This window comes from Gasterosteus aculeatus, chromosome 6 (assembly GCF_964276395.1).
Source record: "Gasterosteus aculeatus chromosome 6, fGasAcu3.hap1.1, whole genome shotgun sequence".
In the NCBI taxonomy this organism is placed as follows: Eukaryota; Metazoa; Chordata; class Actinopteri; order Perciformes; family Gasterosteidae; genus Gasterosteus; species Gasterosteus aculeatus.
This window is the reverse complement of record NC_135693.1, coordinates 19,080,470-19,220,305: the sequence shown is the minus strand read 5'-3', so window position 1 is coordinate 19,220,305 and position 139,836 is coordinate 19,080,470. Positions and strand designations below refer to the sequence as shown.

At 47.1% G+C, this 139,836-nt stretch overlaps 9 protein-coding genes and 3 long non-coding RNA genes across 25 annotated transcripts in view; 7 read left to right on the top strand and 5 right to left on the bottom strand.

Annotated features, from left to right (window-relative positions):
- The window catches only part of LOC120821134 (uncharacterized), a 2,123-nt gene extending 145 nt beyond the window's left edge, over positions 1-1,978 (top strand). Inside the window, exons 2-3 of the long non-coding RNA XR_005712498.2 lie at positions 198-593; positions 1,452-1,978. This is a non-coding gene — a long non-coding RNA (uncharacterized LOC120821134). The remainder of the gene's footprint in view (positions 1-197; positions 594-1,451) is intronic.
- Positions 1,979-4,242: 2,264 nt separating this feature from the next.
- On the top strand, positions 4,243-7,171 carry LOC120820186 (protein FAM161A). 3 transcript variants are annotated; one of them, XM_078104243.1, is made up of 4 exons: positions 4,243-4,505; positions 5,076-5,368; positions 5,844-6,017; positions 6,099-7,171. In XM_078104243.1, exons 1-4 carry the CDS (start codon positions 4,410-4,412, stop codon positions 6,790-6,792), a joined length of 1,257 nt encoding a protein of 418 aa, XP_077960369.1. In that variant the 5' UTR covers positions 4,243-4,409; the 3' UTR covers positions 6,793-7,171. The 3 variants fall into 3 exon arrangements, with proteins under 3 accessions (XP_077960369.1, XP_077960368.1, XP_077960367.1); XM_078104242.1 differs by having other exon boundaries at positions 4,263-4,505; positions 5,850-6,017; XM_078104241.1 differs by having other exon boundaries at positions 4,263-4,505; positions 5,847-6,017.
- Positions 7,172-7,438: 267 nt separating this feature from the next.
- LOC144409412 (uncharacterized) lies at positions 7,439-10,273 on the top strand. The gene is made up of 7 exons (XM_078103902.1): positions 7,439-7,597; positions 8,517-8,641; positions 8,763-8,882; positions 8,966-8,990; positions 9,295-9,366; positions 9,739-9,832; positions 10,059-10,273. The coding sequence occupies exons 1-7, from the start codon at positions 7,489-7,491 to the stop codon at positions 10,120-10,122; spliced, it is 609 nt and encodes a 202-aa protein (XP_077960028.1). The 5' UTR covers positions 7,439-7,488; the 3' UTR covers positions 10,123-10,273.
- A 16,140-nt stretch (positions 10,274-26,413) lies between these two features.
- Positions 26,414-56,585, bottom strand: LOC120820903 (contactin-associated protein-like 4). Of its 3 annotated transcripts, none has more exons than XM_040179138.2 (23): positions 56,294-56,585; positions 46,568-46,678; positions 44,197-44,390; positions 41,871-42,018; positions 40,853-41,056; positions 38,493-38,809; positions 38,109-38,379; positions 37,872-38,021; positions 37,624-37,795; positions 36,041-36,147; positions 35,784-35,903; positions 35,477-35,677; positions 35,183-35,345; positions 34,807-34,934; positions 34,530-34,700; positions 33,794-34,012; positions 32,700-32,939; positions 31,878-32,096; positions 28,955-29,088; positions 28,406-28,493; positions 27,925-28,185; positions 27,467-27,538; positions 26,414-27,198 (listed from the first exon to the last, which is right to left on the bottom strand). In XM_040179138.2, exons 1-23 carry the CDS (start codon positions 56,376-56,378, stop codon positions 27,017-27,019), a joined length of 3,957 nt encoding a protein of 1,318 aa, XP_040035072.2. In that variant the 5' UTR covers positions 56,379-56,585; the 3' UTR covers positions 26,414-27,016. The 3 variants fall into 3 exon arrangements, with proteins under 3 accessions (XP_040035072.2, XP_040035074.2, XP_077960366.1); XM_040179140.2 differs by having other exon boundaries at positions 27,925-28,140; XM_078104240.1 differs by having other exon boundaries at positions 27,925-28,140; positions 37,872-38,379; positions 56,294-56,550.
- A 12,688-nt stretch (positions 56,586-69,273) lies between these two features.
- LOC120820443 (uncharacterized) lies at positions 69,274-77,741 on the bottom strand. Its single transcript, XR_013467885.1, has 3 exons — positions 77,678-77,741; positions 76,969-77,058; positions 69,274-69,664 (listed from the first exon to the last, which is right to left on the bottom strand). It is a non-coding gene; the product is annotated as an uncharacterized LOC120820443 (long non-coding RNA).
- On the top strand, positions 77,222-79,732 carry ciao2b (cytosolic iron-sulfur assembly component 2B). The gene is made up of 5 exons (XM_078104239.1): positions 77,222-77,490; positions 77,819-77,896; positions 78,010-78,135; positions 78,211-78,256; positions 78,345-79,732. Exons 1-5 carry the CDS (start codon positions 77,371-77,373, stop codon positions 78,446-78,448), a joined length of 474 nt encoding a protein of 157 aa, XP_077960365.1. The 5' UTR covers positions 77,222-77,370; the 3' UTR covers positions 78,449-79,732.
- Positions 79,733-80,903: 1,171 nt separating this feature from the next.
- Positions 80,904-94,288, top strand: wipf1b (WAS/WASL interacting protein family, member 1b). 4 transcript variants are annotated; one of them, XM_078104236.1, is made up of 12 exons: positions 81,346-81,453; positions 81,633-81,758; positions 81,939-82,940; positions 85,059-85,140; positions 88,509-88,606; positions 88,723-88,852; positions 89,024-89,197; positions 89,307-90,027; positions 90,373-90,473; positions 90,597-90,824; positions 92,117-92,230; positions 92,550-94,288. In XM_078104236.1, the coding sequence occupies exons 5-12, from the start codon at positions 88,553-88,555 to the stop codon at positions 92,600-92,602; spliced, it is 1,575 nt and encodes a 524-aa protein (XP_077960362.1). In that variant the 5' UTR covers positions 81,346-81,453; positions 81,633-81,758; positions 81,939-82,940; positions 85,059-85,140; positions 88,509-88,552; the 3' UTR covers positions 92,603-94,288. The 4 variants fall into 4 exon arrangements, with proteins under 4 accessions (XP_040034103.2, XP_077960362.1, XP_040034105.2 ...); XM_040178169.2 differs by lacking the exon at positions 81,939-82,940 and having other exon boundaries at positions 80,904-81,453; XM_040178171.2 differs by lacking the exons at positions 81,633-81,758; positions 81,939-82,940 and having other exon boundaries at positions 81,389-81,453.
- Positions 94,289-94,981: 693 nt separating this feature from the next.
- Positions 94,982-102,254, top strand: gpr155b (G protein-coupled receptor 155b). 3 transcript variants are annotated; one of them, XM_040179018.2, is made up of 20 exons: positions 94,982-95,126; positions 95,515-95,727; positions 95,799-95,946; positions 96,055-96,184; positions 96,278-96,453; positions 96,536-96,688; positions 96,793-96,860; positions 97,154-97,325; positions 97,606-97,761; positions 97,869-97,952; positions 98,076-98,199; positions 98,447-98,531; positions 98,659-98,746; positions 98,879-99,095; positions 99,252-99,329; positions 99,455-99,615; positions 99,876-99,971; positions 100,044-100,108; positions 100,187-100,324; positions 100,829-102,254. In XM_040179018.2, exons 2-20 carry the CDS (start codon positions 95,567-95,569, stop codon positions 100,875-100,877), a joined length of 2,349 nt encoding a protein of 782 aa, XP_040034952.2. In that variant the 5' UTR covers positions 94,982-95,126; positions 95,515-95,566; the 3' UTR covers positions 100,878-102,254. The 3 variants fall into 3 exon arrangements, with proteins under 3 accessions (XP_040034952.2, XP_077960355.1, XP_077960354.1); XM_078104229.1 differs by having other exon boundaries at positions 99,455-99,714; XM_078104228.1 differs by having other exon boundaries at positions 94,986-95,126; positions 95,799-96,184.
- A 44-nt stretch (positions 102,255-102,298) lies between these two features.
- LOC120820852 (transmembrane protein 41A-B) lies at positions 102,299-106,217 on the bottom strand. Its single transcript, XM_040179021.2, has 5 exons — positions 106,075-106,217; positions 104,012-104,162; positions 103,763-103,924; positions 103,544-103,682; positions 102,299-103,460 (listed from the first exon to the last, which is right to left on the bottom strand). The coding sequence occupies exons 1-5, from the start codon at positions 106,215-106,217 to the stop codon at positions 103,246-103,248; spliced, it is 810 nt and encodes a 269-aa protein (XP_040034955.1). The 3' UTR covers positions 102,299-103,245.
- On the top strand, positions 103,941-106,666 carry LOC120820853 (uncharacterized). Its single transcript, XR_005712445.2, has 3 exons — positions 103,941-104,053; positions 105,345-105,472; positions 106,045-106,666. It is a non-coding gene; the product is annotated as an uncharacterized LOC120820853 (long non-coding RNA).
- Positions 106,667-107,095: 429 nt separating this feature from the next.
- On the bottom strand, positions 107,096-131,096 carry bean1 (brain expressed, associated with NEDD4, 1). 5 transcript variants are annotated; one of them, XM_078104235.1, is made up of 5 exons: positions 130,931-131,096; positions 126,885-126,994; positions 114,758-114,961; positions 114,434-114,575; positions 107,096-109,547 (listed from the first exon to the last, which is right to left on the bottom strand). In XM_078104235.1, the coding sequence occupies exons 2-5, from the start codon at positions 126,907-126,909 to the stop codon at positions 109,205-109,207; spliced, it is 714 nt and encodes a 237-aa protein (XP_077960361.1). In that variant the 5' UTR covers positions 126,910-126,994; positions 130,931-131,096; the 3' UTR covers positions 107,096-109,204. The 5 variants fall into 5 exon arrangements, with proteins under 5 accessions (XP_077960361.1, XP_077960357.1, XP_077960358.1 ...); XM_078104231.1 differs by having other exon boundaries at positions 114,746-114,961; positions 130,931-131,065; XM_078104232.1 differs by having other exon boundaries at positions 114,746-114,961; positions 126,885-127,007; positions 130,932-131,065.
- A 4,963-nt stretch (positions 131,097-136,059) lies between these two features.
- cdh5 (cadherin 5) overlaps positions 136,060-139,836 on the bottom strand; it is a 25,874-nt gene continuing 22,097 nt past the window's right edge. Inside the window, exon 15 of the mRNA XM_040178735.2 lies at positions 136,060-139,836. This exon is cut by the window's right edge and continues 577 nt beyond it. The gene's annotated coding sequence lies outside the window, so the exon portion shown is untranslated.

Below are 139,836 nucleotides of genomic sequence, written 5' to 3'. Positions count from 1 at the left end.
CTGCTCTGTGATGTTATCTATGAATAAAATGTGTGTTTGTTTTTTAACACTCTATAACACTAAAACGGGGCACTTTTTTAGGGTGTCGCCTCAGATGTGTCTTCATTTAACTGCGAGCACTAAAGTTTAAAAAGCATCTGCAGTCTGCTTTCCTTTTTGGCCGAATGCTTCTGATCTGAGGTTTCGGTTTGGCTCAGAGACGCTGGTGGTCGTGTGAGGACACGTCGACTCCGTGTGGCTCTGAAGAAGGAAGAGCAGCATCGACCTGTGAACGAAGCGACGTCACTTTAGCGCCCGAGGAGCAGGTGTGTGTTCGCCGCGTCGATGTCACAGAGACATTAAGTCAGTCAACCCTGTGCAGGCAGCGTGAGCCCGGCGAGTGAGAAGAGACGTGAAGGACGAAAGGTGAGAAGATGGAGAGGGTCCCCGATAGACCAGCATGCACTGCAGCGCCCTGCCTTTTCGCCACTGTCATTGCTCTCTCTCTCTCTCTCTCGCGTGCAACCGGCCACCAACATTCCCACCGAGTTGTTCTCGGCCCAGATGCATTCTGGGAAACCGGGGTGGGAGCCGTAAAAGCGGCGAGGAAGCAGGTAAACACCTTTTTGTTGTCCTCAAACGATGCAGCTTCTCAGCCATGTTTCCATCGGCGTGAAACCCCCAGGGGCCTTCTTGCCTTCGGGAACCGAATCGGTCAGAACATCAGAAGGTACATACCCCCCCCCCCCCCCCCCCCCCCCTCCGACAGAAGTGTGTCCGAGGGCCGCAGAGAGCAGAGTAGACTGCCCCCCCCCTGCCTTTGGTGTGGGAGGGAAGCAGACAAGACGCAGAGCGCAGGTCTACCTTATCAATGGGGGGGGGGGGGGCTGCACCTCTGCGTGTTTCTGTGAAGCGAGGCGAGGCGGCGGGGGGGGGTTTCCTCCTGAGCCGAGGCCTCTTCCGGTCGTGTTTCTCTCTGTAGCAGCGACGTGGCTCCTGACAACAAAAAGGTCCTTTCAGTTAAAACCCCCAAAAAGAATTTCACAAAGAGATTGATCAAAGGAAGACGCAGTAATGTGTGTGTGGGGGGGGGGGGACATCTCATCTGTGTCGCACCTTTTCTTATTATCACATTTGAAAAAAGAATCATCTGTAGCAGATGATCATGTTCAGATCAGACGTTCATGAACACGATGCTTCTTTAAAGGGACTTCTGCTATTATTACGACATTGTTTTGTTTGGGAAGTCCGATGAACTGAAGTTACGAGTCAAGAAATGCAAAAATGTTACCATATTTAATCAAGTAAACCGGATTCAGCATCTTTCAAAGCACACCGTGTAAGAACAAATGTGCTGGTGGCAAAAGCTGCAACGTGTTATGTAGAAAAAGCAAAGTAAGCCGGTGGGCATCAGCCCTGCTTCCGTAGACGTGTGATGTTTCGGTGGTTGTGACCTTGTTCCTGACCTCCAGCAGGTCTTTGCTCTGAAGGGCCGCCGAGGAAGACACGCGAGGGATCCACGGAGCACTTCACCCTCCGGACGGTTCGATGCCGCACAGAGCAGAACGGAGGCTTTGTGCCGCGGAGGTCGGGCTTGTGGTGACTGTTTACTCGGCCGAACACTGCCACCATTCACCCGCCGCCCCCCCCCCCCCTCTCCAGCGGGCCCGAGCCGCCCAGTGGTCAACTGGACAAACACATTCACATGTCCCCGGGACGTCCCCGAGACATGGAGAACATCTATATTTATTATTAAAGCTGCAGCAACAGGCTGATGGTCGCTGCAAAGAGATTTGAGCGACTGACTATATTCCTAAACCCACCTGTGACTCTGTGTCACAGGTGCATGCTGGGAAATCCTCCGTCCTACAAGTAGAACACACTCAAAGGCCCGCGTGCACGACGGAGGAAGAGGCGTAAAAGCTCCGTGAACTTTGAGAGGAAAGTATTCTGAGAATTAAGCTGAAAGGCCTCCTCACTCCACTTGCCAATAAAGACCAATAAAACAGAGTTAATAAAAAACAATCATTGAAATATTAACAGTAGGTAATGCAATAAAGAGTCCCCAATCAACCTGATCCCCGGAGCATGTCTCTGGACTGTGGGAGGAAGCCGGAGAACCCGGAGAGAACCCACGCAGACACGGGGAGAACATGCACAGAAAGGAAGTGGAACCAGGACCTTCTTGCTGTGAGGCGCCGGCGTTGACCACCACGCCGCCGTTGACCACCACGCCGCCGTTGAAAATATTCAATAGGATAAAGATATATTTTGTGTTTCGTGGACTTTGCAGGAATGTGATCACAAGCTAAAAGTGCAGCAGCGCCGCCGTGTGGACGGAAGCGGTATGCAGGGATTCTGCGATGAGTCAGCACATCTGTAGCGCAACTCTCACAACTGCGCTCCAGCGTCAACAGATGTGACCTCAAGCTCTTATTGAACTAATGAGCTCATATTAAGTTATGAGGGCAACAATCTCCTTTCACATCATTACATCATCGTGACCCACAACGTTAAATGAGGGGCTCCATTTCAGATATTTCTTGATGTGGAAGACAGGAGCCAGACGGTAGGAGACAGGGGACAGATAGGGGGAGACAGACATATGGGAGGAGACAGGAGACAGACGGGAGGAGACAGGGGACAGATAGGGGGAGACACGAGACAGATGGGGGGAGACAGGAGACAGATGGGAGGACACAGACGGTAGGAGACAGACGACAGATAGGGGGAGACACAAGACAGATGGGAGGAGACAGGAGACAGACGGGAGGAGACAGGGGACAGATAGGGGGAGACACGAGACAGACGGGAGGAGACAGGGGACAGATAGGGGGAGACAGGAGACAGATGGGGGGAGATAGGAGACAGGTGGGAGGACACAGACGGTAGGAGACAGAAGACAAATAGGGGGAGACACGAGACAGATGGGAGGAGACAGGAGACAGACGGGAGGAGACAGGCGACAGATAGGGGGAGACACGAGACAGATGGGGGGAGATAGGAGACAGGTGGGAGGACACAGACGGTAGGAGACAGGCGACAGATAGGGGGAGACAGACATATGGGAGGAGACAGGAGACAGACTGGAGGAGACGGGGGACAGATAGGGGGAGACAGGAGACAGATGGGAGGACACAGACGGTAGGAGACAGGGGACATATAGGGGGAGACAGACAGATGGGAGGAGACAGGAGACAGAAGGGAGGAGACAGGGGACAGATAGGGGAGACAGGAGACAGATGGGGGGGAGACAGGTGGGAGGACAGAGACGGTAGGAGACAGGGGACAGATAGGGGGAGACACAAGACAGATGGGGGGACAGGAGACAGATGGGCGGACACAGATGGTAGGAGACAGGCGACAGATAGAGGGAGACAGACATATGGGAGGGGACAGGAGACAGACGGGAGGAGACAGGGGGCAGATAGGGGGAGACACGAGACAGATGGGAAGACACAGACGGTAGGAGACAGGCGACAGATAGGGGGAGACAGACAGATGGGAGGAGACAGGAGACAGACGGGAGGAGACAGGGGACATATAGGGGGAGACACAAGACAGATGGGGGGGACAGGAGACAGATAGGGGGAGTCAGACATATGGGAGGAGACAGGAGACAGACGGGAGGAGACTCGTAATGAGAGTGATGACAAACATGAGTAAACCAATTAACACAGTTGGTTGTGGTCTGTGTCTCATGCTCCTCCTCCTTGATGTGTTTGTGGTACTTGAATATAACGGGAAATAGTCTGTATTGATTGTAATATTTATTGCATTTGAGCGTAGAGGTGTTGCACGTGCATCACATCTAACCAATATGAATAAATCCTTTGATGTGTTGATTTAAAACCTGTTGTCCTGACCCGAGTGTCTCACCCCGAGTGTCTCACCCCGACTGTCCCACCCCGACTGTCCCCCCCGACTGCCTCACCCCGACTGCCCCACCCCGACTGTCTCACCCCGACTGTCTCACCCCGACTGTCCCACCCCGACTGTCCCACCCAGACTGTCCCACCCCAACTGTCTCACCCCAACTGTCTCACCCTGACTGTCCCACATGCTCATCATCTCAGACACTTTACCCTCCTGTTGTCTTTTCACTTCTCCACCTTCGCTCCTGCATAACCTCCTTCTTCTCTTTTACAAAGTGCAACAGGAGCAGGAGGCGTCGCATCGTCCCTCGTCCTGCATTTAAGAAAGTTAATCTGTAAATCAGCTTGGGAGCGTCTACCTGCCTTTGGGTGAGGTCTTCAAGTTAAAAGCTAGCGGTCCATCTGGACCATCTGGAGGAGTCTTATAAGAGCACGACTGCTCCCCATAGTAAGAGGATAAAGCTCTCAGACTGTGTGTCTGTGTGTGGGGGGCTAATCTCCGTTAGCCTCCTCTTAACTCCTTGTTCAGACCGAGGAGACGGAGGATGCTTCTTTATGCAGAGTAAGATGCAGCGCTGGACCTCCGTGCGCAACAAGGACTCCATGTCTCCGTACGGGGGGGAAGGAGAACAGGACTCTCCTCCAGAGGAGGTAAGCATCGTGTTTATTTGCAGACGTACAAAGCTGTTATAGTGGTTTAAGGTGCACTTCTTGTGACAGATGTGACGTATTCATATTTACTGTTTGGACCCCTTTCATGTTTGACATCGTACGATGTTGATTGCATGAAGACGAGGATTCCCACGCTGAGTTCCTTTGAGCTCTTTGGCTTTCGACTGCAACCTCAGCTGTTGCATGAACTCTATTTAGTGCATGCTTTTTACTTTTTGTATTTATTTCCACTGTCAGATGAAAAAGTAGACATTTTAGTGAACTATTTAACGGTTTATTTGAAAATAATTTAATTTCATTAACACTTTCATACTGTTTACAAACCCCAGTTTTTTGCCGAGTAGGTTTTTACAAACAAGACTTTTGGTTTTGGTGTTTGGTGCATTCCTTGAAAATAAAGGCATAAATATAGTTAAAAGTATGGAACAGAATTCAAAAGGTGGAAGCAGATCCAAAATGTTCCACGGAAACCATATGAGGCACTTTGGGACGATGAAACCACGATGAAGCAGCAGCGAGTCCCTTTACTGATGGCTGAACACCCCTCAGGAGAACGGCGTGGGCGAGGAGGCCGGCGAGGAGGTGAAAGGAGGCCGCAGCGTTCGCAGGTCTCTGTCGCTGGAGATCTACGGCCTGCAGAGAGAGCCGCACGTCCACTTCTCCAACCGGGAGTACTACCGCCGGCTGGAGGGACTGAGGAGCAGCCACCTGAGGAACATGGCCGAGCTGGAGAGGATGTACATTGGTCAGGGCGAGGAGAGGCCTGCTGAGGAGGAGGAGGGGGAGGAGGGCGAGGAAGGGGGGGGAGGAGGGCAGAGCAGAGAGGACCGTCTGTCCGTCAGGTGGGATTCATCAGACTTACCTAGAGACGTCGTAGTATTCAGTGGTTTCTCCCTGTCAGTCACAATGTGACGCTCCTCTAATTCGCTGGCACAATAATGAGCTCGCTGTGGGCTTTTTGGGGGATAACAAATAAGCCCATGAACTTAGTCTAAAACTAATCTCATGTTATATCAAGTTTGTAAACACTTTGTTACTATGGCAACAACGGAGTTACTCTGATTAATCAATTTCCTTTAAGTAGAAGTCAGATTTAAGCAAAGACTGTAATTCTTCCTAATGGCATAGGGGGACACTGTTGTATAGAACAAGATTCATTGTGTGGCAAAATGCAAGGAAAGAATAACTACATGTGAGTCACTTTTGTGCGCTTCAGCTATGATATTGTAGTAGAAGTACAAATGTAAAGCCCGTGAGAGTGTGTATTTTACTTGAAGGGTGGATGTGAAGGTCGTGATGTGTGACCTCTGCCCCCAGCAGCAGCAGCAGCCCAGCCAGTAAACTCCAGAGGATCTACTCGCAGGAGGAGCTGGACCTCCACGACTCGTCCAGCGGGTCCGACCAGTCAGAATTGGGGGGGGCAGAGAGCCTGGGGGAGCACGGGCAGGACACTCCACCGAGGACCCCTGTCCAGGACCGGGCCTTTACCAGGTTGGTGGAGCTGTTCTTAAGTCTCGGGGACGTCGATCCAGATCGTTTGTCACATTGGGCTCTGCTCTAAACTCCTCCCAGAGACTTCCTGCTGAGCCCTGAGGACACGCCCACCCGGAACCAGTACCGGTTACAACCCAACAACGCCGCCAGTGCGAAACCGCGGGGGAGATCGTCCCGCCAAACCGGGTCCAGGGTCGGCTCCGACCTCAAGGCCACCGTGCCCAAACCCTTCCAGATGATGCTGAGGGAGGAGGAGAGGAAGCGGCGCAAGGTGCGGACCCGCTCGCAGGTGGAGCTGGAGAACGCGCTGCTGAGGCGCGAGCTGGAGGAGCTCCAGGAGTGCCAGAAGACCTTCCGGGCGTCGCCGGCACCGGCGCACATACACCTGCCCCTCTACGAGATGATGAGCCGCCGCCGCCGCTTCCGCTTCGTTCGGAGCGGCGAGCGGGGCGGCGACAGGGCGCCTTTCCACTTCTTGGAGAGGGAGAGGAGGAAGCGGGAGGCCAAGATCCTGGCGGAGCTGGAGAGGCTGGGGCCGCAGGAGGAGCGGCGGGCCTTCCGGGCCCGGCCCATGCCCAGCTCGGTGTACGGAACCAAGCCGGTGGCCAAGAACGCAAGCCGGCAATTCGGAGGGGCCCCGGGGGCCCGATGTCAGCCAGACTTGGACCCGGACTTGTCCCCCGACACCCGATCCCCCAGGCCGGGGAAGAAGCAGATAGAGCTCTCCATTGAGATGGTGAAGGAAAGGAAGTGGTGCTGCACTGACCTCTGACCCCCCCTCCAAAAGATAGACTGCAACTACTTCAGAGTGAGAGAGAAAGTGTGCATTGAACCGGGGGCTTCATCTGAGCTGTGTCTGTTGACCCAATAGTGACCCTCCATCTCACAGGGTGACATTGGTATTTAACCATCAGGGAGCAACATGTGGTTCTAAACACAGGACCACAGGGATTTTTGACCCCCCCCCCCCCCCCCCCCCCAGATGTCAAAGTTCCAGTTCAGTTTGATGTCAATGATAACCGAGTGGACCACCAGAAGCTGATGTCCCAGGACATCACGAGTTGGTAGTTTATCATGGAAAAAGTGACGGGGTGCACATTCCCCTTTTTCTGTGCTCTTTTGTTCTCTGAATAAAGAAGTTGTGGTGACTTTTCATTTCCTCCTTTCCTTGTAGAGATCACACCATGGCGTGGTGGTGGGGTGATGTTAAACAACCAATCAGTGTGTCTCCTTGAGGAAGTGATTGGCGGGTCCAGGTTGCAGCCACAGGGTCTGATAGAAGAAGCAGATGTGCTTTTGGGGGTATTTCTGTTGTACACACGATTTAGCTTTATATGGGGGGTGTGATGGAATAATAAAGCAAAGGTTATTAATAGGATATTAAAAGTGCGCAGTTCAGCCAAGTTGCATCAGCACCCTCCTCGCTCCTCCCCCTCCTCCTACGCCATCTCACCGGCAGCAACCCGCGATGCTTCAGGCACAGACGGTGGCAACTCGATCGGACGCCCACGGTCGTGTTGTGAGGCATCGATCGAGCTCCAGCATGAAGCTCCTGTGGCGGATCCTCTCCTTAGCGCGTGAGTAGTGTGCGTGTTTTCATTCAGACACGCAAGTCCGGAGCAGAGAAAGCCGCTGACTCCGTGTGCGTTTGTGTGTGTGTGTGTGTGTGTGTGTGTGTGTGTGTGTGTGTTCATTGGCACTCCGCTAATGCTTATGATTCTGATGAAATCACAACGCTTAGTGATATTAGAAGTCCGGCTAGCCACCATCAGACATGACCGAAGCAAATGATGAGAACAGCACGTGTTTTAATCCAGGCCATTGGCATTTAGCACAAATGCTGCAAACTTCAACAACTCGCTGAGCTTCCGCGATGCTGTAGGTAGTTCTACTGGCGTTGTGATTGGAGACCAACAGCCAACGCAGCAACCGCTGCCTGCGCGCAGAAAACCAGTTTGTGGAGACGGCACCTCAGTAAACTGCGCCCACGGGATGTTTTTCTTTGCTACAACATAGTTCTCTGTGCTCAAAACTTACAATTACGCGCTCAGGATTGTGGCACAAATATAAGGCCATAGATGTGGCGCTGTAGTTGAAATGCGCGAGGCTTCAGAACCTGCAATGACTTTTTTATTATTATATTAGGGGGGGGGGCAGTGGGAAGAAGTGGCCCGGCGGTTAATAACCGGACCGACTCGATCAATACGTGGCGCGCTGCTCGCCCAAATCAACCAACGCCTCAGTGGCCTACTTGAAAACCCCCTTGATGCGTCTGGGTGATTGACAGTTAGAGCTAAAGGACGTTGCCCTGACGGAGGAGATCAAAGAAGATGAGTCGGGTGTGGTATAAATCTCAGTCAGTGATTGCTGGTGATGGACCAGCTCAGACCACCCCGTTAGATTCACATGCTGATGGCCAACGTTGAGACTTTAGCTAAGTTCCTGGGAGCTACCGAGGAGCCGTCCTCACGTCCTTTTCTTTTTGTCCTCTCTCAGTCTTCTTGCAGCTTGTCAGTGCTACAGACCTTCAGTGCACCGTCACCCGGGACGCAGACAGAACCCATTACAGTGTCCCACAGTTCACTGGAGAAGACTGTGACTTCAGCTGGTTGAACCAGACGGTAAGTGGAAGCTTCCACACTTATATTGTTGTTCTTTGTTTATATGGTTGATAGACCAGGAGCTCCCATCTTTACCTACCGGGGCGATCAATGAGTCTCTGCGCTTGTATGTCGACCTTAGAACCACGTGATGGCCATTACCAGCGGGCATAGTGAGCAGGTGGCGAGGAGCAGCAACCGGAGCCTTGACACCTACCAGTGCTTCCCCCAGATGTTCTACAGCAGAACCTGCACCGATGGGGTACTACACTGTGAACCACTCTCACAAAGATTCTCCTTTTAATCTGCACATTATTGATGATCAAATCTATTCTTTCTGCTTAGGTGAACCAAGTCGCTACCTGCACCTGTGAGTATTAAAGGGGCCATATTATGAAAATTCCACTTTTCTCATTAGCATTTAAAGGAACAGGCACTCAAAACAGGTTTTCTGTGGGGAGGTGTTTTTGACAGGGTATAAAGGGTTCTGTTTGAAATGATTCTTGTGGTATTTTGACCAAAATATGTTACAAACATTTCATTGAGACCCCAAGGAACCATATCAACTTGTGGAAAAATGGGCATACGATGGGACCTTTAATATCAGCAGCAGACTGCTTCATCTTCTGCATCCTCAAGTAAAGGTTTTCATTTCTTTTGTTCTGTTTTTTCAGTCAACTGCAGCGTAAACTCCGAGGATCCACAGAAAGGAGGAGCTAAACTTTCCATTTCCATTCAAGCAGAAAGTAACAATTCACACTTACTCTCCTTACTGTAACGAGTACTTAGGAAACTCTTAACTGGACTTCAGTATTCTCTTTATAAAGAAGTCTCAAGTATTTGAGGATAACTCTCTGACTTTTTAAGTAAGTCCAAATGCTGCCTGTTAATAATTTTAATAAGAATTGTTTAGTCTACAACTCGATTTGATGCACAAAGCTAACTAACAAAACACACTTTTGTCACATTTAAACTGTGATTAAACAGAACAATAGAAACAACTTAAGAACCCAAATTATAAAGTCAAAGCAGTGAAACCGCGGCTCCACATTAAGAAGTGAATTAAAAGAGATGTCAGATTGGGATCCGGAGGGTTGAACTTTCTGTTCTATTGGCAGAGTCTCACAGAAGGGCTTATGGTCTCATTCCTGCTGCCTTTCTGGTCCTGGTTCTGGTTCTGGTTCTGGTGTGCTACGCACTCAAAGCTGACAGGTAACAACTCGTTAAATCCGATTCCGTTATGTTCCTTGCTTCGTACTTAACCGATGAGAGAAAACGAATATGTTGAATGAAGTATTTAAAGTGCGTATATGTTTTTAATAACATTCCCTTCTCTTCATCTGTCGTCTTCAACTGAGTGGCGGTGTTTCTCCACATGACCGCGTAACTTTTAAGACACTGAATAGGAAACTTCTCTCCTGTTGCTGGTGTTCTGCAGGAGAAAGAGCGGCCGCGGCTCCCCCCACACTGACAGCACCGAGGAAGTTCTTCCCATTGTGTGAACATGCCAATGCTACCAGAAATATTCCACTTTACTTTTAAACACTTTATCTCCATTTACTCTGCACATGAATTTTAGCTTAATATATATTTCTATATGACTAACTTTGCCCTATTTTTCCATTTAAGAACTTATTGGGGTCCAAATATGGGCCTTTGGTTGTTCCTTTGTGGTCAGGGTTTTATTCCCAAAGGAACATTCCTCACTCACATTGGTATTAAAGTAAAACTGAGCTGTGGAAGCACATTGAGAACCAAAAGCTACTAACTGGCCTCCTGAGCCGACTTGTTGGGGGAGGTGTTCACCAAGGGGGGGGGGGGTGGTGTCAGGGTTTCCTCACTCACATTGGTATTAAAGTAAAACTGAGCTGTGGAAGCTATTTGACTGGTAATGGAGCACCAGGACAACAACTGAAATAAATACATATCTAGTTAAAATAATATTATCCTGCCAAGTGATAGGATCTAAACATTAAAATATAATAATACATACATTTATATATTCATACTTTATGTATAATGTTAGATCTTTCATAATTTTTATATTTATATATATATAATATATAATTATGATATTAATATGAATAGGAGGGTTTATTACATTACATTACATGTCATTTAGCGGACGCTTTTATCCAAAGCGACGTACAATAAGTGCATTCAACCATAGGGTACAAACTCAGGAGAACAAGAAAGTGCAATTTCCTCAAATAAGCTAAGGTTTATCAAGTCACTGTCTCTTTTATTCTTAAACGATGTCTCCACCTGCCAACACTGTGTGTCTTATGAAATCTTTTTATTCTAATCTTGTAGCATTCACTAAAAACACTCCTTCATTGTTTTTTTTTTTCTTTAAATAAAACGTTCTGTCTGAGAAGGAGAGTTGTGTTCGTTTGTTGTCGCGCTGCATGAGGTGTGTACTGGGATGGTTGCAGCCACTTTGAACTGGCAGGTGAGGGGGGGCGGGTCTTAGCACTGTAACCTGACACCTGCTCATGTTTCCACAGAATCAGGACACCTTACAAGTTCATTCACTCCCTTTTAATCAATTCACTACAACTTAATTAATCAACGATGTCCGTTGGATTTTGGCCGAGTAAAAAAAGGAAAACAGGAAACCAAAGAACAGTAAAAACTCCAGAGAACAACAACCTCCATGTGCTGACTCACTGTACATGCTCCCCTCCATTACGTAACACACGTGTCGTGTGAGCGTGTTGCGTCACCGCTCCTCTGACAGGGGGCAGGAAGTGTGATCAGGTGACGTCATTTTCACGGCTTGCAACATGAACACGGTGACAGATTACAAACAGTAACTTGAGGTGACTGTTTCCTTTGTTAAGTGAAAGAGTTTTACACCTGCTGTGACTTTGATGTGACGGATGGACCGAGCTCGGGTTCAAACACACAGTGAACAGAGGAGACTTCAGGTCACTGACGTTCCTCGTAAACCGGCGGGGAATCCCACATTCCAAGCCATTCAACATCAGACGTCCAAACGTCGTGCTAGACAGGAAGCTGGAGGGTCATTGTTTGAAGCTCAGGTCCACATTCACAAGGCCATTGGTGTTTGCGCTTCATCCCCTTTAGACTGCTGCTTGAAACGCTGCAGCGAGAATGTCAACTGGCTCTAAACGTAGAGCGCATATTTGCTCAGTCTACATCCAGAGTATTGAATAGAGAGTATTGGATGCATTGAGGGCCTCGCCACACGTTGATGACCTTTTACCGCTGCGGTGCAGATTGTGATCGAGGGAAACCTGTCGGCGCCTCTCCCTGAGTACCTCCACTGCTGTGTCTATCTCAAAGAAATCACATACTGTATATTGTGACGTTTACCAGACGACACTTGCACAGCCGCTAGTTGCCTGTTACGAATTGGTGCACGGACGCATAGTTCTCGAGGCCGTGGAAGCCGTTACATTGACCATGACGCACAGCCTCTTGTGCCTTTATTGCTTAAATATGTGCACAGGGCTGCTCTCACAAAAGCTGAAAATGTGACGTGCAAAAGTAAGAGAACCATTTTAGTTACTAGTGTTACGTCCGGCCATGAACATAAAACCAGATGTCATCGGTATTTGTAAAGGATATTTATTTTGAATTGGGCAGAACTGAACAGAGCTTACAAAGAGAGAATTGGGCCAATAGGTGCTGTGGAACTCAAAAACAGAATACAACCAAAAGACCCTCAAAAGGAAGATTATCCTTCTCTATCTAAGAAAACAAAAGGTTAAACAAAAAAGTCCTCACTAACTTAATTATTTAACAACCGAAGGTACGATGCTAGTGGGGTTCCTTTATTGAGTCAAAGACTCACCTGCCATGGCTGTGATACGATGGACGGACTGAGCTTGGGTTTAAAACACAAGCAAACAGTTAAATTACGACTCAAAAACCAAAGCAGAAAGTCCGACCTGCTGCAGCTCGTTGTGTTAGGGATTTAAGCCAGAAGTTCACCCTCAGTGGTGGAATTTATGGTACGTGTAATAATGTTTAGTGTTAGAATTGTAGTTTGTGATGTTAGATATTAGTTATTACATTAACATGTTAGATGAACATGTAGAGTCATGTTAATCATATAAACTGCACACATTAACATTCTGTCACAATGTGATGTTAAAACCTGGGGACGGATGCTAATTGCCGTCCTTTATGGATTTCTCCCAATTTTATCCCCAAAGGAGTTTTTTCTCCTGTCAGGTAGTAAATGAACAACTTCATGTAAGGCAGCCGACTGAGGCAAATCTCTTGAGAATAGGACCACATGAACTGTCTTAGATCTTATGATGAAGTGTGATGAACTGTGATCATTAATGATGTGTTGTAATGAAGGTGTACTAGTTATAAGATGAAGACAAACTATGCATGCTTTGTTACATTCACTCATTGAGGCATGAAGCCAACTGTATCTACATCGAATGCGTTGGAATGTGAGGGACCTCGACGTGAAGGGGACAGTCCAGGAGGGGACACTCTGAAGAAGAAGCCAATGACATTCAAATGCACCCAAGAAGACACACCTCAAAAGTTTGGGACCAAAGCGTGGAAGGAACTGTTAGAACTCTCCTGCAGCCGCTTTGAAAAGTCGCTTTAGACCTGCTCAGAGGATTCTCTATTTCGCGAAATATTTTACTGTTCGCTTTGTATTTCACGTTGCAATTCTATTTCTTATACCGTTGTTTAATTATTAAATACTTTTTGATTTCTGAATTTAAGCAAGCTGACTTTTTTGATTCTTCGTTTCTGGCCGGGACCTCGTTGCTAAGAGACAGTGTGCAGATACACAAAACAAACGGAGGTGACTCACAGATCCAAGCGCCTGGGCACAATCGTCCCTTGTTCGAAGACGGCAACTCTGTTAACGCACACTTTTACTGGCAGGAACCTCGGCGTGACACTCGACAGCCGACTCTCCCAACTCCCGACAGGCTTCAGTGAAGGCCTCACGGCCCAGAAACGGGAGCAGCAACTCCGCCCGTGGTTGGCCGATCTGCCCCTTTCGACTCCTTTTCCTGCTCCCATTGGATACGACGAAACCCGCAAATGACGATTGAGAATGAATGACATCTGCCTGTAAAGTTCGAGCCCCTAACCCCCCTGCCGTCATTCAAGGACTTGTGCGAGTCATGCAAGATGGCGGGTGGCCGTAGTGCACTGCAGAAACAGCGGATTCATTTCATCGTTTTGTTCAAAACGTCAAAGGAAAAGGATTAACGGATCATATGCTGGATGCTTGGTGGCTATTTTTGCTCTGAGAGAAACGATAGTTGTATCAACGTCTTCCGCTTCGCTGAGAAATGTGTGAGCACCGCCGCTTGCTGATTTTTTGGACTAATTAATATATCTTATTTCATAACTTGTTGGAGTTGTGTTTCAAACAGTGTGAAGCATTCCCAGCTGCGCGGCTTTAACCACACATGAATACGTCTGCCATAAGTTAGTGCACACTGGTTTCCTATTATGCTTTTTAACCGAAGCCATTTCAATCCGGAGAGACTTGTTGAAATTTGAATAATGCTTTATTATAACAGGTATAATATGATATTGCAAGTTGTTTGGGGCTTGGACTCCATCCTGCCGCAGGAAAGACCCGGGGCCGGGATCTCGAGCCGAGACGAGGCATATCCCCCCCTTGGGAGTCCAGACACTGGTGGTGGTGGTGGTGGTAGAGCCCAAGTTGCATAACTCTCCAGCTATGCCAGGTTCTGCTGTAGCTTGGAGGTGTCAGGGGTGGCGGCGGGTCACCTTGGGAGCGTGCTGAAATGACAACTGACAGCACAAGAGAGGAGAACAGTTTTTAACGTTTGCCTGCCCCAATGCGATTGGTTTACGGTAACGACACCCACGTCTGATACTACCCGACCCCGCCCCCAATCAGCTGGCCGTGCGCCCCCAGGGAGAGAGGAGGCCACCAGGGAACGGCACAGCCTGTCCAGTCTTCCTGACTGAATTTTCGCCTAAGCTTCATTTGCCGTAGCAGGAAATCCCCAAATAGCTGCACACTGTAAGAGGGAGTCGCCGAGGCCTATGAGGACACCTTGAGTACATCACATTACTTTACAGGTCATCTAGCAGACGCTTTTATCCAAAGCGACTTACATTGCATTTTTAACACTTGGCTTTTTACATTTTTGCCCGGGGAGCAGTTAGGGGTCAGGTGTCTTGCTCAGGGACACTTTAAGTCACTTTGTACCTTTTCTGTTAGTCAAAAGGTACACTTATGACCTCTTAAAGACCAATACTGTATTATTGAGGGAACATTCTTCAAAAGTGTACCCGTAAGTACAAAACTGTTGTTCTCTCGTACCTCTATTTTTGTGTGTGTATTGAATGGGCCGATAGTTGGTATGTTGCTGGGGTGTGCACCTCCCTCACCTGGCCCTCCGCCCAATGATGTTCCTCCCACATCTCCTCCCTCTAGAAGGGGAATCACTAGTCACAAGGTCCCGTTGGACATGTGCCCACACACACACACACACACACACACACACACACACACACACACACACAGGAAGACGAGCAGATCCCTCCCACGCTGTCAGTCCGGTTGTTGAGGTGAACAGAGCCGGCGGGGGAAGCCCACATTCCAGGTGCACAAAACAAGTCAAGATAAGATAATGACGTCTTCATCACAGCAGATTTCCCCGAAATGAGCAGCCTGTCAGGACCGAGGTTAACCTTCCCCCACAGATCCCTTTCCATTCGAGCGCCTTGGACAGAGGGAACGTACCTCAGGGGGAGCACAGACTGGTCTCTTATCTAACAGGACCTCCTCTGTCACAGCGGGCGCCACCTGTCGTGTACTGAAGGCTCCTCTCCCACCGGGTCAAACACATCTCTTCACGGGAATCCTTCCTCTGGACAAAATGTTCCCAGATCTGCTTTAATACTCCCGGTCAGGCATGAAGTGTTGGAGGGGCCTCTGTTGCGTGAATCCGACGCGGACTCTACAAAGGACACACTGTGCTCCTTAGACGTCCAAACGTCCTGCTAGAGAGTCATTGTTTGAAGCTCAGGCCCACATTCACAAGACCATTGGTGTTTGCGTTCCATCCCCTTTAGACTGCTGCTTGAAACGCTGCAGGTAGAATGTTAGCGTAGAGCATTGGATGCATCGAGGGCCTCGCCACACATGACCTTTGAACTCTCACAGCCGCATTGCAGATTATGATTGAGGGAAACCTGTCAGCGCCGCTCCCCGAATACCGCCGCTCTTAAAGTGATACCCAGCAGGTCTGGCGGCCGTATCCATGACGACCATGAGTCACTCAAAGGAGGAGGACTTTTTGGCCCTTATTTTTATTGCTATTTGTCTGAATTCAAATATAGTTCAAAGCCTCATGACCTTCGCTGGCTGCCAGTTCTCCCACTTCGAGCAGCGAAAAACACTCCACAGAGTGAGCCAGACTATGTGTGCAAACTGGTTTAATACTGAAATACGATCATCGTTACTATTTTATGTCACATTCATGTTACGTTATATTTTCTGACTACAATAATTAGACAATAATTAGAACTTTATGTTTGCACACGTATTGAATCCCTGTACTTTATCATTGTGCATTTAAGTAGAAGATCGTATAGTAGATGCTCGTAGCTGCTTTAACCGCACGTAATGAACACAGTGTGTGTGTACAGTGGTTTCCCGTTGTGTTTTATAAGTGCGGTGTGTGTTATCTTGTGTTCATGATGGTATCATTGGAAAAACCTCCCTTTGTGGTTAATGATCTATGTCATCGCTTCCCTCTGAAGGTTGAGAGAGCGTTAAAAACCACAAGAGACTAAAAGCAGCAGCTCTTTCACAGGGAACCAATCAGATGGGACGTTTACAACCTGGAAGTGAGAGGCCACAAGATGTCAGCAGCGCTCTGCGTTCATGTGCTTGTTAGGACTCGGAGACTAGACAGTCTGTCGTTGTAGTAAGTGAGCATGATCGGGACACTAATCACTAATAGAGTATAGCTGTGCAGAAAGGGTGGATCCAGTCGGTGGATGAGGGGAAGCCTCCACGCGACTCTCGACATGGCGACGGCTAACAATGCTGGCGGGGGGAAGAGGGCCTGTGAGGGGGGTTAAAGGACACGCCCGCATGCTCGCTATGCAGGCGACTGGGAGGATGCACAGGGGATTTAGGTCATGCACTAAAAGGAACAAGAAGCAAACAAAAGTCCAGCGCTAAATACTGTTTGATAAATGAATTGAATTTTGGAACACACAGACGGGACAGACCTTACTCAGTGCAGAGGGTTTAACAGGAGATTCAGACTGAAGCCTCGCAGGAGGAGATTAGTTTCATAAACCCGCACACAAACCCGTCCTGCAGACCTTTCCTCCTGTCAATCACGTCCCGTCTGCTGCTCCGCCGCCTCGGGCTGCGGAAGCAATTAGTGTCTGAGAGCTGCTCCCCAAACTCTTCACCTGCTCCCGTGTGGGACCGCGGCTCCCCGGGTCAAGCGGAGAGGTTTCCTGAGATACAATAATGTTTTTCTGCCTCACAGACGCGCCGGCTCTGCTGCTTCTTCTTCCTTAAAATACAGTTTGCATCCCAGTGAGTGTTTGAACGTCGAGGATTTTAGATCTTGACTCAGTCAATTACATTACATTACATTAAATGTGTACATTTAGCTGACGCTTTTATCCAAAGCGACCTACAACAACCACGGGGATACAACCATTAAAGTAAAGATCATGAAATGCTCCTTTCAATCTGTTTCAATCTGTAATTGTTGGTGAAATAAACACACACGCTCTGTGTCAGTCCAGCCTCTGTGGCAAAGGGAAAGAGACGCCTTTACTTTCCAAATAAGGTCCGTAACACATGAAACCCGTCCCAACGTCCACGTGACCCTCTGTAAAGGTGCAGATCAAGAAAAGCGAGCAGTCAGCAAAGAACAAACTCCGGGAAGATTTGTAGCAGGAAATCCCCAAATAGCTCTACACTGATGAGTAAGAGGGCGTCGCTGAGGCCTATGAGGACACCTCGAGTACATCACATTACATCACAGTCTGCACCAGCTGCAACAAAACAATTTGCTCAACAACCGAGCTGCTCAAAGCAAATGTCACGTTTGGGTCTGAAGGGCTGCGACGCGAAGGCTGGAAACACGAGGAGGATCTCCTCCTCTTCGCTCTGAAGGATCAAGATGTTGTGAGACAGCCTTCGTGTTAGTCTGAAGGTGTGAGGTGGCCTCCTCTCTGGACCACGCCGTGTTCGCCACTTCCCGTTCTTGTTGTTGAATCGTGACCTCTGACCTTTCTGCCAAACCAGGAAGGGGACGGGTGCTTTTTCACAGGACCGTATGACGGGCCGCCCCCCCCCCCCAGAGGAGAGCACAGCGAAGGCCTCGTCCTCCCGAGAGAGGAGAGAATACCGAGTGAGGACCACCCTACCAGGTCCACATGGCCAACGCCATGTGGTTGCTCCGTGGCGACGTCACCAACGAGGAGGGAGAAGTCTGTTTCTGGAATGAGCACATTATGAGTCCTGCTGAGGTCGGCTGTGTCTCCATAATCAGATCAACACCTGCCCTTGAATAAGTGATGGAACCTTGAGTCTGAGATGAATCGCTTCAGCGAGCACGGACACTTTGGACGGGCCGAAACCAAAGAGAACGTAATGACGAAGAGTCTCTGCCCTCCTCATCATCACAGCCGCCTCTTCTCTTCTGACATCAGGAAAAAGGAGACGAGGTCCTCGCCAGCTGTCGATGTCTAACGGACTTTGGGTGAAAATATGGAACACAGGATCACGTTTCTTCTGCTGGTTGTGATTCATTTGTGAACTGTTCATCTTTTCTGCTCGTCTTCATAAATCCTCCACGTGCAGCACGGCAGGAGAGTCGAATGGATTCTATTGATACGAGAACACAGTTACAAACTCATTAAACTCCATTCTTGATGTCATTGATGGTTCTTGTTGTTTTTTGCATATTGAACCTGTTATTTTCTTTGTTGTTTCCCATTTGTGCTGCAGTGCTTCTAGAGTCCAGGTTTGCATTTACAGTGAAAATGATGAAGGAAACGATCGTCGATCGAACGATCGATTCATCCCTTGGTAGCACAGTGCTGTGGTAATTAAATAAATGTTCTGTTTCTGCCTTTCTAAGTATATACAGTATTAATATTACTGTATGATATGACGGTGATTAGTAGAAGTATTGAAGTATTTAATGAAAATGAACGTGATCAACAGAATCAAAAATGTTACGTCATGAAAGATGTTCTATACTGAACGTGCAAAACAAATCTGATTAAAATCTTTCGTATCCTGCTGACACCAACACACAAACAGAGACGGCATCACCTCCTCAGAGGGAGCAAAAACAAAAAAAGGCTTTTTATTTATTTTTATTTTCAGCCAAAAGCAGCAGCAATCTTTAAAAATGTGTTTATTTCCTGTCTTTCTGTATCTTCGTGTGTCCTAACGTTCTCTCAAAACTCATTCCTGAAAACAAAAATCCAAACTGCTTTGGCTCTTTTCTCTCTCCATTGAGGGACAGTCTTTTTTTAACAAGAAGCCCCACTAGTCTCTGGATGACGATCACATGATCGGATCCAGATCGCGTCGCGGCTGCAGGTGCCGTTTTCCGGCCGAGAGTGGATTTAATTCTACTAATTAGGATTCCGCTGTGTGTTTCAGTGAATGCATGATATATTTAATCAGAGCGCTTTGTTTGATGAGCATTTTTGTGTCATCGCTGAATATAAAATGTGGCCATATGGTAGAAAAAGACAGAATGATGGTAATTAAGTTGTTTGCATACACACACACAGCCACTATATAGTCTTTGTCACCACGCAAACACAAAGAAAAAGTAAGAACTCCTCTGACGCAGCAGACTTTTCAGCACCTCTGACTCTTGTTTTTAAAACTCACCAGTTCCCTGATAGTAAAACCGGGCTCAGCGCCTCTGATCCGCGGCCCTTTTATCTTCGCATCAAGCTGCCTCAGTGGTGTGGAGGCCCCGGAGAGATGTGAGTTGTGCTCCGTGAAGACCCTGGAGATGTTGGAAAATAAAGAAGTGAAGCCGCAGCGCGGCGGGCCAATTGAGTGGGAAGGCGTCTGTTGAAGTATCACCTTCCGGGTGTTTGTGTTTTTAAGGATCATCTGCGAACGAACTAAATGAAAACCAGCAGCAAGAAGCAGCAAACTGTGTTGCTTTCTTCTCGGCGTGCATTCAGCAGGGATTCTCCTGCTTTCCAGGAAAAATGGAGGACGAACGGTTTATTATTCGTGTGGGCTGACAAGTAAAAACACTCGAGAATCATAAATGAGATTAAACTTTTCAAAAACCTTAGAGGGAGATTTTTTCGGGGGTGACCGAAATGTTGGTGACTCCAATATCAGGGAATTGGAATTAATTTGGCGTTGTAGCCATGATGCGCCCTGCAGTCTGTGAGGCCCCACTGATGGCCTACTGGAGATGGACAACATTGGTTACATTCTGTGAAGCAAAGACACAGCTGAAGGTCCCTCCCCAGGACAGTTTGGTTTGAGTAGATGTTTCTTCCTGCATTTTAGTGGATTTCTGGGCGCTATGCTAAACATGTGCAATGCCTCAACTTCTTCTGATTCATGTTCATCCGATCATGACTTGTTAGGTCCTTCTGGAGCAACCAGAAAACTATTGTTGTGCCTCAATTCCTGTCTGTGTGCCACAATAAAGCCTAATTAATGTACTGTGTTTGAGATTTGACCAATGTAGGTTGATTGACATTTGGATGGTATTTAACTGATTTTTAACTGAAACCTAACCTATATTTTTAATAATTGTATTCTTAAGAGCACTTAATGATTTATGTTGATTTATGTATGATAAATGACACAAGATTAGTTGGGGAGAAATATTTTTTCATCATTCAAAGCCTCCAACACACGTTCCATCAAACAGAAAAGTACAACAAATAAAGTGCTTCAACCTTTGACTTTGCTTTCAACGACACATGACCAAAACAACCAACAATGAGGTGATGCAGATCAGAAGCTGGTTAGTCATTTGTGGGCAAAGTTGATTGATTACTGTATCATAGATATTAAATACTATGATGTTAATCATTAATGATGTCACCTATCTTACGGTATGTAGGCTCATTATATCACTAAATTACATCCATAAAATACTATGAGGTTAGTCAGGTTGTAGAGACGCTGATGAGGTTCAGGTGCATTTTCAATTTCATTTATAGTGATGTTTGTGCATTTAACTGTACGAGGACACACTGACTATCGGCCTCGATGCAACAAGATAACCGGTAGGTGTGTGTGTGTGTGGAATGTGTTACTATCCATTAAAACTGTTTAATTGTTGTTACTGTATCCATCCTCCTACTTTATGAAACCATTATGAAGCTTATACAGTGTGATTTAATACAAATGTTCACCTTGAGTTTAAACATTGGTTTCTTCCATCCAATATGAGTGAATATTAGATATACACCTGTGAGTGTAACCCAGTTCAGCTGCTCCTCTTCATCTTCTTTAGAAAAACATTCGACTGTATAACAACTCTGATCTGATCCATTGAGATATTTTGCCCAATTATTTCATGTCTGATATATATCATATACAGCATATATATATATATATGTATACAGTATATATATATATATATATATATATATATATGTATACAGTATATATATTTATATATATATATATATATATAGATACTTTATTGATCCCTCAAGAGGGAAATTTTGGTGTCATCAGCATGTACAGGGAAGATAATAAAATTAAAAGATACACATTATATACAATATAATAAGATAAAAAATATTAAATTATTAAATAAAATAAAATAAACTAAAACCAAAAAATAACCTTATATATGATATATAAATATACACACATATATATAATTGCGTAGCCGTGAGTCTCAGGACTCCTGAGGTATTGAGGAAGGATGTCTATGCAGCGAATGGGGTCACAGATGCGCTCCTGAGCGCCATGTACTGTCGAGGAGTTTGAAAAAAATGAATGAACGTTCCTCATTTTCTGACCATTTTTTCAAAATTGTGACTTTTTTTCCAAAAATATTTTTCACCTAATATTTTCAAACCATGTTTCGACCTAACACTTTTTGACTTTCATTTCAAAATATATTTGACCCAATATTTCTGAAATTTATTTCCTTCAACCTTTTTGACACAACATAGTTGGACTTTTTTTTAAAAACATTTATCGACAAACATTTAAAAAGAAAAAAAATCAGATTTTCTTTTTGCGTGACAAATTGGATGGATGGTTGGATGGTTGGAGCTCGGATGCAGCTCTGAACGGCTCGCAGCTAACGATGCTAACGGAGCAAACAGGGGCAGCAGTGCAGCGTAGGCGTGGGCCTCCATGGCGATGTTTCCGTATTACCGAGTGAGCCAAGGTGCCCTCCTTCCAGCTAATGATCGACTTTAACAAATGAATCAGCTGAAGACCGACCGAACCCACTACATCGACCTGAGATACCTTTTGAACTCAGTGGGCGGGTCGTCGTTCGCTGCGTAGCCAACGGCGAGGAAAAGACGCATCTAACCATCTGAAATAACGAGCCTCAAGTCTGGAACAAAGCGCCGAGTCTCTTCTGTCCTTTGGTTCTGGATGGAACCTACAGGCTCCATTAGAGTCCCTGGAGGTTGGATCAAAGCTGTTCTTGCAACTTTGCCTGACATTTGGTAGCATTTTGATTTGCATGTGCACATAACCCTCTTCTGTCGACGCACGGACATCTTTTCCCACAGATTACATTTGTTTCTCATGAATGCCAAAACACGTTTCTGATTGAAGTCTCCACGTTGGGAGGAGGAGCTTCACCCAGGAGGCGGCTGTTCGTGTCGCGTGAAGCCCGAAACTAATCATCAACATTATTGATTAAGTCCGTGACTGAAATAACGCAACAAACATACTTTGTTCGAACCCAAGCACGGTGTTTGGGCAGAACCTAAATAATTGCTTTTGGTGCATTTAATATTAGTATTTTTTATATAACAATGTGAACCAATATGTAAACGAATAGGAAACACAACTTTGTAGTAGACAGGTTAGACAGGTTAGCACACACAGGCTGCTCATATTATACGAACCCAGTCAACAATTAAGGAACATATTGAGGCATCCAGGATGAGCCACGATGTGCTGACAACTTGTTAACAATGTAGTGATTGTACGTGTGCTGATAGAGAGAAGCTCAAGGGAAATTCATTAGTGCTGAGTATGGGCAGATGGGTCCACCAAAAAGCAACAGCTCATTAGAGAAAGTGGAAACGTCCCCTCGGTCCCACAGGATGATGGCGTCCACATCAAAGCATCACACGCTGGAAAACTCTTGGGCCAATTGTCCTCCGAGCCCTCCGAGGTGTCAACAAAGACTCCTTTTCCGATTAGCTGAAATGTGTCGCTGTCCTGCAGAGTTCAAGCATCTGGAAAACGGTGATCCATCACTGCCTCCACTCCCGGGACACTTGGCTGCGACCTTGAGCCACAAACAGCATTACTGATGTTTTATAGCGACTGAATAATTACGATGGGGCAGGAAGGGACCTTTCAGCACGCAGCCCGGCTATAAATATGGAACGAGAGGTTGATTTTGAGCCGCAGCAAAACTGATTAAATGCACAGGGGGAAAAAAAGCATCGTGGCGGCAGTGATTGTGATTGACTTGGAACACCAGCCTCTGGTGGCGTCCATGTAGAGTTGTTACTTTGCAGCCCCCCCTAATAGGTGTCTAATGAATTTGTCCATGGATGCAAATGAAGTGGAAGTGAAAGATCGTGCTTCCTCTATGGTTCAGTGTTATGGATTCAACATGAAATTTATATTGACATCAGATTTAAATTTAGAAAGACTGATAAAATGTTGCAATTTAGTACAAGAAACCTTAAGGACAACACATTAATACAAAAAACACTCCTTAAAGCAGGAACTCACCTTTTATTTTTTTTCAAAACATTTTTCAATATTTTTCGAATTTCTTTTCAAATCTTTTTTGAGCCAATATTTCTTAACTTTCTTCCCTTCAACTTTTTTGACACAACATATTTTGACTTTTCTTCAAAACATTTTTTTATTTTCCACGACATAGCGTATTTTTTTCAAAACATTTTTTCGGCCAATGACATTTTCTGACCATTTTTTCCAAAACTATTTTTCACCTAATATTTTCAAACCATGTTTCGACCTAACACTTTTTGACTTTCTTTTCAAAATATTTTTGACCCAATATTTCTGAATTTTTTTTCCTTCAACCTTTTTGACACAACGTAGTTGGACTTTTTTAACATTTATCGACAAACATTTAAAAAGAACGACCTATTGTCTTTTTTTCAAAATATTTTTATTTTATTGTTATTTTTTGACTTTCTTTGAAAATATTTTTGACCTAATATTTCTAGACTTTTTTTCAAAATATGTTTCAACCTAACATTTTTCGACTTTCTTTTTAAAATCTACTTGACTCGACATTTTTTTCATAACATTTCTGACTTTTTTTCCCAAATATTTTTGACCTAATATTTTTTTACTCTATTCTCAAAATATTTTTTACCTAATATTTCTTATTATTATATAATAAGGTTATCTTATAATATATAATATTATATAATAATATAATATTATAATATAATGTTAGGAAGGAAAATGTTATCATATTCAGAATAATAATAATTAAAGCACTTGAAAAAATAATTTATCTGAACAACTCTTCATTTGAGAAGGATTAGAATAAAATAGGTCCGCTGCAGAGAGACAGAAGAAATCATGTTAGAAACTGATATTTTGAAGTGCTCCTTGATGAAAGACTCTGGATGAACACAGACCTTTCAAACATAAAGAGATGAACTCCTTCTCATCTTCTGAGAGCCTGTGATGTGAGGCTGTCCTCTAGAATGGTAATCATGGCACAACAGATTAGCCCAACATCCTCTGGGTGTGTTTATTCATCATAATTATTCCCACTGTTGTCTATATTTAGGACTTCTATGCAGCTAAGCACCTAATGCGAGTGAAACCGCATTAATCTCATAAATACTCCCAACAGGCTGGCAGCATTTTGGAGATTAATCCACTGCAGTTTGTATCTTATTCGCAGGCTGAATTAACCCCTAATAAGAGCTTCAAAGTGAGTCGGAGTGAGACAAACATCTTATAGATGCAGACGCTGCGGTCACATTTCAATCCACCCCAACGTCTGTGGAGGACAGAAACAGATGTGAATGTGCACAGGAAGTTGTGCGCTGTGTGACAAGTCAACGCAATCTGTGAATTTGAATGTTTTATGTGTAACTGGTAGAAAGTGAGTTATACAGTCACACGTGCGTGTTTAACATTTTGTAATTTGAATTCAAAAACAGAATTCTGTTAGAAAGAAGCAATATCTAACACTGTTTTATTAATGACCATCGAATGAAATATTACTCAATTCATATTAATGATTACTATAGCACACGAGGAGCGATACTCGAGGACTTGACGTCAGCTCCAACATGAATTTAATTGAACAATATAGCGAGTGATAACCCGACTGGCCAACGTAACCTACAATGGTTCAAATATTTCATGAAAAAGTGACTCTTATCTTTCCAACTAAAATCCGTCAACATGCAGTCTTTTCAAAGTAAACTTATGATTGGACAAAAAGATCATTCTCCTTGGTGTTCTGCATGCAGAGGCGATACGGAGGTCCGTGCTGCCGTTTATGATCAGCGGGTTTATGGTGGAGCCGCTGGGATCTCTGATCTGATAGCAGGAGGCTGTTAATTATCCGGCCCACATAATGTTTGTAGGGCCACACGACCTCACAGCAGATCTCCTCCTCTGTCCAGAGCATCTTCATTAAATGTTGGAGTCGCGTTGCTGCATTGACAGAACACGCTATAATCCTGCTGGAGGTTTGACTTTGTGAAGCTTTTTCAAAGTCAAGTATGAGCGTTCGGTTCCTCCAGTGTCTTTAGATCAGAATGTCTGGGCTGTAATGAGGTAGGTTCTTCCTCTGGTTCGCTCAAGTGCATCTTTCTCAAAATAAACTGTGAAGCTTATGTACTTTGGTTACTAAAAGGAACTTTCATTTTGTGTTAATTAGATTGGTCCCTATGGAGGAAATACGTATAGTGTCTCTGAGCACCAGGGTCCCTTTAGAAAAGATCTCATTTTACTACAATCTGTCCACGGTGGACTGGTCTCTGCTGGAGGATCTGGGTTTGTCCGCCGTGGACTGGATTCTTCAGGCTCATGAATGTGGGCATTGACGGTTTGAGTTCTGGGTGGTTCATATTTGTAACAATCAGATTCATGGCAGCACCTTGTCACATAATAGCTGGAAGAGACCCGCCGTCATTACGACCCGTCCTCCCTTCAATGAGGCTTTGTTACAGGCAAGAATGCGTCTCTAAATAGAGCTGCCTGACACACACACACTCATGGAACGCAGTGAGTCCTCTGCAGACAGATTCCTGTTTCAGTCTTTTGAAATGTCACACTGTGAAGGAGAGACCGTGGGAAGCTTAAATGATGTTAAACGTGCGTGTGAACAGAGAAATAATTGATTTGGACGTCGAGGTTTCTAATCCACCACATTTTGAACCAACGAGCTGCAGCTCATCATGTCAGCGGGTTCAATGTTCAGTGCTTGTTTGGTAGAAAGAAACGTCTCGTTCTTAGATTTGATTGATAAACAGCAGAAATGATTTGTTCTCTATTGCAAGATGAATTTCACACGTGTTTTTATACTTAATGTGAATCTCTCTGAGTTACAAGACACGTGGAATGTTTTTGCTGTAATGAACAGAAAGTCCACAGTCAACGGGTCCTTCTCAATACTTTTACTGTTCAGAAATACATCGAGAGCTGGAGGCAGGAAAGTGACAGAAAGAAGAAAAAATGAAGCAGAGGGAAATAAATAAGAGTTCAGCTTCGCTTGGTGTTTTCTATGGAATGGAAGAAAATCACAAAAGCTTTTAAGAAGATGGAAAATGTTCAACGTGAACACGGCAGGTGCAAAAAAAACACCAAACAACCAATTAAATCGAGTCAATCACTCGAAACACCAAACATCCATTATCCTCATCGGACAAATGTATTTAAATCACCTCGCCGCTTTTTAACTTTCATAGCAACAAAACCCACCACATACAAAAACACAGTTCCTCGTCCGACCGCTTCAGCGGGACGCAGGAAAGGACCGATTGACTTAAAGTCTAATACCAAAGTGCTGCGTCTTTGTATATTTACAGCTGCTCTCCTCCAGGCAGCGCTGACGCGTCACAAAGCGCCCGTTTGGACGCGCAGCCTCGTTCAGCCTCAGGAGAAGAGTTCTGATGCTCGGCCTCCGCCGGAGCAGAGTCTGCTTTTTGAACGTGAAGCACGGAGGCTCGACGCTGCGTCTCCGTCTCTGTCCGCGTCCAAACCTCCTAAATAAAATACTCCCTCTGGTTCTCACCCGGGCCGCCGCGCGAGCCGGCGCCGCCGTTGCCGTTGTCGGGCTTCGGCGTCTTCCCCGCCGGCCTCCGACATGTGCCTTTCCACCGGTAGAGCACCCGCGCCGTCACGGCCAACGCCGACACGGTCACGAAGATGGCCACCGCTATCCCGCCTGCAAGGCAGAGCACAGGGCACGGGTCAAAGGTCACTGCGGGCGCAGTAGTGACATGGAAGCCTCGTCATTGCCAGTTGTCTATTCAAATGGGACCAATAGGACTACGGGACATTATTGGACATGAACATCTCGCTTTCATTTTGAGACAAATCTGTTGGTCCCTGTCCCACTTTCTGTCCTGCAGGGGACAAAACCAGAAAGTTTTGGAGACACGGTTGAAGGAAATGGCCAAAGGTTACAGTGAGAAACAGCGCCGGTACGGAACCTCCAATCAGAGCGGAGTCCCTCCTGACGGCGTTCTCCACAGGCTGACCCGTTCCCACTGATCCAGACTGGCCTGCAGCAGAGACACAGAGCGGAAGGGACAGGCGGCGCGGAGGTGAAGGCACAAAGGAAAGAGCAGAGAGGTCGAACGCAAGCGAAGAGAGACGAAGAGGAGGACGAAGACATGGAGGTGAGCAGATGAGAAGCAAAGAGACATTGTGAGCATTGGGGAAAGATACGATAACTGAATAAATTACCCCGTGTTGTGATCCCAACGGCCCTGTTGCAATGTTCTCTGACGTAACACCCACACAGAGACGCTAACCCCAGTAATATTTATTAATGTCCTGGGAGGAGGTGGGCGCTTCGCTTGCAGTAAGACTTTACTAAAACCCAAATGTTGACTTCATTTATTAAACATATGAGACATTTGAAAGAGCACCGAGCGTGTCCTCTGACCTGACAGGTGGTGTCTGGTTCCTGCCGCGTGGGGATCGGCGGAGGTGGAGCCACAAATGGACTGGACCAGTGGGCCGGTGACCACGACGGGGCTGGTGTCCGGGTGGAGCAGGGCCGCCTTCAGAGGGCTGACGGAGTTAAAGAGCACGCCAGACAGGCAGCCGGTGAAACCCAGAGAGGCCAGCCGGGACAGCCCCGGGTCCAACTCGGCAGAGTCTGGAGACAAAGGGTACGTGCACGCGTCATGCTGGATATCAATGGCTGCGGATGAAAGACGAAGGGGCGTCACAGACCGCGTGTTACACGCGGGATCCGTCCAGCGTCCATGGTCCCGTCACCAGGCGATAAACTGATCCTGACCTAAGACTTCCCGGTATTTGCTTTCATTTCTATGTTGGTCCTGTGCCCATTACACGGCCTGGACTTCCCATCATCGTGATGAAGGTTTCAGTCCCTCGTTGGGTTCTTCAGGCTCACCTACCGTGCACCCTGCCGAGAACCAGCGACCGGACGCCGTTGAATTCTACATCCGACGTCAGGTTGAAGTCCTCTTTGCTGTTCTGGTCAATCTGGTAAAAAAAATTAGATCAAAATAAGATTTCAAAATCCACATTGCTGCTTTGTAGCTGCTTCAAGGGAAAAAGAATGATCTTTGTAGTGAACATATTGGTAATTTTCAATGTTTTACACTTTTTACACAATTGCACAACTTGAAACGTGTTTGAAGACTGATACACAAAATGAGCAAAATAATGCAATAAGTATTATATATATACAACGGGTGGAAACCCCGTCCATCGTTCCAACGGGACCAAACATGAGAGTATGAGAGACGGTGAAGACGCTCCAGACTCTTGTGCTGGTTCTCCTCCAGCCTTTGTGTCTTTTCAACGTAAACTCCAGGATGGTTTGGGTAAAAACGCGCATAGGGTTTGGAAAAGAGCCTATTTTAATCTAACTGCTGGCTCAGCTTTCATCACCTGCCGCCCCGCTGAGGCTGCTGGGAACAGCGGAATGTATTGTACGTTACCTGCACCCAGGCGGCGGCGGCCCGCCTGCTGACCACGACGGCGTGGAGCCGTCCGTCGGCGAGGTTCGTCACTTTGCTTCTCAGGACGTCAGCGGCTCTGCTGCTGTCCAGACGGTATCTCACCTCCAGCATGTCTGCACATTATCAGCAAATGACCGAATAGCAAATTACGTAGCAATACAACTACCTGATGGTTATCATTCAGTGTGAACATATTAAAGATTTTAACTTCTAAAATCAATGTTGAAGTTTAATAAATGATACAATGCTTTTAAACTGAACCAGTGAAATTTTCTTTTCTACCCATCGTCTACGCACAAAAAGGGTCTCAAGGGACGTCTCGATGTTTCAGGGTCAAAGCAGCTGAACAATAAACCCAGAAATAATTTAACATTAGGGCCAAATACTGCCGGCAATGATAAACAGACTGAAGTTAATTTACATAATGTTCATGTCATTGAAAAAAAGGGTTATTTCATTGCATTCACCATGTAATGTCTGCAGGCTGTGTGGATGATAAGACACATAGAAAAGCTTATTTTCCATTTTACAGAGCAAATGGATAATAACTTGTCCACATTAATACATTGTGGGAATTCATAAAAGCATAACTTTGGACTAATTGTGAAGCATGAAGTCCTCAGGCCATTTATAGCTTACATAGAGTTTTCTATGTAAGCTATAAATAATGCATTATTTATAATCAGCACTTTTAACACTTTGTATCTCACTCGTTAGAGAAGAAGAGTGAGAGAAAGCTGCACAGTGTGTTCACGCCACAATGACCACGGGTCACACGAGGTGACCTGTTTCTTCATATCACTACTTTTTAGTTCTCTCTTCTTACAGACGCCACAAGAAGACAAACGGAATCTGAGGATGAGATACGGTTAGCGTGGTTCATACTATTCAGCTTTCACTCAAAAATGAAGACGACATCTTTATCTTAGAAAAGTTGCTCATCTGTAACGATGTAAAGAAACAAGGCAACGTGACAAAACAAAATATATAACGTACCAAGTTAACCTAACGATGTAAAGTAAGATAACAAAACAATATAACGCATGATTTAGTGTAACGATGTAATTTAACAATATCACGTAATGATGTAACTACGCAACACGGCAAAACAAAGTAACGTAACAACAAACGTAAAAAACAATTTAACCTAACAATTTAACAAATTAACAGATCAATGTAACCGAACGGTGAAACGCTGCAATGTAACACTGCGATGTAACTTAATAATGTAGCTTACTTATGTAACTACGCAACATGGCAAAACAATTAAGCGTAACAACGTAGCGTAACAACGTAGCGTAACAACGTAGCGTAACAACGTAGCGTAACAACGTAGCGTAACAACGTAGTGTAACAATGTAGAGTAACAACGTAGTGTAACAACGTAGCGTAACAATGTAGTGTAACAATGTAGAGTAACAACGTAGTGTAACAACGTAGCGTAACAATGTAGCGTAACAATGTAGCGTAACAACGTAGCGTAACAACGTAGTGTAACAATGTAGAGTAACAACGTAGTGTAACAACGTAGCGTAACAATGTAGCGTAACAATGTAGCGTAACAACGTAGCGTAACAACGTAGTGTAACAATGTAGAGTAACAACGTAGTGTAACAACGTAGCGTAACAATGTAGTGTAACAACGTAGTGTAACAACGTAGTGTAACATTGTAGTGTAACAATGTAGCGTAACAATGTAGCGTAACAATGTAGCGTAACAACGTAGTGTAACAACGTAGCGTAACAATGTAGCGTAACAATGTAGCGTAACAATGTAGCGTAACAATGTAGCGTAACAATGTAGCGTAACAACGTAGTGTAACAACGTAGTGTAACAATGTAGCGTAACAATGTAGCGTAACAATGTAGCGTAACAATGTAGCGTAACAACATAGTGTAACAACCCCCGGTCCGCCCTGTGCAGTTATGCTCCGTACGCTCATTTTCAAGCACAAGGAGGAATCGATGAATTGGATTCAGTGAATGAACTGTTAAAGCATGAAATTGAATGAGCACTGAAATTAGAATAAGCTGCTAAAAAACAACCTCAAACCCTCTTGTTTAATACAAGAAAACAATGCATTGAAAATAATGTGTTCCATGGTATTTATTGGTGTTGGTGTTTGTTTGCCTCTGAATGTTTTGCTTTCAGGTCTGTAATCACTGACATCAGTGATTACAGACCTGTTGTAACTTTCACATCTAGATGGATGAAAACGACCCGGGTGATCTTTAAAAGATAAGGAAGGCAAATTATTTTCTGTTGCACTGAAGATGTAGATCTTAAAAAATGTCACAGTGTTCAATCACCACAAAGGAACCTTTATCAGCCGCCTCTTTTTTTAAGTCAAATGTTCCCACTCGCCTTTCGTCTGATTCAACACGGATGTTGTTGAATGAAGCGAGAACAGAAGCAGCAAGAGGAGAAGCTGACATTAGAAGAAAAGAAGGATTCATGGATGATCCTTACAGGCACAAAGTCTCAACTCTGAGCACTTTATCTGACAGATAAGAGGATAAAGTGAGGATAAATTTATTGTATCAACTAAGCAAAACAAACGTTGAAAGTCAAACATTTTTACACGTCAAAAACGTTTTTTATTGTATTATGTATTATATATTTGGGTATGTTTTGCATATTGTGTCAATCCCCAAAAACACACTTTGAATTGATAGAGGGGAGATATTCGGATACTGGTATCAGAAAGTTGGTGCTCTGATGTTGGATGTAACTCCATTTGTAACTGCAAAGTCAACTTTTGTTATGCACATGATGCTGCAACTAGATAATCTAAATCTAGATAGAAAAACAGGGAATATGCATGCACCATGCGCCATAAACACTGAAACATTCAGGGCCAGCCAATGAAATCCATTTGAGGGGAAGTGAAGCCTCCCTCACCGTGCCGGTTGAGCAGCAGAGCCAGGTACTCTCTGCGGGAGGAGCCCACGAAGAGGAGCAGGGCTGGACTCTGGAGGCTCCTGAAGCTCAGGGAGAGGTCCTCCGCTCTCAGATCCAGGTCGGAGGAGACGGTGGGGGACGGGGAGCCGTCGCTGCCCCGGTCCAGCTCGTTGAAGGCGTAGCTGACGGATGTCTCCGACTTGAAGCTGGCTGAAACCTCTGCGGGAGGAAAAGGGAGGAGACGCTTCATTCTTCTTCACGCAGGATGTGCTTTTAGGGAGATTTTAGTTTTGGCTTTGCAGGGACACCATGCCTCACATTGGAATATGGGTAAATATAGATTTGTAAATGCGGCAGTGACAACCCATAATTAATTGAGGTCGTGGTACCACAAAAAACATTGCCAGGTGAAAAGAACGATGCAAAATGTGACTGCTAATTAAATCTCCTCTGTGTGGGATGTGATCCCCCGTCGCTGAAAGCGTGCGACAGACAACACAGCTGTTAATTATTGCATAAATCGTGTGTGTTACTGCTGACGTGAGGACTCAACGCTCCAGGGAGAACTTAAGCATCAGAAAGTGCAGGTGTGTGGTCTGACAAAAATCGGCACACGGCTCTTATATTTAAGCATAATTTAAAAACGCAAAAATAACTGACCCTCTGCACTAAATCAATGGTTAAATGCTGAGATAATCTTATTGCAGTGAGTTAACTTTTGTGTTTGCCATCATCATCACAGGAAAACATCTCCAGTACAACATGTTGTATAATATATATATATATATAATGTAGAATATGCGGGTGGTGCAGGTGGAGCACCTCTGTCGCAGAAGGCGCCGGTGTGAGCGGACGAGCTGCAGTCGCAGGAGAAGCTGCTGGTTCTCTCCACGCAGCGGCCGCGGTTCTGGCAGAGCGAGCCGTAGCTGCTGCAGTGGCCCGGGCACCCCGCCTGCACCCCGGGCGTGATCCTGGCCCTCGCCTCCAGGTCCAGGGGGACCCCGTTCAGCTGCAGGGAGCGCATGCAGCCCCGAAAGCCCCTCTGCCTGGACGCGGTGCCGCCTGGAGGGAAGACACGGGATTCTGCTGCTGATGCGACTCGATTCGGCCAATAAACTCATTCAATTACACAAATAAGAATAACTTAATACCTCTGTCTTCTGTTGTTTCACCGTTGCGGACTCATTTCCTTTTGATAAATGAAATGAATTGATTGTCTGAGGTGTGGATCAAGCTTTTCATTACTGATCCAAATGTGTGATTTTCTACATTGCAGCTACAAATCATCACTACTTTATGCTGCGGTTGACAACTTGTCGAGCTTGTTAATGCATTTCCATTCTTTGCAGGCAGCCGCCAGCTTCGGCTCATTTCTGAATGATGATATGCGAGAAACAAGCATATACAATATAACAAATACAACTTTCTTCTGTCTGCAGAAATGCAGAAGGATGAAGTTTATCAAACCGCAGATGTGACGAAACGAATGGGAAGGCAAATCTCATCGTCTCTGTGATCCGGACAGAGACTGATATCTGATTTTGTAACAAACAGCTGAACACACTCTGCACCTCGGGGGGACAAAGATGTGTCAACATTCCCTCACGCTGAATTATTTAAAGTGATGAGCTGATGAAACTCAGTGAAACGCACAGCAGCAGGTAAAATATTCAAGGTGAGAGCACCATGATTGTTCATATCCGGAAGCTGGCGAGCCGTCAATCCGACTGAATCGTGAGCCGGGAAGAATGACGGCATGCGTAAATTGCTGAGGTGTCAGATTAAGAGTAAATGACCAGAGACGTGGTAGCGATTCGTTCCCTGGAGACGTGGACCAGGATGGAAGGTTTTGACAGAACACTCTTCTCATGGAAGTCTGACCTGCAGGAAAGGTCCAGAAGATCAGACACACACACCTATGAACAGCTGGCTGTTGAGCTGCAGGTGGACGTGCCCGTCGGCGGGCGCCTCCCTCGTGGCGGCGGGCAGCTCGTCGAGGCGGAGCGACGCCGCCCTGACGTTGCGCTCGGCGCGCACGCGGTGCCACCTGTCGTCGTCGAGCGGGAAGCCGGTCGTCACGGCGACCTCCGTCGGGCCGTCGCCCACGTCGAAGGAGAAGAGCACCTCGGTGGAAGCTGAGTCGGGGGAGGGAGACAGGCGAGGCTCACTGGACGACTCGGCAAAGCGTTCGTCCGGTTCAGCGCTCGGTTCATTTTCCAAAATGAGAAATGAGAGAAAAATGAAAAAGGGAAACAGTCTCGTCGTGACTGCAGGAGTGTAACGAGGGCTTCTCATCTTCTCAAACTCTCTCGCCTTACTTGTTCTTCTCTCACCGAAGGGGCGGTTGTCACGGCAACCGGTTATAATAATACCTCCCGGTCACCTCAACTGCAGCCACGGAGATAATTGTCGGTTGTTGTGTTTTTATTTTCACATGACAAGAAGCTCCTTGATGAAACAGTCGGATACACTCAGTGGGTTTTTATGCCTGAAGTCACCAAATAACTGCAGGAACATGACTTATGACTTATTACAAATATTCTAAAACATATTACATATATAACAAAGATGTGCCGTGATTTCTGTGTAATTTTATGGCTTTGAAAGATTTTACAATCAAACTACTGTACAAACTTAAAGGTCTTTACTCACAGCGGAGCTCGATGCGAATGAAGTCTTTGATGCCCAGGTTTTCCAGGAAGACGCCGGAGGACGAAGAGGTCTTAAACAGGAAGGAGATGTCGGCGCTCAGCTCGCCGTGGAAGGTGGGGAAGTGGAGGTAAGACGTCTCCTGGTCGAAAAGTGCAGCGTTCCAGACGTTTTCTGTGAATAAACCAAAAGCCGCTCAGTCATTACTGTGGAATTCACCTCAATGTGACTAACTAATGTCACTTGTATTACGTAGTTCTAAAGGGGACGTTGGGCTTACTGTCTCCATGACAACGGAGAGGCCCGACCCTGTAGGCGCCTTCTGAATCGGACCTCTGGACGTCCCCCAGCACCAGAGACCTCACAGGGAGGGTCTCCTTGTGGGTCAGCAGGCCTGAGTCCTTGGCCCTGGACAGGAGGGGGGGGGGGAGAAGACAGAAGAAGAAAGCTTTGAAGGAGGAAGCCGAGAAACAGGGCGGAAAAAGATAAACTTTTACAACGAGAAGAGGAAGGATGAGAAGAATAAAGTGAAATATCAAGTATGAAGAAAAAAAAAGGATTATTATTTTGTTTTATTTTTGATCTAAACCAGAATGAAAGTTTCACAGCGGTAATAATCCGATATGAAAGCGGCGTAATCCTGAGCGACACAGTACCATTCGCTGCGGTCGGCGTCACAGTTGCAGGCGTGCCGGGGGTCCACGCAGTTCTCCTGCAGGCCGCAGGAACACCGCTGGCTGCCCGGCGGGGCTCCGCCCCAATAAGTCTGCACCTGTCCGTCACCGGGACCCCCTACCCACCAGCTGAGCAGAGGGCCGTCTGCAACACCCCCCCCCCCCCAGGCCGGTTAGTCCTTTAATACTTGTCCCTTTAGAGAGGCATCAAGATCAATATTTGCTGTTATTTTATCAGACGCTTTGATAGGACACGACCTCGCGGGACGTCTTTACCCGCCGTGTTGAGCAGGCGGGACTTCCTGCAGTCGTAGCTCAGTTCCTGCTCGCAGCGCTCCGATTGGCCGATGACGGCCGCCAGCTGCTCCTCGTCAGACGCGTACGCAAAGTGGGCGGAGATGCGCCCCCCGCCCGGCGCCGGCCGGACCCTCGTCAGGGCCGTGTTGTTGTGCTGGATCACCGTCCAGGTGTGGTCCTCTGTGGGATCGTGAAGCAAACCCTTTATTTGAGGGAAGGTCGGTGGGGTCGGGGGGGGGTCGGGGGTCGAGGGGGCGGGTCTCTGATGTGTGTGTTGCAGCCCCACCTGTCATGTTGCAGTACATCAGCCGCGCTCTGATGGGGCCGCTGCCGTCCACGTCGATGTGATAATAACCCGACGCGTTGCCCCGGTGCTTGTACGCCTCACAGGACTGCTCGTATATCGCTGGGGAGGAAGAGACGCATCATCATCATCATCATCACTGTACACATCAAAAGATGTCAGGTCATTACAGGCAACAAGTGAACACACACACACACACACACAGACACACACACACGCACAGAGCGTGTCGGGCTTACAGCTGTGGCAGGTGGCTCCGCTGTAGCCGGTGCCGGAGCAGTTGCAGTGGAAGCTGCTCCATGACTGACGGCAGCTGCCTCCGTGCTCGCAGTGACTCTGAGAGCACCTGAGAGGGAGGGAGAAGAGGGGAGAAGGGGGGGGAGACGCCTTGATCATCCGGGTCAACCTGCTTAACATCAGCGTTCAGGTTCCACTCACGCGGTAAAACAGCAAAAAAAAAACCACCCACTTAAGTTCTAGTGATCTGCGATCAGAGTCGATAGAAGCTGGTTCATTGACTCAACGTCTCAAACTCGCCGCTGAGTTTGATCTCTGAAGGCTCCTTCAGACTTTTACCACCGTGATGCCCACTGGCGACGGCACGGCTTCCTCGTTCTGACAGAACTTGAGGGGGCAAAGCTTTGTGAACACATTCAGGTCACGTGTGTTTCCCTCTGTGCACAAGACCTGACTGTGTGGGAGGAAACATGGAGCTCATCAAATAAGCAGCCCGGTTGTTCGGTTGTCCCTAATGTTTGCATAAGAGAGAGAGACAGACAGACAGACAGACAGACAGACAGAGAGACAGACCGACAGACAGACAGACAGACAGACAGACAGACAGACAGACAGACAGAGAGACAGACAGACAGACAGAGAGACAGACAGACAGACAGAGAGAGAGCAGTATTTCTAATCTCACAGTTCGGGAAACTCACTTTTGGGAAAAAACGTCTTGCTCAGCCGGCTTCTCAGATGGTTAAGTTTGTTTTTTAATTCCTCTGCTTTCCTTTTTCCTCTACGAGGACTCAGCAGGGATGGAGGCAGGTGGGTACTTTTTTGCATTTTAAATTCTGCCGGTGAATTGTTCATTGTCCATTGCGTCGCTTATCTGCACGTGTGCACAAACGCACCTGGCGGACCCTCTTTGTTCCCCGAAGTCCCCCCAAGCTCGGTGAGCAGGAGGTCGGACGAGGGCGGCTGTAAGCAGCATAAATCAACGTCTTGTTCTGATAGCAGCTTGTTGCTCAAACACGAGAACATTTCAGTATTTTGCATTTTTTCGCCATTAATCCGTCCTGCTCCAGGTGTGTGAAGGCCTCTAATCAAAGACATCATGTACCACCGGCCTCGTTTGGTGTTTCTAATGCCGGTTTAGGAGACTCGCCTCGCTATTCAGTCCTGGATGTTATTCGTAGCACTTTTACGTTGCTTTTCCCTGAGGGTCGGAATCAGAAGACAAAAGATGAACATAAGCAGGCGTGAGATCATCCTCACGGTCATTTGGCAGAAACCGTGTGAACAGCAGAAAGCCGAGAGGGCAGCGAAGAAGACTCCATCCACTGAACCCACGCTGAGGCACGCAGCCAAACTCCTCCGGAGCTGCTCCTCACCACAAATAAATCACATTCCGAAGAGAGAAAAGCCACCTCTGTATCCCGACACAACAAGAACCCGATTGTTTTCTCAGAGCGGAGACATTCTGGGAGACTGTTGCTGATATTTCCCTCTGTATCCAATCCGAGGTGTCCAATAATCCTCGCGTGACCCTCTCTTCTGGTACTTTATAACACGATTTGGTAAGAAATATAAAAAATCTGACCTGTCCAAGATGCCACACATGTCGATCTGGAGGTGACTGTAGTTTCCCATCAGCCTCTGCTGCAGCGGGATCGGGTCCACCGGCTGGTTGTGCACAGTCAGCAGGCGCATGCATCCCTGGAAGGCCTTGAAGGGGTTCACGCAGTCCTGGCGGCCCCCCTCAGCGGGGCAACCTGCACGCAACGGACGCACCTCACAAAGTCTGCAGCAAACCGCTGTTTTCTTTCACCACGCGGACGCCCCGCTTACCGCCGAAGAACAGCTGCCCCCCCATGGCGACGAGGAACGGAGGACTGGCGTGAGCTGTGGCTCCTTCACCTCCGTCCACGGAGACGGACAGATGCCCCCGTCTGGAGGTCAGCTCCGCAGAGTGCCACTGACCGTCGTCGAGGGCGGAGCCTGAGGACGCGCAAAAGCAAGCGGCGTGACGCACAGAAAGACACTCGGACCGTCTGAGGGCATCGCGTGGAGGTTCGGCTCGCTGACCGGCGCTGAGCTCCAGCGGCGCCCTGCCGGCCTTGTGGATCCGCAGGTGGAGTCTGGCTCCGCTCAGGTACAACCACGCCGCACCCTCTTGCTCCGGGAGGTCGAAGGTCAGCAGAAGCCCCGCCTCGTTCCAAGTCCGGAACTGAAGGCCCGCCGACGTGCGAGTCGACGGCGGGGCTTCCGTCGCCGGGGGCAACCGGAGGAAGCTCTGGGCGCTGGTGAACGTCATGGCAACGGGGACGGGCTCGGCACAGGAAAAGGTCACGTCGCCCTGAGGAGGATGCAGAGGGGGGAGGAGGGGGAGGAGAAGGGGGTGAGGGGGGGAGTTCTTTCAGAAGGGAAAACACGATAACGAGCTGATCAGCTGATCCTGAGCCAGTTTACCTCCGCAGTGACCCGCTGGTCCTTCTTCTCAGCCAGCTCCAGCAGGTTCACCCCGTTGTAAACCAGGTTCTCCAAACAGCCGTGGAAATGTCCGCTCCCCCCGACCGCCCGCCGGGGGCCGCGGCCCGCTCCCACGCTCACCTGCTGGTGGTCCCAGTGGGCGAGCCTGGGTGGGAGCCGCACCCACAGCGAGCTGCCGTCCACGGTGAGGTTGAGGCCGTCCACGGCGAGCTCCATGGAGACGTGGTGCCAGTGCTGGTCGTCCAGCAGGCTGCCCAGGGACACCAGGCGCCGGCCGTCAGGAGAGGCAGTCCGGCCTGGGAAGGAAGGACGGGGGAGAAGAGGGAGGAGATGATGTGGGGGGGGGTGAAGAAGAAGAAGAATGTTTTTTAGATTGGGCTTCGTAAACGTGTTTTATTTCAGACCGGTGGAAGGAAAACAACAAAGATAAATTCAGGGGATTATTTTACATTGTGTCTGTGTGTTATTTCTCGTTTGCATATTTAAAAATAATTTTATAAATAATTCAATTTGCAATCTTTATCTCTGTGTCAGTAATGAGGTGATAACTAAAGCGCTGCTGCCTGCAGTGACGCCGTGCTCTAAGGTCTAACGGAGGGAATAATAATAATTACGAGCGGTAACGGCAACCAAACAGCGCTGCACACCGGGAGCCATCGCGCATGCGTGGTCACCTGACGGGATGGCAGGTGATCTACCGGCGCGGCGTTGGTGAAGGACCTGGTCCCCCTGGTCCTAAGGCATGCGCTCACTCACAGGGCGCGACCCCCAGTGGACTGATTGGGAACAGCAGCTACTTTTATAGAACTGCAATTTATGCATTATGACCTCCGGGGGGGCCGGACTTGGCCTTGAGTTTGACACTTGTGTGCTACATACTTACCAATAGACAGTCTCGTGATCCTATGTATATTGTCTAAGTCGGGAATACTTGTTCTCTCATGGTTATCTTCATGGCTTTGTCTCCAGCAGCATCCTCTGCGCCCTCGTCATGTACGGCGCCCGGCCCGCCTCCTGGGTCTCTGAACTGGTGCCGTTCCCAGTTAGGGATCACATCCCGGTGTGAAGCGAGAGGAGACCAGAGGAGGCAATAACACGTGGTTAACACCGACGGGAGCGGACGGAGAGGTGGAAGGGCCATGAATAAATGAGAGCAAACGCTGCCCGTCCTCCAGAGAAGGAGGCGAGGACGCGGCGAGAAGCACTCGCTCATCAAATATGAATCAGACGTTGTTTGAAGACGCTGTCCGTGCGGTTGAAAAAACGGAGTTGAGAGAAAGCGGCCGAGAGGCCGTTCAGTCATCAGTCACCATTCCCAGATCGGCCTTCTTTCCACCGGTGGCTCTGAAGAGAGAAGGGAATGCTTCTCTCTAAAGACGCCTCTGCTCGACTTACTCCCTCATTAAACAAGAGCTTACGCTCTCAATCTAGTTTCAAGTCTTCTTTAGCATGACCTTCATTTAGTGAATGAGGGTCCATTTAGAGTAAAACAGACCATAAAGCAGGGGATGCTTTAGGGGCGGGGCTTACTGTGATTGACAGGTTTTGCTCTTTGCTCTTTCTCTAAAGCACATTTCATAAAGACTTAAAGGGATTTCCTCTTAATGATATAATAATCAATAATAGCACAAAGCATGTCTGTTATGTAATAAAACGATTTCAACAGAAAAAAACAGACAATGATGTGTTTCATTACATCAAAGGTTATTTGACTAAATAAAGGTTTGGTGGAATAGACATGCAAATCCTGCTCATGTTTTTGGGGTAAAATGTTCCCCAGTTTGGGAACATAAGAGAGAAAAAAAGCTGCATTTCAGATTTTCTGTCTCCAGGAACCAGAAACTAAATTTCCTTTTTTTCCCCAGTCACATCCAGTCTTCTTCATTTGGATGAAGCTCGGCCACAGGCCACGAGATGAGCCGCCATCGATCCCTCCGCGTGTTCACGCCCACTAAATATTCCAGAGCTTAAGGGCTCAATTGCGAGACGTGATTGATGTTTTGATGTTTGACGTTTTGATGAATGCGCGGCGGAGAGGAAATGGGACGCTTTGGTGAGCTGGCGCCTACGTTTCAATGAGCCAGGTTTATTCATTCAAACTAACAGAGGCGTACTGAGGGTCTCCTGTTAGCCGCCTCGATACGTGATGTCACCAGGCCTCTGAGGGTCAGCAGCTAACGCAGGTAAAAAGCACGACCCCCCTCGCACGCCGACATGCATCACAAGCGATCCACGATTCAATTATTCAAATAGATAAAAGCTGCATAAGCAGGAGGTCGGGGGGGTCACGCTGTGACCTTCAGGCTCGGACGCCTCGTCAGGTGGTTTCACCGCCGTACCTTTTCTGAGGAGCAGCAGCAGCTTTCCTTCCTCCAGCTGCAGGACGAGGCCGTGCTCGCTGCGGCCCTCGGCCCGGAGGAGCACCCCGGAGTTCCTCAGGGTCTTGAAGGTCAGGGAGACGCTCGCCCCGGACGTCCGCCTCGGCCCCGGGCTCAGCCTGAAGAGGAGGCCGCCGCGGCCGCCGAGGCTCACCACGTGGGAGCCTGAAAGGAAAAGAATCTGAATCACGCGTCTTACATCTTCCTCTAATGACCCTTCAACAAAATGTAAGAAAGAAGGTTATTGAGGAAGCACCACCGACCTGTGGAGACTCTATGAAGAAGCTAACAGTTGAAACCTCTGAATGTGAGCAGATTGTAGACGGCGCAGCCGCTGAAGTAAAATAATACACTTGATAATAATTCTTATTAACGCTGCGCCTCAGACACCCGCCCTGCTGCGTCGCTACCGGACCATCAAATTAGAAACCTCGGCCCAGATTAATCATTTTCTGCATCCGATGCGTCTTCTGCTGGAAACAGAACAACCCTCAATTTAAATTTGTCAAAAGTCAAAGATGAGAGGTTTGCCCCAAAAGTTTCACAAGCATTCGGGTCACGCGTTTTTTTTTTTTTTAGCAGCAACACGTTTGCAAAGATAATTTACTGTCACACTAGAGAGGCAAAATATTTCATTTCATTCCCTCCTGCTTTCCTCCTTCTTTATTCTCTTGTGTGAAGAAGAAGTGAACAACCTCCCTCACTGGCGTGACTTGGATCATGTCCATCATTAAACGCACATTCGGGAAGATGCTTTCTGTTACTGCCTCGTCTCCTCTCCTGTGTCCTCTCCTGCCTCCTCTGCCCTCGCTGCCTCTCCTCTCATGCTGGTTCTGTTTTTCTTTTATCACTCCAGTGGCTCATTTCTAATCAAAGCTCATCCGCTGCCTCTTCTCCAATTAGAGGACATATTGCACAAATGTGACAGGGAGGATTATTACATCTGCAAACGGAGGATTGAGTAAAGGTCCAAACTGACCGTAAGAGCACCCGTAGGTCTCCAGTCTGAGTCCGATCCGGCCGCGAGGGTTCCAGTCCAGCGGCAGGAGGCGGAGGTGGCGAGCGATCACGGGATGCTGCAGCTTGTGCAGGACCACGCTGTCCGCGTTGGTGTTACCTGGAAGAGCCTGGAGACGCATTGGACATGGTCCATCTTCTGACACCACAGAGACACAATGCCCCCCCCCCCCCCCCTGTGAGAGGTGACTGCGTGAAGAAGGGGAGCTGGTGGAGATGGAGCCTCGTTCCTGTGAAGCTGTGTTTTAGAGGCCTTGGTAGACGGAGTCATTTATTAATGACTCTTCCTCTTTTCAGGTAGTTCGGCCTCTTTTCATACAAAAAGCGTTATGTAAACTAAAGAAATGATATAAATACCGTCAGTCTGAAGATCTCTTTGTTGTTTACTCCCGTTGCTTCGGATTTTTCTCTTGTTTTTCTTCCCTCACTATTTCTTTGTTTGACTGAGAAACCAGAGTCGGTGTGCCGGCTCCAATACCTGTGTTTGATTTTTAATCTATATGCAAATACCGTGTATTTAACCTACAATCGCTCTGAAAAAAAGGGGGCTGCAGGATGCCGAAAATGACATCCCTGCTTCCCCTGTGCTGCCGCTGCGTAGCTGCTCGCACAAACCAGGTTAAGGCGTTAAAACCACAGGAGCTGCTCTCGTGTCTGACGCATCGTCTGCTCTCCAGCATGAATTCTCCAATTTGTGACAACCAGAAAAGAAATGATCAGAAATGACTTTCCATCAAAACAGTTTTCGTCCCGATGAATAGCATTTTGGGAGAATCTAACCCGCCCCGACCTGCCTTCATATTGGCGCTTATTGTCCCTGGAACTACTCTGGCACATCATCCGAACCATATTCTGTAAGACAGGAAACATTGTCACCTCCACAAATGACAGTTCGCCCCCCCCACAGGATCGTATGAGGGACGTAAACATGACGATGTAGTTTGTGCTTTTCCTTCAGGGTTTAAACTGTTGGTAAAGTTTCATGGAGCTAAATCAATGAAGTTAAACGAATCTCACGTCGATTTGCTCGACTTTGCATTGTGCACTTTAATGTTCTCCCCCACTGCCGCTTGAAGCTTTTCAGGATGAAGCTCATTAAGAGAGTCTTCATCGCTCCTGCAGGGAAATCTACGCTGCCTCCGTCACCTCTTGAGGCTCCTGCATCCGCTGCTTGAGAGAGTCATTTATTCCCGACACCATCTAGTCGCTTCTTTCACACCTTTTTCTCACGTGGAGAGAGAGAAAGAGGACAGAGAGAGAGAGAGACGGCGATGTCGAGAGGGGGGGGGGCAGCGTTTCTCAGCCCGTGAGCTTAAAGGAAAAGAGAAACCCTGAAGAATTGTGACTGATGAAGCGGCTCACTTGTGGAGCTTCAGAGGAACTTCAGACTCGTTGATTCGTCCCTGATTTCCGTTCAGTGTGTTTGATGCTCTGTTCTTTCCGCCATCTGTGTGTGTGTGTGTGTGTGTGTGTGTGTGTGTGTGTGTGTGTGTGTGTGTGTGTGTGTGTGTGTGTGTGTGTGTGTGTGTGTGTGTGTGTGTGCGCTGGAACTTCTGTCTCAGTGGAAGGAGAAGCTTTTTTTATGGGAATTCATTCATTTGCTACAGACGTTAAATGAAAATCACAAACTGTTACGTTGGATTCAGACGGGGACGAACAGGCGTTTTTTATCTGCTCCATCGGCCGCGCGTGCAGGTTTTACTTCATGATTACTACTTAGAAATACACACAATCTGGTGTTGTAGATTCCATCACAGCGGAGGATGCTGGAGGAGAACAGCCTGGAATAATGGTGCTAATAATAATAACAGAGGGGAAAAGTCCAATGACGTTCGCTCACATTTCATACAGCAACGTCAGAAGTTTTTTTTTTAGGTGTAAAAGGCAAAGAAATAATAGAAACTTCAATTATATGCGGAAAGTAACACGTATAGAGAGTTGTTTCGTACTTTTTATACCTGCTACATTTCTCACAGCTGTGGGCGAGCAGATTATTTTCCTCATTTGTACTTTCTAACCATCGGTGTGCCGGTGATGTTCTTTTTTATCGATAAACAAAAACGGGTGGTCTGTTAAACCCCCCTGAGGAGCTTCACCCTGCGTTGACTCCATGTGACCCGCTTAGTTATTACTTTACCTTTTCACTCTTTTTTTGTTTTTGCACTGATTCATTTCTTGTTGACTTTGTTCCTCTATTGTTGACGTATTTTTGTACTTTCACAGGTTTTTTCTTACGTGTTGTTCTGCGATCAATAAGTCTTATCTCAGGTTATCTGAAGCGCGCTCACCCCTCTGCTGTCCTCCTGCCGATACTGTTTCCAGTTGTGTCCCGCGTCGCTGAACATCAGCTGGTAGGACGTCAGCCAATCAGAGCTGCCATAGCGACCCTGCGTAGCGACGGCAGTGATGCGTGTCCGCCCGCCCAGGTCCACCTCCAGCCACTGATGTGGGTCCGAGCTCAGAGGAGACCAACCGCCAGCTCCTGGGAGGAGGAGAGGGGGACACATCTTCATCGCCCAGAGGAAGAGGAGGTCACTTCTCAACACTCACAAAGGAGAGCAGACAAAGTCTCTGAAGAGCGCTGGAATATCAAAGGGAATCAAAGATGAATCGAAACGTATCAGGAGAGACGGCGTGAAGAGATTGATGCCGCTGGATCCTTGAAATACTGAAAGAACAAATACAAGTTTCCAGCTGTTAAAAGAAGACAAATGTACTAAACTTATTTAATCAGACACAAACTTTCCCATAGTTTAAAAGCCCCGAGCACCAATAAATTATCAATTTACGTCTTTGATGTTTAATTTGCAACAGTGGAAAGAGTTTAATCTGTAGCTTAAGGACTGTTCTTATAATATAACTGCTTCTTCTACGATATTAAAGTGGCCAGTATATTGCAGACCTCCGTACAAAGAGAGCCGAGGCTGAAGACCACGAGATGAAGACGCGTTGAATAATTCACATTTCAGAATGTGTGCCGAGTCGCGCTGTCACGACGTCGAGAGGACGGACTTTGTAGTGCGCGCTCTATTTCGGAGGATGTTCTTCATTCCCTGGAAGCTAAACTTATTTTTTTCTGTTCTTTTGAGTCAGAGGAAGCGATGCAGGTCCTCGAGCGGCCTTCGACGGAAGTTACATGGCAGGATACTGAATAGAAAGACAGCTGAAGGCACCAAATAGGAGTGATGGGGCAACGTGAGACGGTCCACGAAGGTTCGTCTTCATCGCGTTGTAGCTGCTTCTGCATCTCATCAACACTCGCCTCCATCTTCGAAAGACACATGTCTAATTTGTGATGACGACTGCAGCGTCCATATAAGCGTCATCCTTCCAACGAATTCCATTTTTAGTGATTCTACAAAAATATCAGTGTCTCGTTCCAAAGTTCTGTCTCTGCCGATCGAGTCGCTTGGTATCAGACGTTGTGCAAAGGCCCCGAGGAAAGAAATTGAAGCCGAGTCGTATTGTGATTGCAAGCTTAAAATGTTCGCTCAAGGCGTCTGAGGGTTTAGCCCCTCACTGAGTGAGGGAGGCTTTGCAGCGGAGGGATTTCTCTGCTTTGTGCCCTTTGAAAATAAAAGTTAGGTTGAACTATCTGCCCCTCAGGCCGATGTCGTAACTTTGGTTCCCGGCTTCCTGCGGCACGGTGAGATATTAGTGAGCGAAGTGGAGCCCGAGGATCCGTCTCCCCGGAGAGAAATGGGATTAAATTCTCCGCAAATAGCGAACAGAGAGAAGCTGTTGGTTGAGACGTTTCACGTTCATGTGGATAGCAGCAGTTTGAGGAGCGACGCAGAACAAACGCTCCATGCGACACCCTGCAGAGCCGACTCAGTAAAGCACTGTGACCTGTGCTATTGTTATGACATTAAATATGCAAACGTTAAGGGTGCTTCTATATACTTAATCTATATTTAATATGTGTAGAGCACTTAGTTTGCAGCACATGAACTGCATCCACGAACAACACTCTCCTACCTGGCCAGTGTTTTTATAAAAAACACTTGTATGCATTTTCCTGTCAATGTCAATTTGTCCCCACTGATATCATTCGTGTATATTTTCATTCTTTACAAGAGGCAGGAAACTAGTTAGTAAAACAGGAAATAAACCCAAACTGTGACACAAACAAAGGGTCTTCATTGGACCACCTCTCGATTCTTCATCCCTTTTTCTGCAGCCCAGCTGCACTAACTCGCTCTTCCCTCAGGAGCTGATCCTCGATCACGCAGCTTGAAAAGGAAAGATCGTTCACCTTCCCTTTATTATAGCGCAGAATGCGACCACGTATGACCAGTGAAGCGTGTGCACCCGTACAAGATAAAACAGTCTGTAAACCCCCTCATTGATTGTTGCCTGCTGATGGCCAACCTGCTGACTGATGAATCAAGCAGTGAAATAGTGTTTGTTCCTTTTCGTGACTGGAAGTCCAATTTTTTTGTTTCCGGGTCCGTTACCTGTTGGTGTGGCCTTAAATGACGCAGAAAATAAATAAATGTGCTTTTGTGAAATCCCAGACAGCGGCGCTGGTCAGGCGCAAATGTTTTGTCTCTTTTGTGAAAGTCAAATGAATAAAGGTAAAGAAATGAGCTAACGAGAGAGGAAGTCAAAACTCGCTCTCGCGAGAAAGGAGGCCGTTGTCTTCTCTCTGCCACTCACCTTCTCTGCGGTTGAGCTTGGCGAAGGCCGGCCCGTGGCTGCCCGACGCCCGGGACGAGCTGCTGAAGGCCGGCGGCGGCAGACCGGAGACCAGCGGACGCCGGCAGGCCTCTGGATCACAGGACAGGGGGAAGAGGGGTTAAAATAGTCCTTCCACCCGTCACCTGGAGGACACCTGGCATTGTCACAGCCTACTAAGGACGAGCAGGCCAAAGGGGGCTTGGAAAGAACATCACCTGACATCAATCACAACCAAGACTCCCTCAACAGGTTCAGGTGTATTTGACCTTTGACCTGACCTATTGAAGCAGTTTATTTTGCATCGAGCAAACACACAATGACGACCCAAAAGCCAGACACAACGAAGGTCCCGCGAAAGACGGACCAAAGTCAAACCTTCTGAGTAAGTTCTGAACTGGCAGGAATCCAATATGCTCGCTGTGATTAAATCTGCACCAAACAAAGTAACCGCAGCTCAAGATCCTTCATTAATATAATCTCTCCAGGAGATACCCGCATTCTCAGGAGATATTTCCCTGTCAGCGATAGAGGAGATATCCTTTATCAGATTGGGGGGGTATTCAGCTTAAGGCTCCACAGGGTCACTTAAGTCCAATTTAATTAATCTGAAAGCTCATGAATGTAAATACTTCTGTGTGGCTTACAAATGTAGCTAAACTACACGTGATGCAAAAATAATCTAATGACAGAAACAGTGTGAAACGATTGTTGTGTCGTTGTTTCTTCCAGAGAAATATGTGAAAAAAAGATTTTTTATTTTTTTTTGTCTCAGTTCAAGTGGCGGAGATGGAAACGATTTCCACGCTCCAGAAATCAATCCGCTATTAAAGCAAGTGATGTGATCATTGCGCTTTCCTTAAGTAGCGTGCTGTGCAGGGAAACGATATGCACACACACACACACACACACACGGTAGCGACAGAAGCACCCAAACCCACCATGTCTCTCAGAGAGACGTGAAATATCCACGGCCTCCTCACAGGGGTCCATGAAAACACGGCCAATTAAAAGTCACTTACAGCCAACCGCATCCGCTCGACGGAGGAATTAAACAGGGGAAGAGCCGGACGGAAGAATGCATGACGTCACTGAGTGAACACAAAGGGCTTAAACCTCCAGAGCATCTGAACCCAGAAGGATGAATTCACACATACGGCGCGTAGACACACGTCAAAGGTCTTTCTAGTATCTCCGGGGGCTTTGAGGAGGACTTTTCTGAAGATACTCACAGTTTTTACTACATTATAGCTTCCCTCACAGTCGTTTGTGGAGAGCCGGCCTTGGTAAACTTTATTTAATTTATTGGTCCAATTGTTGCAGTTTTTTCCTCTTGACAGATTTAAAATACTTCTTTTGTATGTGTTCTTTATATCCCTGAAATGGTCCCACGAAAACATTATTGATCGGCCAAATGGTATCTCGAAAACGAAACTGCCCGCCAATTTTTTGTCTGATACAAGCGTAATTTCCTTCAGCCTGCACCTCCATCAGCAGGCGAGTCACACGTTGAAGCTCTGAACAAATGTCAAACGAGTATTGATCACAGAGCCAAACTGACTATTGCACTCTTCATCCGACAGCCTTTCATGCACAAAAACAGCGTGCACTGTTTTACCTTTTATTCCTGCTGCGTCAGTGCAGAATAATCCACTCTAAATCTGCTGCTCTGAGCTCATAGCTAATTCTGCACGACCACCAGGAGGTTTCCTCCTTAGAGACTCAAGGGAAATCCACACTCATTACCTCCTTGGATTCATGTTGTTAAGGCACAAAACATTCTTCATTTCCTTGAAAGCTCTCGTTCCTTGTGGTTCGTTTTCTAATCAACTGCATCACTCCAAACCGCCTTTAAAACAGACATCCATTTACTGAAATATGATTTCATTTAAATGCAAATAAATCACCTAGAAGACTCCTCTCCTCTTCAGGGTGGGGCTACCTTGTGATTGCACTACGTCCCCCCGTGCAGAGACAGTTTAAACACACTGCAGAGGGACACAGAGGACTGGGTCTTATGGCTGAAGGACGCGTAGCTTAGCAGCTCTGGGCCAAAACAGAAGATATTGCGAGTTATTATTCTTGTTGTCAGATCTCGTCTCCAAAGTTCAGTGAGTTTAATATCAAAACAAGCTCACAGGTAGCCTGCACGCACAGGCCGCTTCGCAAGAATCCTCTCATCCGTGGCCTCGGCCGAATGCAGAGCGTCAGCAACATTCTGGATTAAATCAAGCCGATGAGCATCTCCCTTCACTTGGTCTTGGACCCACACACACAGTTCAATGCCCACGTGACATCGCACATCCAAAGTGACTTTCTGACAAAGTTAGTGGAGACTTTCCAGATATCGCAGTCCATATTAAAGTAATTATAGAAATAATAATGATTTACCGTTTCAAAAGCTGTGCAAGCGCAGTCTCGGGTTAAAAGAGAAGATTGGATGTAATGGAGCAGCAAATGATTCCTCCCACTCGTCACAACGGCAGCACGGCAACAGCCGGAACCCAAGATGCTACGACCCACGCGGCGACTCGAGGCTCTAAAATGTCCCCAAAACCAAAAGGTGACGTCACAGTGATTCGTCCACTTTCCTTATACACACACCACGGTTACAACTTGGCCGGTTTGCGCAGACACACAAACCCAGAGGGTTTATTCTAGTTTAGAAATAGAAGAGAGATCGCGAAATGTGGATAGTAATAAAAAGAGTATTCTGCACCACTTTGACTGAGGTCACTCGGCTGACGGCGCACTAATTTGACTTGGTTTGATTTTGTCGGGCTGCACTTCATCAGACTGGTCTTGTTTTGCGTTTCTTTTGCCGCTCGGACCTCTCTGACTTCCTCCCTGCACTTCTCGCCGACTGAAGCAAAGGAGCCTGTCCGTCAAACGGCTACGGAGCTGTGAGCATTAACAGCCTCGGTCCGGAGGCGGAGGACGACTCCAGCCCTTCATCTCCAGCTCATCCAGTGCAAATTACACGGTACACATGCTGCACAAGGTGTGGATGCACTCATGCAAACACGCACAGTACGAATGCAGAAGCAGCACATCGACGAGGCATACAATGTTGTTTTGTGGAAACCTGTCAATTCTTTCCCTTTTTAGTCTGAATAATATGCAGTCTGCAGACGTTGCACCAGTGTGAGTTATTAAGGAGGTCAAATGCAATGTGCCAAGTTGTTTCAGATCTTGTGGGGGAGTTCCACAAGGGTCTATTTTGGGCCCTCTACTTTTGCTATTACATGTTAATAACATCTGTGGCCAGATGGAATGGAACATATTCAATCTGATGATGCAGTCCTGTATTCCTCTGTTCCTTCCCACGCAGGTCAGTGTGAAAAATAACTCTACAACCAGTTTCAAACAACACAAAGTGTAACAATATCTAAAAAATACCAAACACTTTTAGCATGCTTTAATGTGTTTTGTATGTCTTTAACATTACCTGCATTTTAACAAAATGTTATGTTGAAGTTGAGGTTTAAATGCGCTGCCTTCTTGGCCGAGCAAGCGTAAAAAAACATCCAAACTCAGTTTCTTGATTATGTCCCTCTTGACGTGTGCGACTGTACACAGATTAAAAATACACACGGCTGCTGCTCTGAGCAGAAAGCGTTTGTAGTCTTCTCCCCGGGTGGGGGGGCTGACCTCCTCTATGCCGGAGAACTTTAAGGCTGGAAAAGTCTTTTCTGTTGATGTTCACCGATGCGTGTCCTCCGTGGACTCGCATCTAATTTAGGACAAGGGCATCGAAAGCACGAGCAGCATCTTGGAAAAGGACTCTTCTAGTCCATCACTAGTTTATGGACTCACTAAAGTTTTCTGCAGACTGCTCTCCTCCTCACAAACACACCTTTTAACGCAGCAGTTCAATGCAAATGTCACGCAAGCAACATCAAAACCATTTCATTTAGACTTTACAGTGGAAACGACTCATGTGACAAAGGTTACAGTGATCAACCCGCCCCACGTGGATCGATAAGGGGCACAGCAAACAAATGCTGTAGTGTATAAGTTCCCTCACAGTTTTCATACATACTAACAACATGGTCAAAACCTTTTTCCACGTTACTCCCGTAAAACCTCGGGGTAAGCCGGCTGCTTCCAGCCAGGTTCTTGATGCTGGTGCTGCGTGTACATTCAAATCCTGACGGTGAATATAAATCGCCGAGCTGTCTGTTTAATTATTTTGAAATCATCCCCTGATTGTGATCACTTTGACCCAGAGAGCTGTGATTACTTCAATACATTCCCTCTTTACTTAGAGTTGTTTGAGAAACACCTTTCTCTGCTGTTAATATCAGCTCATGAAATATATATATATATATATATATATATATATATATATACAGTTACAGTTTACTTTATAGACTATTCTTCACTTTTGATCCTCCGAGGCGCAGAACTCTGCTGCAGATCCTTTTATTCTCTGAGTCTCGCAGGTTTAACCTTCATCTCGGCTACACAAACACCCTCATCTGCGGTGTTGAAAAGGTGACAGAATCTGGTTCGTGAAGAAAAAGTTACTAACATTAATAATCGCTTGGCTGTCTGGGAAGAATATAAGTGACATTGTGCTCTTGCACAAGGCTTTTCATGTGTGCATAGAAGAAAAAGTAATCTGTGCATCGGCTAAAGCGTTTATTTTTTTTCCACTGTTCAATATTCATTATTTTCATCATCATCATCATCAACTCCCAGAGCACATGTCTTAAAGTAGCTGCTAGCTGTTGGCTAATGATAGAAAAAAGCTTGAATGTGATTATTTGTTTTCACAGCAGGGATCTCTTTCCCATTATGTACACATTTCACTTTTTACCATTTGGGCAGACGAGCAGCTTCGGGCTTTTCCATTCAGCTGCTTTGTGTTCGCAAACATTTCCTCTTGTGAAGGACTCAGAAATTAAATGTGACACCAAGATTGTTGAGTAATGTTCCGCTGGAACACTCAACCCTGTCCCGTTGGGTCGGGTTGGGTCCGGTTGGGCCTGGTTAGGTCTCTTTGGTCCGGTTGGGTCTGGTTTGGTCTGGTCTGGTTTGGACCGATTGACTCTGGTTGGGTCCGGTTTGGTCTGGTTGGGTCCAGTTGAGTCTGGTTTGGACCGATTGACTCTGGTTGGGTCCGGTTTGGTCTGGTTGGGTCCAGTTGAGTCTGGTTTGGTCCGATTGACTCTGGTTGGGTCCGGTTTGGTCTGGTTGGGTCCAGTTGAGTCTGGTTTGGTCCGATTGACTCTGGTTGGGTCCGGTTTGGTCCTTTCAGCAGAGCCTTCGCTCCCTGTGCTCTTCAAGATGCTTTTGTACCATTTCATTTTGAGGCATTTCATTCACTCTACGAGGAAGGTGATTGGCTGCCATCTGCCGCCCCCGCAAGACCCGAAAGCCTCCGAGGCCGGATGGAGTAATTGTGGCCGATCTCTCTTGTAATCGGTCCCCTCTGGCCAATTGGGGTCAAAACTTTACTCCACTAAAATAGCTTCCTCCAGCCACCTCTTTTCTTCACAGAATCACACATCGGTCTGTGTGTGTTACATCGCCACACATCTTTGTGACAACACCTCTGGCAATATTATATTCTTTGTTTACTTCAAACTGTGGACCTTTGCTCATAACATGGCACATTTCTGCACAAAAAAAGAGGAAAGACACAACTGGATATTCTTTTTAAATGAGATATAATACCACTAAATGAACCTGATTTTAGTCGCATCCTGTAGATTTGTCAGATCCGACACATCTGACCTGCAACACTGTAAAAATGAGATGACGATGGGAGAAAGTTGCAGGAATGCTGGAGGGAACTGCAGGTTTCCCTCTCCTTTATACCTCTTCCATCTCATTAAATGGGTCATTGAATTGCTCGCCAGACACCTCATCTGCGTTGCATCTTAAAGCCGTGGCTTCCACTCGGCTTTGGTCCTGCTGTGTTCAATGTCAGCCGCCGCCTCCACCACCAGTAACGTTTTAATGCACTGCAGCTGATCTGAGTGAGAGGGCAGGCCGACGGCGGCCCGCAGTCTGAAGCAATACGGAGTCAGCTGCAGTAACTACGTGTGTCCTTTGAATCGTGGCCGGGGAAATAGATTCTACCAAACGATAGATTAGAGTTCGGATTCTCTAAGCTCACATTCTGGCTCTGAGTGGCAGTGTGTGACACGTCGAGCAACAGACAATAGTTTGGTCTGAGCTCAAGAACAGCAATGGTTCAATCATATAACAGAAGTATAAATGGCAGTGATTGAACTTCTCATGAGGAAAAGTGTCAATTAGCATGTAGCTCCGATCTAAAACTTCCCCTACTTTATGGTCTGTTTGACTCTAAATGGACCATAATCTACTAAATAAACCTCATGCTGTATTGAAGAAGACTTGAAACTAGAGATTGAGACCATAAACTCATGTTTACAATGTTTACTGAGGGAATAAAACAAGAGAGAAGTACAGTGATTTTCTCATAGACGTCTATGGGACCAGAGTCGCCCCCTGCTGGTCACTACAGAGAATGCAGCTTTAAGAATCTTGGTAGTTTGTGTTAACTGAAATAACACTTTTAATGATTGACAAGGGAAACATCTTGAATGACAACATTACCTTCTTATCTTATTATCATCCTTTCACCGTCATCTTCATCATCTTTGTTCACCCCACTCACTCTCTTTTGCTCTCCTCTCTTCATCAGTGTCGTCTTCAGAATAACATTCGTCAAATTCTCTCATATCTTTAAATCTTTCATAATCTTCCTCATTACTATTATTTTTCTTCTGTAGCTTTATCTTCTTAATCACCATATTCCTCTTCATGACCTACCCCATCTGCTTCTCATTCGTCATCATCATCATTATTATCGTCATCATCATCATCATCATCGTCTTCTTTCACTTCATCATCGGCATCATCATTTCATCAACATCATTGTGTTTCTCTCTGGATTCGTGGAAAAGATTTATGACATCATTTAACGGTTTTCATGCTGAGGTCAAAGGTCATATCTATCTCAGCCTTCCACTAGCCTGTTTGGATTCTAAAGCCATGCTCTCCCACAGGCTCAGCTTTCCTCCACCACTCGCCTGCTGAACTACACCCGCCTACACCCGTGTTGCTTCCGGGGAGTCGGCGTTCCACGGCCTCTCGGACCGAGCAGGAGTTTGCGTGCGGCGACGGCTCGGGGTGTGATGAATGAGTGTGGGTTTGGGGAGCGGGAGCTCCAGTGGGAATGGCCTTCAGCAACATATCGGTGGGTCACAAACTCAGACGGATGGACTGCAGGACTCGGCTTTATCACTCAACTGCGTGTCCCCGGGTTGATAAATCCTGATCGCGGACTGACTGACTCGACGCCGCCTCGACTCCCTCGTCTTCGCGGCTCCCCTTCCCCGAACGCGCATTTTCATAAATGACACAAAAGAGGAAATACGAGAGGAAGCTTCTCCTCGCCGTGACAAACACCAGCGTCTCATGAATAATGCAGAGCAGCAGAGGATTTCCTTTTTTCTGGGAAGAAATGTACACTAATTTGATTATATTCACATGTCTGCGTTGCCCTCAAGAATCAAAGCACATTAAGTAAAAATAAATGCAGATATCTGTTTAGAAAAAGGCTTTTGCCTGAAGGTCCATTCACAGACAGTGAGGAAATGGACCGTAAAGCACATTAGTATGCAAAGAAGTCCGTGCAGATAGAAGTATAAAACCATTTATGTATAAATAAACAAAATGCAAAAAATAAAATGATGCGCGAATAACTAACTGACCACCGTGACACGTCTGCCGTCGGATTAAAACCTGGCGAGTTTGTCTTTGTCCAACTGTTTAAAAGAACAGAGTATTTTTAAATAATGTCACTAGTGCTCGTGCAGCCGAGCAAAGGGACTTTATCTAAGAGACAACGCTTTGTGCGTGGAGATGAGGACCACTGGGGAGGCCTCAGAGGGAACCAGCATCCATCCGTCTGCCTCTAGGACCCCTGGCGGTGGGGACGGATGGTTTGGACACACAACAGAAGGATTCTTTCGGTGACTGTCGTCATTGAAGTGGAGTTTCTGTCGTCATTGATTATCACCTGAGTGATCAAACCCCAAAAGCCTGAAAAAAAAGTGTGAAATGAATGCTCTCAACTGTGGATCATTTTGAAGTTGTCATGTGGCGGCACGTGTCTCTGTGTCGTCCCACTCAGATTCACACCATTTAAAGCCCTCACAGACTCTCACACTCAACCACTGAGCCAGTGACCTTAGGGACCAGGGGTCAGGGGTCAGGATTTAGTGGTTAGGGGGGGATTGAGCCCACATAACGAGAACCCGTCACCGGCCCCCATCGGGCCCACGGCACCTCTGCACCGGCTGACACATCGGTTTCAACTTGAGGAAGACTTGGAGACTTGTGACTGCGAGTGGTAAGTCCTCCGTTATCTGACATTAGAGGCCGTGATTAGAACCGACGCTCCACTGACTCCAGATCAGCCGAGACTGAGCGATAAGACGGAGAACTGGTGGAAGTGTGAGTTTCGTCCATCGGACACGGCGGCCCCCCGAGGACCTTTCCCTGAGCAGATGATGTGTGTTTACAACGGCCATGTGAACCCTTTGGAGCTCAGAGCTCCTGGAGCAGTGAGAGGAGCGAGAACCAGGCGTCAACCGGCCTGTGTGACCCGTTACATATATTCAGTGTACATATTTATAAGATACATACATGTCCTTATAAATATCATACCATACATGTCACCAAAAACAAAAATGTGTTATAAATCCAGTGATGACGCCTGGCCTCTCATGGTGTCTCACCTCCCTTGTTCCCTCTAATAGCTTGAGTCACACGTAGCCTGCGGCGCTGCTTCAGCGCTAACACAAAGTCCGACAGGAGCCAGAGAGCCGGCTGAGCATCACAGACTCCACGGTGGACCATGATGTTCTGCATGTCTCCTCTCTGAGGAGGGTTTCAGTACTCGATCGATTTCCACAGAGAAAGAAAGCTCCTCATCTGCCAATGTTACTCTTTCACAGCCCGTAGGAAGATGAGGTGATGATATCTGTACATATCTGTGATAATATCATACGTCCCCACCGCGGTCACACTCCATCCCTCAGCGGCTCACACGTGTAATGAATCTTAAACGTTCTAATACCCATCGGATCAGCACAGCGTAGGAATCATACTAGGAAAGTTTGTGACGTTTTGTATTTTTTCAGAAAGGCAACTTACGAAAGAAGCATTAATTCTACGCAGCTTTCTTTGCTCTACAGTCAAATTCTGAAGTTTCTGGAGGGAACATCCAAAAGACATCAAACAAAATCACAGAAAACAAAAAACAGTGAACCTCTTGATGATTATTTGTGTCCCTTTCAACAAAACTGATTTATTTTGCTCCGTAGGACCAAACTAACAACATTATATATATTTAAAATCAAAAACAAAAGTTTAACTACAGACTTCCTTCAGTCGGTGCAGCTCCGCTGGAGCCTTGAGACTGGCGTGCCTTGCTTAAGGGCAACAGTTTAGTAGGTGTGAGTGAGAGGAAAGTGTTTCTCATTGAGCAGCCACATGTTTGCTCTGAAATCAGTGTGTTGAATGTAAGAAAATACATCAGAAATCACTGAATTCCCTTTTTTAGAGTCTCTGTTGCATTCATTGAATTACAAAATGCACAACTAAAGTTCCTCCAAAGAGAGAGACAGGAACGGCTCATTTGAGATGAACGCGAGTGAAACTCACCTCCTCTGGCCGCCCCGCTCCAGCCGAGCAGTATCAGGGTGACCCGCGCTATAATTCCCCAGACCTTTCCGCTCCAGAGCTCCATGGTGAAGGGTGATGCTGAAAAAAGCCCCCGACCGGGACGAGGAGAGGGACAAACCGGCCTCTCCTCTTGGACTCCACCTCCACGCCCTCACACCTCCCAGACGCCTGCCTGAACGTTCACTCCTGCTTCTGCAGGAAAGCAGCATCCGCCCGTCTCCACGGCGATGACAGCGGAGGCTACACTCTCGGCTCGGCTGCACTGCAGAGTGAGAGAGAAGGAGGGCAGTGAGGGGGGAGACTCCGAGAGAGAGAGAGGGAGGGAGAGAGAGAGGGAGAGAGAGAGAGATTGCCAAGGAAAGGTACCTCGATCGTGGAGGAGGACTTGAAGGCTCTGCCAGAGTCCTTCAGCAGAACCCCCCCCTGCAGCTCGGGGCCCATCAGCTGGTTCGTCATGTGACGATGTCCGGTGGTCACGGACGGGAGGTCCGGCACCGTCACTGCAAGTCAATTGAAAGTCTCCCACCGGGTGTAATAAAACCTAGTGAAGTTGGCAGTTTTCCCTTTAAATTGGGTTTTTTTGGTATAAAGATTGTATAAACAGGATCATTCAACATGCAGTTGAAGTGAGCAATCAAACATTTGGAAACAAATCGTTCCTGAAAAGGAGGCCCGTGAAATCAAAAACATAAATTATTTGATTTATAGTCATTCATGGCAACATGTTTATAGTCATTTGTTATTTTATATCAGGAATCAGGAAGATTTATTACCAAAATATGTTCGACATACAAGGAGTTTGACATGTTGGTTGGTGCGTAGCATCAGACAGTAAGACAATGGACAACAAGACATAACACAACACAACACAAAGAAATGGCATGTTCAATTTACAAATTTACAGTTGAACTCTATGGAATCAAATATAAGGCTCTGGGGTTGGGGGGTATAGAATAGACCATTTCAAATTAAAGGATAAGAAGGAATTTTAATTAAAAATAAAAGTTGGCAGGTTGAATTTCTTCAGCCTCTGCTGAGCTTCTTGGTGATGAAGCTGGTGTTCAGCTCCCACTTGTGGTCCTGCGTGATGACGGAGCCCAGAAAACGGAACGATGGTGATGAAAGCAGAGCTGAAGTCCACCATCGGGATCCTGGCGTTGGTTCCTGGGGAGTCCAGACGCTGGAGGATGTAGTGGAGGGCCATGTTGACAGCGTCATCCACAGACCTGTTGGCTCTGTAGGCGAACTGCAGGGGGTCCAGGAGGGTCGTCAGGTGGGTCAGGACCAGCCGTTCAAAAGACTTCGTGGCTACAGAGGTCAAGGCGACGGGCCTGTAGTCATTGAGTCCTGTGATCCTGGGCTCCTTGGAACTGGGATGATGGTGGCGGACTGGTACGTGGTCTCCAGGGAGGCGTTGAAGATGTCTGTGAACACGGGAGACAGCTTGTCAGCACAAATACTAAATCACATTTAAATAAGAGAAATACATCTTGGTCCGTGTGTTTTTTTTTCCCACTTCCAGCCTTTGTACGGATTTGTTTTTTTGTATATGTGGCACAATGACTTCACACTCATCCATCATTTGAAAACCACCACCCAATATAATAAAAGCTGGGTGAGAAAAAGGCATTTTTCTCTCTCCACACACAATACGTGTGTAAACATCTCGCTTCTGCAGAGATACCGCCGTGTTCTTCATCAGCAGCATCGTGGTTAATATCCCGGCTCGCGCCGCTGTGCTTGTTCTCAAGCGCGCAGACATCAGAGGCTCTGCGGCTGTTTGTAGCGGAGCTGACGGCAGACGACTGGAAACATTCGCTCAGCGGGTCACTGACGGACGTCGGAGCCGGTGTCGGAGTGTTTGTGAGTCGGCACCACGCAGCTTCTAGGAATAACTCCTTGGTTTGGGAATCAAATATTAAATGTTAACAACATTTATTAATAAAGTATTATGACCGATGCTCCAGTAACTACAGCACATACTCCCAAACACGCTATCACAGGAATCAAGCACACATTATGTGATTGTGTTCAAATGTCATTATATGCAACTTTATCTCTAACTTTTATTATAAAAAAACAACTTGCTGTTGGTTTAATGAGGCTTCGGTAAATTGTCTGTTTTTGGTTTGACTTTGTCGCTTGGCTCTGCAGCTGTACTCGAGCCCTGCCAGCGCTGGTTTCGTATAACTCATTTGTATTTTGCATGCCAAATGAAGCCGGCCAGGGACGGATGCGCGCCGACTCTCGGCTTTATATTCACAACAGCTGCTGCGAGCCGAGCGGGGACTCTGGCTTCGGCCTCAGCAGAACGGACCCTCAGTTCAAGAGGTGAGCGGGGACGTTTCCAAACCAACAAACACACAGCATCAGAAAACGGGATTCTGCTGTTGGCTCTAAACAAGTCAGTGTGAACAGACTCAAACACTCACAGCAGCGCCGGACCTTGTTAATCCCTTTCAATCAGCAGCTGGTTTTTGTGTCCAAACCCAACGGGGATGTTTGTCGTAAATTGGTTACTTGTAAATGCAGCACGTTAGCCTTGTGCTAGAGCTAGCAAAGTGACTGGAAAAGCCCAGTGCGAGTGTTCTGGAAGGCACAGGTAGGAATACCGAACACAAGAGATGTTAATGCTCTCTATGGTCAGCTTGAATATGAACGATTGTTTACGAAGGCTCCTGCACGAAGCGTTTCCCTCCTAAACAAACTGCACCATCTTGCAGTTTGCTCGTTACGCAGACGTGGCTTTCTTTAAAATATCGACTCGGGCTTGTTTTTCCATTATTGACTAGAAGACACGGTTGTTTTCTTTGTACTGCAGCTGACCTCCGAATAGCTGCCGTGGATACTTCCTCCTCATGAATAATGTGAGCAAACATCAATGAAAAGTCTCTTTGAAAAACCCATGTGTGGCAACCCTGTGTGTTCATTGATTTGTGAGTCTCAGCGGCTTGTAGTAGTTCACCGTCTCTCCCTCAACTTGCCTGATTCTAGATTCAAAAGGTTGCAGTGATATGCCTGCTGGGGGGGTGAAATGCCTTTTTTCAACATACTTTTTTTTTTAATTGTCTTTTTTTTTTAAAGGTCCATGAAGAAATCGACCAAATTTTTTTTTTTGACAGATTTTCTTTTTCCACTGTTTTCCATGATTTCTAGACCTAACATTTACATTATTTTTTGATGTAATATATTTGGTCTTTTTTTCTAAATATTGTCTGAACTTATATTTACTGACTTTTTTTGAATTATTCAACATAACAAATCTAGACTTTTTACTCTACATTTTTTGACTTGTTTTTCACGATTTATTTCAATCTAATATATTTCGCATTTTCCAACACATTTTAACATTTTTTTTACATAATATTTTCTACTTTTTTCCCATGACATTTTTTTGACCTGACGTTTTGGGGATTTTATTAAAAGAAATCTGAGCTTTCTTTTACTTTTTACATTTAACTTAACCACATTTAATTTTTTTTCAAAATTTTTTTTCATCCAATGTATTTTGACTTGTAAAAAAGAATCTCAGAGCGCGATGAGACTTATATTTTGAAAATCCCCTTCATAGTAAACCACAGTACACTTGGTTGAAGCGTGATATCAACTCATCCAAAAACAAAAGGCCTGGTTCCATAAGACTTTTCTCTTATCTCCTGTAGACTTTCTTAAGATAAAGTCGTGAGAAAAAAAATTGTGTCTGACTTGTTGATACGAGGACGGGTCTTCATCTGAAATACATCGTTAGACCCACTCATTATGTGTGAGTGATTTATTCCGAGCCATTTTGTAAATGTCGGGCATCGACATGCTACAAAGCCTTGAGTGTGCTTGAGCACGTCCACATGCAGCTTGTGCCCTTTTTTATTTGTAATTGGCCTTGATTTCACCACTTTACTACCTTAAACTTTAGCTAAATGATTGAAGCAGCTCTCCCACAAACACCCCGCTGCGATGCCTCGATGCATCCGGGCTTTGGTAGTTTGTGTGATCCTTTGTTCAAGGTGCAACTTTTACTTTTGTATATTCTCGGTTTGCACGAGTTGGAACCTGGAATTACCAGCTGGTCCAGTTGCAGTTTACATGTGAATGTTGTATGTCCTGTGATCTAAAGGTTTGGATGCTTCTGGTTCAAGTTTCCGTAAAGTTTGAATGTCTGATAAATAATTAAACCGTAAAAAAACAATGAAAACCAAACGAGACCAATGAGACTGAATAGGCAGATGCACATTATTGTGCATATTAATAGGAAATATTATATGTCTATATTGACATTGATATTGCACTAGTAAGGTAAGGGGAGAAATCTCACGTTGCTTTTGTTCCTACACCTGAACACACCCACCTGAACTTTAGCAGATAGGATGTATTCATTTTATTATTCCAAACACAATGATCACGTCCACAGTTCCGTCACAGCACAAAACCAGGAGGGTTCAATGCCTGGATGGTTTCTCTTACTGCTTTTCTGTGTGCTCATTACTTTAAGGGGGGAAAACTCTTACAGGGAAGATCTGAATGTTGTTTATCTTGACTCCGATTTCAAGGTACTTTTCACATAAAGAAAATGGACGAAGCCACGTTTGATCAGATCTACTCCTGTGTGTGTGTGTGTGTGTGTGTGTGTGTGTGTGTGTGTGTGTGTGTGTGTGTGTGTGTGTGTTTCCTGTAGTCAGACACCTCCCCCCTTCTGCCAAAAAACAACATGTACATGAATCACTCAGAAAGAACCAAACACATTTGACATTAAAGTACGAAACTATAATTGAGGCTTTTATTCTGAAATATTTGAACAACGGTGTTGTGGTAAATACAGGGAAGATCACGTACCAGCTTTTAATTGCAGATTAATATATTTATTTATGTTTGAGCACCTGCCTCTTAACTTTACCTGTCTAAAATAAATAATCAAATGAAATGAAACGAAACATTTTGGGCATCATGAAAGTCAAACTCTGTGTAGAGAGAGGCGTTCATTTTTAAATGGAGTGAAGCTCAAAGAGCTTTGTTGCGTTATCGTTCCATCACTAAAGAGCATTTGAAAGGAGCTTCTGGGGGGGGGGGTCGGGGGGCCTAACTGTTCTTCAGAGGCTTTTTACTTCCAGCGAGCGGTTTGCTCTTCTGTTTATAAATGTGGGAACAAGAAGCCGCGTCGCACAATCAAAGCCCGTCCAGCAGCTCTGATTACATTTCAGAAGCAGAAATGACCGCTTTTGGTTTGTGTCCAGATTTAGCCGGTTTTGTTTGTTCAAAGGACTCTGTGATTGTGAAGTTTACCTGTCATCTGCTCCCTCACACACACACACACACACACACACACACACACACACACACACACACACACCTGCTTCAAACCAAATCGGCAGTCGCAGCAGCCATTAGTGGACTATGAAATGGAGGTGAACAGATTTTGTAGCATGAAACATGGCTGATGAAGACCAGCTGCGATGAGATGAGAGATGCTGCTGAAGCTGCTCAGTTAACGGGAGTCATGTCAAAACTTTGCTGGCCACACACATTTATACATATATATAGACACACGGTCACATGTACACATTCGCCCCTTCACAAAGCGCACTGAATGAAGTGAGTGTAGAAACCGACTGCAGAAAAGGTCACCAAATAACAATAAATACAGTATATAACTACATTGATGAAATGCTTAAGAATTTTTATTACACAAGGAATCAAAGCAATAAAACATTTGTGCATACACCAGCGTGCACGTGGACCTTTTCCCTCCTCCCGCTGGAGCACGTTGGGGGCAGATTGCAGGTCGATAGCCGCCGCTTCTCTGCACCGTTTAATCGATGATTTGATGACCGCCGAGGTGTCGGGACGAGAGACTAAGAAGAAGGATTTCTCTCCGTATGGCAGGTGTGTCAGGGGCGCTCCTCCCCCTCCTCCCTCTCCTCCCTCTCCTCCCCCTCTTCCCCCTCCTACCTCTCCTCCCCCTCCTCCCCCTCCTCCCTCTCCTCCCTCTCCTCCCTCCGTCTTCCATCTGTCTCACTGTTTCACTCCAGCGTTCAGCAGAAGTGTGAAGAGCCTCTGAGACTCTTTAGTGCATGGAGGGGGGGGGGTAATGTCTTGTTTTCTCTCACTGTTTGACTCAAAACAACACAACAACAGCTGAGGACTTGTGGTGTTATTTCGGTGGGGGGCTTTTTGCAAATAACAGAAATGCAGATGTGGAGCGTTAGAGAGGGGAGCGGCCCAGATGTTGTTAGAACACCACAGAGGTGGCGAGCTGAGAGAGACCCCACATGGAGCATGTACAAGAATCTGTGTTCTATCTAGATGTGCTTTACGTTCCCTACGCGATCAGAAGACGCGACGCGGCGATGTGAATCGCTTCATCTGCTTCTCCGATGGCGCCCGACGAATCCTCACGCATCCGTTCACACAACGTCTTCTCCCTTCTAAAGGCCAGAAACACACATCAGAGTTAAATTCCTACTAACAACGTGATATCAATTAAATAATGTTGAGTCAACGTTGAGTTCATGTTCCCGTGCCGGTGTGTCCAGCTCACCTCCACCTTTTCTACAAATGACTGCACTTTAGCTCGTAGTTACGAATTCTACAGCCCAATTTTGGAAAGATCAATAAATCCAAAAGCTAAATGTGTTTTTTTAGGCATATTAGCCAAAAACCTCCACATTGACTCCATTTGCTGTTTTTACATACTGTGAAGAAGATGTGAGAAGGAACTTCACATGAAAGTGTCCAAGGAAAGTCCAGTCCTAAAGTTGGATGCTGTGTTTCGTGAAATGTCCTTTGATCGGACACGTTTTTATCAACGTATATCATCTTTCTCTTTGGTCAGTGGTCTCGTTCGTCGGCCTAAAGCTCAACGAACCATCAATCAGCTCCTCGTCCGCCGTTCAGCTCGTGCAAATCACATCGCTCTTGGAAATGTTCTCCAAAGGCAAATAACCGCATCATTAGTTGCTCTTATTTTTAGTAAATCAGGGACCTGTTCAGAATGTCTCTGTGTAAATAGAAAGGTATTTGTTTGGTGGCAGTTTCATCCCATTTAAAAGCACTGAAATACCTCTTATTATTATTCATAACAAACAGCCGGGCTGCTGAGAGGAAGAAAGGAAAGAAACGCACAGCTCTGCGCGCCTGATGACGGGTTATCAAAATTCTTGATTTAGCAGAACATAAATGTGCACCGGACTGCCCGCAGAGTGCTGCCTGGGTTTCATCATTACATTCAATATTTCATGGTCTATTTAATTATATATGCACTGCGAAGGGCTCGCTGTGTGTTTTCTAGCGGCTCGGAGCCAAGTTTTGTGGATCAAGAGGACGACACATTTGGGTTTGTGGACTTCTGCACCCTCATTGTCACACGTTTGACCACATCCTGGATTGTTTTCATCTCACCTCCATGTTCTCTAACTTCAGATTCTCCCACACCATCAGCCGGTTACCATCGCCCGGTTCTCTTTGTCCTTCTCACCTGCAGCACATCCTCTCGTCAGCCACTCACCATCCAAGCCCGTCGCATTTCTGTTCTCTGCCAGATTGTCTTGTGTGTTCTCCGAGTCTTCCAGCGGTTCTAAATTAGCCCGATATGCCGCTGTTCTGACCTCGCCTGCCTTTTGATTACGAATTTTCTGCCTGCTCCTTTTGGGATTTGTTTGCCTTATTGCCGTCTTGGTTCCGACCCCGCTTGTCCTCGTCTACAGAGTAAAAGAATCAAAGGTTAATTTGTGCCACTGAAATGTCATAAGTGTCCATATTGTGTGTTTTTTATTTTGATAATGTAGTCATGGATCATTTATTGCAGAATCTCTTCTTCCCAGACGTTACTCAATATATCTTTTCGTGTTTATCTGTTAGCTGTTTGCAGCCATATTAAAAATCGGAATATCAAATTTAAGCACCTTGAAGATATTCCGAGAAATGCTTGCTTACGCGAACAATTTACTAAACGATGAAGCTGAAACAAATCTGTAAAACCAGACGGACGACATCTGGTTGGCGAAGCTAAAGATTGTGATTCAGATGAGTACAAATGCAAACTCAGGACAAACGCGTTGGACCTTCTGATTGCTCTGCAACTTCTTCCAGCCAAAGAAATGAACATAAAGAACACAACTGACTTGTGATGTGTGGGCGTGGATTCAGCTCAACTGCTCTGTCCCTTTTATTCAGTCTTCATGCTAAGCTAAGCTAATCTGTTGATGCGTTCAGCCACATAATGCATTTATCTTGTGGAATAAATCGCCTTTCGGCAGGAAAGCCGATTGATGTTTTCCCCAATAAGTGAAAATGTTGCCTAAAACTACCGTAGTAAAGATGGACCAGTGTGTGATGTGACGGGAAGCTTCGGTGGACCTTCATGTTCTGCTTAATCCACATCCAGCCAGGTACGTTGTTTTACAGATAACCAGGGCTGCAGGAGCGAACCGGAGCGGACGGCCTCCTTCAGTGGAGCGTTTTAAATATTAATGCTGCGTTCTGTTTAAACAGGCACTCAAAGAGAACACATCTGTGCTGGGCGGCACCGTAAAACAGGAACGTAATCGTATGCAAATAGACTCAAATAATCCGGAGACCTTTCTTTGTATTTTATGGCCGACAGCGCTCTACATTGTACTCTTAAGAGTGCCGCTACTTCTATCTGCACGTCAACAACTTCAAGCACTGATGGCCGATAAATCAGGGTTTGATCTGTTTACAGTAATTTATCACAGCTCATTTGACAATGACTGTACATTGGTGTTAAAAATGGCTCATTTAGCAATTTCTGCTCCGACAAAAATAAAATAAAGAAAAACCTTCTTTATAAATCTGTTTGATCAGTGGCGGATTCTCGCATCATCGGCGGAGCGTCTCCGCCGCCACCAAAGACAAATCATCCCCCTCATTAGCACGACGCTCCGACAAAAACAGGTCACGCTTTATGTAAAAAGACCTGACACGCCTCGTATTTCTGCTGTTGTCTCATTAACGCGATGAAAGTTCACCTGATTGGAGTTTGTCGTCGGAAGCTCAGATAACGGGAGAATATCCACAGAGTGTAAAAACACACATTGAACGAACGAATAAGACATTTTTGGAGACATTGTGGTGAACAAATTGTTCATATAAACTGAACAAAAGACATTAAAGTATTGAAGAAGACCTGTAACTAGAGATTAAGACCGTAAACTCATGTTTGCAATGTTTACTGCGGGTATAAATCGAGAGTCATTTTCTCATAGACGTCCATGTGATCAGAGGAGTCGCCCCCTGCTGGTCACTGCAGAGAATGCAAATCTAATCTAAACTACAGCGTATGTAGAATTAACATTATTTGGTCCATGCAGAAAAGGTCCTCCTGAGTTTCAGAGGCGTGTCACTGAATCTTTCATAAAAACAGACTTGTATTTCCTCCTTCAGAGAGCCGCCTCTGTCTAAAGTGCTGAATCTCAAAGCAGGACTTTCTTGTCGCGCCCTGAGAACTCTGCGTGTTCCCGTCAGCTGAACCTTTACGACGCCACGTGTATTATTCATTCAGCTAGTGCCACTTCGGCCTCATTACCTGACATTAATTTCCCAAATGATAGTTGTAACAGGCCCTCAAACATTGCACCCTGTGTTTTGCAGAGGTGTCACTTTTAACTAATCACGTGGCCCTCGGCCCGAGCAGTTGCTCCATAGAAGGTTATTGTGCTTCAGGTCACTGAAAACCTTAGAAGTAACGATGAATTCTTCATTCCGAGCGGCTTTCAGCACAAAGGCGTGAGGCTGCTCGGTCCTCTGCGCTAAGCCTGAACAATGTGAACAGAAGCTCTTCGGAGTCCAGGAGGTTTCTGCTTTAATCCCGCTGATGAAGGTGCGTTTAGTAAGAAAAAGGGATTTAATGGAGCAGAGCGGGCGAGTCAGTGGTTCCTCCTCTGGTTGTTTGTGTGAAGGCGTCCCGCTCACGTGGTTACGATGCACGTTGCACAACCACAATTTGTTGGACGTCGTACCTCTCGTGGTCGAGACTTATGAATATTTAAAGATGAGATGACGCAGATGTCTGGATCAGCAGTTTAGACGACTTCATGTTCGCGGAGGTGCTGCCAACCTTCGATGCTCTTAGCGGGACGGCCGATGTCCTCGGGCGTGGAAAACGCGAATGAAGAATCCGTTTTCAGCGAGGCGATGCATGAGCCCGCCCGCTCTCGTTAACAAGCTTAATTACTGTGATTGTATTGATGGCAGAGCAGACAGTGGAGAATGTACTCAGATTACAGCGTTTACTGTCGGTGTTTACCGCAGCAGGAGCTCCTCTTCTTCAGAGTGATGCCCTGTCAATGGAGGAAGATGGAACTATACTCAGTGCTTCTGAAATGTGTCATAAGGACGAGTTCCTAGTTCTAATGTAACCACAGACATGCGCAGGAGAAAGATGTCCTCTTACTGTTCTTTGGTCATGTGTTAATTGTGTCACCGAGTCGTGTCTGTGTGTCGGGGCGGATTTCATTTTCCTCCCTTCAGGCCGGGCAGATGTGGCGGGAAGTGACGATGGTGAAAGCAGACCGAAGGCGGATATCAGCCGACTTTAGTCACGGTGAAACTTGAATCTGAATCTGCTTGAATCTCACGTCGTTATATTTTGGGATCGCTGGATATTAAAACACCAACAGACTTGTGGTTCTTCAGTTGTCCGGCTTTTGTCGTCCCCGCTGTCATTCCGCAGAGAGACGAAAGGAGACGTTGCCAGGAGGCGTCGGCCTGTCGGCAGCAGCGCGGCAAAGCAGAACGCAGCTAATCAGTCCCGAACTAATCTGCTCTGAAATAGGTCGACTTTAGTCCGCGGAGCCGCTAACGTCAGCTCTCACGGAGCAGATTGATTCTTCCCGCCTGATTAATCTCACCTTGCCTGTGATTGGCGCCGGTGATTGACTGCCCCCCCCTCCCCGGTCTGGTTCTGGGGGCTGCGGTTGCACCCGAGACTTCACCCGAAAAGATCAGCGACGAGGAGGAGAGATGAAGACACGTCTTCACCTCCGAAGAAAAGAAAAAACACGCCGTTCTGCAATTACAGGCAACTCCTCGCGCTCTTACGCTGAATACCGAGACATCCAAAAGCTCAGAGGCATAAAATGTCCAAATAGAAGTAAATTAAAGTCACTCTCGTTAAAAGTAAGTTCATTACGTTATTCAAGATCAGATGAGTCGATGTTGTCTTTAGGTGTGAAGGCGACTCCAAACATGCCTGTGACGCACACACACACACACACACACACACACACACACACACACACACACACACACACACACACACACATTTGTCTTATTAATTCAGTCCCATACGTTGCTGGTTTAACAGCTTCTGCTCTCCAATAAATCACAGCCCCAATTTCTTGTGGAGCAAAAACATACTTGAAAGAACTTCAAGGTGAAGATCAGCTGGAGCTGGTTTGTTGTAATTAATCCAGTGGAGTAGGTTTTTTTGGGGGGGTTTTGCCTTTTTGTTTCCTTTGTGAAATGAAACCTCTCCCTTGACCTTCAGTCCCTCTGACACTCAGCTATGAAACATTTAGATACACAAAAGACGCAATAATTATCTAATGTATATTAGACTGTAAATCCCTTTGAGGCACATTTGCGATGTTGCGCTATACAAAATAAAATGAATTGAATGTTAGATCCAAGGGAATTTTATATCATACCATTACATGAAAAGATAATGTCCAAACACCCTCATTATAATAAACCTGTCAGACTTCTTCAACGTGATTTCACTTGAAAGTGGTAAACCGTAAACGTTGACCACAGTCAGCCAGGCTTCAACCCTATGTGGTGTTTTATATTGTGTCCCGTAGTCATCCGTGTTACCACATTTCCTTCAGTTCACCTGAATCAAAGCTAAAGACAAAATTAAGTGGAATGAACAAGCTGGAGGACTTTTCTTGCGTCGTCCCGGTTGGACGTGTCCTCTAATTAGTAACCCTGCTTTTATCACATGTATGTGTCATTTGTCGTGCTCACTCAAGGTAATAGGATGCATGTGTGCCTCTTTCCTCTCCTGATTGCAGCTCTTTGCCTCGGGGTGAAATGAATAACCCTCGTCCCGGAGAGGGTTGCAGTAATAGATTTAATGGTGTGGAGTTGGAGTCTTGCCCTCTTGTTCAGCTGGTGGAGACGGGGGGGGGGGGGGGGTCTGATGTATCGCTAAATGATCAATTTAAAAAGGGGGAAGAACTGCCATTCAAACAGCAGATTGGCCTTTCTAGAAAAATCTCATTAACTCAGGAACATGTCATTCCCCAAGTCACTCATCAAGACAATGCGCGGCGAGAAATTGCCCCTTTGCACCGTGTGGAGAGAATTGATGTTCAGCACCCTGTTCACCAGCGCTGAATGGCAGAGATGCAGATTGCTGTCATGTCCAGTTGAAAGGGGGGGGGGGGGGCGAGAGGTCGGAAGAGCTCTTCTTCATCGCTCCAAACTACAAAACCAGGTATCTGGGTCGAGGAGACGGCGACATACGATACACTAACATGTAGTCACGTCCTCAAACGATTACAAGAAGCGATGGAGAAAGATGAAAAAAGGCCAAAGAGACAAAACCGGCCGGCTGACGGGAAGTTAGTCAAGAGGCGTCGGGTGTTTTTGCTCTTAACCTTTCGGGGGGGTTACATTAGCTAATGGTGTGCTTTGTTCCCAATGGTCTCGCATCACATGGTTGGGCATGAAAAAGAGGACCCGTCCAGTTATTTGCTATTGCATTGCATCGGTTACTGAAATTCAAAATAAATAGTTATTCGATAGATGTACCGACCTGTTAGAACACGAGATTTACAAAGACATTTGTGACATTGTAAACAATTGTCTGCTCTAGTTAGCTATTTATTTTATTTTATTTTATTTTAAGGCAAAAGAAGCGATTCGTTGGGTGCGGTTGTCAATACTTAACACAAGCTGCGCCGCATATAAATTGCAGATGTTCACAAAGCAAATAGAATGCATTTTATTTTTTATTCTTGTATTGTTGCATTATGCAAATAAAAGCATCCCTCCCTGCGTGCGAGATCGCTTTAAGTGATCCAGGGGAATGTTACAAGGTTATTACCGGCCTCTCTGCTGAGAGTGGAGCTGGAGAGGGAACGCATGCACGCAACAAAACACAGGTGGAATAATTCAAAACAAATGTTCTCCCTTTTGTTCTGATGGCGTCCACAAACAAGAGGAAAAGAGCGCGTGAATACTGAACCGCCCGGGGGGGGGGGGGGGGTGGGTTCGCTTGTCCTCCTCCAGGTTTCAGCAGGGTTTGAATCAGGACGGAGTAGCTGCTCGGCTCTTAAAGCCGCTCTGGCTTTTCTCTGATGGATCCCCAACGATGCATCGAGTCGCAGCATGCTAACGGGAAGAAGAAGGCGATGAGTTAACAGCTTGTGTGTGACACAAATAAATGTTCATTTACAGCGTGGACTCAAGGTTTTTAACTTCAACACCTTTTTATACAATTTGCTTCGAAAAGTCCTGAGTATCCCGAGTTGACCTTGAAGGATTCTTGAGATAGATCTGATCTGTGTGTATTTTATTTCGCCCGTTTTATTCCAAAGAACGAACATAAAGAGGAAACTCAAATGGAAACATTTCTTCGGAAACTGAACATTGTGCATCACAGGCTTTGTTTTAAATACAGTTCACACAATAAGGGCTACAATATAAATAAAAAAATAACAATACAACTAAAAACCTCAGCCTGCTAAATTAAATTCAAAAGAGATATTCAGTTCAAAAGTGGGAAGTAAGGAAACAACAGTTAGTTAACACACTAAACAGAATTAAATTAACAGTTTATAGTCTTCTCATAAGATAGAATTGTATTAAATATTGTGTTTAACGCATGTTTCTTCAGTATTAAAAGAGTGTTTTTTCCGGTGTTTCTTGAGGTTCTCATAACTATTTCATGAATCCAGAAGTGCAAAGAGCTGTTACATGTCTGTTACATGTTTCTTTCCGCCTGGGTCACGAGCACGAGGAGGCTGAAACCCACACGGCGACATCAGTGGGGCCCTTAACAAAAAGCGTCTCATTTAAAATAAGTCGTCTCTTGCTGGACAGACAGACAGACAGACAGACAGGTATACAGACGGGTTTTACTCCCTTAGTGGAAGTTGGTTAAACAGAACTACCTTTCTCCCCTCGATGTCTTGATTAAAGCGCCCGTTGCTGTGGACTTTTTTCCTGCGTTCAGTCGCTTCCTTGTGGAGCCGAACATGAATCAGACGGAGAGGCCGCGCTGACAGACCATAATTACGGCAAAAGGTCAGCGCAGACTCGATCTGCTCTAATGACGGGAGGGGAAGAGTTGGCCGGAGAGCGCTGGACCGGGCAGCGACGCAGCTGCTGCTCGTCGCCGAGCTGTTACAACCACAACATTTACACTTCAGAACCGTCGTTGTTGCTCCTGTAAGACATTACTGTTGATGCTCTGCTGCTGAAGTGAACAATCAAAACTGATTTTATTGGGTTTACATTTCGTTTTTTCCTCCACAACGATCTGATAACGGACATTGTGTCATGGTTTTAAACGTTACCATTTTAACATTGAAGAAATCAACCCTTTGCTAGGCCACCCCTCCCCAAAAGTCACTTGTTCTGGAGCAGTTTTCCCACCATCTGCTGTTAAATTACATTATTTGCAACTGTGAGGAACTCTAATGTTTCCATTTCGCCGTAATTCTATTGCACTTTATATCATTTCTCACTGCTCAAATGTGTCTGGTTGTTCTCATGTGGAGGTGTGAACTGAACTCAACGGGACCGATGGACGATATACAACAGTCCACTTCACTGTAGTCCACTTCACTGCAGTCCACTTCACTGTAGTCCAGTTCCCTGCAGTCCACTTCCCTACAGTCCACTTCACTACAGTCCACTTCACTTCCCTGCAGTCCAGTTCCCTGCAGTCCACTTTCCTGCAGTCCACTTCACTACAGTCCACTTCACTTCCCTGCAGTCCAGTTCCCAATAGTCCAGTTCACTGTAGTCCAGTTCCCTGCAGTCCAGTTCCCTGCAGTCCACTTCACTTCCCTGCAGTCCAGTTCCCTGCAGTCCACTTCACTACAGTCCACTTCACTTTCCTGCAGTCCACTTCACTTCAGTCCACTTCCCTGCAGTCCACTTCACTACCGTCCACATCACTGTAGTCCAGTTCCCTGCAGTCCACTTCACTACCGTTCACTTCACTACCGTCCACATCACTGTAGTCCACTTCACTGTAGTCCAGTTCCCTGCAGTCCACTTCACTACAGTCCACTTCACTTCACTGCACTCCACTTCACTTCCCTGTAGTCCACTTCACTGTAGTCCAGTTCCCTGCAGTCCACTTCACTGTAGTCCAGTTCCCTGCAGTCCACTTCACTGTAGTCCAGTTCCCTGCAGTCCACTTCACTGTAGTCCACTTCACTATAGTCCACTTTACTACAGTCCACTTCACTTCCCTGCAGTCCAGTTCCCTGTAGTCCACTTCACTGCAGTCCACTTCACCGCAGTCCACTTCACCGCAGTCCTGTTCAGCCACCTTCAGAAATAACAGCGTTCTCTTTTTAGTGACCCAGGTATTAAACTAAATGTGACGGTTGTGTGTGGAGCCAGTCATCCGTTGACTTTCTTTGATGATTGTATCATTTGCACATCCACAACAAGCTGATTGTTGGAAAACCTGAACATACCGAAGGTGTTTTAAGGCGCGTAGTCTCCTAGCTTGGATAACGTGCGCGGTTCCCTGTCAGGGTAAAAGTGCTGGAGCACCATCGTAGATGTGGAAACTGTGCGATAACAAGCGGAGGTCAGAATGGATGCAGCAGCAGAAGTCATCAATTACACAGGGATCAGTTGTCACCTCGGCCAGTGTGGTTTCGGGGGAATGGAGAGATAAAAACACAGGCAGGAACACGTCAAGAAGATTCTCATGTGGTTAATTCAGTTCCTCCAACATTTCCAAGCGCTTCCATTAATCTGAAGTCATGAGATGACAACATAAAATGTGGATTTCCAATGAACACACAAAGATGTTTGGCGGAACATTGGGGAGATTGTGTTTGTTTAAAGGTTTGAGGTTGAATCAATATGAAATCCTGTCTACTTCTACACCCTCATGTGTCAACGTCCGACGCTCCTACAGAGTAAACGATCCCGCACTACCTCAGTCAGGGAGCATCCATCAGCCTCTTTCCAACAAGCAGGGAATCTGATTGAAAGGGAAAAGAAATGTGAAGCGGTCCTGAGACTCGCTGGCAGCTGAGTGAGGGGGTTGTTTTTTATAATTGAAAAGTGTTTCTTTTTTGATTTTCTGTATGATTTTAATTTATTTTTGTAATTTCACAACGATGGTGTAAAGTGTCACCCGAAGAGACACCAACCGGCACGAAGAAGAGCCGATTAAATAACTGCAAAGAAATGTACAGTGATGATGAAAAGAGGCAAAACAAAGAGACACAACTTAAAGTAATAACAAACTGATGCAAAGTAACGAAAAAGCTCACAGAGTACCAGGAGACACTAAATCGCCTCCGGATACACAAAACAAATCCAACGGGACACTTCTGAAAACTACTTTTTCAGTGCAAATTAGGCATTTAGTATTTTCCGCAAACTAAAAAATGCAACAGTGTCTCTGAAAGCTGCTACAATCGCATGATAAGGCGTTGACACCTTCGTGGCTTTGGAGGCACAAATGTGAGTCTCCTTTCACCAGCAGTGCCTCACACAGGAAGATCTGACCGAGTTCTGATGTTCAAATGTCTTTTTCAGTATTTCCAGCACCAGGCTGCTCACACAATACAAGACTAACCGAAATGCCCTGCAGGGAGAAATCTACGGTCCAGCCAGAGTAAAAGCCTCTGGAATGTAACTGCAGCCAAAAGAGATGAGAAACAGAAAGAAAGAATAAGAAGCGCACGCTGTGCTATCTTCTAAAAGCAGATATTTTCTGTTTCCTCCCACACGTGTAGTCGAAATGTTTACAGTCAGTCCGAGAAGAAAACGAGGGAACAAGGCCAATGGTGGAAAGTCAAAGCCTCCGTCCGTCTCTCAACCCTCTGGAACGCAGCCACAGAAAAACCAAAAGGCGTCTCGCCTCCTGTTCTGGCCGGCGTGCATTTGGAGGATTAACTCAAACCGGAAAATATGACCTGCGAGGGGTTCGGCCCACACCGAGCTTCGAGCCCACGATACGACCCAGCTCTGAAGATTGTGCAGAGAATTAAATGAGCCGTCATAGATTTCTGGACTCAGCTGAACCGACCACACACACACACACACAGACGCTTTGGCTCTGCTCACAGAACCTTAGTTACGTATCAAGCGTCTTTCATATCGGGGCGCTTCGGTAACACCGGCAACTGATTACTTAGTGATCTTGAAATGGTGACGACGGAGTTCAATTTTAAAAAGCTGATTGAAATGAGTGTGAGAATGTTTTCACTTGTTATGAAAGCAGGATCCTCCTCCTCCTCCTGAGAAGAGACCCTGGTGCACAGAGACACTAGCGCTTTAGCTCAGACTGAGGGGATCTTCAGAGCACGATGAAGTGCTAGTTGACAACAGCACAAGTGAACACTGAGAGATTTGTGTGTGTGTGTGTGTGTGTGTGATTGTTGGATAGCGTTGCCACCGCCAGAGAGACAAAGTGGCAATAAACGGTTGCAGGTTGCCATCAGGGAGTTATTGTCGCTCACCCCTTTGTCAAGGTTCATCCCTCATCCTCAACAGCCAGAGCACACTGATAGCAGAGAGCGCTGTGGGCGAGAGTCTGTTAAATAAAGTACAAAGGGAAAGAGGCATTAATCTGGTGGAGCTGCGGGTTTGGTGTTTTCTTCTCTGGTTTACGGTTGTATTTCTGGACACAAGCGCTGAACTTGATGCATAAATAACCTTAACTGCTGCTAGAAGTGTCTCACTTTCCTTCTGAACTGAAGTTGGGTTCATGTCAGCGTGGCTGACGTGAAGCTGAACTGGATGCGTCTCATCAGCTCTCGACTTTTTGCTGGGAGGAGAGTGGGCGGAGTCAACAAAAAACTCCACAATCTACACGTTATTTAGCAGGCTATACGACATCGCCATGCTTACTTGTCGTTATTAAAATATCAAGCTTTGTACAAAGTGGGACTGGAACAAACAGGACCTGTGATCGAGTCAGGGATGTTTTCTGTTCTTATGTTACATTGTTTGCGTAACATTCATAGTTCGTGCCTGATAATGCTCCAAGAAGAACTATGAGCACCAACATTAGCCTGGAAGTGAGAGGATTTTATGGAACAAACCTCCTCAGAGACACTTTAAATTTTAGCAATTTAACGGCGCTGTGACTTCTTCTCAATTATGATTAAACCCAAAACTTTTCCTCTGGCTAATCTGTTTACGACACCGAGTCACCCTCTGCCGTCTCTTGCTCGCTTGTTGCGATGTTTCTGAATTATTCACATTAACATGAAACAATGAACACACTTCTCAAATGTAAATGAGGAAGATTCATGATAGTTATTCATGTCGCTGAGACGACAAGGTTAAAAAAGGCCTTGGTGGGCTGACGTCACAGTCCACAGATCCACACATTTTGGAATTGGAAGCGTTCGGTTTAGTGTTGTTGAATCTGGGAACCCAGCTGGCTGCAGTCTAGAGGTTCCCTCTCTGGGTTTTGATGAGATGAAATAAAAACTTTATTCATGATTTCTGTGCAGCGGTTGCAACGGAACGGGAGGAGAGTGCAAATATAAGTATCATATGTAAATATCATATTAAATTATAGATGCCCAGTGTGGCAGCAGGAGGCATTAGGTCACAAAGACTGCGCTCGTGTTCGCATGGCTACGTGGGAAATAATGGAAGGGTTGTTTTCATCGGGTTTTCTTGTTCTTAACAAATCCAATTCTGCAGCTGTGTCCAGACTGACTCCAGTGCACATGAGGGACGGGGCTCCAAATCCGCCCCAACGCCGGCTACTTTTGAGCCTCAGGGGCTCCCGTACTTGTTTCCTCAAAGGCTTCTTTCACGCGAGAGTATTCTCAAAGGTGATATTGGGAAATCTTGAAGTTGCTTGTCCAAATTACAGCAATTAGAAAAGTGTTTTGCCCTTTTCCTCCGCTGCTGCCCTTCTGCGTGACATTTATATTACTAAGTGTCTCGTAGGCGTCAGCAGCCATATGCGGCCTCATTATATTGCATGCAAACTTATTTCAAAAGGTGGACGTGTTGTGATCGAGTTTCTCATATCGACCCGTCTCCTGCGTTTAGACTGACTTAAGCAGCTCATTGAGATTCTGTCCTGATGAAATCCACACGGTGGAAGTACACATGTAAAGAATGTAATCATTTTTTCCTCAAAAGGTTATTTCCCTAGATCGATCTCTGATAGAAAACGGGCACTTCACAGTAGGACTTAATGTCCTGTTCAGATCTTTTTGGATGTTTGACAATTCTATTTGTGGACACCAATTTCCCCTTTAATATAAAAAGATACAGTTATGTTTATGCTTCCCAGAGAGATTCATTAATTGTTTTTTCGGAAACACTAAAAGATACAACAAACCCATTTTCCGGTTTATATTCTAAATCATTATATATATATAACATAAAATAAACCATTGAATGGATGAATGGATGAATTATTCACCCAAAGAGTCGCTATTTTCGGCTTGCAAGAATAGTTGTGTTGCATGCATTGTGCTGACCAGCTGTCTCCGGTGTTCAGACATCAACCCCTCCCTGGAGACCACGTAGATTTCACGTAGATAGATGTAGATTTCAGGAATAACAGAGTCCCACCTTCCCCCGTCACCCTGTGAGACTCACCCGTCACCACTGTGGACTCCTTCCGTTTTTCTTTTTTTCCAAGTGGGAGCTGAACATCAGCTGCATCATCTCAGCAGTTGTTCCTGAGGCAGCTGAAGAAATTCAACCTGCTAAAGACGATGATGGTCCACTTCTACACGGCCATCATGGAGTCCGTCCTCTGCTCCTCCATCACCGTCTGGTACGCTGCAGCCACAGCCAAGGACAAGGGCAGGCTGCAGCGTGTCCTCCGCTCTGCAGAGAGGGTGATCGGCTGCAATCTGCCGTCCCTGCAGGACTTGTTCGCTTCCAGGACCCTGAAGCTAAAAAGATGGCAGCCGACCCCTCTCGCCCGAACAAAACCTGTTGGTGCCCCTTCCATCTGGCAGGAGGCTGAGGTCCATCAGGACTAAGACCTCCCTCCACACCAACTGTTTCTTCCCGTCGGCAGTCGGGCTCATCAACAGAGCCGGTCCCCCACTGACTGACTATAACACTCCACCGGTCACTCCCCTTCACACTCCACATGCACAGAAACTGGTCACTTTCACTTGTCACTTTCTGCTAGCTGGTGCACTTTATTTTTTAACTTTTTAAAAAACTTTTTATATTTTTAACTTTTATTTTTAATTTAAATTCCTATTGTTGTTGCACGATGTTGTCTCATCTGTCTTGTTGTTCATTGTCTTACTGTTTAATGTTACGCACCAACCGCCAAGTCAAATTCCTTGTATGTCTGACATATTTTGGCAACAAATGTTCCGGATTCCTGATAGTTAAAAGTTATTGATCCCTCTTTTACTGAAACAAACTGATTATTCTAATTACAGAGTTCCCCGATATTAAGGTAGCTCAATTAATCACATCGTTGTGGCTTTTACCTGTGAATCACTCTCCTGACTTACTGACTGGGAGGTATTTCACGTTGCAGGCTGCACAGTCCTCGGGCTCGAGTGGGTAGTTTCCGCCACCTGCAGGACAAACAGGAAGTCACATGCTGACGTACATTTGGAAGAAGGACTTTGCTTACGAGTAATCTCAATCATATTTTGGGATCAAATGCTGCAGTGCATTCATATTAATTTCCACCTCGTTTCTCCCACCGCCGCGTGCGGCACATATTCCGATGAACAACGTGAAGCGCGCGCTGCCCCTTTTTAGACTTTCTCTTTCGCTTTTTTGGGCCTTGTCGCTTTCCGTCGTTTCGGCGAACACTGGCGCTGGCGTAGTTGTGCGCTGCGCACATCTTTTGACTAACGTGGACGCAGTTAACGTCTCACAGCATGTCCCAGTTAGAGAACGCCAACCCGGTGATCTTCCAGCGGTCCGGCGACAGGCTGCTGACGTCGAACGACGAGGACGAGGACGTCCACGACCCCATTGACGACAGGGAAATATTCGATATCCGGTTTTAGCCTAAGCTAACGGTTGCTATGCTAACCGCGTCACTTAACACCGCGTTTGTGCTCGTTAAAGTGCATTTTTAAATAAACTTATTTTATTTTATAGCCACGAATTTAAATTAATGGGATTAATACAAAAACAAATGTAGCTACTTATGCAATCGAGTGACTCTCTATCACCATGTACCTTTGTTAAAAACAGACCATTGCAGTAGTTGTCATGTCCCCCATAATAAGAACATACGGACTACACAGGAGTGCTGCACATGCGCACACGGGTTGTGTTGTTTTGATTGTGTTGCCTTAGATTCTTTAACTTGAGTCACATCTGATCAGAGCCATCAACGACCCGGAGCATCCTCTGTCCCTGGAGGAGCTCAACGTGGTGGAGCAGGTCCGCGTGCAGGTACCAACCAGCTACCAATGTTCTAATTTTTAAATAATTAGGTTCAATTAGACAAACGTCCTTCACAATTATTCATTGGGGTTTGTTAATTACGTCGCTTCCTGTTTCCTCAGGTCAATGACGCAGAGAGCATCGTGGGCATCGAGTTCACGCCCACGATCCCCCACTGCAGCATGGCAACACTCATTGGTCTGTCAATCAAAGTCAAGCTGCTACGCTCTCTGCCAGACCGGTTCAAAGTATGTGTGTGTGTTCTAATGACTTGATATAAACACACCACGTGGGATGAATGGAGTTCTGTTTGTTCTCCTCAGATCGATGTCCACATCACTCCTGGGACTCACGCCTCAGAGGAAGCAGGTAGATGCGGAGACAGAGTGGATGATGGGGGATGTTACATTCATATTTCCAGCAGCTTTTCTTACCGGGTTGGTTTTACGTTGTGCAGTGAACAAACAGCTGGCGGACAAAGAGAGAGTCGCGGCGGCTCTGGAGAACTCCTCACTGCTCGAGGTGGTCAACCAGTGCCTGACCCCCACCAGGGGCATCTGAGCGGCCAATCAGCGCTGTCGTCTTTGCTCCTCTGAGCCATCGGGCGGCCAATAATGTTTGACTCTTGACCTTTGACCACTGAAGGTTGCGCCGAGCTCTCTCTCCACCCGCACGTCTACGGAGCCAAATCCAGGTCCAAACTTTTAATCATTTGAAAAATACAACAATGTATTCAAAATTAAAAATAAGTTTACATTTTTTTGAGTTAAATTTTTGATTTTTGCTGTATTTTATTTTTCGGCTGTAGATTTTATATTTTAAAGTCTTTTTTTCACTTTCGGATTGTGTTTTTTCACATTCAGGGACTTTTGATCCTGATGTGGAAAAGGGGGCAGGGCATCAACTGAGAGGGGCGTGTAATCATGAGTGACAACTTAACGAAGGTTCGGACCTCCCGGTTCAATAGCTGGTCAGCGAAACGTTAAAACACAAACGAAATCCTCTGTTACCATGGTGATGTCGCTTATCAGACGGCCCCTGCGCACAAATGATGGTTAATTGGGGTTGTAGCTGGTTGTCGACATCACTGCGGTTACAGAGAGGTGTCGTTTATGTTTTAACAACGTTTCGCTGACCAGCTATTGAACCGGAAGGTCCGAATCTGTCCCCAGCCTTATTTTGTTAAGCTGTCACTCATGATTACACGCCCCTCTCAGTTGATGCCCCGCCCCCTACGCCAGGGTCAAAGGTCTGAATGTGAAAAAACACAATCCGAAAGTGGAAAAAAGAAAATGGAACCTGAAAATACAAAATCTACAACCGAAAAATAAAATACAGCGAATATTAAAAAATATATTCAAGTGAAGAATAGAAAATAAATATTTTATAAAAAAAAAAAACACGAGTACAAACTATATTCAACCCCAAAATACTTTTCGTCCACTTATTTTTATTTTGAATACATTGTTTTTTTTTTTTAATGTTCGAGACCAAAACTTAAACTTTCAAGTTCATTTATTTTTCAAACAATCCAAACTTTTGGCCTGAATTTGGCTCCACGCACATCCTGCATCACCAATCCAGGTGTGAACAGCTGGAACGGTGGACACAAATGCAGAATAACCTCTGCATCTAAAGAGTATTAAAGCAGAATATTTGGGTTTAAGTTGTGACATTTTTCTTTCACCTGGAATTTTTGGGGTCATCGATGTATAATAAATATGAAACTGCCTATTTTATATTCTAATTCTAACGTATGCATTTCATAATTTTTGGGACTATCCCAAAACTGTATATATTATTGATGCTGTTGACATTTTATTAAAGACGGAAATGGATACTCAATAACGATACATTTTCTTGGTTTTCTTTTGTTGATTTAACCTTCTAAGAGTCTTCCTTCGGAGGGCTGGGGGGTTGGCGGTTGAGGTGGCGTCTCGTACCACTGACCATGAACTAATTTATAAATATATGCACGCAAACATGAACGTATTAAATTGTATTTATTTATGCACGGGTCACAAGCTGTGTGTGTGCATTTAGTCCAGTTGGAAAGGACTTGACTGCACGGTGTTCTTTCTGAGGCCGTGTAGTGGTGGTGCTGTGAGTGTTGTGAAATGTGAAACGTGCCGACCCATAATGATTTTATTCCAACAGTTTAGTTTAAAAGCAGCGATGAACTCAACGCAATAAAACATCTTATCTCCCAAGTCCACGTTCATCCACCAGGAGGCGTCCTCCCTCTTTTCCTTCGCATCCGGTGTGGGCGGTTGGTGATGAGAAGTCCATTTGATCTGAGGAGGCCATCTGGCACTGTGAGCCCCCAGCACGGAGTGGTCCAACATGCCGTCCACCCACTCCCACCTGACTGGACTCACTGAGCAGCTACGCTTTCTGTTGCGTCTCACTCAACCAGACGAGATCTCCCGCTAGTAAGAACGAACAGGAACGCTGCTTCAAATCTCTATTAATGTGATGACATGGCTTGTCAAGCGCAAGGAGAGGGTAAATGGTCATTTGATATAAAACGGCCCTTTTAATAAATGATAGGAAAATGTTTCCTCTATTATATAAGGATTAGATTCACTTATTTATAACGTATAATTAGAATAGGGTGATTAGCTCCAAGTGAACGTATTGTCATTTATTCCAGGAAATAATATGGTTTTGTACTATACCATAAATAATATACTTTTAATGTTCACTCACAGAAAGACATTTGGTGCCACGCTGTTCCAAATGCACCAATTATTATATCTTCTACTTTAAAATCCTATAAAGGTTAAAAATAAAAATATTTTGTAAGTAGTGAGTAACTGGTTGTTGTTCCTAAGGCTCAACTAGTGGCCTGTAGAATTTCTTTTTCTAGCTCCACATCTGGAAACATTGCATCACCGCTAAAGCCTTGGCTAAGAGTCCCAGCCGACACAGCTGCACGAGCCGAGTCCAGAGCCGTGAATGTGCAGAGTTCAGTCAACCTAAAGCAGCCGGCTCGAGGCAGCAACTCGATTAAAGCGGCTCTGAAACGGGCTTCACGTTTCAACGGTCCAAGAAGGTCCAAGTGACGCAACAATAAATCCTGTTGCAAGAGAAACCGCCTCTAAAAGCTAGGACATACTTTATAATGTATCCATGCTGGGCCTGTGTTTATTATACGAAATATATATATGCGTTTTTATACTTTAATATGTACGGTTAGCTTAGCCTACGTTTCTTCAAAACGAGTGCTAGCTAGCTAAATGGTAGCATTCACTGTAGCTGCCAAACTTTTTTTGACAGCTTAGCTGTTGTGCAAAAAACTGAGTTTGTCCGTTGTTTTCACATTACCAATGATATTATATTCCTTCATTGGCCGTTTCTGCGGTCCGAGGAGTAACGGTGCCTCTCGCGGTGTTCCGCCGGTCACGCTTCGCGCGGCCCGGTCTACATACGGCTCTGGGTGGAGCGCGTTCTGCGGACCCGTCCTCTCGTGCGGGGTCCGGGATTGGCTGCGCAGACCTCCCCCCCCCCCTCTGGCGCTCGATGGAAGAGTGTTAGCTCGCGCCGCGCGTCTCGTCCTGACACAGGTACGTGGAGCGAACGCTGCTCGAATTTTGCCTTTGCGTGCGCGCGCGTGTGTGTGTGTGTGTGTGTGTGTGTGTGTGTGTAAAAATAGCCTCAGTGGAGCGGAAACCGCGAGACCCGAGCTCAGGTTTGCAAGCGCGCGCCCCCCCCCCTCCCCTAAAAACAGAAGTTCATCTTGCAGAAAGCAGCTCGGGAGCTCCTCCAGAAGTGATGGCTGATGCGTGAAGATAAGGCTTCCTCCGCCGTGCTAAGGAGCTTTTGGTCGGTTGCTCCAGAGCTCAGCAACGGCTTTTGGAAACAATCCAAGGTTTGCCCTGCTTTTTTTCTTCCTCCCTCAAATGATGGCCAGTGTGAGTCTTGCGTTAACTGTTTTCCTGTTCATGTCCTCCATAAAAACTGGCCTGACGCGCTGCTGCAGCTTGTCACGTGTGGTCGATGTGAACATAAGGCACGTGCTCTTAAGAGTTGTGTTTTATTTTCCTTGCAGAGAGAGAGAGAGGAGGGAACGAGCTGTGAGGGAACAGACCGCAGTGTTTCCACATATTTGGTGTTTTTTCTTTTCATGGAGCTGCGTGTTGAGTGGAGGAGATTCATGTGCAACGGTTGCACACACATGCAAACACAAAGACTTGCCTCTTGACTTTAGTTGGACTTCTCATTCACATCGCTCAGTGGCACGGAGTCAGACTGAAGAGGAATGTGTTTGTGTGTGTGTGTGGATGTTTGGCAGAAGGCCATTTGGCTCCACGCACCTGCACACACACACACACGCACACACACACGTCCTCCCGAGGCCGAGCCGCTCCTGTAAACATTTAGTTTATGGACTTGCTTTTGAATGGATGGAATTCTCCGCCTCCTTTTGAAGGACAGCAGAGTGGCTGCTGGAGGAGGCGCTCTGCTCTCTCTCTCTCGGCCTCCGTTTGACTCTTTTTGACGTGATGTGCAAGTGCACGCCTGTTTCGTAGAGCGCTCCTTTCTGCAGAACGAGCTCCGTGCAGGAGATGCAGTCAGATCGATAAGGATATTCTGCACACAACAATGAGGCCGAGATAAGTCTCATATCCTGAGAGTTATTGTCTAAACATTCATGCATCACATCAGATGAAAGGCTTCCACCACGGATCCGTTCGCTCTTCAGCATCACGGCCTTGAATTGTGGGGCCCTCAAGCGACACCGAGTCAGTTGTCTCTCGAGGGTCGGTCTCGCGTTCTTATTTAAATAATCGCCATCAAATATTTGAAGAAGACAATTTGGCGGTTCCCACGGCAGCCTGGTAACCCCTACCCTGGAGACCCGTCAGGCCGCAAAAAGCCCCTCGCCACAGCCTGTGGGTTGTGTGACATTCACTGCGAGTTGCAGAGTTTTGACAGCGTGTGATCCACGGCCGGCCCATAACACGACACTGTTCACCCTCCTTGTGCTCCACTTCCTGCGTGCAGCATGTGACCCGTCCATCCACCGAGGACGATTTAAGTCAGTGATGGAGTAAGTGGCCTCCGATATGTGTGTGTGTGTGTGTGTCTGTGTGCGTGTGTGAGTCATGGGTTGTGTTGTGTGCAATCACAAAGCGCCCTAAGTGACTGACTGGCCTGCAGGCGAGCCGCACTGATGTTCATGTGACTGGAGGAGGAGGAGGAGGACGAGGTGGGGGGGGGGTCTCTTTTTTTAGTCGTTGGGACGGGAGCATCTGAGGGGCTGTTGGTCGTGTAGACCTTGAACCTGATGACACACTCGTACTTCTCAGAGGGCCAGAAGGCTGCGGCTGATGTCACTGCAGAGGGACACAACCGGGCTCTTGTTGCCACGGCGCCGCTTTAGAAATGAACAGACTGACACTTGATATTTCCCACGGAACAATTTGCAACTGATGCCTCAGCGTTTGTGTCTGCAAGTGACTTTTTTTTTTGTTTCCCCCGAGAATCCAAACGATGCCTCTTGTCAGAGACACAACAAGCCGCGTTTAGTTGTTGGTTTGTAAACGGCACGGAAGGGTCGTCGGTGAGAACTTGTCCACCGATTCACTTCCATCAATTTACTTAATTCACTACGCCAATTTTTATTGCTGCCGTGTCGGCCATTTTTCTGCTAGCTGCTGGCAGAATGTTAGCGTAGCTTACCACAAACGGCTAGCCCGGGTTATGTTATAAAGCAACAGCACCTTTTTTGTTTTTTCCACATTAACGCATTCATCTCGATTCATCTCATCTCCCTGACAGAAAGTGACGGAGCACTTTTCTCCCGAAATGTCGCACTGATCATTTTTAAACCTCACTAATCGATTAAGTCGCTGAGTCGTGAAGGTAACCGGACGGTTTAAGGACGTTCAGGCACCAAACCCCAAGAAAAGAAGTGCGTTTCAGCACAAAGGAGAAATAGTCACAGCTGCTCACGGGTGCAGCTTTGCGTATGGTCCCCATGGACGAGTCACGACCAACGTTATGAGTCGATGTCGTTGACCTTATTGTGCTCTGTAGATCAGAAAGCTCTTTTTTTAATTTTTTTTGGTGTCATTTTAGTAAGTTTGTTCACCACCACGCTGAGGGCTGCACGACAGCATTAAACAATCTTATTAGAACTCAAGTTAGTGGGGCTTTATTTGGATGCAAGACTCATTTATGTTTTGACAAAAATGCAAAAAAAAAAGAAGAGCGATTGCAAAATAATCTCTCTTCAATAAAAAGTGACTTGGAAAACAATCCAGATTTCTGAGCAATGAACTTTTAATGTAAACCTGCATCCGTTCCACCTGCAGACATCAGAAGGCTGTAGCAGGAATACGAGGGAGGCCCGTTTTAAGTGAAAGCTCTCCGCCGTTGGTTTGCTCCTCGTTCTGCACCGGCCTTTTCATTTGCTGCCTTCCTCCTCACGCCGGGGAGAAACAGCCGGGTAGAGGGGAGGAGACGAGGAAAGAGGAGACGAGGCAGAGAGTACCGCGCTCGGCTGCTGGCAGGAAGTGTGACACAGAGAGCACAGGAAGTGGCTGCCGTGGAGCGACGCGAACGCTTTCCTCCAGCAGCATTTAAATGGAAAGTCTTCTACTTTTATACCGTAGAGGACGGATTCCCTTTTGTGCTTTTTGTTTGTCCAGCGACGCGTGGAGGCCTTCATGTATACATCTCCAAATGCATTTGCCGCATAATCCCCTTTTCGAGGTGGCTTATTTGCAGGCAGATGAGCCTTTTGACTCGTTGTTAGTTATTTGCATCAGACAGGAAATCGCAGCTCACACTCCCTTGCTTCTGTGTCAGTATGCAACCGGCCGCTGCAGCTGAGCGCACGCAGCAGCAAAGCACCGCTCACTAAATGCAATTCAGACGCCTCTGGGTGTAGTTTCACATTTTGTGGGACTGCGTCCCGGACGACGCGTGTGACGTGGATTCACGTTTCCCCCCCCAGTTTATAAAAGCTTGTTTCAGTCGCCCCCTCCTCCCCCAGGTGGGGAACTGAAAAATAGGAAGTGTGTGTGTGTGTGTGTGCCGTATAAAAGGGCCGACTGTTTCGCAGCGGGACTTCTCAGAATGTGAGCTGTCCGTTTTGAGGAAGAGGAATCAAGAAGTTCGAAGACGTCGATGCTGTTAATCTTCCGCCTTTGTCCTCCTCCAGCGCTGCGTGGCCGCCTTTATGAGGAGTGAACCAGGCCGCTTCTTCTGAACGTACTGCGGATTCTTCTATGGACGCGCATTGAGTAAGTAGAGACGTTGTCCCCCGGGTTTAATTTGGTGTCTTTCACACTCTTTTCCCATTTTGTGACAGAGGTTTGACCACGTTTGTAAAGAAGACAAGTTTAAGAGCGACTTGTGGTTTGTGTTGGAGGACGGCGGCCAGGCATGTTTCATACCAAGTGAATTCATCTCCTTTGTGGGGATGAATTGTTTTGGGTCATTTTTTGGGGGCGTTCATGTGTTTTTATGAACCCCAGCAGGCGCCACCCTTCAGGACGGTCAGAGGTCAAGGTCAGCCTACGAAACGTTGTCACTGTTAATGAGAAAAGGACGTGTTCTGTTTATTTTGCATTTAATCGTGTACGTTCAACCAGGTAGATCACTATAAACAGGCCTGAGCAGTGACACAAAGTAAAGAAAAAGGCATTTGGAGTTTGTTTGCACACGTAAGAATGCAAAAAATCCAGATAATGATAAAGTTAGAAACATGTCAGGAGAGGTCAAGAGTCCACGCAGGAGATCCGCAGACAACAATTCACCAAAATCCAATAAATGCAAAGAAAAGAGCAAATGATATGAATTTATAATCCTTTATTTTAGTCTGCTGATACTATGATGGGGATGAATGTATTAAGAGTAAACGTTCTGAACACGACAAACACACACAAGCTTTTCCACAGAACGCTGAACGCACAAAATGGATTCGGCACTCATTTCTTTATTTGAAGAACGTTGAAGAGGTAAAACGAATTTGCTGAGTCAAAATCTGAAAAAAAAACATTAGGCGTGTGTGTGTGTGTGTGTGTGTGTGTGTGTGTGTGTGTGTGTGTGTGTGTGTGTGTGTGTGTGTGTCACACCACAGGATGTTAGCTTAGCCACTCAGCACTGTTCCTACTCTGCCAAAACGTTTATTACTTCCCTGGGTTTCATTGCAATTTCCCCTTTTCCCCCAAAACTCATGCTCAGAATCTTTTACCTTTTTCAGCACTGATTATTTTTATTTTGTTAATGAGCTTCAGAGGAGTCTGACATTAATATATCTGATTTGAAACTTGTTGTTGGTTGTTTTACACAAAGTGTGCGTTCATTTTTTTGCACCTCCAACGTTTACTATTGTTTGAGTGACAAAGGCCACATTTATGTATATTTTATGCATAAACATTTTAATGTGTTGCATTAATGCAACATTTGGAGGCTGCGAGAGGCGCTACTAAGTCAAACTTTACAAAAACGCTGTTCTCAGGGCTTCTTACCCACACAAATGTGTAAACGAGGAGCAGGAAGAGGCTCCGCGGCAGCAGCATGAAGACGCCTTTTTATGGCCGTTTGAAAACTGAAACACATGTGAGCATCAGTGTGTGTGTGTGTGTGTGTGTGTGTGTGTGTGTGTGTGTGTGTGTGTGTGTGTCCATGCCACTTCAAAGGATCCTCATATCTCCCTCTCTCATTCCTCTGTTTCTATCAAAGGAGGCATTGTGCATGCTAAGCTAATATGTGTGTGCGTGCAATAGAGGGAGAAAGTTGTGTAGTGCATATTCATTACAACACACAGGCCGGTTTCCTTCAGCGGAAGTCGATGTTTTTTCTGCCTTCTCTTCGGTCTCCGCAGCACGTTGAGCATCGGCTCACAAATAGACCCCGCTTGCAGTTTCTTCAGTCAGTGGAGATCTTTTTGAGCGGTTTGCGATGTAAGCAGGGGCTTCCTGTTGGTCTCCTCCTCGTGTCACCACGAGGAAGCGGCTGGCTCAGCTCCTGCTGGACGCGTCTCGCTGAGGCTGAAGACACACACACGCACATCTGCACCGGTCAGCGCAGCGGAAACGTGCAGGACGTTCACGCCGTCACTCGCCGGTGGTTTTCTTTGTGACGACGGTGTGAAATGTTGTCATCGCGGTGAGGCTCAGGGTGCCGGCTCACTTCCTGTGGCTTACTTCCATCCTGGTCCATGTTGGGAAATGATTGACGTGTTAAGGATAAATGTAAACAGCTTATGTTGAACAAGGTATCATCAGCCAGAAGGCTGCGGTGCCGGAGCCACATGGGGACTTCCTGTTTGTCAGCCGCCTACAGGAAGTAAGAGACCCGGGGGAGGGAGGGGGGCGGGGGGGGGTTGTGTGAGGCCAAGCCGTGTGAAAGGGAAACGGGCAGATTTCGACTGAGTGGGGGGGGGGGGGCACGCAGTCCTTTTCAAGCGGGCGCTGCTGCCTGCAGTGACGCCGTGGTGGAAGAGGTCTAACGCAAGCGTCTTGGACACACTTTTGCGTCATGGCGATCGACCATGGGCCAGGGCAGTTCGCCCAAGCAGTAATGATTCTGAGCAGTATCAGTAACCCAACGCAACAACAGCGCTGCACATCGGGAGCGTAAAACGAATCAATATAAAAAAACAACAACAACAACAACGACGAAGCCGTCTGTCAGAAGCGGCCACGCGATGGGAGAAGATCTGCCGGCACGGCGGCGATCGACCGGGTCCTCCTGGTCTAACGCATGCGCTCACTCGCAGAGCGCGACCCCCAGTGGACGTCTTCGGGACAGCGGCTACTTTTATAGAACAGCACTTTATGTCCTTCTGTAATTCTCACAATAGCAAAGTCATGCGGCGGGCCGGATTCGCCCGGCGGGCCTTGAGTTTGACGCCTGTGGTTTTAACTGGTGATAAAACCATTTCCATTTACTACTCATGTCTCTATAGGAAAATAAATGAATTTGGCCTAAATATCATTTGTGTGATATAAGCATCATCCTATCAATACACGTTTCTTCATTTTATTTCACAGCTTTCTATTGAAGCTCTTTAATTAAGATGTGTGATAGTGAGGCGCTTAATTATCTGCCAGGCCGTGCAGGTGAGATGAGGAGGTGCTGGAAGTCAGTAATACAAAACTAAGCTGCACATATACAGCATGTTTTAGGGAACTTAACATTTAGGTTCCTCTGTGATGAAACATTCGGTTGTGAGCTCATTGTCAGCTGATCCGAGTGATTCTATATCCTCTCTTCACTTCATCGTGACCCTTCGATAATCGCAAGGATCTAAAGGTTGAATGGAAATATCTAGATGAAACAATAATTAGACTTGAAGGCTTTACATCTTTTGTCAATGACAAAGGGTTGTTTTGAAGCCCTCAGCACTACACAAAGTGTTTTCTCACTACAACACAATACGGTTCTCTAGTTTCTGGGCGTCTTTAAAGGCTTCAGCGTTCATCCTTACTGCCAAACTCACAGCGTGGAAGACCTGGTCCAGGTTCTCCCTCTGCTGGGGCGCCCAGTGCACCTGGCCCGATGACCCGTGTTAAGAACGTCAGCGTGTAGACCATCTCCGTGTGGACGATCTGGATTGGAGACATTTCAGTCCCCCACGGTGACGCTTCTGTTCGTCCTCCAGGGTGCAGCGTCCAGTGCACACGAGTGAAGTGGAAGGAAAGGAAGATGGCGCCCCCTCCTCCCCCACCGCCGCCAGGCCCCCCTCCCACCTTTTCTATCGTAAGTCTGTCTGCGCGGTTAGACCGTCCCCTCGACCCAGCCCGGCTGAGACGTCCCGTGGAACCTTCGCATAGTGACACACGTTCCGTGAAGATTTAAACTGTCTTGCGTTTCAGGCCAACACAGAGAAGCCGAGTCTGAACCGCTCGGAGCAGAGTGGAAGGAACGCTCTGCTGTCTGACATCGCTAAAGGCTCCAGACTAAAGAAAGCTGTGACCTGTGACCGCAGCGGGCCTCTGCTGGACAGTAAGTCAACGTCCGCCTGGAGCCACAGTCGATCGGAAATCAAATCTCCCTCAATAATACGTTATGCCGTGTGTGTAGAGGTGCTCTATTTATAACAGTTAGTTTAATAGATTCATTGGTTTTCATGGATAGTTTTATGTACAAATCAATGTATTTTCTATATTTCCTTAGAACCTAAAGGAGGAGGCGGAGGCGGAGGTGGTGGAGGTGGTGGTGGAGGAGGAGGAGGAGGTGGTGGTGGTGGAGGAGGAGGTGGTGGTGGTGGTGGTGCTCCTGCTGGGTTAGGAGGCCTGTTTGCAGGAGGGATTCCAAAACTGAGGTCTGCAGGAAGCGCTGTTAAAAATGGTAAAAAAAAAAGAAGGTGTTAAATAAAAGGTCATGAACTCCTGATGGAAATAAAAACCAACACAGAAACAAAGCTGATGTTTATGTTTGGGCCTTTTCTCTCCGTCAGACTCCGCACCCAGCCGAGGGCCTGTGTTCCCCCCGGGGGGTCGCTCTGGTGGGCCCACCCCTTTCGGTGGGGGCGGGGGCTCCACTGGACCGCCCAAACTCCCAGGGGCCCCCGCTGGCGGCCGTGGCAACGTCCCCGATCTTCCCAAGGGCCGGCCGAGTTTCTCGTCCAGACAAGACACTCCAGGAGGCCCCCCGCCGGTGCCCAACACGCCTCGACCCAGCCAGGGCTTCCAGCCCCGTGGGGGGCTTCCTCCGCCAGCCCTCCCCGGGGGACCCAGGCCGCCCCCGTCTTCTGGACCTCCGCCTCCTGGTCTTCCGCCGGGCAGGCAGGGACTTCCCCCACCAGGCGGCTCCCCAGCTGGGCCCAGACCGGGATTTTCTGCACCCCTTCCTCCACCCCCGAACAGCAGCAGACCCTCCCTCCCTCCAACTCCCCCCGGAGGGAGGCCCCCGCTCCCCGACGACCGGCCCCCGCCGCCGCCCCTGGGAGGCCACCGGCCGTCTATGCCCCGCGACGTGCCCCCCCCTCCTCCTCCCTCCGGCAACTCCAAGCCTCCTCCACCCGTCTCGCCCTCCTCTGCCTTTCGTCCCTCGGCCGGAGGGGGCGCGCCCCCCCTACCGCCTGGCCGACCGGGCCCCCCTCCTCTCCCGTCCTCCCCGGCTGGCGGTGACGACCACAACACCCCCCGCCTGCCCCAGAGGAACGTGTCGCTCAGCAGGTAGCGGGAGTCCTGTCTGGTTAGACCAGCCTTTAGCGTCCCGCTAGCTAATGTAGCTCTAGGTACCGCTCTCCTCTCGCTGCCATGCTCTCTGCGCGCTAACCCAATGCTAACCTGTTAGCATGGTTCGTAAAAGGTTTCCGAATTTGTAATCATTGGGTATTACTGGAAAGCCGAGACTCTTTTTGGATCTAATGAGCCTAAGTTCCCTCTAAATACCCCTTTGCCCCACCCCAAAAAAAGAGAAGTTGATTAGCAGGAAAGAGGAGGCCAGCCGCTCGTTCTCGTTCATTATTTACTCGCCACATAAGCAGTTTGCTGTAATACTCTGTTCCTCCTCTGCAGCCAAGCTCCAGCTCTGCCACAAGGTCGGATGGGTGCTCGCCCTCCTCCACCAGAAGAGAGACCTCCATCTCTTGGAAGGAACCAGTCGTCCACACGCTCAGGTGAACAGCCCTGATTGATTGATTGATTGATTGATTGATTGAATGGATTACTTGGATAATAATACTAATACTTGGATCCACTTTTCATCGCTAACACAGCAGTTCATATTTCTTCCCCCAAAGGGCCTCTTCCCCCACTCCCTCCCTCAGGCCGTGGCGTGGGCGGGGGCAGTTTGAGGTCATTACCTCCGCCGTCTCCCATTGGTCGGCCGGGCCCGGAGCCCCCCCGCGGGGGAACCGGCAGCAGACCCCCCCTCCCTCCGGACCGGCCGGGCGTCGGAGGGGCCCCCCCACCACCACCAGCCCACATGGGTAACGGCTTCCAAAACTCCCACCACAACCAGATGCAGGGTGAGCAAGAAGTTTGAACGCGGTTTAATGAATCGATTGAAGTTTCAGCCCCGCAGACGGAGGAGCACAAAGCTCTGGTTTGTCAGTCCACGTTTGCTCGTGGGACCTTTTTTTTAAAAAAGCAGATGATGAAGTCTGCGCCCTGTGGAGGATTTACTCCTTTCTCACAGTTTCTACGACAGAGATTCAGTGTTGTTTTTACCACATGAGTTCACATGAGTTCCACTGAGGCCGAGGAAGCCGCTGGCCCAAGTGTGTGTTGTTTCTATCCCTTTGAACCGAGGTGTGTGGAGGAAGGCGGTGGTGAAAGTTTGAATCCTATTAAGTTCACAATGCTCATGCGTTGATGCCACTGGCTTTTGTAGCATTTACAGGATGGATTTTTGAAATTAGCATTCTGGGTTTTAATGTATTTTGGTATAAAACGTAACACATGTTACATCAGGGGTCTCAAACTCAAATCAGCTGCGGGCCAGATGCAGCCCACTTCAACCGAACGCGGGCCGGACTAGCGTCCGAACGGCATGGTCGACAATAACACAACTTAACACTCACTTTCAAAAGCAGTCATTGAACCCCACCCTGGGGGATCGGTCCGAATGAGACTACAACACTAGTCCTCCTTTAACTCAGCGGGGGAGACCTAAGGTCATGTGACCGTGGAATTCCTTTATAGCCAAACGTGAAGTTACGTGAATCGAAGCTGCGTAGTGATGGACGGAGACGCTCGTCGGTGACGTCAGATGCTTCATGTGTTGTTAGTGTGAGTCGTAAAGGAAAACTTTATTAAACGAGCGATGCTAACGGTTAGTCACATGATCACCTGCGCGAAAGAGGGCAGGAAACTGAATTTCACCCTCCTGCTCTCTGCACCTCGGCCGACACACACGACCCGCCCCCCATGTCAGTCACATGCATGCCACGTTCACTGGACAAGCACACAGTAGGAAACCAGAACATCATAACGTGTCCCACACAGCAGCTGACAGTGGGGTTACAGTATAAAACTTGCGGGCCGCACTAACATTACACTTTCATATTAAGGATGGGGCCACAAAATATCGTCCCGAGGGCCGCGAGTTTGAGACCCCTGTGTTACATGCTTGTTTATTACTCAAGTTTCTCGCTCATGGACGCATTGGACTGTCCGTGAACGCCGGAGACCGTCTCATTTGGATTCCTAATCGATTTCAATTTGGCACTTAAATAAATGGCTTTTACCATAACTTTTCCACGCCAGAGCTATCGACCTTTCAGTCATGTGATTAACCGCCGCCTCTTCTTAAACACAGATGAGTGGGAGTATCGCTTCACATTCCATCCGGTGTCGGACCTTCCTCCACCCGAGCCCTACGTACACTTCCAGAAGACGTACCCCAGCAAGCTGGGCAAGACTGACGGGAGAGGTCAGACACACACACACACACACACACACAGGATACAATCCTACATTCTTGACCTACAATGTAGTGAATTATGTTATTGTGATGTACATTTTTTTTCTGTCCATTTTGTCCCTAAGAAAGTCAGGGTGTGTCCCCACAATGTGAGTGTGTGTGATCAAATGTATGTTCCCATCATATGTAATATGAGGTTTAAAAGAGTCAGCATCCTCTGAGCTAAAGATGTCAAACAGCGACACCTGGTGGGAGGTAACTAAACCTCCTCCGGGGAACTGAGGAAGAGGAAGATACCAAACTCCTCTGTGTCTTTGCCTCTTTCCAGGTGCTGGCAAAAATGAGCGAGGAGCTCCTCCTCTTCCTCCTTTACCCAGGTGAAGAAGAGGTGTCAGCAAACACGAACCCCGGGACTATTTTCTCTCTCTGTTTCGCTCATTGGAACCTCTCCTGCGAACAAACGCGCTCTCAGTGCCTCGTACGAGTGATTTAGGACTCCTTCACCGATCATCCCGTGTTTCGTATTCTCTCTTTGGTACGACTTTAGCTTACCTGAGGTCCAGACCGGTTGTGCTGCTGTTATTTAGGCCTTTAAATAATGGCTTGTTTATTACTTTTAAGTAGTTTTTAACTCTCAGAATTATACTTCCTGAATATGTTGCTGTTATTCTGTTCGAGGCCGATTATAAATCTAAATATGCACATAAGCACAACAATATCACTATAAAACAGAGCCCATTGTGTAACAATATCCATACAAACATCTTAACTAATTCGACCCACTTGCTGTAGTGAGCGGTTCCCTTCCTTCCTTTAGCAGGTATTTCTCTCTTTGTGCATCTTAGAAAGCAGAAATTCCACACAGGACACGTTGGGAGTATTATTTGTGTCCTTATGCTGTTCCAATGTGTCGGCCTTCATCGTGTTCACGCTGGTCACGCAGTACGAGAACCTCCCGATAACCGGTGGGCTTTTGTTGTACGGGATGGACTCAAAGTTTGGTTTGATAATAATAATGTGCGTCTGTAGCAGTGAAGACCAAAGCCTGTTTAATCTCCGGTACACCGTGTTCAGAGGGAAAACAAAAAAGTTGGACCTCCTTTTTGTCGCTGGACTTCAGTCAGAGGGCTTTGGTGACCTGGTTCCTGTGAGACATTCCATCAACTAACCGTTTTTTCACCCATTTTCATTTTACCGGGTATAATGGATTCCATATTTTGCTTGCAAGACATTATATTACACCAACCAGCTACGTCTCTTACGAAACAAAACACTTACTCGACAAGCAAACCAGCGTTGTTCATGTAGCGCGTGCACCTGGGTCAGTAAATGCAACCGATCAGACGGGTTTATCTCCTCTGCTGCCTCTCGACTCGCGTCGAGCCGTAATTTTCTATTCAGGATTGTATTTTCAGGCTGCTTCAAAGAGTTAAGGGAGTAAGCCGTCGGTGCCTTAAAGTGTGTGTGTTCAGCTGGATTGATCACCTCTGCTGATGGTAAAATGAAGCCTGCAGTAGAACACTCGGCCTAGCGAAGGATCCACACGCAGGCCGACATGCAACCCAACTGAGAAATGACCACGACCTCTTTCCACCGCTGCAGAAACACGTCGGGGGGAAAAGGGATGTGGTTATTTATTTATTTTGACATTTTTGCCAAAGCCATGTGTGCCTTCATAGTACATGCATCTCCATCTGTGTCTTCTGTTGGAACCACTGAGCGGTACTTTTCTTTTCATTGTTAACTGTGACGATGTCTATGATTGTGATGCTTTTTTGTTCATTGGAAGACATATTTTTTTTATTTACTATTTTGCTAAAAGCTGCGTTAATTTGGCACGAGGGGCCGTGTGTATCTGATTTAATCAAGAGGTATTGAAGGACTGTATTATTTTAAGTTATGTTTCTATCCTGTAATATGTTGTTTTGCTTCCCCGTGCTCGGCTTTGAATGGTCTTTTGTACGTGGGATGTGCTATTATCATGTGTCGGTCAAAGAGACAATCATATGGAAGTAAAGATATTTACATCAATAAATAAAAATGCTTTAAGATGCTTATTGTGCTTTACCTGCAGTGACATGTTCAGTTATTGATCACAAACAAGCAGATGAAGGATTTATTTTGTATTCTGAGATCAACAGTATGCATCACTTACACGTTTGTGCAATAAAGTCAAGAAGAAACTGTGTCGTGATGTACAAGATGTACGTCATGGAATCGTGTTGGAAAATTATAGCTTTTTGAAGGGCAACATTATGGTGGTATTTTGTTATTATTTATGTAATAATCAAGCTGACAGCGTAAAGAAATCTTCCATTTAAAATCTACCGTAACAGTTACGCCCAAAAGAACCGTTGCGATATGTCGACGGGGGTAATAAATTAAACTTAATAGAAAAATGTAAATAGTATGAAATAAAATGTTACAAATTATAGGCAGTTAGCGACAGTAACAAATACATTTTACACAATTTCTTTATTTGAGTTACTGCTGCATTTATTTAAACCTTTGTTGCCTTTGTATTGATATTACAACTGGTTCTATTAAAAACATAATACGGTCCAACGGTCATGATCGTTTCCCTCATCAAATGAATGGAGCGTCGCGAAGCACGTTTTTATCCAATCACAGAGTCTGAAGTCTCCCTCGGTGATAATTGGCTCAACGGCCTGTCAGTCATTTTATGGAGCCGCCTCCTCCATTTGGAGTGTGGACTTTATCTCGGCGGTGATTGGCTGAATCCTCTTGTCAGTCATTCCTTTGGGGGCGTTGCCACTCTCGCCAGCTGCCAGATTCAGGAGCAGCGGAAGAAAAACACGGGCTCGTTCGGACAGCCGGACAGGTGAATAATGTCGGTGAATGCCGCTCATTTCGGAGCCGAGGTGGTGTTCTAAGTAAAATAAAGGTAAGCACCGCGCTTCTAAACGCAGGATTTTATTGTAACATATCAATGCCCGATTATTAAATATGTTAACGGGAAATTCAACTAACGGTCCTGTATCCCCTGATGTTTTTGCTAGCTAGTGCTAACGGTCACCAGGACGTCATCACGTGATGTAGCCGAGTTCAACTTTGCTAGAGGGTCGTCAGGAGAAATTCGTTGCTAACCAGCAGACATTGTAGCCCCCTGACAGGGGCGTATGACGTATGACGTAGCCGGGGGCCCACGCCCCCCCCCCACCCCCCAGAGAATGTCCCTTTACTTATTAGAATCGGTCTTGTGGTTTTGCGTACGTCCTCTGTTAAGCCCCCAATCTATCATGTATGCTTGTCATTACTTTTACCCTCCTTAGCCATCACCTGACCGCTCCGACACCCCCCCACCCCCTCCATCCCATCATCACCATGGAGACCGCCAACAGCTACGTGCTGATCCACGGGAAGAACATTTCCCACAGCCCGGCGGCGGGAGGCCCTGCTGCGGGGCCGCACATGTCCATCGACAAGCTCTTCCCGGCTCTCCTCGAGTGCTTCGGCATCATCTTGTGTGGCTACATAGCCGGCAGGTATGGTGACCGGAGAACATCGCCGCATGCGTGGAAACATTTGTGGTGACCTGCTTCGTTCCGACCCACAGGGCAGACGTCATCACACAGAGCCAGGCGAAGGGTTTGGGGAACTTTGTGTCCAAGTTTGCTCTTCCGGCCCTCCTCTTTAAGAACATGGTGCTGTTGGACTTTGGAAATGTCATCTGGGCGTTTCTCTGGAGTGTCCTGGTCGCTAAGGTGTGTGTGTGTGTGTGTGTGTGCGGTGACACTTTATACTGGGTAAGTACTTTTACATCACGGTGGTTTGAGATCAACCCGTCCTGGATTCCTCCCTCCTGTGTGCAGGTGACGGTGTTCGCGCTGGTATGTGTGTTGACTCTGATGGTGGCCGGTCCAGACTGCCGGTACAGCAAGGCGGGCTTGTACGCCATCTTCGCCACGCAGAGCAACGACTTCGCCTTAGGATACCCTATAGGCGAGGAGCGCGCAAAGCACTCATGTATTCGTACACTAACTCCCGGGAAGACGAAGACCGTGATTGAGACTCCTCCCCTTCGTGTATTTCTAGTTGACGCTCTGTACCGAAGCACGTATCCAGAGTACCTCCAGTACATCTATCTGGTGGCCCCGGTCTCCCTCATGCTGCTCAACCCCATCGGCTTCGCTCTCTGTGAGGTGCAGAGGTGGAGGCAGGCCAGCCACTCACACGGCACCCTCGGCGTCCTCGGAGTCGTATTCCTGCAGGTGCTGTTTGTGTGTGTGTCTGTTTTGTAACACACCTTGACATTTAGGGGTCACGCCAAAGTTATGGTGTCTTCCCGTGCAGGTGTTGAAGAACCCGATCGTGTTCATGGTGATGGTGGGAATCCTCTCCCACTTTGCCCTGGGCCAGCACATCCCCGCTGTGCTCGCCCAGTTCATAGACGGCCTGGCGAACTCGTTCGGAGGGGCGGCCTTGTTTTACCTCGGACTCACCATGGTAGTTTTTGTTTTCAGCCTCTGGCGCCGTCCTGTACATTAAGCGTCATGTGTAAACGTGAACAATGAAGCCAAAGTTGAGCAACGTTTCCGTTTCTTTGGCAGGTCGGACAGCTTAGAAAACTAACCAGAGACACTGGAGTGGCGCTGATCCTCCTCATCACAGCCAAACTGCAAGTAAAACACTCATCCAACTGCAGTCAGATGTGCTTGTGCTCTTCGTCTGGCAGTGAGGCGCTTAGTTCACCAGCTTACACACGATTTATTACCTGCTGTCCCTCCTGAATCTGTCAGCTGCGACTGTGTTGCCTTAGGCCTGGATTATGACTTGACTGATACATCCATAACTTCTGTGCATTGGTGGGATGCGGCCTAAATTACCGCTCAACGGCCGGGGTTCCCCCCCCTGGCCCTCTGGTCTTTGGTGCCTTTTGCTAACGTCTCCTTCTGCCTCGTCCCTCTGCAGCCTGGTGATGCCGCTGGTCTGTAAAGACATGGTGGACATTCTGGACGTCGGAGTGAACAGCACCAGTCGCAACCACACCAGCTTGTCCAACTTTGCTTTCCTATACGGCGTCTTCCCAACCGCACCCAGCGTGGCCATCTATGCTGCACACTACAACGTCGAGCTAGAGGTGGTAAGCGTCGGCGCTGGTACTCAAACGGGATTATTCAATGCAAAGTACGTATAATAAAGAGGCCATTAAATGCATAAATCGGGTCTAACATGAGAGGAACCTTTTTGAAGCTGTGAAACATGGCCGGCCGTGTGTTGACTTGAAAACATGACGTCTCTGTGGTCACATGACAAGAGAAAATGAGTTTCTTTAGTCTGTTTTTCGTGCGCGGAAAAAGACACAGACTTCCCTGTGTCCGGTGCTCCGGTAGCCCCGTCAGTAAGTGATGTCTCGCCTCCAGGTGACATCGGGGATGGTGATCAGCACGTTTCTGTCGGCGCCGATCATGTACGTGTCGGCCTGGTTATTGACGATCCCCCTAATGGACCCCGCCCCCCTGGTGACGGAGCTGGAGAACGTCAGCTTCAACATCAGCATCGTCAGCCTGGTGGCGCTGGTACGTACGCGCGTGCATCCGGGAAGGTGATTTTAAGCGATCGGTCGGGATCGTGAGTCACGAGGACAGTAAAACGCGTCATCGTGTGCCGTGTACTCTTCCCTCAGGTCTGGACCATCGTGGTGATGCTGCTCAGCAGGAAATTCAACCGACTTCCTCACCTTTTTGCCTTAAATCTTTTCCTGGCTCAGGTCAGTAACAACTTGACTCAAAGCCTCAAACATGTCAAAGAAGTGTTGTAGTTGCTGTTGTCCATCCAGGAAAGGTTCACCTGATATTCCACCTCGGCCTCTTTGCACTCTACTCTTCTCCAGTTTTTGGTGTGTGTCAGTATGATCCTGTGGAACTTCTTGGGGAAACAAGATGACAATCTGCTGGCCAAGATTCTCACCTTCACTCTGCTCTACGGGTCTCTGTACAGCACCTACGTTTGGACGGGTCAGTGTGTTAGTGGCATTTCAGAACCTCTCCTTTCCTATTTGACACCAGTAAACCCACTAGCAATAGTATGATATGAACCGGTGAGAATCTGGTGGTCAGAGGTCACCATGACGTTACTCATATTTAGGGCCCAAGTTAAGAGATAAAATGGTCATTCTGACAGCAAAATGAGCGCGTCCAGTCGGGTGCTTCCACCTGCAGTCCTCGGTCTCCGTGACGATGCAGATGTTCTGCTGTCTTTCAGGTTTGATCCCTCTCTGTCTGGCTTTAACTAACCGGGACGATCTGCTGAGGCTGCGGCCAGGAGTGTTCATGGTTCTGGGTTGGGGGTAGGTCGCCGCACACGCCGATTATCTGCGAAAACTTTGTATTGTTTGTGTTATAAACTTGTTACAAATCAGCAGGTCGGAGTTCAAAATGTGCTTTTGATGATGATTGTACTGTGTGTGTGTGTAGGGTTCCCTTCCTGGTGGTCGGGGCTCTTCTGATATCAGGAGAGAGGACTGACACCATCGACTCCGCCTTCTTTTATGGCCGAGCTCAGGTTAGAGCTTCTCTCTCTGCTCTTTTCTGTGTGTTTTATCTTGGCTCTCGGTGAGTGTTTAGTTCCTAATTAAATGAGTGTATTCACAAAGCCAACACATAACGTGAGTGTTGTGGTCCATGCGGCGTTCAGATCATCGGCACTGCCGTGGTGCTCGCGGTCAGCCTGGTGCTGGGCGCCGTCTCCCTCATGGGCCTCAGCCAGGGGGACCGGGAGCAGAGCGGCTACCGAACCCTCAACAGAGCCGCTGTGATGGGCATCGGTGACGAGCTGAGGACCCCCGGCGGTCTGGAGGAGCCACAGCAACGGGCTCAGGTGGCTACTTCTCCTGCCTGCAGCATCACCTCAGGTAGCTCCGACCTGCGCGAACACGCATGAATGGAACTTTTGTGATCGTGTTAAAATAGCTACTTTAAATATAATTACCGTTGAAATGAGTCCATTAACTTGACCAGATAATGTGTGTGTGTATATGTAATATTTGTAATGTCTGTTGCGTTTCTAGACCTCCAGAGCTTCTCTCCTCTCCAGCCGATGCCTGACATGATCGCCAGCACACAGAGCGAGCGCACAAACAGCGCAGGTAACGACTTTGATCCCTGATTATTTATTACCAGGGATATTGGGGGTCGTATAAATACAACCAGGGGGTGACTCCTAGTAATATAAAAACCTCCACTCAGCGGCTGTCTGCGTCCTCCTCCCCAGGCCTCAGGGGGGCGCCGTGTGACCAGCCGCCACAGCGGAGCTCCTCCTCCTCCTCCGAGCAGCCGCTGAACCTGCCGCCGCCCGGTCTGCAGACCACCGACGACCGCCAGACCGCCAGACACGTCCTGCTCTGCCTGCTGCTCTTCGTCAGCCTGCTGGCGGTGAGCTCAGAGGGGCCGCCCCGTGTCTTCTGTGTGGACGGGGTCCGCTTGGTTTGTTTACGGCGCCTCTGGGGCTGGAACACAAGTGCTGATAGGAGAGTACGCTACCCTGCCTACCTCTTGGGATGAGTCCTTCCCTCTCTTACCAACATCCAGATGCTTACATGAAAGCGATGGAGTCCGAGAGGTCGGGGAATGTAGATTATTATTAAAAAAGCGTCCCGTTACCTGATCGGTTGCTGTGTCCTTCTCTCACGCAGAACCTGTCCAGCTGTCTGTGGTGGCTCTTCAACAAAGACCCGGGAAGACTTTACCTGGAGCTGCAGTTCTTCTGCGCCGTGGCCAACTACGGACAGGTATGAGTGACCCAGTAACCCAGGAACCCAGCGCCGCACCAACGGCATCCCCAGTAACCCTCTTTGTCCCAGGGCTTCCTGTCCTTTGGGATCTTCGGTCTGGACAGACACCTCATCATCCTGCCCTTCAGGAAGAGGTGAGGCAGACGCTCATTTGTGGTTTCTAGGTTCACCGGAGCTTTTGTGAGGAACACGTGTGTGTGTGTGTGTGTCAGGCTGCTGTGGCTGTGGCAGGGCAGGGACGCGGAGGACTCGAGTCCCTCAGGTGTACCAGAGGAGGTCAGACTCACCTGCACCCAGTTTGTCCGCTACCACAAGGACCAGTGTGTACAAGACATGGTGCTCACGCGCAGGTACTCGTGTGTGTGTGTGTGTGTGTGTGTGTTATACGCAGCGCGCTTTGTCTTCTCTTTGGAAAGCACGTCAAAATGTGTAAGATATTCCAAACCCGTCTGTTCTTCATCATTATATTTGATGAGTTCAGCCTGTGCAAAGTAAAAGAGACTTTTAAACCAGATTTCTTCTGAACTTCTCAGCTGTCCCTCTTCGTTTCCACATGTTATTAAGTTGATTTAATTCCCCGCTGTGATTGATTTGTTTTGCAGCAGCTACTGAGCTTCTTCGTCCAGCATTTAGTTCTTTTGTTTACAATGAAAAAATACTGTGAGTGGCTTTTAGCAGGAAGCATTGTGAAGAAATTAAATGTCTCCTGAAACATTTATTTTCTGGAAGGTGCTTTTCTTTGATTGTGACACGTTGTTTCTACTGTTCCTTTCTTTCTGCTGCCCTTTGACCCCCCCGGACCCTCCTCCCCCCCCCCCGACCCTCCTCCCCCCCCCCGACCCGTGACCCCTAAGTGTCTCAGGGGAGAGTGTGAGCGCCTCGACGGGTGAATCCTTCCTCTGATGACGACAGGCCCAGATGAGAAGGAGGACCAGAGGAGGCCTTGAGATGCCCCTCCTCCTATCAGCCTCAGCACCCCCACCTGCATCAGGACCCCCCCCCTCCACCCGGCCTGAGAATGGCCACCATGCACATGTTCCCCACGTGTTCCGCGGCGCCGACCGAGCTCACGATGCCACTGATTCTCGCCCGCGTGGTGCTGCTTCGCCCCCCCCCCTCCATCCTCCCCTCCATCCTGGTGGGAGGGCCGAGGCCCGGCTGTACGGCGTTCCCCTTCAGCAGGGCGGCGACCTGCACCACAGCTTCTGGGATAAACCCTCCCTGCTGTGCCGTTTCACACGGAGGGGAGGGGTGGGGTTAGAGGGGGACAGTGGTCTCAGGTCATGTGATCGGCTTCCCTTTCAAAGGTGGGTTCGATTTGAGTGAGCAGCTGTTTTGTGGGGCGGTGTCACGCGCGTAGGCATCTGGATCCAGCCAATGAGCCATTGTGGAGACGACAAAGAGGAGGAAACAAGCGCTCCCTGCTCGTACTTCTCCTGGTTCCCAAAGTGTTGTTGGCCTTTGTTCTTTTGGTTCTATTTGGTCGTGGAACTATTTGGTTCAAATGTTTTTCTCAGCTGAGCAGAACTTTTTTTTATTTATTTTTTTACTTTAGTCACCTTGGGAAATAAAATGTAATTATATCAATTACTTCTGTGCACCAACTTAACATTTTTGAAGTTGCCATCAATCATCACCTTTTCATCCTCACATGTATTTTTTATTCCTGTGACGAGAGCAGACTGCCGTGTGTTGCTCTCAGCCAACGAGCTGCTCGCTGAGAGCCAGAAACCGTCTTGTACCTCCATGTTGTTTCGGCATTTTGATATTTTGCACGTCGCGTCTCTTTGACCTCGCTGGGCTCCGTGCACGAGTCCAGCAGCACTGACCGGAGAACAACAATCCTTCACGCTTCTTTCAATTATGCAACTCACAGGAACGGTATCACCCGTGACGACGCTGCCGCAGACGTTTTTTACCTCTGAAACGCTTGTTTTGGACCGATTTGAGGTCTCCGCCGCCGTTTCCATAGAATCACCATTTGTACATCAGTCACTCGTCGCATGTGAGAGAACTTTTCAGAAGATCGTCTTGCTGAAAAAGTGCCGGTGTTGAACTGCATCACATGACTCGTGTTTACTGAGGCGAGTGGCCTCCGATGCCGATGTGAAGGTGTGTGTTTGTGTGCATGAACAAGCATGTCTCTACAGTGCGTGTGTGTGTGTCTGTGTGAGAAAGAACAGAGATTCTGTGTGTTGTGGGTCCACAGGATCAGTGTAACCGGATGTTGTGTGTTGTAACGACTGAGAGTCACAAATAAATTACTGTTTGCATCCAAAACCCCTCGTTTGTCTTCGTAAGGACACAAATGATTGACTGAATGATTAATTTAACAGACGCGACAGATTTTATTACAGAACACACAAGACGTTTGATTTACAAAAATATTAAGATATTAAAGATTGTCTCCCCCGAGAAGATTGGAGTAGAACTACAGTCTTGAGCCCTTTAGAACTTTAGTTCTTCTCAACAAAATGCGATTTTATATTTATAAAAGCGTCTCCGTACGGACACAAAAAGCCCGACGTGTTTAGTTTGTATGATAATAAATATCCAAAATACTACCAGCACATTTTTATTAAAGATAATCTTGAAATTTATCCAAATATTGCAGTAGAGGATGGTTGTATTTTTACTTTTTCAAGAACATCAGCGTCTGACTGTCAGTTAACACTAAATGAGGAGCTAGAATTTAAGAATTATGTAAAAACTGTCCTACAAAACGCACATATAAATAAATAATAAATACCACCATCATTGACTGACGGAATCAACGCGGCCTCTCAAAGACGAGTACAATCTCCTCGAGTTCTCTAAATGCAAAGTTATTTCTACAACAACAAACCCTCTCCTCCGACTGCAAAGCATGATGGGAAACTCTCGGCTGATGGAAAATCCGAAAAAACCCTCTTTTCTGAGGTGGGAAAAGAGTGGACACATCCATCCATATAAGATCTTCTCCGTTGTCGTGAGGTCAAAGCTGACGTGTCCCCGGGGACGGCAGCCACATTAAGACGTGTGTGAGTGCTTCAAGAGGCGAGATGTTCACAGATCCCCGTTGTCCTCCATTCACTTTGCCCGGTGATCACTCGCCACTGGACAGAAGGTCCATATGTCCAACCGCTGAGGCGATGGAGGACGAAATGCAACCAGGCGATGAAGACGAGTGTCTGGATGATCCAAAGGGTTCAGAGCCGGGTGGTGGGACCCCCCTCCGTCTCAAATTCACCCGCCGTGGCGTCCTCCTCCTCCTCCTCCGGCGTCCCTGGGATCACCGCCTCTTGCGGTCCGGCTCGACCTCGGCCTCGGTCTCCACCCGCAGGTGATCCCCGCCGTAGCGTTTGATCAGCGCCCCGGGGAGGAGCGCCACGAGGGCGATGCCCAGCAGCTGGGCCAGCGTCCCCCAGGAGAAGATGTCGTCCAGGGAGGAGATGGAGGAGAGGATGGAGCCCGTGCGGACGCAGATGAAGTTGTAGGGGATCAGACCTGGAGGTGGAGGAGGTGGGGGAGGAGGTTACCGGTAGCAGTGTGTTTTAACTGTGTGTGTGTGGGGGGGGGGGGGCTCTCACCTATGAGCACGGAGAAGAAGAAGACGGGGATGGGGATGTTCAGGACGGGACAGGTGATGTTAAGGAACCAGTTGGGGGTCATGGGGAAGAAACGGAGGAAGAGGAGGAAGAAGAACAAACAGCTGCGGTTTTCCTCCACCTGACGGAGGGAGTCATTGTATCAACAGGTAAGAAATGAATTAATGACCCTCATCAGCGCGGAACGTAACCGCCGCCTACCTTCCTCTGCAGCAGGGACACCTTCTCCGGGAAGTGCCGGACCACCAGCTGCTTTCCGAAGGCGGCGGAGAGCAGGAAGCAGAAGGTGGAGCCCACGGTGGTGAGCAGGCAGGCCAGCACCAGACCCTCCCAGGGCCCGAATATGGCACCGGCCAGCATGTTCTGAGGGGGGATTGGACGGATTGGGGGGGCGTGAAAAGTCGCCCTCTGGAAGCTGGACAGGCTTCATTCAATCGGCGGCCGTCTCACCAGGAAGGAGGAGCCCGGGATGGCGAAGGACTGCTTGTACAGGTAAGCGCTGCAGAACAGCAGCAGCACGTAGCCGTGATGTTCTCTTTTGTAGAACTTGAGCATCTCGGCGAGCTCCCGCAGCTCGTCCAGGTCCGACGGGAACTTCAGCCTGAATTCAAACACACACGGGTGGAGGAGGTGTAGGGTCTGCTCCTTCGTTCCTGTAGCTTCAACTGTACCGAGGTCACATGTGAATCGTGGAACGCAACCTTTTTAGTTGACGTTATTTGCGTGTTGTGAAGCTCTTATCAGAAGGAAGGGAGAGGTGAGACGGAGGGTAACGGGAGACATTTGATTGAGGGACAGAAATAGTGTCTCTGCCTCGAGCGCGCGCACACACACACACACACACACACACAAAACCCCCCCCTCCCCCCGGTGAAACTCAAGATGCCGACTTCCTCTCCCACCGCTCCATCACGCAGCGTTCCTCGTCTCTACTGGGCAGCGGGCAAACATCCTGCTCTGTGATTGGTCGACAGGTCGGTGATGCGTGAGACTGAGTGTGTGTGTGTGTGTGTGTGTGTGTGTTTGTTTGTGTGTCTGTGCGCAGTATTTAAGGAGGGAAATGCGTCAACGTGGGCACTTTTAATTTAGTTTATGAGAAATCCAATGAGAAACATTCTGTTTCTGCAGGAGACAAAGTCCTCCTGCATGTATATATATATATATATATATATATATATAAGTGATATAATATATATATATATATTATATTATATATTATGTGTATTCGCTTTAATATTTTATATAGGAACCTCGGTGGTATCTGCCTGTCATGTTATCTGTCTCTCTTTATATTTGTGCAAAATAAACTTTTAGCAGTTAACAGAAAAAATGGTAAGATTGTAAAGTTTCATAAAATAGACAATAATAATTCGCCAGAGCTAAAGATGATGTTTCATTTTCGAGAAGAAATCAAATGAAATCTTCACTTTCCAGAAGCTGCAGCTGACGTTTCCTTTTAACAGTGACAATCGTTGACTATGTGATCAATAGTGCGTAGTGAGGATTTTGTGTTTTGTGGCTCCGGTTTGATTCTCAAATATTATATTTATTGTTCATAAGTTTAATAGCTTTGTAATGAGTCATATCCATGTAATGAGCACACACACACACACACACACACACATGGCTGCTTGTTGGCTTCAGAGTGTCTTGGTCGGCGTTATTCAATCACACACACACACACACACACACTGACTGAGCAGTAATTGGATCAGTGCGAGATGTGCTGAGAGGAGACGGGAATTTCAAACCCATTTCATTATTTCTCTCATTTATGCAACAGAAAACCAACAAACGGGACCTTTGACTTCATCCTTCATTGTGTTAATACGAGAGAGGTAACCGACGAAAGGTGAGAGGTCACTAATCCTTCATCGGTCACTCTCCCACTGCTGATGGTTCACTCGCCAGGTGGGTTTAAAACGGTAAATACGAGAGATCACAAGATTATTGAAGGCAAGATCGGCAGAAACATTATTTTCTGCTTCATCAAAGGAATTTTAAAAAAATGTTGTTGTCTTTAAAATCCAAGTGTTCACAGTCGTGGCTGTGAGCCGTAGTTTGTACAGTACGAGAAGCACTGGGCCGCAACGTCGGTCCAGTTGAACAACAACGGATTCAAATATTAATAAATAAATAATAATAATAATCCACTTAGTTATCATTTTAGAGGTACTCAAATATCCGTATAATTGCACTTTTAAAATACTAAACTGGACAATCAAAGTGGGGTTTTCGTATGACTCTTATGTTGGTAAGACAAATACCGCCAAGACCGTATGTTTGACATATTTTGGCAATAAATGTTTCCTGATTCCTGTATGTGTGTGTGTGTGTGTGTGTGTGTGTGTGTGTGTGTGTGTTAGCCAAAGAATATCTTGTAAATAAAATAAACAATAAATTCATAAAAACAGCCACTTAATGTGTATCTCTAGAAATGTCTTCAAAAGGACGTCTCTCTCTCTCTCTCTCTTTTTTTTTAGACAATAAACAAGAGACATTTCCTGTCGTACCTGTACTCCCGGACCCCCCCGTCGTCCCCCCCCGCGGGGTCCGGCGGGCCGCGCGCGGGTCCCGGGGGGAGGTGGGTGGACAGCACGTAGAGGAAGACGCTCGCCGCGGCCACGAGGGCGCCAAGTCCCGCTAAGGAGCGCATGTCGGCCGGACTCCACCGACACAACGGACACACGACTTCCAGAGAGGGACAGTCCTCGCGGGACGACGCCGCGTGGAGGGGGGGTGGTGGTGGGGGGGGGGCGTTCCGGGTGGGTGGTGGGGACGGATCACATGGCAGCCGGTGAGCAACAACTCTGTCCCAATCCCAGGGAGGGGGGGGACAGCAGCATGTTTCCTCTTCGTCTGTCCTTTGCTTCTTGTCTCTTGTTGCTGGACTTCAGCTGCCCCCCCCCCCCCCTACAGACAGGTTTCACGCATTTAACTGAACTCTGAGGGCGCAGCTGCTGTGGGGGGGGGGGGGGGGGGTCTCTGGACGTGCAGTTTCATCGAGGCGCCACCAGAGGGCGCCACGGTGAAGGCCGTGTGGAGGCACGTTGATGTGAGATCTATTTTATAAAAAAGGTGTAAAATAAATATAAACACTTTTAAAATAACCTCAGTATATTTTTCTTTAGTTTAATTCTATGTATTGCTGTTATGTCTTTAGTATATTTATTCATATGTTCAGAGATTGAGTCCATAAACGCATGTTTACAGTGTTTACTGAGAGAAGTTTACTGAGTCTCATAGACGTCTATGGGAGCAGAGGAGTCGCCCCCTGCTGGTCACTACAGAGAAGTAGAGTCATTTCCTCATAGACGTCTATGGGAGCAGAGGAGTCGCCCCCTGCTGGTCACTACAGAGAAGTAGAGTCATTTCCTCATAGACGTCTATGGGAGCAGAGGAGTCGCCCCCTGCTGGTCACTACAGAGAAGTAGAGTCATTTCCTCATAGACGTCTATGGGAGCAGAGGAGTCGCCCCCTGCTGGTCACCACACCGAATGCAGCTTAAAAGACTTTAAATCAGCCACTCGGGTTCATACAAGAGTTCAGCTTTATTCGTCTTCTCTACGGAAGAAAATATTTAACAAAATCTGCAAATACAGAACACAAAGAAACATTTCTGACCGTGGCTCGTAATATTTACGCCTGTTGTCTCGAGTGGGGGGGGTGGGGGGGGCAACAGATCAGCGATGACATGCAAACAATACGGCTCTCTAGTTTCCAACAAGTACTACGATACCAACAAGCCGGTCTTTACGTTTCACTTTTCCTACTCTCTACTGAAGCTTTTTGTTCTTGGGGAAGAGAGGGGGGGGGGGGGGGGGGGCTCCATGTCATGTGCTTGTTCTACATCTCCACCTGGTGGTCTTTGGGTTCTCCACCAGGTCCACCTTTGTTCTGGTGGGAGTCGGTTTACATACATGTTAAACATACATTTCTCTATATATTTGAGAATGAATCCTGGCTTGAGAGGCAGCAACGTGGCAGAACGTGAGATGGAAAACACAAACAAATATCATTAAGTCAACTTTCACTGACCATGGCTTTTTCTAACATACAATTATATCTTTTTAAATATTGAACTAAGCTAAAAGTACAACTTTGGAAGAGTAAAATTTATTTTTTAACCTCAATCCGGAACGAGTTTAACTTGTTATATATAATAATTATTATATCATGATATTATTATTTCTCATATTTTCCTAATTTCCAAAAAGTGAATTTTTTTGGTTTATCTGTTTTTTCTCAACGCGCTTGTGCTGTGATGCTACGTGTGTGGACTGACTATATACAGCCTACATGTCAGGTCCCTTTTTACAATCTTTTAACCCTCATGCAATTTGATAACATTAAATCAAAAAACAATTAAACGTGTTAATTCTTTGGTCACCAGTGGATTTTACTGATAAAACTTCTGCTCTAATAACACTTCAGTCACTAGATGCTCTTTAGGGCTCACCTGCATTTACTTTCAAGCCAATACATTTTAGGATATTGCTTTATTAAAGTATTTTTAGCCAGCATCACATTTTATTCATGTTGTGTTATAACAATATTTTTTTAAGTTAGACCAAATGTCACAATTTAGTGAAATACAAATCAAAGTAATCACATGTAACAAAAGACCAGACCAGATTCACATCTCAAGGATGATCTTCAAAGTCGCGCTAAGCTTCTATGTGTCAGATACGTAAGTCCAACAGAAGATCCCCTTTGCTGGAATGACTTCCTGCTGTGAGCACAGTGCTGAGATTCCATCACGGCGAAGACAAGGGAACATCTGGATTAAGGTACGGGAGAAGCAAACGTTTGGCAAATCCAAAAGTTTCTGAAATCTTCCAATTGATTAGTGCTATTTTTGTTAATAACTTTCACCATATTTGTGAACATCTTGGAAGTTTTGTTGTGGACTTTTTCCTATTTCCTGGCATTTTATGGACCCAAACTTTGAATCTGTTTGTGAAAGATGAACCAACATTTTAAATACACATTACAGTTCCTTAATTAGCAAACTGAGGAGTGATGTCATTCTGATCCAGGTGCCGATGAGTGCGACAATGAAGCCACCATGACGTCGCAACGCTCGGGTTCCTTCTTCCACGAGACCGAAACGGAGAGAAAAATACACAGAAGCGTGTAGACGGCGTGTTCCGGTCTACAGTTTGATGTGTGACTTCCGCGTGGGGAGGAGGAGGCGTCGAGCTACACGTCGCTGCTGGGCTCCGGTTACGACACCAGTATCTACGTTTAATTCAAAGAAACAAAAAGAGTCGACGACCGCCGGCCGAGTGCTTCACTCACTTCCTGTGAGCGACTTCCACAGCTGGGACTCGTCTCATCATCTGGCAGCTACAGCACGATGATGTCACCGCATCCTAAGCACAGGCGAATCAGGCTGACAGGTGAGGGGGGAGGAGGGACAACAGGAGAAGAACGTGTGGGCACGATAGGGTTTAACAAGCTGTCCTGTTTCACAAAGTGACTTTTATTATTTTCATTTAGTCCAGAACGAGGAGCCGGATAGCGATGCTTCGGGGGGGGGTGAGGGGGTCACATCTGCTCCTGACGCCCGTTTTCTGCCTCTCCGTCGTTTCGTTTTAATTCAACCAGGAACAACCGGCAGCACCAACTTAACTGATTGTCCTACAAGATGTGGTTGCCCCCCGGCTGCCGGGTGTCGCCCTCGCCCCGCCGCTCCGACTGGTGTTTGCGAAGGTCACACGGCACCAGAGGGAGGGCTCCGCCCTGCTCGGCCAGCACCGACTCGTAGGGCGGCGCCGCCTCCAGCCGGAGGGAGATGGAGGCGATGTGTCCGTGGTGGGAGGGGGAGAACCAAGCAGCGCCCCCCGCAGAGGGATCCGGCGGCTCCTCCGGCGGCTCCTCCGGCTGCGCTCCTCTCTGACGGGGGTCCAGCAGGGAGTAAGGAGGCGGGTCATCGGAGGGGAGGTAGGTCTGAGGCGGACCCGGGCACACACACTCCTCGTAACTATGGAGATGAGAAACAATTGAAAATGGGTGTCAGTATTCTTTCTTTTACACTTCACAGTCGCTCACGTGTGTCGGGAATTTCCTTATTTAGTTTTTGTTTGGTAACTTCCAGAACAGGAAGTTATGGTTCTCCTTGGAAAATATCATCGACGTATTTGATGGCATCATCATGTAGCGTTCTGATCATAAACCCGTTGGTCCGGCTCATATAGAACTGCGTGCAGACGACCTGCTCCTTTCTGCATTGCGCGCCGATTGCAACATCTGGGAAACGTCTGGATTAAGGTACGGCAGAAGTAAACGCCCTGGCAGGTGTCGTCACACAGGGGGTCTGTGTGTCTTTGGCATCTGCCTCTGCACACCGACGCAAAGAGACACTCAAAACAGCATTTGGGGAAAATGAATAACTAATGCCTTTCTGCTTTCATGCCCACTTCTCTGCACACGTCCATACGTGTGATGTATGTGACCCCATGAGCTGCACACACCGCTTTTTGTTATTATTAAAACATGTGTACACCGGACCTTTGGCTGGTCCCTGCATGCGCCTTTGAGAGCCCACGCACCCACATTTAACATTCTCGCTGTCGCCTGTAACTCCCAATCTAAGGCCACATTTCTCACAAAGCCCAAATCTGACGCGCCTGCACACAACGCAAAGCTCCCTGTTTGCAAAATGCCGCAGTGCAAACACTTCAGACCCGATGGAGGCTGCAAAACGCCGCCCTGATGACCTCCTCCAGCAGCTCTACCGACATCCTCCCTCAGCCAATGAGAGAATGCATGAGATGGAGAAAAAACAAATGGAATTATGACACGTGTGTGTGTGTGTGTGTGTGTGTGTGTGTGTGTGGAGCTAATGGAAGAGGACAATGGGGGCACAGGAAGTAGTAAATGAAACTCAATCCGCGTATTGCTTGATTACATCAGTCAGGCACGTCATCCTTCTTCCTTATACCTTTTTTTAAATTCCTTTTTTCCCCCTTCTTCATTTGTGTGTGTTTTCAAACATATATTTATCATTTCCTTTTGGGGAAATGTGACCGTGAACATTGGTGGTAACATCAGGCATGTTGAGGTGTAAATTGGAGTGTGTGTGTGTTTCAGAGGTGTGGTCACACATGGAGTCTGTGTGTCTTTGGTCTCTCGGGTTTGACCTCCTCTCTTCCCCAGAGGCCTTCTGCTGCCGCTGTGTGTCTCGCCTCATGAGTGTGTTCTTTCACACGTGTGCGTGTGTGTGTGTGTGTGTGTGTGTGTGTGGGAGTGTGTGAGCTGGGAGTCACACCGCTGCTCGTGTTCCACCATCCGTCGGTGTTGTTGTGCGCTGATTGTTTCCGTCTGAGATCACGTACGCGACACTTCTTTAATGAGTCGCTCAGTTCGGGGCGCCGAACTGGGGCGACGTAACAAAAACGATGGAAAGTTCCACGTCGACATTCATCGTCTGCGCTGGGGGGCCACGGGGGGAGCAGGACCTCCGGCGCGTCTTCGTGCTTCGGGTTGTGACGCTCTGCAGAGCTGCAGACGGAGCATATGGGCCCTGTGTGCCAGCGTGACAGTGTGTGTGTGTGTGTGTGTGTGTAAAGCTGGCATCGTCCTCACCGCTGTGAGAACGCACACACACACACTCTGCATTCACAGGTGTGTGTGTGTGTGTGCGTGTGTTCCTCAGCACTAAGCAGCTCACAGGATGAAGCATAACTCATGTCCGTGATCACAATAAGCAACAGAACCGTGTTTTTTAGGAGTTTTTATGTTCTCTATACTTTATACTGCTTCATGATTACATGAACTAAACACAAATTGATTTTGTGGGATGTGATGTGATTTTCGTCGCTATAGTTACGCACGCTGCACATCAGGTCATGTGTCTCCTGTTACTGTATTGCATTCTTTCTTTTATTCACTTGGTTCATACGTTCATTTGCCTTCCACACAGTCAGCTCACGTCTTTCTAATCGTTCACCTCAACTGACTCTCCGATATCATCATGCAACACAATTCAGATATCGAGGAGTGTGTATGTGTGTGTGTGTGTGTGTGTGTGTGTGTGTGTGTGTGTGTGTGTGTGTGTGTGTGTGTGCATGAGCCAAAGCTCGCCCGGCTTCTCCCTGAGAGGAAGCAGAAGCTTTCAGTCTCTGCAGGCAAGCAGCTGATCCATGAGCGCAAGTTTTTTGTGGGAGGTAGAAAGAGTGTGTAAACGTGTGTGTGTGTGTGTGTGTGTGTGTGTGTGTGTGTGTGTGTGTGTGTGTGTGCGTAACGTTCACTGTCTTAGCAGGTGAGCTGTTGATCTGAGTTTCCCTCAACCATCTGTGGCCTGCGCGCACACACACACACACACACGCATACACACTTGCACCCTGCAGGATCATCACATGATCAACTGCCTGCTTGTTGACAGTGAACCAAACGGCTCGTCAGCATTATGGTAAACAAAATGTGCGTTGTGTGTGTGCATGTTGGCCGGCGCTCTGTGGTTTGCTGCCAGAGCACTGACGTAGCGAGCTGGCTCCCCTCATCCTCCTCTCAATCTCTCCTCATCTTCTCCTCATCCTCTCCTAAACCTCCCCTCATCCCCCCTCATCCTCCCCTCATTCTCTCCTCATCCTCCCCTCATACTCTCCTCATCTTCTCCTCATCCTCTCCTAAACCTCCCCTCATCCCCCCTCATCCTCCCCTCATTCTCTCCTCATCCTCTCCTCATCCTCTCCTCATCCTCCCCTCATCCTCCCCTCATTCTCTCCTCATCCTCTCCTCATCCTCCCCTCATCCTCCCCTCATACTCTCCTAATCCTCTCCTAAACCTCCCCTCATTCCCCCTCATCTTCCCCTCATCCTCCCCTCATCCTCCCCTCATCCTCTCCTAATCCTCTCCTAAACCTCCCCTCATCCCCCCTCATCCTCCCCTCATTCTCTCCTCATCTTCTCCTCATCCTCTCCTCATGATCCCCTCATCCTCTCCTCATCCCCCCTCATCCTCCCCTCATTCCCCCCCATCCTCCCCTCATCCTCCCCTCATCCTCCCCTCATACTCTCCTAATCCTCTCCTAAACCTCCCCTCATCCCCCCTCATCCTCCCCTCATTCTCTCCTCATCTTCTCCTCATCCTCTCCTCATGATCCCCTCATCCTCTCCTCATCCCCCCTCATCCTCCCCTCATTCCCCCCCATCCTCCCCTCATCCTCCCCTCATACTCTCCTAATCCTCTCCTAAACCTCCCCTCATTCCCCCTCATCCTCCCCTCATCCTCCCCTCATCCTCCCCTCATACTCTCCTAATCCTCTCCTAAACCTCCCCTCATCCCCCCTCATCCTCCCCTCATTCTCTCCTCATCCTCTTCTCATCCTCTCCTCATGATCCCCTCATCCTCTCCTCATCCCCCCTCATCCTCCCCTCATTCTCTCCTCATCTTCTCCTCATCCTCTCCTCATCTTCCCCTCATCCTCCCCTCTTCCTCTCTGCATCCTCTCCTCATCCCACGTCTTGTGTAATAGTGCATGGGAACATGTTCTTGGCCCACATAACAGGACCCTGCAGCATCGCAGCAAACACACAAACCCGCCGCTGGCCAGGTGTGTTCGCTCCACCGATGATGCATGTTTGGGCATGAGGCACTTTGTCTGTGTAGGAGAAAGCACCAAGAACGTGAGCTTTGCTTTCAGACCCTCGGCCTCAGGTTGGAACATGATGAATGTGAATGTGCAGCAACATTAAATGGGCCATGTTCCACCTGAAAGTGAAGAATAGTGTACGGTGGCTTGGTTCTGAAGCAGTGAGACATACATGGTTCTGTTAATTGATTTCTGCATGATTCCACCACTGTTGCTGGTTTGACTCCTGCAATGCTTTAATATCACTCGACTGAAATACTGGCACCAGGCCCTCAACCTCCAGCTCTGTGAAGTGAAGCCAACGCCAAAGTGCCTTAAGATCAGTCTCTAGCTTCAAGTCATTTAGTAAATTATGTTAAATTTAGAGTCAAACTGAATATGGTAAAGCAGGGTAACTTTTATTGGTTAAAAAAAGCCAAGAAGGTGACGGACGAGATGACGAGAAGTTCACAAACCAACGCGGTCGACACGAAGACTACGGTTGAATTTACGATGTTTTGATTACTTTTGTCTCGCTTCATCACTTTGTTGCTCCATCTGTAAGAACTCAGAAGCGTATGAAGTCTCAGAAACGCAGTTGAAATAATCAATCACATTGTAATTGAATTATTCCCGCTCTCCTGGCAAGTCGTCATATTCCACATGTGGCGTCTGGTGGCCGCCGACACCGTGGAGTCAGATAACCGTCTCAGTCAGGAATTAACTCTCTTTTAATGAACCAAGAGATAAGACGCTATGCAACATCAGACCGGTTCATTTGGGTTGAGTGAGTGATTGTTTCCACAGAGCCAGCAGAATGAAACACACACACACACACACACACACACACTGCAGGGGAGGGATGTATGTGAATTATTAAAGTTGCCAATTAGACCAGCTGACATTTAGATCAAAAACACCATGACATTGGCCTTTAGCGAGCTCTTTCTTTCTCTCATTCTCTCTCTCACACACACACACAAAAACACGCACACACAGAGGGCTCAAACGCACATCACCGCACCTTCACAAAGGGCACCAAAGGTAGCAATGCTCCGTAATAAATGAATTACCACAGAAGAAGTGGACATTTGACCTGACGGGCTGAAGGAGGAACCGTTAAGAATCCCAACCAAGTCCGTGGTGGGAAGCTACTGAACGCCAAACTCTCCCTGTAAAAGCTGAACACCGTGATCTCATCTCTCTTCCGGTGTGTGTTTGCCGCCCTCGGAGGGGGGGGGGGGGCACTTTACTGGGAATGGAAGCGTTGAGATGGATTCACTGTGGCTCTTACCGCGGCGGTGAGTCGGGGTACAGGTCGTTGACTCGTGACAGCGTCTCTCTGTAGGAATCAAAGTCCAAACCAGGAGGAAAGTCTTCTAAGCAGGTGGACCTCAGTTCTCCCACCGAGCCGCCGTAGGAGAATCCATCCAGACCTGCAGAGACATCCAGCAAAATCCACATTTGAGTTGAGAGTTTTTCATTATTTGTGTACCCTGCGTGTATATTCCATGTGCATATTTGTGCACAAAGAAGAAGCAACATAATAAATCCAGCTGTGGAGCCTGAATGAACTTCGTGGCCTGCGTGGACTTGGTGGGCTGACCTGAAGGCTCACCGTAGGCGGCTCGCAGGTGCGGGTTTCGAAGTCGACTGTCTTTGCGCAGGCTGCCCACGATGATGGTGATGCAGGAGAGGAAGAGGACCAGGCCTATGACGATCCCCGCCACCACCAAAGGAGACACCAGGAGGGACGCCTCCCCTCCCGACTCCCTCTCACCGCGGCAGTCCGGGTGCTCCCCATGGCTCTGGTTGGAGCTCACTGCAGGGAGACGGACAGGGAACGGGTGCGTCCATTAGTCCAGGATTCACCTCTTATCTATCAACAAGCTGGAGGAATATAAAAAATAACCAAAAACTAAATAAATGCAATAATAAATCACTGTACACTGCAATATATCACACTAGCTCACCTGTTGGTCAATGATTTGTTTTATGTTAATTAACAAATATAGTTTTTACTTGAATCAATCAGTGAGTTGACTGTAAATAAATCAATAAAAATCATAAGGCATAATGAACAAATGTCCATCTGTCCTTGCATCCTTATGACAGCAGTGCACGGTGTGTGTGTGTGTGTGTCTGTGTGTGTGTGTGTGTTCGGGGAGGATGGTTGCATAATGGTGGTTGCGCCCATCCTCCCCACTTCTTCTCCTCCCCACTCCTCCTCCTCTCTGCTCCTCCCTCCAGCTCTCGTTCCCTGAGGACTTATTCCATTTCAGTGTGTGACAGATAATTAGAGCTAGAGTCAACACACACACACACACACACACACACACACACACACACACACACACGGCCTCCAAGTCATCATCATTAGATTACAAAACGATCCTGTTCCTCTCCATTTCTATTCAATGTCTCATCCGTCTTCTGGCTCGCCTTCGTCTTTAATCCGTCCGTGTGCGTTCACATCACGGCGCTCCGATCGGCCTCTCGGTTTGAAGCCCTCCATATCGTGTAGTGATGTGGTTCTTCACGCCCTCCAGATCGCGTTGTGATGTGGTTCTTCACGCCCTCCAGATCGCGTTGTGATGTGGTTCTTCACGCCCTCCAGATCGTGTTGTGATGTGGTTCTTCACACCCTCCAGATTGTGTTGTGATGTGGTTCTTCACACCCTCCATATCGTGTTTTGATAAGGTTCTTCACGCCCTCCATATCGCGTTGTGATGTGGTTCTTCACGCCCTCCATATCGTGTAGTGATGTGGTTCTTCACGCCCTCCAGATCGCGTTGTGATGTGGTTCTTCACGCCCTCCAGATCGTGTTGTGATGTGGTTCTTCACACCCTCCAGATTGTGTTGTGATGTGGTTCTTCACACCCTCCATATCGTGTTTTGATGAGGTTCTTCACGCCCTCCATATCGCGTTGTGATGTGGTTCTTCACGCCCTCCATATCGTGTTGTGATGTGGTTCTTCACGCCCTCCATATCGTGTTGTGATGTGTTTCTTCCTGCCCTCCAGATCGTGTTGTGATGAGGTTCTTAACGCCCTCCATATCGTGTTGTGATGAGGTTCTTCACGCCCTCCATATCGTGTTGTGATGAGGTTCTTCACGCCCTCCAGATCGTGTTGTGATGAGGTTCTTCACGCCCTCCATATCGTGTTGTGATGTGGTTCTTCTTGCCCTCCATATCGTGTTGTGATGTGGTTCTTCCTGCCCTCCAGATCGTGTTGTGATGAGGTTCTTCACGCCCTCCATATCGCGTTGTGATGTGGTTCTTCACGCCCTCCATATTGTGTTGTGATGAGGTTCTTCACGCCCTCCATATTGTGTTGTGATGAGGTTCTTCACGCCCTCCAGATCGCGTTGTGATGTGGTTCTTCACGCCCTCCATATTGTGTTGTGATGAGGTTCTTCACGCCCTCCATATTGTGTTGTGATGAGGTTCTTCACGCCCTCCAGATCGTGTTGTGATGAGGTTCTTGACGCCCTCCAGTTCGTGTTGTGATGTGGTTCTTCACTCCCTCCAGATCGTGTTGTGATGAGGTTCTTGACGCCCTCCAGATCGTGTTGTGATGTGGTTCTTCACTCCCTCCATATCGTGTTGTGATGAGGTCCTTCACGCCCTCCAGATCGCGTGGGACACAAACCTGACGCTCCCTCAAGCACAGGAGCACAAACGCTGCTGTGTTCCAATTTTAGACCTCAGGTCAGGAGACACTCCGGGCAGGAAGTGCGTCATGAACACGGCAAGACGTTTATTTTTCCTTTTCGTTCATTCGGGTGTTTATCAACGTAACCATGACGACAAAGGTCTTGTTCCCACCGCCGAGGCCTCCGCACTGCCGTCCTCCATCCATCCTCCATCCAAGTCACCTGACTCTCACCCGCTCACCTGCTTCCACTTTGCAAACCCGAGGGGAATATCTTCATAATATGACACAAACGGGCTTTAAATTTTGATGATTTCCTTTTGATCAGAAATGCAAACTACATCTTGACCGACGCTTTTATTGACGCTCGTCAGCTTTTCTCCTGAGTGTCAACGGTCTCTTCGCTCATAAATGGGAAATTATGCCACTCCTCTCTGATTTGACATGAGCTCTCTTCCAGGAATGGTTTATTATCTCTGCGGGGTCAAAACGTCATGCTGAGGCACTGGGCGGAGCTAGACAGGCCCAGCAACAGTAACCACGGGGGTCAATTATACATCTTCTTACACTAGCATTGCATCCCTGGTGTTTTGTGCTCTGAATACAAAGCAGGAGAACAAACATGGAATGACTCAATGTGGTTTTCATCTCAGTCTCTTAGTGTCTCTCTGCTGCTCATTTCTCATCTCATCTCTCTCAACGTCTGCGTCCGTAATGCTGTTGTCTGCGGTAATTTGGTTTCACATGGATTCTGGAGAAGAGGAAAATGTCCTCTCGCCCCCGAACGATTCCCTGCAGCCCTCCCTTCTCTCCCCGTAACGTCCTTGTCTCCCCCCTTTCTCCCCCTTCTAACGCGATCTTCTCTTCATTTTCGCGTCTCATCCCGTCCGCACAAACCACGATTTCTCTCCAGGGAGAACTCAGATGGAAATCTATATTTATAGAGATTTAAACTTCGCTCTCTCTGTGACACACACACACACGCAGGCTCACTCTCGTAATAATCTTAGTAGGTCTGCTCATCATGCTGGTGAATCCGATGTTGATCCACATGATCTACAAACTGTGGAAGGTTCTACAGGCATGCATGTTCCCCAGAGGATGAGTCATTTCACTGAGGACCTCCTACCTCCATCAGGAGGTTCACATTTCAGTTCTCAGCTCCTGGTAGCACACAAATAAACGTTGACTCACACGGGACAAAAACTCCCGGGTGAAAGTCCCGTGCTTTGGAATCACCCGCCACCCTGACCGACAATGTGGACAGACGAATGAATCACGATTAATAACCAGCACCGGCGCATTGATCACTGTCCTATAAGGACAGACCAAATGTTTTTTCCTCTCCAGCGTTATTTAAGAAGGAAGAGAGCAAATTCAAGAGACACAAAGACGGTGGAATGGGGAGACAGAGCAAAGGAAAGGTGGTTATAAACGGTAATGGAGTCATGTTTCCAGAGGGCGCAGAGAGGACGGGCAGGAATGAGCAGAAGGAAGACAGCTGTGAAGCGTGAGACAACGTCAGGAAGTCATAAATATCTGTTTCCTCCAAAGAAGCTGCGCCAAGCGTCCTTCGGTGAGTCTCCTGGCGGCTCAGCGGCCCCTCGGCCCTCGTGCTCGCCGGTCAGCACGGGGGCCACACGGCGGTAACTTCTACGCTGTGTTGTTCATATGTGATGAAGCGCTGGTGACTCGCTTTGACAGCTTGTCGCCGCCGCTCACCGTCCAACGCGCACACGCCTCACACGCGTGTGCCACAAAAAAGCCAGGTCGTGACCCCGAGGCTCATTTATGCGTGAGGTTCAGGTTGTTGTGTTTTTTTAAGCTGATGTACATTTGATGGAATTTTGTTTAAGGTAAAAATTCATGCAAGACGTTACATTAGATTAAATTAGTTATATTACATATATATATATATTTGTATATATATATATATTATAAATGATATAAATACTTAATAGTCAGGTGGACTTTTGTCTTCAAGATGATTTATATCAGGTGGAGCAAAGATTAGTTAATTGTTAAATTTTGTTAATAAAAAATAAAGTTAATTTATTTGGTGTCCTGCGATGATAACTCGAGACAAACACACAAGGGACAAGATCAACATGTACGTCCCAAATCACGTGTGTGTCCACCAGTGGGGAGTCACCAGCGTCGGTGTACATTAGCTGCATAAATTACACAGAAGCGTCAAGCAGCCGCTGGGATTCGGTGTGACGGCGCGTCGCCGTGAGTTACGGGCGCTTTCTCTTCAGTGTGAGATGTTGTGTCTCGCTGGCTGTGCGTCCGGAGACACGAGGGAGGAAGAAGCTCGTGCGGGCGAGACGCACCGGCCATTTTCAGTCAGGGGGGAAAAAGAAGTCTTAAAGGGCCAGACGGCTGTTTTAATAAGTCCACAAGTCAGGTGCTTTTCCACGAGTAGGATGTCGATTTCTTTTGCTTCAGTGAGGTTCAGAAACTCAATATGCATAAAGAAGAGAAAGTTCACGCTGGTTTTATTTGTTCATGTGACTGGATGCTGAGGTGAGGAGAGCTCTGCTTTTTAAACCACATTTGTTTCACTTCTTACCAAATTTTTGTTTTGATTTAGTTATTTGTTGGAATGCCTTCACTTTAGTTTCAGTTTCTCAGAAAGTACATAAAACTACGTACACATCCGGAATAGTCTGAGCTCTGTGAGGACATTTCTTCCTCCACCGCGCCTCCTTCCTCCACCGCGCCTCCTTCCTCCACCAGGCCTCCACAGCGCCTCCTTCCTCCACAGCGCCTCCTTCCTCCACCAGTCCTCCGTCCTCCACAGCGCCTTCTTCCTCCACCGCGCCTCCTTCCTCCACCACCTGAACCCTTCTCCCCTCAGCCGGTCGTCCTTCCTTCTCTCCTTTCCTTCAAGCTGCGCTTCAGTAGTTGCGACCAAACAAACCAGCACACACTTTCCTCTGCTCAGAACCTGACAGCTGGACTGCTACACACACACACACACACACACACACACACACACACACACACACACACACACACACACACACATGCACACACACACACACTCCTGAGACTTCAGCTTCTGCTTCAAGGTCAGAACAGGCTCCAGGCTTTGCTTAGTCATTGCGAATGATCCATAAAACCTTTTCTATTTTGTTGGAACAAATATGAGAAATTTTTACTCTGAATTTTTTTTTTACTGTAAAAAAACCCTAATTAGTTACAGTTAAAATAATTAATTGTAGTTACATTTAGAATACTTCAATGATCTGGTTGAGTTTGTTTAAGGAAATTGATTAAAATGAGCCAAGTCCAACCCTTAAACTATAATTAGCTAATTGAGAGCATTTATGACCTTTGACCTTGACCCTAATTAAGCCAGGGGGGCTCATTAGGGGCATTAACATCATTGTGCGCGCACAGCTGGATCTTTAAACCAATCAGCTGAGTGATGCTGAAACCTTTTGTCACAATATTACACTTAAATATTAAAGCTGGATTTATCTCACGTAAGAGATGAGGTGAACGTCCAGGATCAGTTCTTACTCGATGAGAACATCTAGAACAAACAATCCCGCCTTCATTCCAAACAAAACAATAGTGTCCACAGAACCCTGTTTTGAAGCTTTCGCAGTAAAGTATACATTATATTATATATCTGTTTCTCCTTCTCCTTTTCTGCAGAGCGTGCAGTTGTGACATTAAGTGACGGATGTCATCTCCTCACTCGTGTGCAGTGTGCTGGAAAAGCTTCAACTTCCTACAGCCTGGTCAGAGGACAGCGGAGAGGACATCTCGTTCACACACACACACACACACACACACACACACTCTCTCATCCTCCCGTCTTTTCCTCCCTCTGATCCTTGCTGCGTCGTATTGAGCAGATGTCAGGAGGGCTTTGGCGTTTTGAGGGGGGGGGGCGAGGACATCAAACCGCCATGTTTTATTGCCACTGGGAGGGCAAGTGGACGTCAGTGGGTTGTGGAGAACATCTGTACATCGCCGGAGCAGAGTGACACGTTTAACCAGTGGAGGTCTGCAGAGGAGGCCACGACTCCACCAACAACTATACTTTTGATTCCAGACGAAAGAGCATTAAGCCTTCAGTGTAAAGTAAATCAATGTGTAAATAAAATGCAATAATGCAATATGCATTGACCACAAGTTCCCTCAGTACAACCAGCGCACACGTGTTTAGTAGCTTAGCAACCTTTTCCTTTCAGTTTCCGGGGCTTTCGCTGTCTTTTAATGTGCTTTAATCAAGGAAGTGACACCGAGGCTCAAACCACCGATCAGTCAGTGACCTCAGTGGCTTCTAATACTCTCTAATACTCTGATACCTCTAGTACTCTAAAACCCTAGTATTCGTTCAACCTTAGAAACTGTGCAACAAGGAGGAGAAAAAAACGCTCCAGACGCAGAATACAGAACTGATAAATGCTGGTGCTTTGTGTCGTGGAAGCACGGCCTCCCTCTTCACAAATAGAGCTTGTTGCTTTCTCTATATGATCGCACAATATTCGGCTGCTTGACTTTCAGAGGCTTCTCTATTAGAGAGGGAGAGGGGGAGAGAGTACGGGATTTAACCATGTGATGTCAAAATCTATAAATATATAGTCGCACAGATCACTGAAATCTATAAAAATAGGCAAGACCACCACAAGATACCAACAAAGACGGGGTGTGCGTTCAGATGCGCTTGTATTTGGGTCACAAAGCATCAGCGTGCGTGTAAATGTAGCTCAGAATAATTCTTACACCTCCTAATCTCTCCCTCCCTCCCGTGTGGAAGGATGGCAGAGAGACGAGATTACGTTGCCCCCCCACAAACTCGGCGTGACTCGGGCAGTAAATCCTCCTGCGATTGCTGCCGGCGTCTCCGTGAGTCCAGCTTTGATCGATCAATAAACTCTGCAGATGAAGTTTTGATTGGCCGATGCCCGTGAAGCGCCAACGCTGATTGGCGGGAGCGCCTCACTGTCCCAAACATCCGAGTGGTCGGAGCAACGTAAATCCCCCCAATGATTGGTTCATCAAGTCTTCGGCCGCATCTGCTGACCCACACCTGCACGCACACGCACACACGTGTGCCAACCTTTCCACCGAGGAAACAAGATTCTGGAAATGAGTGCGGCCCTGATGGCTTCTCTCTTGAGCGTGAAAGGTTGCAATCAGCATTTATTCCCGGGACAATTGACTCCGAATTTTAACGGCTCCCGCTGTGATGGGCCGGCGACGGAAACACGACACCCGGGGGCTGATTCCCCCCCTTTGTCCCCGGAAAGTATGGACTTTTAGTAAACGTCGACTCAGAAACACACACACATGTGCCTTTTCTGCTGCGGCTGTTTTTCGACACGAAGAAGAAAGAAGTCACAGCAGCAAGCCTCCGTTTTGAGAGTCGCCCGGTGCCTTTCCTGTCACACAGTGATCTCTCCAACGACATCATCGCCTCCCCCCCGGCCCCCCGGCCCCCCGGCCCCCCGGCCCCCCGGCTCGGCCGGAGCGCCGGAAGCTGTGAGATTGTTTCGACGCGTCCTCGGAGGGGGGGGAGGCTGACGGGCGGCCACGAGCCCCGGAGCTCAACCACGTCACACAGCGGCGAAGATTCCTCTCAGAGAGGTTCATCACAGTGTAGCGCTCCATTTTTCCGTCTTCCACGGGACAATTAACCCTCTCCTCTCGGTGTGTCTCTATGTGCCACTCCCTTTGTGTTCCAGAGGTGCTGTGTGGGGGACACAAGGTGGAGGAGAGGCGGAGGAGGTGGAGGGGGAAGGAAGAAGTGATGTTTCATCATGTTAAACGGGCTCTATGAGCCTTTTTCTGCAGTGCTATACAATATCCTGTCTGCTTTAAACACCATCATCCCATCTCAGCTGCACCGCCCGACTCCACCTGCAAGTGGATCACTGACTTCCTGTCCGACAGGAAGCAGCGCGTGAAGCTGGAGAAACATCTCTCGGCGCCGGTTCCCCCCCCCCAAGGCTGCGTTCTCTCCCCTCTGCTCTTCTCCCTGTACACGTCCAGCCAGCCGGATCTCTACCTCTCCCTCAAGCGTGGATTCTATCTACCGCACCGCCCCTGGCGCCTGGACCCCTGTGCCTCTCTGCCTCTCCAGCATCTTCCCCGGCCACGGATCCCGAACTAAGTCCCTCTGCTGCCAAAAATAAAATCTTTTATTTCTCTGAATCCCGCTTTTGAGTCCAACCCTCGTTCTGGCTATCACCCCATGACAGGTTGTGGACTTCAAGAAGAACCCACCTCCTTCCTGTGAGACCCCCGCGCCACGTCCTGTCACGTCCCGTCACGTAACGTCTGCGCCACCCTTGTCTGTCTTGTTGTCCATTGTCTTACTGTCTGATGTTACGCACCAATCAGAAATATTATAGTAATAAATGTTCCTGATTCCTGATACCAAAAAATAACGGACAGAAATTCTACACAACAATTGTATTATTAATACAATATATTATTATTATTAATATATTTTCCTCTGTTTCCTCCCTTTGTGTTTCCTGTTCCATCATCAGTAACTCAGAAACAGATAAAAAAGAAAACTATACTTTTTTTGTGTTCAGTGATCTTAAACGTGAAAAAGACGCACATCCTGATTTTGTTGGAAAAAAGGTCGTCGCCTTTTGTCGTTTATCTTTACGGCTTTAGATCTCATGACAGCACCTGTCTGCAATAAAACCACGACGGCTGGAAAATACGGACTTAATCAAATGTTGAATCTGTCCAGACGAAGTACATCTCGTATACGTTTGGGTGGACTTAGTCGCAGGAACCTCGAGGGCGCCGTTCCTTGCACTGAAACAACTTTGTTCAGACAAACAAGCACACTCAGGAAGAGCAACGCTTTCTCGTAGACAGCCGAGCTGAACAAGAGCCCGACGTGTCCCCTCTGATGTTTGGTCTTCTACACATCCATCCACGGGGACGTGGCCCAGCCGAAGCCTCTATTACCAAATGGCCGTTTGGAGGTAATCGAACTGAAGGAGGCAGCCAGCGTGTTCAAGTCTCAGGCAGCTGACGTTCGTCAATACTGCCACCGGAGACATTAGCAAAGACGTTTACCCTTCACTTCTCTCCCCCCTCTCCCCCTCACCTCATTCCCTCTAACGTTCCTCTCCTCGTTTCATCCTTCCCACTTATGCCTCATCGCCCGTCACCCCCGGTTCCTCAGGTGTTTTATTACACGTGGCCGGATGGATGCTACTTTTCTAACTTGACCACCTGTGGTGCGCGGTGATGGGCCCTGATGGGGGGGGGCGTGAAATCTGCCCCGCATATGCACACGCCTCATATGCATTTAAATAGATCCCAATAAAGGAGCTTACGCTGGGACCGAGATTGGACGGGAGGACGGGCGGATGGATGGAAGGACGGACAAAGAGACAGAGAGGTAGATGAGATGAGGAAGGTAAAATGCTGTTAAATGACCCCCCCCCCCCTCCATTTCCATAAAGCATTGGAATGTGATGATTGATGGCGGCGGCGGCGAGGCGTTGAACGGCGGATGGGAGATGTGTGCAGCGAGGGGGAACAGAAGGAGATTCCATTTCAGATCTGCCCTCGTCTGAAGCACGGCGGCGCTCTAATATGTAGATTGTGTTTAGCCTTTATCTTCTGCAGCGGCGTGAGATGGGGGGGGGGGGCACTAACGCACAAACGCACACCAACGGCCCTTTAAAGCCGCGTGCGCATGGCCTTCACGCAACGCATGTTTGTTGAAATAACCTGTAATATTCATGATGATCTTTATTCGTTGAGGTCGTGATGTTTGTTTGGATATTTATTAATCTGTCAACGTTTCCTCGCGCTGCATTCGTTGTGATATCTTAAGATATCTTTTGTGCGCTGCAGCAACTCGTCGCGTTAACATCACGACAGACGTGGCGTTACTTTGTGTGCAGGTAGGAAGTCACGTGAGTTTTGAAAGATTGGATTTTATTTTAAAGAAGAAAACTCAGAACTGCTGGACGGAGGGACTTTCCTTCTCTTCCAGATGTTTGTGCTCATGCCCTCATGGCACAAACAGCTGCTGTGTGGAGCCCGTCAGCCTCGTCCACGGAGGACTTCAGGGAACCCGGGAAAGGTTGAGGGACCTTTTTACGGACAAAATCAGTAATCAGTAATAAAAACTCATCTTCCTTCCTCTTTTTCCAGCTGTGTTCTTACTTTGCTGCCTTGCAAAATGACCTTCGCCTTTCCTGCTTACAGTCAGCTGACTGAGGGTGTTCAAACTCTCCAGCTCAACCAATCACAAAAAAACATTACTCAAAATGATCTAATTGTCACATGAGTTTGGGACGGGGACCTTTCAGTCGACCCTTCGGGGTCCTGGTCTTTGAATGCAGTCCTGTGTCTTCCAACGTAGGTTTATTCCGTTTTTTAAGTCGACCTGGAAGCAACAAAAGGAAAAGACTGCGGCTTCGGTCGAGAAACGGTGTTTGATTGCGACGTTTGTCGGGTGACTTTGATCGGCCGGTGTCCAACAACACAAAAACACCTAAAGTGTAAACTTTTCAAGGTGCGTTGATATATTCCAGAGTCTGGAGTAACGCCTGTTCTCCACGTGGAAGCGCCTCTCTCAACGGATCACACACGTCTGTGCAAAATGTCAACCCGCGCATGCAGCTGAGCCTCGACACACAGAGCCGCGCTTCCCCCGAGCTTCTCATCCGCCTCCTCGCTCCGTTCTTTTATTCATCGCCCCGCTCCTTCGCCTGGGAGGGGAGGTCTAAACGCCCGGAGACGACGGAGGGATTTCGGGTTGTCAAGGGAGGGAGGGATGTGAATAATAGATCACAGAGGGGAAGAGAAAGAGGTGGGGGGGGGGTCGAGAGGATGAGGGAGGTATAAAAGGTGCACGCAGAGAAAGAGAAACAGATATGAAGACGCTGTGGAAGGAAGACGGATTGGCCCAAGCAGTCCGGGGGGACGCACGGGACCCAGGAGGACGAAGACAGCAGGATTGCTTCCATCCATAAAAGTCCCACATCGGTCCCTCCATCCATCTGCCCCCCCCCCCCGCCTCCTTCTCCGTCTCTTCCCAGCTTTCAAGTGTGGTCAGGAGCCGTTGCATAAGACGGCGATTCATCTTTTATTGAGACGGGAAGATTCCATAAATATGTCTACCTTGTTCTCTGGAGTGTAAACGCTGAACCTGTATTCCAGCTAACGGAATAAAGGAGATAATTATACAGTAAGAGCTTTCTCCGTCCTGGAACCGCTCACAGACGCTTCATTGTTGCGCCATTTGTATTTTACACCACTTCAATCAAAGGTTGACTGACGTGTCAACAATTAAGCGTCGCTGCCCATGATGATGCAACCACGCTGTCAATGTCAGCTGCTGCCGCTACGCTCAGCGGGGTGCGGGGGGCACACGAAAAGCACCAGGAAAGCCCCCCCGCACCACCCCATCGCCCCTATCAGCCGCCCCAATGTCTAAACCCTGGTTACGCGCTTACCCTGATGTTCCATTTAGCTTATTGGCAAATGTTCAAACTGTCTGAGACTCAGAAACGATTAAAGGAAAGAACTCCAAAGAACTGTAAGTTGTATTTACTTGTTTATGCCATAAGAGTCCATCACGTGCTACAGCGCGTCACGGTAAGCGTCCAGCGTGCAGAGCCATGCCTTCCAGTTAGCTCACCTCCCACTGGCTGATTTTGCATTTTGTCCACGTAATCGTGGGTGAGGAGGTCGTCTCTTTAACCCAAAAAGACAGTTTGTTTAGAAAAGAAAGATGAATGTAGAAATAAGAGAATTAAATGAGGAATAACACAGGATGTCAGAGGTCTGACGATCCGAAATATGTCGTTGACTTCTGTGAAATTAAGGCACATTTTTTAGAACGTTTCAGCCACGATGTTGGTTCATCACCACAGGACCTTTGGTCTCACCGAATTTATGAAGATTACATCTTGATAATTATTTATAATATTTACAATCAGCCCTTTTGGTCATCAGCCGAAAGTAACCACGCTTTGTGGATTTAACGAAAGATGTCCTCCGGTCTCTGCGTCCATAAGACAATTTACCCTCTACATCAGCAGAACGAGGACGGCGTAAGACAGGGAGTCTTGTTCCTTACCTGAGCAGATCAATTTCATCAGCATGAACCCCGCTGTTCACAAGGTCTCCTATTGGCACATCTCAGCAGGCAGGAAGCCAACGTCAAGCGGTCCGCCGCTGCATCCGCCGCTGCATCCGCCGCCGCCGAGAGACAGCAGAGGGACGTCAGCACATCGGGGGAGCAGAACGAGGGACAAGTCACAACCTCCAAGCCCGGCTGGTTATAAAGCCCCGGGCAGTGTGTCTGTGTGTGTGTGTGTGTGTGTGTGTGTGTGTTCATTGCTCTTTCCGGAACATGGTCACAGGGTTTAAATGTTCTAATCAATACCTTGATCGCACACACACACAAACACACACACGCATTTATACATTGTAAGCAAATATTATTCTACAAAAGCGTAGAAATAAGAACTAATGAATGACGGTTTTCGATGTTCTTTCTCTGGTCAAACTCGTTCTTATTTCCTGTCTCGTCGTCCTTCAACCCCCCCTGAACCTCGCCTGAACTCCTCCATGCTTGTTTCACTGCTCTGTGACTGCGTTTTGTGTCATTTGACGTCGTAATCACGGTTCAGATATTCTTATTTAGGACACACAGCGGTGAACGAGCCCCGCACGTTGTGTTTTGGAATTCATCCACCCGATGAAGCGGTTTGATGAGGCAGGTGGATGAGGGTTAGCAAGGTGGGGGCTTGTGGATAAAGAGCATTGTTACATTGTTAAACTTTAATATACAACTACTATCTAAATGTTGAATACTGAACTAGTTTACTTTGGGGTTTTTACACCTTCACGGCTTTACATTGGCTGCAACAACAAATCGATAAAATCGATTAAAATCGATTATTAAAAACGTTGGCAACGAATTTCATTATCAATTCGTTGTGTCGCGCGATTATTACGTCACTCAATGAGTTGCGGAGATGCGCGCGAAGCAAAAAAAAGTCGTGTAAGGTGTGCGAGCGTGGGGGGGGTCCCGGTCCACGTGGTCCCGTTTTTGGGTCCCGTTTTGACGTGAGGGACGTAACGAGCCTCCTGTTTACTCGTCATCCAGCTGGTCAAGCTAGCGTTAGCTCGCTAATAACAGCAGTAAAGCAGTTAGCAAGACTAAGACACGTTTTTATTTACGTGCCTCTTTTGGACCGTTCATTTTTCAATGTGTTGTCTGATATTTTGTGCTTTGTCCCATATCGGTTATTGTTGACAAATATATTTGTGTGTGTTGTACTTTTTAATGCTGTCATATACGGTAGTCCAGTGCGCTTGCGCATATACTGTGGGTTATACGGTAGTTGATGTTACGCCTGTAAAGGGAGACACACGGTGATCCATTAAATCAACTAAGAAGCCTCTAATGCGTTTATTTACAAATTCCATTTTAAATTCATCTCATAGCACTTGGTTGTTTTTTAGCTGTATGCATTTACTTAACTTGCACTACAATGATGGTAATAATTTAATGAATATGCTTCAGGTGAACATGAGGGTGTGTCTGTGAGTGTAGTATAGAAAACTTCTGACAAATTTGAGGTTTTAGAAATTTTAGAATAAAGGGTTGGAAATTAAAGCTTTTTAATGCCGTTTTTAAAAAAATCCGATTCATCGATTAATCGAAGAAATAATCGACCGATTAATCGATTATCAAAATAATCGTTAGTTGCAGCCCTAGTTGATTGGACCAGGTGAGCGTGAGGAGAAACATCCGGACTCGTGTTGTTTAGAATTCACCACAGGTTTTTTTTTTATTAACGTCCCACTGTGGGGTTTATTTATGCAGGACAAGCTAACTGGAATTATACAAAAGCAAAACATTCTACTTATAATTGTTCACAACTTCCTGTTGATGTTCTTGTCAGAATTTAGCTTTTCTTTTTTAGTTCCGTGGCGTTTTTTCTCCTCCTGAGCGCGTTTGTCTCAGAGATCGTCACCAGAGCGCCGCTGAGACGGAGTGAAGCCGCTCAGAGGCGCCAAGCGCTGTCCGTCACTGTCGAGTCACGGCGATGAGATGTCACGCTCCACGGCCTCTAATGCTGACAGATCATGGATGCTGTGTACAATCTAATCCCACACTTCCTGTGTGTGTGTGTGTGTGTGTGTGTGTGTGACTCATGTGGACCCACAGTGCATTCTGCTTTGTTGTTACATAAGTGTCCCTGTTCACACAGACAGATATTAGAGACAACACACTCTGCCAGCTAGACTGAACTATCTCCCTCTCACACACACACACACACACACACACACACAAACTACAGTACAAGACTGGCGTGAGAACAACCCAGTGTGTGTGTGCATGTGTGTGTGATGGAGTGAAATAACAGAACTCAAAGGACTTTCCGACTCCCCGACTTTGCAATGCAGGAAGAAGTGAAGCTAAAGAGGAAGAGTGGAAACACCTCTCACCTCCATTTATAAAAAATAAATAATAAAATGATGTTTGTTCAGAGGCCATATTTGTTCATTCTGGTAAATATTAAAGTACTGTGCCTAAAAAACTGAAAAGCAACGAGGTTGAGTTTTTATAACGTTAGAATTATTTAATTTAACTACTATGAATTAATCCCATTAATCCCAAACAGCATCTTAAAACAAGTAATGACGGGGAAATATCTTCAAATGATGTCAAGAAATAAAGGCAAAAACAGTTAACCATGAAACCTACAGCATAAATAAAGATGTAAAACATTCTGCTTCACTTGATTCATTCCCTTGAAATAATACGGACCAGGGATCTAAAGGCTCGGACGCAGTTTGATGATAAGAGTGATATCGTTTCTCTTGCTTTTGGCCGCCTGCAGGAGTTTGCTGCCAATTTCTCCCAATTTCATTTAAACGTCCTCAGAGAGAGTCTGGTTTGAGATAAAAGCAGCGGCTATTTTAACCTCAACAACTATCCTTTCCTGAATATAAGTACTTTGTTGCCTAAACCTCACTAAGTAACTCATGCATAAACACAACTGAGGTTTATTTTGAAAGGACGTTTCCGTGCAGCTGAAGCACATTGAGACGCGTCGCAGCCAAAAGTACAAAACTCCAGATAACTTTGGACAATGTCATGAAAGTGGTGTTGGAGAATATGTTGAAGATGGAGTTTAAGTTTCCCAATTGAATCAAAGGAGTCATTTATATCCATATGCGCCGGGCTGAAGTCGAAGGGCCTCTTGTCGAGTTGACCTTCGCGGCCGGGAGGAGACAGGAGGCTCCTCGGATGTCCTCCGTGGACGAGGCATCAGACCTGCAGACCCGATTCTGAGCGGCTCCTCACTTCAAACTGTCCGCCGCTGCAGAGCTTTTACAAGGAGAACCCGCGTCTTCAGACGTGACAGCGGCGACCACGCTGGCCATTTTATCTCCATCCATCCACTGGGTTTGTATCCTGTATCTGAGTGGTTTGGGTTTCCTCTCTTTTATGTAACTCAAGTAACCGACGAGGAAAGAACCTTCTCTGCTCTGTTGCTTTTGGGGCTTCTGCACTTCGGCGCGTTGAAGTGAGCGGGAGAGAGGATCACTACAGAACGCCTTCTAAAAGCCCCACGGGGACCTGCAGTGTGTTTTAGTAAATTCGCTTCTAACGGCGCCACAGTGAAATGGGTCGATGGCGGAAGCGATGTGATTTCGTATAACACGACTCGTTGGAGAGCGTTTATTCACATTCACGCCGCTTTGTGAATGTAACGGGCTCCTTGTCTGGGAATCATCAGCTCGTTTAGGTTAAAGTAGTGAAGCAGCCATTTAGAAGTCATTTCCCAGTTACACATTCATGAGTTAATGCAGGTAAAAGCACACAACTATAAAACTACAGTGTCATTGTCGTGTTGCAGCAGGTCCAGCTGATTGTATCTACTTTATTTACAGTCGATGCGCGTCTGACATGTATGTAAGCGGTGTTCATTGGTGTGTATTAGTGCAGTAAGTCTTTCTGCCTTTAGGGTGGCAGTGGTGGAAGCACGCAGTGCACAATCAGCCGAATGAACTTGACCTACAGTGTTTTTCTCCGCCGCGCGGAACGTTGCAGGATATCACGGTGCTGCTGAGCGTCAGCGACGAAAGAAACGAGCCGCCTACCTGCAGGAAGGAGTCCGCGCGCCGCCACCGGTCCTCTCATCAGCACCTCCGCGGCGCATCGCGGCGGCGACTACGTCCCGGTGCAATGGACCGGTCCGGAGGTCCTCCCCCTCTCGCTCCCTTCCTCTCCCTCTCTCTCCCTCCCTCCCTCCCTCTCCCTCTCTCGGGACTTGACCCACCTCCTCAGAATAGCACCTCGTTAAACTCCCGGCTGGTACGCATGCGATTTTGCGTGCACGACGGTCAACACCGAGTGCGAGGCGTCCTCCCCCCCGGGCGGTCCCGTCCCCACAGCTCCTCCTCGTCACCCTCCTCATCCTCATCAGCATCACCCTCATCAGCATCCTCGTCACAGTCGCTGAGTTATCTTCTCTTCTCCCTCTATGACCCCCCCCCCCCCCCCACCCCCCCTCTGTCGAAAGCATCAACATTACCTCGAGCTCTCGTCTGCCCCCCCGTGAATCTCCTCCTCGCCGAGTCTCTGTCCCGCAGCTCGGTTCTGAGTGTCCATCTGCAACGACGACACACACGCACACACACACACACACACACACACACACACACACACACACACACACACACACACACACACACACACACACACTCCCTACACGTCGCATTAAGAAATCACCCCTGAGCTACAAGTCTGAACATCACCGAAGTGTGAACATCAAATTATCACCTCGAATGGATCATGTGTGTTTTTAGCCCCGCGAGCTGCTGTATAAAGTAACGAGACTCTCACCACACAAAATAAACAAGAAGTATGAAAGATAAAAACAAAGACAAGCAAACGTCATCAACATACTATTAGGAACTCGTGCAGTTAAATGCAGCACACCGCATTAATTAATCCAGTGATGTATTTAAAGGGGACATAGTTTGGCTTTAGAACGCCCCGCCTCCAATAAAAAGCCTGGTCTGCTCTGATTGGCTGGTGAGAACGACACGGCGCACCTTTGCAAAGGTCAATCGACGGGGTCGTGGTGGCGCAGGGGTACAGAGGGTGCGATGGGTTCGAGTCCCGGCTGCCCCATGTCGTAGTGTCCCTGAGCAAGACACCTGACCAATTGCTCCCCGGGCAAAAAACTGTAGAAAGCCATCGGTTACTGATGTAATCAGCTAAATGACCTGTAATGTTAATGGAAAGCTACTGACAAACTTGATTTATATTATTTGTTGTTATATATTTTCATTCATAAATCCCCCTCCACTATGTATTAGGAGAAAATGCGAAAAAGTCTGTAAATATCTACTTTTCAGGTTTAAAAGTCGCAGCATCAAATTGCGCCACGTTTCTAAATCTAAATCATCTAGAATGATTCTAGAAGGGAAAAGAAGTTAAAGTTTTTTTCACTGATCTCAAATTCCCACCTTGCATTTGTTTTTCATTTTGAACAACACCAAGTGACATGGTAATATTATTCAAATGTAAAACTTCAACCTTCGTTTCTCTATTCTTAAACAAATTCCGTTGCAGAACATCGTGAGACAGATGAAAAGATTTTGTTTGCTTCACTGACTGAACCGCAATGAAATTCAGTTTTACAGATTATTAAAATGAGATATTTGTTCACACGGAGCGATGGAATAAACGGCATGTGGGTGCACTTCGTGCTCTGGACCACAGGGGGGCGGCAGAGGCCTGTCGGCTTTTAGCTGTCAATTGGACATTTTGACATGTGTTTTTTTTTCAGACTGACTTTTGGACAGAACATTCTGTGACCGTTAGATGTTTGTCTCATGACTCGTTGGAAATCTTTCTTTCATTCCCACGATATTTATTTCATGAAGCATGAATATACAATTTAACATTTTTCATTAGAAATTGTGTTTAATCAACTGTTAGAATGTGAATCATGAGCATTATTTTGACTTTAATAAAACTCCACGTCAGCTGTTCTGACTCTTTTCCTGCACGTGGAACTTTCTCATGATTGTGAGTTATGAAGTATATTAATTAACACAAGGTGACAGTCAAACAAATTCCAGACTTTCCCCCACGAGACCTCTGTTCATGTCCAGCGACCGACCACAAATATATTGACTTATTTTAATTGTCTGTAACTTTACTCCTTTCATTTTTTTCCAATGTTCTCCACATGTTTAAAACCACACTAACAATCGTGAATCAAAAGCTTTTTCCCTTCAAAAGTTCTCTAGAAGGCAGTTTTGTCGGCCTCCTGTGTATCGTTATGTGAGCCGGTCTGGTAAGGCCACGTTGTTCTGTTGCATTGTTGCATGTTTCCACACAAACATAAGCTTTGTCCAACGTTAACCACGTGGCGTTGTGCGTTTCTGCACGCGGGACACGAGGCTCAAACGCATTCATTAAAGGTCGACGTTAAAGCATCCTGCAGAAACCAACGGCAACATTTCAAACCGGCAGCTGGATCCTCCCACTGAGGAAAGAGGGCCCCCCCCACCCCCCCGGCGCCCCCCTCACATTGTCGTGAAGCAGACAGGACGTTGCCCAAGCAGCAGCAGCCATTGTTAAGGTCGCCCTTTGTGTTTACGTTGTTGCGTTTGTGTCACAGCAGCTGATGAATCGTCTCCACGATCGCCTACAACCTGCCGGTCGTCTTCCTCTCGATACATTCCAGCTGTGTCAGACCTGGGGGAGTAAGGGGGGGGGGGGGGTGTGCACATCTGCTCCTGCTCCGGGCCTTTTGTGCTCGGTTGTGTTTGTCAGTGTGTCCCTGAGATGTTTGATGCAGCTCTGCTTTTGTGATGGTTGACTGCAGTGCTTTCGTAACCAGGAATGAGGACCAGGCCTGTTTCCAGTGGGCATCACTATGGAGGCGGGGGGGGTGGGGGGGGGTGGGTAAGGGCATTTGTGTAATCGACTTAAGCGTAGGCAACTGAACCCTCTGAATCTGGACGGGCCGTCCCTCCTGGCCTCGATAACAAAGGCAGAAACACATCTGCTCCGAACCAGAGAAACCCAAACGATGAATCCTGATGTGGCGTTCGAGGCCGGGACCCCGGAGTGTTTAGTCTGCCGATGTTTGTGTTGCACCGCAGTGAGACATTCGGACCGACAACCCCCCGAAGGACAACGGCTTGTCTTTTTATTCATGAGATGTTATCCAGAGATGTTGGCGAGGAAGGAGACGAGCTGGCAGGTGATGGAAACAACATCTGTTTGTCTGTGACAATGGGAGACATTCCTCGGGTTGGAGTTGAGGAGACATAATTCAGTCCTCAGCGCCAAAGAGCTTCTCTGGTTTCCTGTTTAAACTTGTTTATTACATCTTTCCTCAACGTTTTCAAAGATCCCGAATACTCGTCCAGGCGCATTGATGGGAAATGTTAAAACACAAAACACTAAAACCCGCATTGAATGGAATGGTCAATGGAACAGCAGTGTTTTGTGTGAGTGTGCGTGTGTGTCTTTTGTCGGTCCACGAGGGACGTTTCCAGAAGGCGTCACGAAAGCTATTTGACCCTAAAACACAGAAACCGGTGATAAGAAGCCTGCAGAATGATGAAAAAGAGAAACGTGTTTTATGGTGTATGACGAAGGTGTTTTTCATTACGTGACCCCAATAAAGGAACGTTTCTGCAGTAAAATGAGACGGTGTTTGCATCAGGTAACAGAAGCGAAGCCAGGTTTGTGAAAACACGCCATGAAAAGCGATCGCGAAAGCACGTCGACGCGTCTCTGTCGCTGCAACGTGCGCAGGTACGAGGGCTCCTCTCTCGCCACGCTAACGGACACAAACCGCTCGTGACAACACGCCGCGCGTCCTCTAAGTGGATTACATGCTGCAGTCATGTAAACAGCTTCCCGTCTCAGCTCCCTTTGCATGTAAACACTCTTCGAAATTCAGACTTTCTTTGATCGGGCTTCAAAGGATTATCCACTCTCCATCTGCACGAGCCTCCGTGTAATCGCATCCGAGGAGGAAGCAGGCCTCACTTTAAATAGTCCGGTTTCGGAGGGTTTGACCGTAACGTTTAGCGTTTAGCCGACTCCCCGACCTTCGAGGACGCCCGGGTCGAGGTCGAGGAGGAGCGAAGACGAGATGGAGGAATCCCGCCTCGCTCTCCTTTGACGTCCCGTCACATCTTCAGCCTGAGTAACTGATGGCGCAGCGAGTGCTTTTTTAAAAAAAAGCATCCCCTATTCCCGAGCAGATGGTAACGGTCATGAAGGAAATACGAGCAGCACATCAGGCGCTTGAGGGTGGACTCGATGGTGCGTCTTCGATGTCCACCATCGATATCGGCTCGGGATGCCTGGAAAGCCTGTTTCCTCACACGTTTTCCCTCCTTCGTGACGCCTGGAAACAACACTCACGCATCATCTAGTCTGGCAGTGTGATATCACACAGAAGTGGGTGATAAAACATGCTACATACGTGATCTACTGTTGAGGCTGACCGGACACGACAGCCAAAAATAATACAAGAGGTTAAATGCAACCTCACATGTACGAAACATTATGCATGTTTTCACTCAGTAATCACTGAGCTGCTGTAATTAACATGACGCGTTTTTCTATTTGCATGAGGAAACTTTCTCGGAGGCCTCCTGCTCTTCTGATGTTTATTATTAATAGAATTATTATTTTTAGGGCACTGAGAAGGTGGAGTAACACCTTCTCCCATTTAAAGGTTAGATTGTGTGCGTAGTGTTCCTCGCATACCTCTCTCTCCCTCCCTCTCTCCCTCCCTCCCTCTCTCTCTCCCTCCCTCCCTCTCTCTGCATGTTCTCATGTCTCATATGGAGTTAATCACACATATGGAGGTCCAACCCCGTCACCCCCACCCTGCAATAATAAAACTGCATGAACCTGTGGTGAATTTGCACTCGGTCGGGGAAAGAGGAAAACAGAGGATTTCCTCCAGCTCACATGTGATCACATGTCAAAGATCAAGGTGAAGGAGATCAGAGCTCTTCCTCACAATGTGCAACGATTGTCATGTGGGATCATTTTACACAAAGAAAAGAGCTGGACTTCACCACAAGGAACCATACGCCTGTGTGTATATATATGATTATAAAACTGGCTGTGTGAGAGATCCATGTCAGCACTGATGCTTTGTGAAAATCTGCCGTGAACGAGAGATCGGACTGATCCGACTTATTAAAGCACCAAAACACCAATCAGAAGGACAACAGAACTTAATGTAGTGTTTATTTTTACATTACACTTACAAAAATGTCAGGTAATAAAAAGTAGTTGCTTTACACCATAAAAACAATATATAAAACATTGTGTTTGCCATCAAAAAAAGGAAATACAGTATTTTGTTTAAGGATAAAGGCACATGTTGCTCACTTGGAGACCCTTACTGTATTTACACGTGTATTTCTACGTGGTTACTCTTTTTTTTTTATATTGGTTTGACACCCTTTTGTGTGTATCTACATGAGCACAATCACAAGCACAAGCACACACACAGAAGAACGGTTAATCACATATTCCCTCAGACGGCCATTCGACAGCAAGTCTTTCACTTTCCAGCGATCACAACAGATTGTGTCACGTTTGACTTCTTCTAAATGCAGCAACACCGACTGCGAATAAAAGGAGGTGAAGCCGTTAAATCACCACGAGGCACGTTTTTTTTTTGTTGTTGTTTTTTTCACTCAAAGTATACTCCTCAATAACACTTTGCAAACATAGAAAAGCGAAATCAACCAAAGGTCTGCTTTTTTCAAGCTAATATCTTGATACACATTTTGTTGTTTTCTTGACATTAAGAGGAAAAACTTTAAAAAACTATTTTCTGTCTGAATCCCAACCTGATTTTCACTTTAGAAATATAAACACATATAAACACTTTTTATCATGTTCAGCTATTATACTTATACAACATGGCATCCGTCATCTTGCAGCTGCACAGTAATGAGGAGGAACATAATAACGGTATTTAATGTAATGATTGATGTATTTTGGATTTACCCATCTGCCTCTCCAAATGTCTCAGGACCGAACCACACAACACTTTTAGGAAAATAGATAATGGAGCGTTTCTGCCTGCTGCAGGCGGCCGATTTCAACAACACCGTTTTTTTTTTCTTTCAAATTCAGAGATAATGGCGATGACATAAAAAAGAAATGCGAAAAACAACTTTAATGTTGTTCCCCGGAGACCGACGGGTCTGAAAAACATTTCCTCCAGTGAGACCCACGAGCTGCGTCTGGTTCAAACAAAGATGGCCGCCAGAAAAAATAAGTTGCTCGTTACACAAAAGGTGATCTTCGTTACTTGGTAAACGTTGCGTTGGGCCTCGCTTTGCAAACAGGATGTTAACACCTATCGCACAATCAGTGTTTTTTCTTTTGCTCTTTAGTGTTTCTGCTCAGCTGGAAAACTCATCACCGCTCCACATTGTTCCCTCCGTCGTCCCTCCTGGTCTCGTCCCCGTGTTCCTCCTCAGCTCGCCGCTTTCCTTCCCTCGCCAAGGTTGTTTTCCCAGGCCGAAGCGAACGGGAAGTGAACACAATGTGTCGGCTCGCGGGAGAGATAACACAGACAGGAAGGGGCGGGAGCAACCCCCCCCCCCCAAACCGGGACAGGAAGTTGACTCCGCTGTTGTGTTTAGCTGATTAGAGGGCGACGAGAGAGGAGCTGCGGCGGGAGACGACAGGGAGGCCGAGAGCGAGTTTATTCATAAGTTTATGTGTATTTGAAGGCAACAGGAAAGCGCTGAGGAGGCTTCCAGCTATTGTGTCCAGCGGCATTCAAAGGAGCTTTAAAGAAACAACTTCAAGTCCAAACAAAACAGATAAACGGGAGAATAAATAAACCTCTTGAATGGAATGAAAATGCTATGGTTTTTAAGACACATGAATGTTGTCTTGTCGGTTGGACCGTGTTAACGGGATGGGGAAAAAGATTTGTCGATTGCTGCTTTGAACTTTGAACTTTTCTTGAATAATTGACCTGAAGATCCTTTATTTGCGCGAAGATCCCAAAAATCTGTCAGCATTGTTTAAATGCTGCTGAGTCCCTGATAACCAGGGTTCCAACAGCCAATGAGCGCAGTTTCTCCTTCAAATATCCAACATATACCGGAAATTACCGGAGGATTAAAAATGACCCGATCGATGGTTTCTTCCATTGGAATTGGCGCCAACAACCAATGAATTAAGGAGATGATTGTAATCAATGACACACAGTTGAGATGACCTGAAACCCACATTGCTGATGGGCCTCTTCTCAGGTTCAATTTGACAAACATGTTGCTGGTGTTCAGCTTCTTAAATAAACGCCAGTTGTGCTGCTTATTTCGTTTTTTTGTTAATGCGGATGTAATATCTTGATTCATTTTTGGGCAAAAAGGCATCTCGGGCTCAATGGCCTCATCGCATCAACAATCAAACGAACAGATTAAACAATAACTGGTTTGAGCCTTCATCTACAAACAGGCAGATCATTTCATTGACAATAATAGTATAGCATGCGTCCATGTTCAGCTTGTTTGAGGCACTGCGTCCGGACAGTTAAAACGAGTAGACTTCCCGTATCGATCGAGTAAAATGCTTCCCCGTTGGAATCGACACAGACTCCAGTGAATTAAGCCTCTCCGGCCCGGTCGAGGGGATCTGAATGAGCAACAGCGCTGCTTGTAACGACGCCAGATTAAAACCACGGGGCCTTTTTGACAGTAGCCCCAGAGGATGGGAGGTTAAAGTTGTTCGAGCCACCTCGTGGTCATCACAGCGGCCCGGCTGGCCACTTTCGCCGCTCCGCGTTTCCTGAGTTGTCTGAATGACTTTTGTTCTAGTGGCCCGCTGAGAATTACTGTGATGAAAACTTCTGTCAAATAAAACCTGGGAACATGCTGTAATTCTGTCGGCGCGGCGTTAGTGCCGTTTCCTTTCAGTCAGTCCGGTTTCTCTTTTTTTCTCCTCGGAGCGGAAGATAAATGAGAAAATGGACAAAATTACCCACTTAGAAAAATGGCTCGGCGGTGATGTGATGGTCGGTTTCAGGAACCAAAAACAGGGTTTTCTACCGTGAAAAAACTGCCTTAGTGCTAAATATCAGGAACCTTTGGTGCAGCTTTCTAAACGTCTTCCAGGCGGCCAACACCTGAGGTTCTGCTACGCGTTTTCCAGACGTGAACTTTCCTGAAAGACTCTTTTCAGTATTTTAGCTGAAGCATTTCTCTGTGATCAAACTGCTTTGAGTTAAAACTCTTGCAGCTTCTCAGATTTTCCCCTCAAACACCCTGAAGATCTTATTTACAAATCAAATCAACCTCAGAACAAAAATGAAATCCCGCTTATGGCCCTTTTGTCGAGGAAACAAGTTCAAACAGGCCGTTAATATGAAAGAAAAACAGAGGACGGAAAAAAATAAGCTGAGAAATCTCAAATCAACCAAGAGCTGTTTTAAAATGTGCCACTTTGCTTCCCCAGTAGTAAAAAAAAAGAACTTCCATTGATAATAAAAAAAGGCGTGTTAGCCGATACACATAAACGAGATATCAAGACGAGTGGATGTAAACATTTGATTTGATAAGACTACGCGTACGTTTCCAAATCTAGATTATGCCATAGCTGAAGAAATATACATCATTTGTAGGTGTGTGTTTCCGTGACATAGGTGCATACAGATGACACGTTTTAAGAGACATAACACGAAACTTTATCCGCGGTAAAGTTAATGGTGTTAATACGGGGATTCAAAATGCTGCTTTGACTCATGAACTGAATTCAAACGTAAAGGATTTCTACACGTGGTCAGCAGTGACCCATCAACCATCCGCACTTCGCCCGTCACTCAGCACTGTGGCGGAAATCGCTAAAAAACGCATTTTTCGCGGCGTGGATCTCGCGCCGTCCTCAGGAATCGACCTCCTCGCACATCGGTGCGGCAGACGGCGTCGTGCTCCGGTGTTACTTTAAGGAAACCTGTCCAACGTCTCCTCGGGTGCAGACGACG

Coding starts and splice junctions, on each gene's coding strand:
- LOC120820186 (XM_078104243.1), top strand. CDS start 4,410: ATGCAGAGTAAGATGCAGCGCTGGACCTCCGTGCGCAACAAGGACTCC. Junction 4,506..5,075: donor AGGACTCTCCTCCAGAGGAG/GTAAGCATCGTG, acceptor AACACCCCTCAG/GAGAACGGCGTGGGCGAGGA. Junction 6,018..6,098: donor CAGGACCGGGCCTTTACCAG/GTTGGTGGAGCT, acceptor AACTCCTCCCAG/AGACTTCCTGCTGAGCCCTG.
- LOC144409412 (XM_078103902.1), top strand. CDS start 7,489: ATGCTTCAGGCACAGACGGTGGCAACTCGATCGGACGCCCACGGTCGT. Junction 9,367..9,738: donor CATTTCCATTCAAGCAGAAA/GTAACAATTCAC, acceptor TTCTATTGGCAG/AGTCTCACAGAAGGGCTTAT. Junction 9,833..10,058: donor TACGCACTCAAAGCTGACAG/GTAACAACTCGT, acceptor GGTGTTCTGCAG/GAGAAAGAGCGGCCGCGGCT.
- LOC120820903 (XM_078104240.1), bottom strand. CDS start 56,378: ATGGAGCTCTGGAGCGGAAAGGTCTGGGGAATTATAGCGCGGGTCACC. Junction 38,380..38,492: donor ACCAGCGGGTCACTGCGGAG/GTAAACTGGCTC, acceptor CATCCTCCTCAG/GGCGACGTGACCTTTTCCTG. Junction 28,494..28,954: donor CCGCCGCCGCCTGGGTGCAG/GTAACGTACAAT, acceptor TTTTTTTACCAG/ATTGACCAGAACAGCAAAGA.
- ciao2b (XM_078104239.1), top strand. CDS start 77,371: ATGTCCCAGTTAGAGAACGCCAACCCGGTGATCTTCCAGCGGTCCGGC. Junction 77,491..77,818: donor ACGACAGGGAAATATTCGAT/ATCCGGTTTTAG, acceptor CTTGAGTCACAT/CTGATCAGAGCCATCAACGA. Junction 78,257..78,344: donor TCACGCCTCAGAGGAAGCAG/GTAGATGCGGAG, acceptor TACGTTGTGCAG/TGAACAAACAGCTGGCGGAC.
- wipf1b (XM_040178169.2), top strand. CDS start 88,553: ATGGCGCCCCCTCCTCCCCCACCGCCGCCAGGCCCCCCTCCCACCTTT. Junction 88,853..89,023: donor CAGCGGGCCTCTGCTGGACA/GTAAGTCAACGT, acceptor ATATTTCCTTAG/AACCTAAAGGAGGAGGCGGA. Junction 90,028..90,372: donor AGGAACGTGTCGCTCAGCAG/GTAGCGGGAGTC, acceptor CCTCCTCTGCAG/CCAAGCTCCAGCTCTGCCAC.
- gpr155b (XM_078104228.1), top strand. CDS start 95,567: ATGGAGACCGCCAACAGCTACGTGCTGATCCACGGGAAGAACATTTCC. Junction 97,326..97,605: donor ACAACGTCGAGCTAGAGGTG/GTAAGCGTCGGC, acceptor TCTCGCCTCCAG/GTGACATCGGGGATGGTGAT. Junction 99,096..99,251: donor TGCCTGCAGCATCACCTCAG/GTAGCTCCGACC, acceptor TTGCGTTTCTAG/ACCTCCAGAGCTTCTCTCCT.
- LOC120820852 (XM_040179021.2), bottom strand. CDS start 106,217: ATGCGCTCCTTAGCGGGACTTGGCGCCCTCGTGGCCGCGGCGAGCGTC. Junction 104,163..106,074: donor GGGGGGGTCCGGGAGTACAG/GTACGACAGGAA, acceptor GTTTGAATTCAG/GCTGAAGTTCCCGTCGGACC. Junction 103,683..103,762: donor TGTCCCTGCTGCAGAGGAAG/GTAGGCGGCGGT, acceptor TCCCTCCGTCAG/GTGGAGGAAAACCGCAGCTG.
- bean1 (XM_078104231.1), bottom strand. CDS start 126,909: ATGCTGATGAAATTGATCTGCTCAG. Junction 114,962..126,884: donor GATGAAATTGATCTGCTCAG/GTAAGGAACAAG, acceptor GTCTCCCTGCAG/TGAGCTCCAACCAGAGCCAT. Junction 114,576..114,745: donor CGCCTACGGTGAGCCTTCAG/GTCAGCCCACCA, acceptor ATGTCTCTGCAG/GTCTGGATGGATTCTCCTAC.